Source organism: Capra hircus, chromosome 16 (assembly GCF_001704415.2).
Source record: "Capra hircus breed San Clemente chromosome 16, ASM170441v1, whole genome shotgun sequence".
Taxonomy (NCBI): Eukaryota; Metazoa; Chordata; class Mammalia; order Artiodactyla; family Bovidae; genus Capra; species Capra hircus.
In genome coordinates this window covers 79,221,651-79,359,253 of record NC_030823.1, presented here as the reverse complement: position 1 = coordinate 79,359,253, position 137,603 = coordinate 79,221,651, and the positions used below count along the sequence as shown (strand labels likewise).

Here is a 137,603-nt window from a genome sequence, read left to right as displayed (position 1 = left end):
ATGTATGGATGTGAGAGTTGGACTGTGAAGAAAGCTGAGTGCCGAAGAATTGATGTTTTTGAACTGTGGTGTTGGAGAAGATTCTTTAGAGTCCCTTGGACTGCAAGGAGCTCCAACCAGTCTATTCTAAAGGAGATCAGTCCTGGGTGTTCATTGGAAGGACTGATGCTAAAGCTGAAACTCCAATACTTTGGCCACCTGATGTGAAGAGCTGACTCATTGGAAAAGAGTCTGATGTTGGGAAAGATTGAAGGCAGGAGGAAAAGGGGATGACAGAGGATGAGTTGGTTGGATGGCATCACCGACTCAATGGACATGAGTTTGAGTGAACTCCAGTAGTTGATGGACAGGGAGGCCTGGCGTGCTGCTGTTCATGGGGTCGCAAAGAGTCGGACACGACTGAGCGACTGAACTGAACTGAACTGAACCGAAGATACTGAGTTGATGATGGAAAAGGACCAACTGAATAGAAGAGAGAACTCTATTGAACAAACTGTAATAACCCATCTAAGGAAAACCCAGGAAAAAAATAGATGCACATCTGTGTGTGACTGAATCAAGTTCACGGACACCTAAAGCAAACAAATATTGGAAATTAACTCTAATCCAATATAAAATAACAAATAAATTACAAGTTAAATTACTTGGTCTAGGGGAAACCAGACAGTTGTGACCCTACAAATTGGATATGTGCTGTGATATTAATATATCACCACCAAAGGTTTTCACTCAGCAGAACCCAGAGCGGCAGCCCACTCAGAGGCGCCTGACCTCATGTGAGTGCAAGAAGGTTAAGAAAAAGGACCACAGGTTAATCAAGGCAACACCCTCAATTCAGATGCTGGAAATCTCAGCGGGAACAAGACACACTGCAGGTAAACAGCAGATTTGGGGTCTCTGGGTACAGGATCCTGACCCATGTGGATGGGGTGAGACCCACACAGTCCCCAGACCCTGCCCCTGGGGTGGATGACCCTTGGTTAGGACCCCGTGTCTCTGCTTGTTGGGTCCTTAAGGCAGAAGTGAGTGGATTTCTGTAACCTCCTGGGATGGCAGAAAGAAGCACAGGGCCAGTCTCCTCTCCCCACACTTGTCCCAGAGCAGTCCTCCCCTTTTCCTTTTGGTTCTGTGTGATGTTAACTGCTTTTACACCTGTCGCGATAATGCTGAACACCACCTTGGTTCTGGCAGGCTTGGTCCTTTCTGGCCACAATGAAATACTGAGAAAACACATCACACATGGGCTGGGAGCCGCGCGGCAGGTCTGGTCTCTGCTGATTAAGGACCATCGACCTGAAGGAGGTCCCAGCAGCAACCTCACTTGCCCTTTCACTTTCTGCCTGATCCACGTGCCCTGCAATCAATTCGCCAGGTGAGCCTACCTCCCTACTCAACCTGAATGTGCTGGTAAATTGGAATAATTAACAGGTAGCCCACCTGAGGAGTCTCCAGGAACCCCAGGTAGGGTGAGCCTCATGGGGGTAGAGAGGCAAACAGGCCCATGCTTGTCTAAAGTGAATACCATAAAGTGTTAATTCCTAAACACAAAAGAAGCTCACATGTATCCTTCCCTTCTTCTTAGCTTTGAAGATTTTCAAAATAAAAAGTTTTTAAAAAATAAAGTTAACGTAAATGAATTTTGGTTCACGGCACTTTCTGAAGTCATTCCACGAATATTATAAGATGTAAGAGATGAATGTGGCTATTTCATGTGTCCATTGACAGAAGAATGGACAAGCAGACCATGGCCCAGCCACACAATGAATGTTGTTCAGCCTGAAAGGAAGGTGATTCTGACACAGGCTGCAGTGTGGAGGAGTGGTGAGCGCATTACGCTCAGGGACGTAAGCCAGACACGAAAGAACTAGTGATGTCTGAGTCCACTCATACAAGGCCTAGAGCAGTGGGCACCATAGACACAGAAAGCAGGACGGTGTGTGCCAGGGGCTGAGGGAGGGGAATGAGGACTGAGCGTCTCATGGGGACTGTCTTGGTTTTGCAAGAGAGAAGTAGTTCTGGAGATAGCAGTCATGATTGCACACCAGTGTGATGGACCCTGAAATGTGCACTTCAACAGGCATTAAGATGACAAATGTTATGTGTATGTAACCACAAATTTTTAAAACTTAAAAACAGAAAAAAGTCCATGAATGCAATAAGATGTACAACTTTCCTAATAGCCGAGAGATTGAAACCATAGGAATAAGCTATGGACACACTTGCTAGCCTGGCAGACAGGAAAATCACAGTCAGACGCCAGCCTGGCAGACAGGAAAATCACAGTCAGACGCCAGCCTGGCAGACAGGAAAATCACAGTCAGATGCCAGCCTGGCAGACAGGAAAATCACAGTAAGACACTGGCCTGGCAGACAGGAAAATCACAGTCAGACGCCAGCCTGGCAGACAGGAAAATCACAGTCAGACGCCAGCCTGGCAGACAGGAAAATCACAGTAAGACACTGGCCTGGCAGACAGGAAAATCACAGTCAGACGCCAGCCTGGCAGACAGGAAAATCACCGTCAGACACCAGCCTGGCAGACAGGAAAATCACAGCAAGACACCAGCCTGGCAGACAGGAAAATCACAGTCAGACACCAGCCTGCAGATAGGAAAATCACAGTAAGACACCGGCCTGGCAGACAGGAAAATCACAGTCAGATGCTGGCCTGGCAGACAGGAAAATCACAGTCAGACACCAGCCTGGCAGACAGGAAAATCACAGTCAGACACCAGCCTGGCAGACAGGAAAATCACAGTCAGACACCAGCCTGCAGATAGGAAAATCACAGTCAGACACTAGCCTGCAGATAGGAAAATCACAGTCAGACACCAGCCTGCAGATAGGAAAAATCACAGTCAGACGCCAGCCTGGCAGACCGGAAAATTGCAGTCAGACACTAGCCTGGCAGACCGGAAAATCATAGTCAGACGCCGGCCTGGCAGACAGGAAAGTCACAGTGTCAGACGCCAGCCTGGCAGACAGGAAAGTCACAGTCGGACACCAGCCTGGCAGACAGGAAAGTCACAGTCAGACGCCAGCCTGGCAGACAGGAAAATAACGGTGTCAGATGCCAGCAGGTCCGGAGCAATGGGAAGCCTGGTGCAGCCGGGGTGCGACCACTTCTGAACCTACCTGGCCTCAGACCACAGGGTCCAAGCACGCATGGCCCACAGTGCTGTTCCAACCTGAACACAAACCCACGAGCACCGCACCAGGACACACAGGTGTGGACTCCGCACACTCTGGAGCCAGGCCGAAACCCATCTAAAGGACGTCATGAGCGATGTAGAGACGAAGCGTGCAAGCTCAGCTGAGGGAATGCTCCAGAGCCGTCAAGTCAGTTTGTGTTTAGAGTATAAAAATTATCTTTGGAACAGTGTACCCCCTAGATGAAAGAATCAGGGAGACACTGCTGAGCCACCCTGGGGGCCAACCAGCACACACAGTACATGCCCACAGAGCGGGGCTGGGCGACGCCGGGCCGCGTGCCAGGGGGACCACGTGGACAAGCCCACTGGCTCGGAGGCGGAGGACAGCGACCTCAGGGTGGGGGAGCAGGCTGCGACCAGAGAAGGTGCTCCTGGGGGTCCGCTCATCCCACTCTGTCTCGTGATCTTCATGATTATTGTATACATGTTGGCACCCCACTCCAGTTCTCTTGCCTGGAAAATCCTATGGATGGAGGAGTCTGGTAGGCTGCAGTCCATGGGGTCGCTAAGAGTCAGATACGACTGAGCGACTTCACTTTCACTTTTCACTTTCATGCATTGGAGAAGGAAATGGCAACCCACTCCAGTGTTCTTGCCTGGAGAATCCCAGGGACGGGGTAGCCTGGTGGGCTGCCATCTATGGGGTCGCACAGAGTCGGACACGACTAAAGTGACTTGGCAGCAGCAGCATACACGTACACAGTGTAATCCTTAGTATGTAATTAAAGCTAGCCGTTTTTCTTTATTAAAAAGTTCAGTTCAGTTCAGTCCGCTCAGTCATGTCTGACTCTTTGCAACCCCATGAACAGCAGCATGCCAGGCCTCCCTGTCCATCACCAACTCCCAGAGTCCACCCAAACCCACGTCCATTGAGTCAGTGATGCCATCCAACCATCTCATCCTCTGTCATCCCCTTCTCCTCCTGCCCTCAATCTTTCCCAACATCAGACTCTTTTCCAGTGACTCAGTTCTTCACATGAGGTGGCCAAAGTATTGGAGTTTCAGCTTCAACATCATTCCTTCCAATGAACACCCAGGACTGATCTCCTTTAGAATGGACTGGTTGGAGCTCCTTGCAGTCCAAGGGACTCTCAAGAGTCTTCTCCAACACCACTGTTTAAAAACATCAATTCTTTGGTGCTCAGCTTTCTTCACAGTCCAACTCTCACATCCATACATGACCACTGGAAAAACCATAGCCTTGACTAGACGGACCTTTGTTGGCAAAGTAATGTCTCTGCTTTTTAATATGCTATCTAGGTTGGTCATAACTTTCCTTCCAAGGAGTCTTTTAATTTCATGGCTGCAATCACCATCTGCAGTGATTTCGGAGCCCAGAAAAAAAAAAAAAAAAAAGTCAGCCAGTTTCCACTGTTTCCCCATCTGTTTCCCATGAAGTGATGGGACCAGATGCCACGATCTTCATTTTCTGAATGTTGAGCTTTAAGCCAACTTTTTCACTCTCCTCTTTCACTTTCATCCAGAGGATCTTTAGTTCTTCTTCACTTTCTGCCATAAGGGTGGTGTCATCTGCAAAGAGGATCTCCCAAATAAAGTATAAGGGGACTTTCCTCTCCCAGGAAAGAAATGAATGGTTTCTACCCGTGAAATCTCGATACCGGGGCCGCGTTCACCACCGAGTCTGATGATAACCGGGTTAGCAGGGCGTGGGCACGGCGCCTGGAGGAGACCCCCGCCCGCGGTCACGCTTCTGAGGAGCCCCGCGCACTCCCGCTTCTCGGCGTCCTGGGAGCACGCTCCCGGCCGACGTCACCTTTTCTGGGAGAGAACGAGGAAGCGTGCAGAGAGGAAGGCTGGGCTCAAGCTGACCCCCTGCTTCTGTGGAGACGACGGGATGCGAATGGTGAGAATCGCCATCGAGAGGGGTACGGAACTGCGTTTTGTTTGTTTGGGAAACAAACACTGATCCCAGGGCGGGTCCCTGGAGGGCCTGAAGCGTGCTGTGCTCAGTGCTTCCTCATCGTCAGCACCTCGGCGAGAAGGCGCCTGAGCAGCAGCTCCACCCGAAGCTGGCAGGCACCTGCTGTGAGGGCCCTGCTGCTGCTGAGTCGCTTCGGTCCGGTCCGACTCTGTGCGACCCCACAGACGGCAGCCCACCAGGCTCCCCCGTGCGTGGGATTCTCCAGGCAAGAGCACTGGAGGGGGCTGCCTTGTGAGGGCCCTAAACTCCTGTACCCTGATGAAACACAGTGCTGGAAACAGCTCTGCCTCGATATAGGATCAAGACGAACCTGCAGGGGAAAGAGGGAGACAGGAACCAGGGACAGGCTCCTGGCTGTTTCCACGCCAACAATGGCGAAAGCTGTGCTCGTGGGCACCTGGTCCTCACCAGGTCCGTAGGGTGGCGAGGGCAGCTGTCCTCAAGAGATGTTCCAGACGTGTTCATCCGGAACCAGTTCCAAACAAGGCAGATGTTGGAGAAGCCATTGGCGGGAGATAAGTTTCACTCACACCCTTTAGAAAACCTCACAGGAAATTATGTCGACATTACTAGTTATTTGAGAAACGCAGATCCAGACTGCAGTGAGGCCATTGGCAAACACTCCACAGAGAATCAGCGCCGGAGAGGATGCTAGGAAAGTCAGTCTCTAACCAGAACAGTCAATTTTGAATTAACACTGGGTCTGTTTCTGTGACTTTAACCCATGTCTTGTGGATATTGTGGGTGTACATAATAGCCTGCCTCAGAGACACAACCTGCCCTCTCACCTGTGAAGGACTGTGAGATCCCTGCGCTCTCTGTGTGGCAAATGGCGCCTCTCACCTGCTTACCGCTCAGAAATCCACATTTGGAGAGGACAGAATCACAGATAGCTGTGGCATCTTTGTTTGTTGATATGACAGAAGATATTCCGTTTCACATCACCCTCACGCTGCCCGAGGCTCGCCGTTCTTGGAGGTACTTGCAAGGGCTGAACGGCCTCTTCACTTTGTGTCCTCACCTCCCCCATCTCTGATTCGTAAGAGCTCCTGGCATCGAGGCCCCGATGAGATGGCTATTAGGCCAGAAAAGGCCCCGATGAGATGGCTAGTCCACAGTCTTCTCAGTCAGCCAGCTTCCCAAATACAGCCGCGTTCCTTGCCTCCACACCTCATCTCTCGGATTCATTGGCCTAGGACGTGGCGAGCAGAGTGAGCCTGAACTTGGTAACAACTAGGCGTGCCAGTGTGAGAGCTTTGCAGCTAGTGGCTCGCCTTATTGAGATGGGATCCCAAGCAGCTCCTGGACCGACTGCTCTGGGAGTCTTTCCCTCAAGGTTCCCTGAAAATGGTGCCAGCTGCCCCCAGCACGTGGCAGCTGTGACAGGATCTTACTTAATTTGTAGGGTAAGTCTACCCAACTCAATGGCCAGCGCATTTGTTTGCGGTTTGTGTGCCCCAGTGTTATAAGTTGATGGGCTCAGGTTTTGTAGGGTAGATCACTCTGGTGTGCACACCGGGAGCATGTTCCTCCCTCACTTAGGACCTTTCCTTGTTGAGACAAGCCAGTTTGGCTGAGGTACCTTGTTTGGGGTGGGAGGAAGGTGTTTTCTGGATGATCCATCTGGGAGCCAGCTCTTGCGGGGCAGGGCTAGTCTAGCTGGAGCTGGCTCATTTGGTTTGCAGGGTGAAATTTACTTACTTGATTTGGGAGCCAGACCATCTATGCGTTGCTGCTGGACTTTGTGCTGATTTTGTTGGAATTTGTCTACATCCTTTGTGTCTTGGTGCTACAAAGCTTGTAGAAATGGGGAGTACTCCATCTATCCCAGAGGAAAGCCCTCTGGGGCATGTGTTAGATAAATGGGGAAAATAAAGCCTTGAGCCTATGGCTAAGAAAGATATAATACTGTGATGAAGTGTGGACCCAATATATTTTAGGGTCAGAAGAGCAAAGACCCCTGAATGACTCCCCCAGTTACTATACAATTTCACAGTTAGGAATGTTCTGCAAAATAGCAGGAGAGAAAGATGAGAGTCCATGAACAGAAGCATTTATGCTATCACATCATTACATCAGGAGAAGAGCCAAGGACTGCTGCCTTGCGGGGCAGAGACCTGAAAGGAGGCCCAAAGGAAAGCCCACTCCACAGGGGGAGAAGGTGGGAGTGGGGAAAGGTTATGCCAGAGCCTGAACCCCACCGGCTGAGCAGGCTGCGCCCCCCACCCATGTCCTCAGCATAGTCACCGCTTTCCTTGACTCCTGTTTACACTGCCGATGGGGAACAGACAGATGTTTCCATGGTAACTCCCGAGTCACAGGGACCTGGTCGGGTGTCACCGTCCCGGACCCGACAGGGCACCCAGTTTGGCCTGGAAGCCACTTCAGCAGCAGAGCGATTCCCCTTGTGCCGAGACCCCAGGGAGCCCACTGGGTTCCTGCAGATACACACTCCTTTCTCTGCCTCAGAGCCTCAGGTTTTCTTACCTGAGAAATCATAGCCCTGCTCACCAAGAGGACCCACTCCGCATGACTGAGGTTTCACCTCCATCTCTGTCACCCCCAACTCCACCTGGGCGGATAGTCACACACTTATGGATCTGACATTAACTGAGGAAAGAATTGACAAAGTTAGGGAGGAAGCGCACCAGCTCCGTCTGGTGGATCTGAGTGCAACTCACGAAGCTGATCGCAGTCTCCACCGTGAGCCCAACTGAGACCCTAACAACAGGGGCACCCCACTTCTAGAACATTATGGATGTATTTTAATGAGTCTTTGAAAAGGAGTGCCCAAACAAAAGAGCTTAAACGAAATTCAGGAGCTAAAACAAAAACCACACCAAGACCCATCAGAGTTCCTAGAAAGGCTTTATCAAGCCTACAGGCATTACACAAGGGCACAGCCTGAGGCCCATGAGCATGTAAGGGGGATAAACACGACCTTTGTCGGGCAAAGCGCCCCAGACGCGAGGAGGAAATTACAGAAGCTGGATGGTACATTTGGAAGGAGCCTTTCTCTGTTAGTAGAAATTGCTTTAAGGTATTCAACAAGGAACAGTGCAGAAACAAGCCGGTGAAAACCAGAAGGCAGCCTCTCTGGAAGCAGAGCTGAAGACAGACAGCCTGAAGGGAGTTGGGGGCAGGGGGACAATGCACTTAGGCAAGGAGAGAGGGTTAGAGGTGCTGGAGAGAAGACTGGCTAAGCTGAAAAATAACAAAGGGAAGGCGAGAGCCTCTCTCCTGGGGAGGAAAGGAACACCCTTGATGGTGAGTGCAGGGGCTGGGGGCTCCCTTGGACTTGAAGTGTCTGATCTTCGTTTCCCCCACGAGGCCCAGGTAACACCGACAGTGGGGAACGAGCTGATCTGACTTTCCGACAGAAGCGGGTGCACCTGCTCTGTGGTAAGCACCGAAGAGGCACCGGAAACATCCCAGTCTACCCGGGGCATGGGGGTTTCCGGAGAAGTAAAACAACTAAACATTTTCACAGCCTCTGGAATGCTAACTAGGGGATCTCACCCTTCCGCATAGCTTCTACTATAAGCCAGAGGGCCCAGTTCCCCTTGAGGACGAGATCTCCTTTGTAAATTAAACGCTCAAGTAACCATCCCACCAGAAGAGCTTGACATCAGGGTTCCGCTGGAGCACGCCTTGAGCCTACAAGTGGCACTCATAGAAACCCCAGAAAAGGAAACAGAACTCTTTCCCCGTGAAGTCCACCACAAGGTGAGGTCAGAAGTGTGGGCTGATGGCACACTGGGGAAGGCCATAAATGCAAGACCAATATAAATCCCACTAAAAATGATGCTGGAACACCTAATTTAAAACAATATCCCCTGAGATAAGATGCCCAAAAGAATCCCGTCAATTCTGGAGAAGACAGGACTGATCAGACTTTGCAGGTCTCCATATAACACCCCTATCCTCCCAGTAAAACACCAAACTCAGGAGAGTATTGCCTCATTCAGGACTTGAGGGCTATTAATGAAGTAGTCCACGACTTACACCCTGTGGGGCCTAATCCACACACTCTGCTCACAACTGCTCCCGGAGGACACAGTTGGTTCTCGGTCCTGGGTGTGAAGGGTGCTTCCTTCTGCACCCCTGTTGCAGAGGAATTGCAGCTGCTACTTGCCTTTGAACGGCAGGACCTGGGAGCACAGCCAGTCCAGCACTGCTGTGGGACAGTCCTGCCGCAAGCACTCAAAACTCCCACCTCGTCTGGGGAAACGCTGGCTAGGGACCTTAGAGACTTAATGTTGGGTGAAGGACTTTTGCTCCAATACGTGGATGACATGCTCATGGCAAGCCCTACATATGACAAGTATCTAGAGAATACTGTCAAGACCCTGAACTATTTGCCAAATGTGGATATAAGGTCTCCCAGGGAAAAGCCCAGATATGCAAACAAGTCACATATCTGGGCTCTGTCCTCTCCCAAGGACAACTGGACCTCTTGCCTGACAGAAAGCAAGCAACTGCAGGTTTGGGAGCACCGAGGATCTACAGGGAACTGAAAGGGTTTCCAGTAATGGCAGGGTTTTGTCTGATTTGGATCCCACACTATGGGCTCACAGGGAAGCCCCTGAGACACTGAAGGGACATGACCTTGAGCCCCTTGCTTGGAGTAAAGAGGACCAAACAGCCTTTGAGACAATAAAAAGGAACCTAGTCTCGGCTCCAGCTTTGGACTATCACACCTAAAGAAACCTTTCAAACTGTATGTCCATGACACTCAAGATAAGCCTCAGGGTGCTAACCCTGACCCTGGGGAGCGTCCCCCAACCTGCCGCCTGCTTCTCAGAACAGCTGGGACAGCCTGCCAAGGGCCAGTCTCTCTGTCTGTGAGCCGCGGCAGCTGCTTGTGGCACACTCCAGGACACTGAGAGGCACCCCCTGGGGCAAGCCCCGCCGTGTGCGCCTCATCGAGCAACGAGAAGGGGGCTGAGGGCTGCCTTCGGGGAAGCGCCAAGCCATTCTCCCCGACAATCCCCGTGAGACTTCCAGTCACTCCAGCCCTGAATCCAGCAGGCGCTCCCGTTTAATGCTGCGCCCACAGGTCATGGAGCTGCAAACTCCAGCAGACCGGACCTAGGGGACAAACCCCTGGCTGAGCGGAAACAGAACTGGTCACTGACGGACGCGGCTCTGTGGACCAGTGCCAGCGTGCCCGGGTGTCCGGTGGCAACCCTGACACAGACGTGGAGGCAGAAGCCCCGCCCCGAGGGCTCAGCTCAGAAACCGCTGCCTCAATGGGAGCTCTGCGCAGCCCCTGGCGGCCGGGTGCCCTGCAGGCCGCCTCCCCCTGAAGAGAAGAGACGGGAGTGCGGGGGGCGCGGTGCTTTTATTACGATGGGGGTGGGGAGCGGTGCGAGTGCGGCTTCCAGCCGGTCTGCGGCAGGGGACTGGGGTGGAGGGGTGGCTGTGCAGGGTGCAGACGGTGCTGAGCAGGAGAAGGCGGGGGTCAGGAGCGGCCGGGGAGGAGCGGTCCCGGAGGAGGAGGCGCCGTCCTACTTCCAGCGCCCGGTGACCTTGGCCTTCCCTCGGGTCTTGGAGCTGCAGGGAGCAGGGCCCAGTCAAGGGGGACGGGCGGCGGGAGACGCCTCCGGGGAGTGTGGGTGTGCTGAAGGCCGACGGGGGGCAGGGGCACACTGAGCTGCCTGCAGAGGCTCAGCCCGAAGCAGCCTCGCGGGGGGCAGGGGCTCGGCCACAGGAGAGGGGAGGGGACGGGAGGTCATGGCGGGGGAGGGGGGGGGGAGGCTGGAGTCAGACACTCACACTTTCTGATTGTCATTGACCCTGTTCCGGAGAACATTGATCTGAAAGAAAGGGCGAAGAGCAGCCCAGTCGCCCCTGGCCCCGCCCACCTCCCCTGGCCCCGCCCACCTCCCCAGGTCCTCCCGCCTGAGACCGCCCTGCCTCTCCCAGGACCCACGCTGGGCCCCAAGTGAGCATGGGGGAGCGAAGGGGCCGAATCGCTGGTGTGCCCCTGACTCCACAGGAGGCCCGGCTTGTACAATGGTCCTCCCGGTGGACTCAGGGCGCTGAGCTGCTGCCTCAGGCCAGAAGTGGGGGCCCTCAGGGCCGGGACCCTGGGAAGTGTCTGCTCAGCCCCAGTAACCCTCAGGCTCCAGGAGCACCAGCCCCGGCAAGGGTGGGGAGCACCACCTGACCGGCCCGGGGGGTATGGGGGACCGAGGCCGCCGGCGGGGGGCGGGGCGCGGGCGGCAGCTGCTCGCCTCGTATTTCTGCTGCTTGAACTTCTCCTGCAGGTCGAACTTCTCCGCTTCCAGGTCGTAGATGCTCTGCCAGAGCTCCCGGGCCTTCTCCCTGCGCAGGCCGGCAAGAGAGGTGGGCGGCAAGAAGGCCCCCACCTGCCTGCATCCGGATCCTGACCCCTGGCCCTGCCCTCCCTCGCCCCCAGGCCCCGCACCCTGGCTTGGCCTGGGCAGTGCCCAGCACTGCGGGCAGACGCCAGCGCTGCCAGGACAGAGCCTTAGGGCGTGGAGCTGGGGAGCCCCAGCGGGAAGGAGAGGGAGGCGAGCGCCGCCTGCCAAGAAGCCCCCGGCCAGCCCCTCGAAGCCCCCACAGGAAAGTGGGGCGGCAGCGCCGGTGACGGGAGGCGGGGCGCCCTCCGGAGGTGCAGCCCCGCCGGCAGCCCACCTCAGCTGGTCTTCGTTTAGGTGGTCGATGGCCAGCACCTTCCTCCGCTCAGCCAGAATCTTCTTCTTCTTCTCCCGCTCCGTCTGTCTCTTCCCACTTTTACGCTCTGTCTGGAGAGAGTAAGAAGCGGGGGAGGGGATAGAGAGGCCCTGCCTTCCCCGCACCCCCAGGCCCGGCAGGGAGACAGGCCTGCCTGCAGCACCACCTCCCTGCTGCACACCCAGGCCAGCAACGCCCGGCCTCCCTGCCTTCCAGCCCAGCACCTTGCCCTCCCCAGGCTCCCCAAAGGAGAGGAGAAGGACCTGAGGACCGGAACCTACCTGGGCCTGCACAGCGGAACAGCGGGAGAAGACCCCAGAGAAAGCCAGGAGAGGCGACAGACAGAGGGAGGGGCAGGAACACAGTGGAGACATGGAGGAGAGGCGTCAGCTGCCTCGGGGAGCCAGCTGCTGGACCCGCGTGCAGGCCGGGACAGGGCCGACTGCCAGCAGGGCCCTGCTTGAGGACCAGGAGGCAGGGCCTGGGGGCTGGCCAGGTCCACAGCACAGAGAGTTCTGCTCCCCCTTCCCCCCTCCAGGAATGGGGGGCACCACACTAGGCCCTGGGATGGGCCCTAGAAGGAAACCAGCCTGCATCCAGGCAGCACTCAGCTGCTTTCCAGGGTAGCCCATCTGACCATCTCAGAGCAGGCCACCCTACAAATGGAGAGACAGCCTCCAGGCTGCGGGAGGCCACACCAGGCAGACCTGAGATAGGGCTTCGGGCCTGCCAGCTGCACCAGCCACCAGGGAAGAGCGCTGGTGCTCTGGAGCCCCCGGCCCGGTAGCTCTTCCCAGGGAAAGCCAGCCAGGGAGAGCCAGCTCGGGGTCTGCGTGTGAGAACTCGGTCTCCCAGCGGTGGCTGGGCATTTCTCTCCAGAGACCCCCCGCAAGAGGAGGAGCCCGAGGCCCCCACCTTCTGGATGTAGCCTCCGAAGTGCATCATGTTGGACAGAGCCTTCTTCTTGCGTGCCTCGTCCTCCGCCTTCCTGCGGCTCTCCTCCTCCTCTCGGCGGGCGCGCTCCTCCTGGTTCCCGCGGGGAGAGAATGGGATACACTGGGGGCCAGACGCCCTGAGTCTGGGCCAGCACTGAGGGCGCGCCCGGCACAGGCTTGGCGCTGGCGGTGCCGACGGGAGGAGAGGGGCTGAACAGAGGGGCTCCAGTTCCCGAGGGCCTGCTCCCCTCCAGGCCAGGAGGCCCTGCTCCCCTCCAGGCCAGGAGGCCCTACGGTCGGGGCCCACCTGCAGCAGCGCAGGAGGGGGCTGCGGGGCTCGGCTCCCCGGGGCGTGCTGCGGAGGGATGGGGCGTCTCCTTAGACACTCCGGGAATCTCTGTCTCCTCCGCAGTCAGAGCCGGGACCGCGACCCTGGGCCCCGCCGACGGAGGCCGGCGGCCACTCACCGCCAAGCGCGCCTGCCGCTCCTTCTCGCGCTCGGTGCGGATACGCTGCTGCTCAGCGCGTTCTGCCCGCCGCTTCTCCTGCGGGGGGGGGGGGGAGGGCCGCAAGGCTGCGGTCACTCGGGACGGACCTCAGCCCCCAGAGAGGACCCGACGGCCTTCGCCGCGGCCTCTGAGTGCCCGCCGGCCCCGGCCCCGCCGGGTGGACGCCACCCTGTGCGGGGAGGTAGAGGCCAAGCCCTGTGGAGCAGGAGTGGGGCGGGGCAGAGGGGCTAGAGGGTGGAGGAGAGAGAATCCAGGCTCGGGGGAACCGCCTGGGCTCTGGGGCATCTGCCCTCCATCACTGGGGCGGAGTTGTGCCCAGGATGCGGGGGATGGGGGCGGGGATGCCGACTCCGCTCCGCCCTGGGGTGTCGGGGAGGGAAGAGAGCGCGGGGCAGGGCCCTGGGGGCTCCTGCTGGACCCCCTCCCAGCCGCCCAGAGGGCGCGACACCCACTATCCTGTCTTTGAGGGAGACCAGCTCCTCCTCCTCCTTCTTGCGGTTCTCGAAATGCGCCTCGATCAGCGTCTGCAGCTCGTTGAGGTCCTTCTCCATACGCTTCCGGTGTATGTCCTGGGTTGGGGGGGGGGGCGGCACTCAGAGGCGACCGCGCCCGCAGGGCAGGAGCGAAGCCTTGGGGTTGTGGGACCGACTGGGGCTGAGACCAGGGTGTTGTCGGACAGGGTGCCCCTCCCCGCGTGTCCTCCCCCAAGCGTGGCGGGGTTGGGGGCATGGGCCTGGGGTCTTTAGTGAGGCGGGGGCTGCCCTCCTTGAGCTCTCACTCACATCGAAGTCCACCCTCTCTCCATCAGGGATCTTGGGCGGCACCAAGTTGGGCATGAAGGGCCTGGTGGGCAGAAGGAGGGGTGAGCACCAAGCCCTCCCTGCCCAGAGGGGCTGCGGTACCAGGATGGGCAGGTCCCTCTCTTCCCTACAGAAAGGCCAAGACCCAGCCACCCATGCGTTGACACCAGCACGGTGCCTGCCACGGGCCCCCACGCCCACTCGGGACTGGGGCGCCTACAGTGGCCTCATGTATCCTCACAGTTACCTGGAGTGGAAACCACTCATCTCGTTCAGGAAGAGAGAGGCTCAGAGACATAAGGCTTTGCTCAAAAGCATGCAGCCAGGAAGTAGAGAGGCTTGGCTTTGCACCCTGGCTGACCCACACTCCTGGCCCCGACCCCAGGGGCCGGGGAGGCGGCAGTCGGCCTCACACGCCTCACCCACTCGCTGTGGGACTCCGGGCCAGGACGCTGAGCCCCGCTTTCCTGTCTGCCCTCGGGTGTGGGGCTCTGAACCAAGACACGGCAGTGTTTGCTCCAATGAGGGGCTTGGATTGCAGCTGGGCTGCTTCTGGAGTGTCTCCTGGACTGTGTGCTGAGGCACCAGATGGCAGGGTTGGCATTTCCAAAGCCCCACACCCCTCTGCACCCAGAGCTCCCACATGTGTCCTGTGTGGCCCCAAGTTGCCTTGTGTGGCCCTTTGTGACCCTCTGAAGCCACGTGCCTAGACTGACATGCTTCCACTGCTTGGCTTCTCCAAATTTTCTTCCCCCAGGTTCTCCTCCAGCCACCAAGGACAGTGTCCCAGCTCTCCTGAGGGTCGGACAGGGTGCCTGCCCAGGTCCATGGCTAGCCTTTCCTTCCCCTCTAGGTGGCCATAGTGCTGACTGAAGCAGGGCAAGGCACTGGTGATGGAGTGTGGGCGGTTTTCAGCCGCCCCATCCCCCTACCCCCACACACCCAGCAGAGACTCTTATGCGGTACACAGCCTACGCAGGTGCACATGGTGGCCTGTGCCTGCCGCACCCCAGCCTGCGCCCACGGGGCCGCGTGCACTCCAGCCCCATCCCGAGGGCCCTCTCTCACAGGCCGTCTCCTCCCAGGGCCTCACCACTCACCTGGGCTTGGGCTTGGACTCCTCCACCGGGCCATCTGGAGAGGAGGAAAGCACATGAACTTGGGGTCGGGAGGCCTGGGTCTGGCCCCACTGTGCCCCTGGTAAGCTGGCACCCATGAGCCTCCGTTTGCCCTTCACCAGTGATTCCCCACCATCCCGGGATTGCAGGAGCAACCAGAGCAGTAAGCTGCAGGGCTGCAAACCCCAGGCTCCGCTCAGGGCTGATGCTCAGGGGGTCTCGGGGACGCAAGTGCACACATCGCTCTCACTCAACAGTGTCTGCCACACAGGGAGGAGGGGTCGGGGACACGGCCCTGGGGTCCTGGCCCCAGAGTCCCTGCCTAAGTCTCTGCCTCTGCAGCCGCCCCCCAGACCTGAGGCGGCTCAGGACCAGGAAGCTGATAGGTGTGACTCCAAGCCCTGCCGGCTGTCTGCCTCCGGAGGTGTGACTCGGGCCACCTGGGCCCCTGTGAAGGCGGCAGGTCAACAGTGCCCACAGCAGTGACCTAGCCCATGGACCATCTGTGCCTGGGATCTCAGCCCCAGACACCCTACCCTCCAGTGGTTCACACAGGCTGCAGAACCCTCATGGACAGACATGATGTGACCACTGCCCTAACCCAACCTAGCCCCCTCCCCCTGGGCACCCCAAGGCACTGTCTCTGGAAGGAGGAGCCCAACCTGCAGACACACACAGTTCTGCCCCCAGGGTCTGCCCCTCCTCCCCCCAGGGTCTCTCCCTCCTCCCCCCAGGGTCTCCCCCTCCCCCAGGGTCTCCCCCTCCCCCAGGGTCTCCCCCTCCCCACAGGGTCTCCCCCTCCCCACAGGGTCTCCCCCTGCCCCAGGGTCTCCCCCTGCCCCAGGGTCTCCTCCTCCCCCCAGGGTCTCCCCCTCCCCCAGGGTCTCCTCCTCCCCCCCGGGTCTCCCCCTCCCCCAGGGTCTCCCCCTCCCCACAGGGTCTCCCCTTCCCCCCCAGGGTCTCCCCCTCCCCCAGGGTCTCCCCCTCCCCACAGGGTCTCCCCTTCCCCCCCAGGGTCTCCCCCTCCCCCAGGGTCTCCCCCTCCCCACAGGGTCTCCCCCTCCCCCAGGGTCTCCCCCTCCCCACAGGGTCTCCCCCTCCCCCCAGGGTCTCCCCCTCCCCCCCCAGGGTCTCCCCCTCCCCCAGGGTCTCCCCCTCCCACAGAGTCTCCCCCTCCCCACAGGGTCTCCCCCTCCTCACCTGGGTCTCTCCCTCCTCCCCCGAGGGTCTCCCCCTCCCCCCAGGGTCTCCCCTCCCCCAGGGTCTCCCCGCAGCTGCAGGAGGGGCTGCCCCACCACGTCCCAATGGCCAGCGGGCCTCACCTTCAGCCTCTCTACCTTCCTCTTCTTCTCCGTCTTCTAAACAGAACATGAGAAAGGAGTCACGGTCCCGGTTCCAAGCTCAAGGCCCTGCCAGTAGCCCCCTGTCCCACCCACACCTGTCCCACCCACACATCCTCAGCCAAGGGGGCCCTGCAGGGCTCCAGGTCCAGGATCCGCCTGTGCACACCTGCCAGGGCCCAGACCCGCCTGGCCGAAGGAAGCAGGTGCAGTGTGTACTGACGAGGCTGAGCCCAGCCTGGACTGGGGGCTGCCCAGGCTGCAGAGCATGGTCTAGGGGGCCTCCCCGCTGCCACAGGAGCGGCGCTGGGGCCCTTGCCAACCCCAGCTCAGGCGGGCCCCCTTCCCCCCTCGCTCCGGGAGGGGCCTCACCTGCGGCACTGGGCTCCCCAGCTTCAGCCTCACCTCCAGCCTCCTCTTCCACCGCCTCCTCGTGCTCTGGAGAGGTGAACCAGACAGTGAGCAGGCCCGGTGCAGGGAGGTGTGGGGCCCAGTGACATCCAAGGTCCCAGTGAGTGTGGGGGGCCCCGTGTGGCTGACAGGGGCTGCTCTGTTCTTGGTTTAAACCAGAAGCCGCAAACTGGGGCCCAACGGCCTGCAGACGTTTCTAGAATGTTCCTGGAGCAGTGGCCTCAGCAGGACGGGCGGCCACAAAGCCTGGAACGCTCCGTGTCTGCTCCTTCAGGGGAAGTCTGTGACGGGTCCTCTCGTTTGAAACTTGCCTCTCTGGGGCTCAAGCCCCCTCTGCACCTGGAGGTGCTGCTGAAGTGGGGCCGCCTCTGGGCCCCGTGTCTGACTCAGCCTCCCTCCCCAGCTCGTTCTCTGACATCATGGCACAGGGTCAGGGTCAGGGTCAGGGTCCTGTCCTAGACTCAGGCCCTGGAGCCCCTTCCTCAGTGTCTGGGACCAGAAAGGACCCATGTGGGTGAGGGGCCGCCCAGCATGCGAGAGGACCAGGGCCGGGGTGGAATGAGGAGGTGGGGTTCTATTTTCATCACTCGCTGGCAGGGTGTGGCCCCCAGCCGAGTCAGGCAGTGGAGCAGACAGGCGGCATGGCCCCGTCAGGACTCTGACCGCAGAAAGCCGGGGCTGGTAGGGGGGCTTTGCTCAGCTGGGAGCAGGGGCTGGGGACAGGCGAGATGCTTCCTGGGCGACCCCCACCCCGGTACCTTCCACGGCTGCTTCTGCTCAGGGAGGAGGCGTGAGCGCAAGAGAGGAGAGAAGAGACAGTCAGTTTCCAGCCAGGCTGTCCTTCTGCCCAGTGAGAGTTGGGGTGTGCTTACCTTCCTGCTCCCTGCGGTGTGAGGGGAGACGCTGTCAGGAACACAGCACACACGCACGTGTACACACGCGCGCACATACCCCACGGCCTTTTCCCAGAATGTTTACCCCTGTGCTGGGTCCTGGAGTCTGCCTGCCCCCCACCCACAGCCCAGCCCAGCCCAACTCCATTCAGCTGCTTCCCCCACCAGGAAACCTGGCAAGTGCTGGTGCCTAGGCTCTGCATGCCCCCTTCCCCGTCCACCCGGCCGAAGTCCAAGGGCACAAGCCCTCCACCCAGCCCCCAGTTCCACACCCTCAGTACCCAGGAGGGGGTCTTCGGGGTTCAAGCTACGCCTGTGGTCCTGTCTGCCCCGGGCACTGCCTCCCCCAGGGACGACTGACTGATGGGCTGTAGCGTGTCCCCCTCCCTGGTCCCGGGGACAGGGCAGAGGGCAGGGCCGGCAGCCCCCAGGGCCGTGATGCCAGGTCTGGGGCGGGTTTCTGGGCAAGGTGGCTCTGTGGCCTCTGGGTCCTCACCGAAACTATCTGGTCTCTTCTCAGGAGGCCCAGCCCCAAGCCCCTGGCCCAGTTCATCCCCTACCCCTTGGGTCTTCACGGCCAGCCCCCTGCCTGGGGCAGCCCGAGGCAGCGGGCTGGAAGCAAGGGTGTGGCTCTCCCCACACCCCCGACGGGTGCAGCCCCTGCCCAGCGCCCCAGGACTCACTCATACTCGTCCACCGTCTCTTCCACGTCCGACATGGCCTCCTCTTCCCTCTGCAGAGAGACAGTCCAGTGGCCAGAGGGCCAGCCGCCCGGCTCTGCGGGAAGCGCCGGGCCTGCCATCCCCCAGCCCTGGACCAGCTGCACTGTGCCCACGCCCCTGTCGGGCAGAGACGCCATCCCAGCAGGGCCAGGCTGCAGGCTCCTCACCCCTTGGACGTGGCTCTGAGTCTCCAACAGCCAGGCCTCTCCCCCGGGAGCGGCTTAGCAACAGGGAGGAACCTGCAGGATCAGCCAACACCCTGGGCCAAACTCAGGGCCCACGGTCACAGGGAGGGGCCACTGCCTGCGGCTCTGTCTGTAAAGCTCTCAGGGCAGACACGGAGGACGGATCAGGGCCACGGGGCCTGTGGAGGCCGGAGGGACACACGAGGGACACGCAGGGGACACGCGGCTGCAGAGATGCCCAGGGCTATTCTGCTGGCAGCTCCACAGACACACAGGTGAACAGCCACGGTCACACACACACCAGACACACACCAGACACCAGACACACACCAGACACCAGACACACACCAGATACCAGACACACACCAGATACCAGACCTACAGAGGCTAAATGGAATGGGGCTCACCCTTACACACGGTCACACACACACAGCACCCACCAGACACACATCAGATACCAGACACACAGAGGCTAAACGGAAGGGGGCTCACCCTCACACACGGTCACACACACACACAGCACGCACCAGACACTAGACACACACCAGACCCCGACACACACCACACATGGGGAGTGCGAGCTGAGCAGGGAATCTGAGGAGGATCACAGATGAGGGAATGCCCACGTGCCAGCCTGTGTGGTGGTTCCCTAGGGACCCTGGGCGGGTGTGGGGTCTGTTCATCTCTCACAGGCGCCGTCTCTATGAAAAGCCCAGCTCCGTGGAGCTTCTCCAGGGTGTCCCCCACACTGGACTGGGAACAGAAGCCGGGCCCCGAGCCCCCCTCCCAGGGCCTGTGTGGAGGCAGCCCAGGGTCCCACACTGGGAAGCGTCTTGCTGTCCCGTCGCTGTGAGCACCGGGAGAGGCCAGAGGGGTGCCTGGGAGGCCGGCCTGGCTCGGGACGCAGGCTCCACGCCCCGTGTGCGTGACCATGGGAAGTCTGTTGGCCCCTTGTGCCTCAGTTTCCTCTTCTCCAAGGGGAGGAAGGCTGGGGTGAAGGGAGGCTGCACCCAGCGCTGCGGCAGCCAACCTGTGACTCAGGCCACAGTAACAGCGCCCTGGACGGGGTGCTGATGCCCCCTCACCTGTCCCCCAGACCCCACCCTCACGGCTGAGACCCACCCAGGCACCCGTCTGCAGACGTGCCACGTGCCCCAGCTCTGGCAGGTGGCATGGTGGCCCACAAGGCAGCCCCTTTGAGGCTAAGAGGTGCTGAAGGCACCCTGCCCGCAGGCCCCAGGGGAGACCGCCTTAGGCGGCAGCCTCAGGCTGGCAACTCTTCTGCGCCTGCTCCCAGTCGTCCAGCCCTGCGGGTCAGAGCAAACGGACCTACAGTGGGGCAGGCAGGGCGGGGCTGGCAACAGGGCACTTTAGACTGAAGCTGGCTCCCCTGGGTGGGGGTACTCATCCCAGAGAGTCTCCAAATGGAGCCTGGGGGAAGAGCGGCAGGGGGACAGCCCCCAGCCCAGGGTGGGTGAGGACTGGCAGGCCAGCACTGCTCAGAGCCCCAGGGGAGCAGTCAGGCCAGGGGCCTGAGCCCCGGGAGGAGTCTGCCACCCTGGGGTGCAGGGAGGCCTCCAGGGAGCAGGTTGGCCAGCCTGGGGTGCGGCTCTCACACTCTCTCCTCTGCGGCCTGTCCCCCTGCCCGCTCTGAGCCCCCGCAGGGCCCTGCAAGCCCCCCTGCTCCTACAAGCACAGCTCTTAAAAATAGAGCCACTCAAGAGGCAGGTCGGGGTGGGGGAGGGCTTCCAGCCCAGAGGAGGCGTCTGAGATTGCGTCCAGGCGCTGGTGGCAGGAAGGCGGGCGCCAGGGGGGCCTCCAGTTGGGAGAGGGGCCGGAAGGCCCACACCAAGCCCCCACCTGCCCTTTCCAGCAGGTCGCCGTCACAGCCAAAAGGCCAGGGTCACCTTCCCTGGGGAATAAAGCAGAAACACTGGCTGTGCTGTCAAAGACCCAGATTTAACACTCAGCTTTGCTGTGTGACCTTAGCTGAGTCACTTAACCTCTCTGCACCTCTGTTAACCTATCCATGAAACAGAAGGCCGGAGGCCCCACCCTCAGCCCTGTGCCCGGCAGGCAGCTGGACTCATCCCGACCACAGCTGTTGGCCCACCCGCAGAGCTGGACCAGGGCAACGCGATCCTCCCAGATTCCTCTCCTGCCCGAAGACCCAGGTCAGAGGAGGAATTCGGGAGGTCAGGCTTCCCAGCTGCACCAGGACAAGAATGAGCCTCAAATGCCCGTCTCCAGGCGCCCGCCCTCATGTTCCCTCAGGAGGGAGTGGTTCTGCCCGCAGAGCTCCAGCAGGCGCTCTCCGCAGGGGCGTGGGGAGCAGGGACCCTGGGTGGGGGCACTGGACTCAAGGTCAACACCCTGACCCAGGGAGCCGGGGCCCCCCCACCAGGAAGCAGGTCTCTCTACGCCGCTCAGCCCACGCCCTGTCCGGGGTGGGGCCCAGCCCTGCGTCTGTCTGGAAGGGCCTCCAGGGTCCCTGGTCCCCTGGCTGCCTCTGGCAGGCGGCCTTTCTCATCAGTTCTGATAACTTCTGAACCCCAGGGAGGAGGATGTGGCCGCAAGGACTGTTCTGACTGGTGTGGGCACCCACGGCCCGGCTCTGGTCCCCAGGGAGTGGGGAGGGCCTGCCCAGGACGGGGCAGAGGCTCCCCGCCTGGAGGGAGAAGGCACCAGGAGGGGGTCCCCGGGGGTCGGAGCATCATTTCATTTAGAGGCCTGGCAATTATCTCTCCATCCTACAAGCGAGGGAACAGACCCATGGAGGGACAGCTGTTCACCCAAGACCTTCCACCCACCCCAGGCCTTCAGTGGGAGGTCTGTGATTCAGTCTCCAGCCTCAGGCTGAGGGTTGGTTAAACTAGGCTCAGAGATTCATCTCCAAGACCCCGCCCTCTAAAGATCCCGAGGGAAGGGGGCCTCTCCCAGCTCCGACACCCAGTCAGAGTGGACTCTGCGACTTGGGACAGAGGGCCCAGGCTACAGGGCACCCCTCTGCTCTTGGAGCCTGCCCCAGTTCTTACCCAGAACAGGAGCTGCCAACGTGCCTTGTGGTGTCTGCTCCGCCTCGCGGGGTCTGGGCAAGGGCAGGGGCTGGACCGGCTTTAAGCAGGCCCGCGGCCCGGTGGTGGGAGGCATGTGCGCAGGAGTCACGCCGGGGGTGGCGGGGGCAGGGGGAGAGGGGGTGTTGGCTGCTATTTTGGCAGGTGCCAGGGACTGAGCTGAGGGAACATGTACCCCAGGCCATATAAGCCCATGTGGTCGTCCAGCTGCTCAGATAAGCTATTTAAAACCAGGACAGACAGGCAGGGGACAGGAGGGAGCAGGCACATAACACAAGCCAGCTGTCTGTCCTGAGAACCCTGATAAAGCAGATGCCAGCAGCCGGGAAGGCAGGCTGGGGGCAGGGCAGGGGCAGGAGCTCAGCTGTGGTGATGTGTGCACAAGGGTGCTTCCAGGCTGCTGGCTCCTCCGGCGGGTGAACACCCTTGGGAGGGACGCAGGCTCTGGCGGCCTCGGTGAGCACACCTACAGAGGGGTCTGCTTGCCCCCCAAGCCACGTGACAAGCCCTCCCCGCTGGGCAAGGGAGTAGACCCACGGCAGGGGGTCAGATTCAAGGTCGAACTTCCAGCCAGGAGAGAGGCTTCTCTTCAAAGAGGCAGCTGGTTGAGTCAAGGGGCAGAGAAGATGGTTGAAGTTCACGCCACGATGGCTTTAAAATTACGACCTGCTAAACCCACTAGATTACAGTGTCCACACTGCCAGCACCCAGGGGCCTCGGATTTGCTTGCACGCCTGTGCCTGCGGCCTCCAGCACAGCACCTGGGTCATGGAAGGGCTCAGGACACAACAAAGAAGAGGAAGCAGACCTGGGGGGGGCCTGCTGTCTTGAATTCTCAGGGGCCCCGTCCTGCCCGACTCCTGGGTCCTGAGCCCCGGCCCTGCCAAGGGCCACCTGTGGGTGACGCACACTCCTCTCCATGGGCAAGGACGGCCTCTGCCCACTTCCCTCTGCCCGCTTCCTGACCCACATCCCGCCCCCGCCCCCAACTTCGCTGCCTGGGGAGCCCCAGGCCCTGTCCGTCACGTGCTCCTCAGCCGCTCTGCTATCGACTTGGCCCCATCTCAGCTGAGGCTGTCCTTCCACGGTCCCCGGGGTTCTCTGAGCCCAGTGGCCTGAGCCATCTCCTCCAGGCTCAGTGGCCCTTCCCGCACCAGTAGATCCAGGGTGGGACCGGCTGAAGCCAGGAGCCAGCAGCCGGCACCGGGGGACAGTGAGCAGCCAGGCCGCCACCCGCTCTCCTGGTCTGGCCCCCGGGGGCCCAGCCGGGCTTTATGTCCTGGCCCGAAATCTCCTGCAATTAAGGAACCGCTTTCCTACAGCTTCCCTTAACTCAAGCTACTTCAGCGGGTGCCTTGTAAGCTCGAAAGTCCTTCGAATGGGACAGAATTTGCTTGCGTGGATTCCTGGGAGAGGGCTCTGGCACCCGAGGCCCCACAGGAAAAGCCTGGCAGGTTCCAGGCATCTGTGGCCTCCAGGGGCCGTCCTCAGGCAGGATGGACTGACTCGGCACGCGGGCAGCCGTCACTGCAGCCGCCACAGCTGGCCTGCCCCGGACGCCCTGCCCTTGCACACAAGGTGAAGTCACCTCCCCGAGCTTACAGAGAGGCATGAGGACACAGAGACGGTGCCCGCAGCCCTGAGCACCGCAGGAGGCCCCGGGCGGGAGAGCCTGTGCTGCCCCCACCGGGAGCGGGGCACCCCCTCTGCAGCCTGTCAGGCGGGCGCCCAGGCTGCGTGCTGTCCTCACATGCCACCCTGAGGCCGCCCTGGGCACACTTCTCCCTCAGAAGGGTGAGTGCAGGGCCTTCGTGTGTAGATGAGGGAGTGCAAGGGGGTGGGTGGCGGGGTGCTGCCCTCCGCACCCTGCCCAGGCAGCCCCGATGGGCACCAAGGGCTCCCCCCAGGGACAGCAGTGCCAGACGCCCAGACCCAGGGCCAAGTGGGCCGAGACCCCTTGGGCCCCTCTTGGACCCCCATGCTGGAGGGAGGGCTCTGCTGTGCTGGGCAAAGCCACCCGCCAGGACCTTCCCGAGTGTAGCACGTGAGCGCTCAGCACCTCTCGGTCGCTTGCTGACCGAGTTCCTGGTGGGACAGCGTAGGGCGGGGCCTGCCTCTCTGGGGGTGCCCAGCCCAGCCCTCCTGGCTCCGTCCAGGAACTCTGGGGTTGCACGTGTGGTGGTGGGTGGGGGTGGCTGGCCAGGGCCTCCGGGTCCCGCTGCCCCCAGCTCTGGGTGGGCACGGGGCTGGCCACGCGAGACCTCCTGCTGGAGGCGGGCCAGTCTGGGTTCACAGGTGGGGCCCCGAGGCCCTTCCGTCCCTGGCCCCAGGAAGCGGGACGGGAGCCACCCTCAGGACCAGGCCCACAGGGAGGCTGGGGCAAAGGGGGTGTGGGGTGTCACTGACTCCAGAGAAACCCAAGCAGACACCTAAGAGCAGGGTTCTAATGTAGTCTAGTGATGGGGAGAGGTGTGGGCCACACACGGACTTGTGCGCGCGCGCACACACACACCCTCAGCCACACACACACTTGTGCACACACACACACCCTAAGCCACACACACACTTGTGTGCGCATGCTCACACTCACATACACACACACACCCCCAGCCACACACAGACTTGTGCGCACACACACGCACACCCCACACACACACACCCTCAGCCACACACACTTGTGTGCACACACACGTACGCCCCACACACACCCCCTCAGCCACACACAGCGCGCAGGGCTGACGGCACCAGGCTGGCTCTGGCTGCTTGTTCTACGCGCAGCTCAGCATCCACCCTGGCTCAGGAGGGCAGGGGAGCGGAGAACTGGGTTTGGGGGCAGGTGTGCTGGGCTGTGGCCACAGAGGCTGCTGGCACACGACTGCCTGCCCCCCTCGGGCCCCCACAGCCCAAACACCCTCCCCGTGGCATTTAGTCTCCACTGAAAAGCAAAGCTTCCGGAAAGAATGATCTTTTAGGTATCACTGGTCACACCTGAGAGTGAATGAGTTTATCAACCTTTTCCTGAGAGTGGGGAGGGCGCACAGGACGGCTTGGCCAGGGCAGCAGGCAGGGCGTGAAGGGGAGCAAGGCAGGGCCTGGGAGGGGTCAGCGCGGCTCCTCCAGCCCGGCAGGCAGTGCAAGGACGGCGGGGGCGCCAGGAGAGGCGCACGGAGACACCGGTGCCACCCGACGGCCCCGGAGGAGGAGGACCCATGTGGACAGGGTGGCGAGGCTGTGCAGACGCGCAGTGCCCGCAGCCAGACAAGGCGCGGGGCACGCCTGCACCCACAGGGCTGTGGGGAAGATGCCAGCCAGCGTCCTCCCGGGTCCAAGGCAGAACGCGGGCGGGAGAGGTGGCCGGCACAGCTGCTGGCCTGAGGCTGGCTTCTCACACCTGCGGGACCGAAAGCAGTCAGGACAAGGGGGTTCCCGGGGTGGGGCAGGGACACTCCCTTTTCCCCAGTCCCCCCATGCTGGGCAGAGCCAAGGCCTGCGGTAGAGGTGTGGGCGCCTACCGGCCCGCGTTCTCCAGGGACAGCCGCCCCAGCCCCTGGGCCCCCACACACCTCGGCACCCAGCGGGGGCTCTGGTTTCTTCCTCCACTGGGGCCTCCTGCCAGCTGCTGACTCTCTCTGCGTCTCCTGGTTCTGGGCATCAGGACAGAGACCAGGCTCAGGCTGCCACAGAGCCCCCTGGCCTGCCCCTTCCTCCTTCCGCCCTCTGACTGGCAGGCTTCCCCACAGCCGTCCCGCGTGCAGAGCATCTCCACTGAGCTCGGGGCTGTCCCTCCCCTGACAGGTCATCCCGCTACGTGTGGCCTGCAGGGAGACTGGGGGCAGAGGGGCATCCGCGGTACCTGCGGGCCCTGCTGTGTTGACTCCTGGGTCCTGCTGATCCACAGGTTGAGCCGTGACGTCACCACCCCTGAGAGCTGCAAGTTCTCCTGAGAAGAGAGCTCCTACCTTGCGGCCAGGCTGGCATCTCCAGAGGGTCCCCCTCACCACATCCACACAGCCAGGCCACGGGACCCTCCCCTGGAGATGTGTGCACAGCTGGGCTGGGGGCTCAGCAACAGACATGGCCGGGAAAGCACGGAGCGGTCCCGCAGTCCCCAGGCTCCAGCTCTGCAGACCCCAGGCTCAGTGGCCTGCAGACGCCTGGTGGGCCAGAGCCACTCACCTTGCGGCTGGAGGCTGGGCCCTCTCGGCTCTGGCCCACCAGCTCTTTCTCGAAGAGGTGGCGCTTGCTGGCGACATCCACAGGAGCCACGAGGAACTCGGTGCGGGACGGGCTTGAACTCTTGACAGACCCTGATCTCTGGGGGCAGAAAGCACAGGCTGCTGACCCTGGAGTGTGAGGGCCCTGGCATGCCCAGCACACTCCAGGGCCCGGCCCGCTCACCTGTATGGCTGAGTGGTATCGCTCCAGCTTCGGGCCTAATTTGACTGAGCTAGCCGGGATCCTCACGCTGGCGCTGCAGGGCAGGAAGACAGGGCAAGACAAAGTCGGTGAGGCCCTGCCTGCCCACGGGACACCAGGCCTGCCCCTGTGCCCCACCTCACTCAGGCAAAGAGAATGCGGCCTCCGTATACAGACTGTGGGCGCTCCTTGTCCTCCCGAGACACAGTCCATTCGACAGGACACCCCAGGCCAGAAACAGCTGCTGTCCCTGCCCCGTGGAGTCAGTCCCGCCTCATAAGCTGCTCCCCTCTCTCCACCTTCCACCCCCCCAGCCCCCAGGCCCCCCATCCCAGATCAACCCCATCCTGCCCTCAGGCACAGGCAGTGTGAAAGGCTCATGACCTGGGTCTGATGCCCTCCTGACCCTGGCGCCCCCACCCTGCAACCCATGCTGCTGCGCTGGCCAGCTGACCTCCATGTGGACTCCACTCCAAGCCCCTCCTTTCACCAACCCTCCGTCCAGAGCTGCCTGCAGAGCTCTCCCCACCTCACGCCCCCTGACGCCTGCCACCCTGTGCCCTCACCCCACTCTCACAGGCTGAGCTCCCCTGACTGCAAGAGGCTCCGGAACCCTCAGAACCTCCATGCCCCATGGTTCCTGCACGTCTCACTCTGATGCGAGGGCAGCGACCCCCTCATCCACTGTGTGCCCCATGCCCCCCGGCCTTGCCCAGAACCGCTGGCCTCAGAGACAGTCTCGGGGCAGATGGTGCAGCCTGCATGCATGAATCCCCAGTGCTTGACTCAAACAACCCTGGTGCACCCACTCCCCGCCCTGGGCACCCAGTGGCTCAGGATGTCCCCTCCCGCCCGCCCCCTCCAGGCAGCCGGACTCTCCCCTTGCTGCACCTCGGGCCTCAGCCCCACGGCAGATGAGCCCCAGGGCCCCTAGGCCCTGACCTGCGGGTTAAGGCCACCTCTGAGCTGTCTCTCCGGGGGCTCATCTGGAAAGAAAAGGAAGGTGCCAGTGAGTAGGGTCCATGGCAGCCACAGCCTCCACAAGAGAGGACTCAGCTCTCAGAACGCAGCCCGCCCTGGGGTCTCCCCACCCAACACCCCTCTGCACAGACCCCGGCCACACCCCCATGGAAGACCCGCCTCGGGCCTAGGGCATGGCCCCTCCTATCAAGCCAGGTCAACAGACCCCCCTTGACGCCCCCAGATCTTCTCGGGGTGCCTCCTGCCTGCCTCCCCACTGCCCCGAGCCCTGCATCGAGGGGCCCATGGCAGCCAGGCTTACCCTGAAGGAGATGGTACGGGGGCTGGAGCGCTGCAGGGCGCTGCTGAAGGTGGGCGAGGCCTGTGTCGGCGAGGGGGGCTCTGCCTCAGCCTCCATGCTGGGGGTCCTCACCTGGACAGAGCAGGGGGCGAGTCACGCCGGAGGACAGGCAGCCCAGAGCCCCCACGGGCCCGGCTCACCCAGCAGCTGCGGGGCAGTGGCAGTAGGCCAGTCCTCTGCTCCCGCCCACTGCCTCGGCTGCGGGGGTGCGGCCACAGGCCCAGGGCCAGGCCAGCGGACAGGGCTTCCGGGGGCAGGGGGCTTCTGGAAGCATCTGAGGCTTCCCTGGAGTCTAGGTCTAGGATGAGGGTGCCAGGTGAGACTGCAGCTCAGTCCCCTGTCCTGCGGGTGGCGGAGCAGGCGGGGAGAGGAGACACAGCTGGGGCTGGCCTGGAGGGAGGAGGACAGGAAACAGAGAGGCAGCCAGAGATGCCGGGAGGACAGGAAATGGGGAGGCCGCCGGAGATGCTGGGAGGACAGGAGACGGGGAGGCCACCAGGGATGCTGGGAGGACAGGAGACGGGGAGGCCAGCAGGGATGCTGGGAGGACAGGAGACGGGGAGGCCGCCGGAGATGCCAGGAGGACAGGGAGGTAGGGGGCATTGCGCACCTGCAGAGTGACAGGCGGGAGGCTGCCAGCCCGGGGCAGAGGCCCCGCCGAGGACTCAGGCTCCTTCTCAGGCCCAGCGCCCCCAGCACCCCGCTGCCCCCTGGGGCTGGGCGGGCGCTCCACTGAGGCTGGGTGCTCCCGGGCCTGGGGCTGCGCTGGGGCCATGGCCCTGCCTGGGGCCAGCTGTGTCTGGGGGGCCAGCGTCTTCTCGAAGACAGTGGCTTTCTCAGATACCAGTCTCTTCTCCGAGACACTGGCTTTGTCTGGAACCACCCTCTTTCCTGAGAAGGCTCTCTCATCCAGCACAGCAATCTTCTGGGACACGGAGCATTTACTGGGGCTGGGGGTCTCAGGATCCAGGCTCACTTCCAGCTGAAGTGTCTTCCCTGCAGCAGGCGGCTTCTCGGAGCCCGCAGGCTCCCTGCCTGCCAGGCCCCCCTCATCCGTGGAGCCGCGCTGCGGGCTCAGTCTCCGGCCAGATGGCGACTGCACCCGCTCCTCGGGGGCCGGGGGTGGATGCCTGGCCTCCCGCGGCTCCGAGACGGGGGCCTCCCGCAGCTCCGAGAGGGGGGCCTCCCGGCGCCTCTGCCTCCGTTCCTGCCGCGTCCTCAGGACGGCCCGGACATCCTCCTCATCTCTGGGGTCTGGGGCTGGTGGCTGGGGCCCCTCTGCTTCCTCCTCGCTCAGCAGTCTGAGTCGGAAGGGAGATGGCGGGAGACAGTCAGAGGCTGGAAAGACCCCGTGAGCACCCAACCCAGGGGGACACCTCGGGGTGCTCGGTGCCCTCCCAACCCCTTGAACGACTGTCCCTTAAATCAGGATCGCTTCCATCTGCTTTACCCATCGGGCTTCTGAGGTATCATCTGAACAAATCACAAGAGGCTTTAAAAAAATTATAAACGCCTGTAAGGTGCAACCACTCCATGTTCAACAAACACCTCTCCTGTGTCAGGCCCTGCCGCTTACAGATGAGGAGCACAGACGGGCAGGGAGCTGGCCTGAGTCACACGGCGCAGGGCAGGGAACCAGGAGTGGCACCCAGGCCTCTGCGCCTCTGCGCCTCTGCGGCCACGTGGGGGCAATGCAGGCCGCACACCCCACGGCCCCCTCTCCAGGGAACACCACATGAGGCGGCCCCAAACCTGGCCTGCAGCAGAGGGGCCCCTCCTGTGCCTCCACCCGCCCGCCCATGGCTCAGGTGAGTTCACTTGCTGGCTGAGCCCGCTGCCAGATCTGCAAACTGGGCTTTTTTCGAGGCAAGAGGAGACACGTCCCCCAAGTGGGCCCCATCCCCTCGGACAGGCCTGTCACGGCGCTCAGCCTCGGGGCTGGTCAGACCAGCAGCGCCTCCTTCCCATCAGAGACCTTGGGAGTCCGCTAGCGGGAGGGGTCTGGGCTGAAGGGGCATGGTCAGCCCAGGGCCCAACAACCCCCAGGCCCTGCCCCCGGTGCTCGAGCTGCACACTCGCTGACTGCTGCCCACCCGTGAGGAGGGTTAGCACCCTCTCAGGAGCGTGGAAGGATGAGCTGTGCTGATAAAACGCCCAGCAAGAGCCGCCCAGCTCATCCACGCTGGTCCTGACTGCCGTCCCGACCAGGGTGGGGCCTGCAGAAGGCCAGCCCGCTCCCCAGGCAGGGGCGGCTGGTCCATCCTCACTGGGGTCCCGCCTCCCACCCACACCTCTCAGGGGCCGGCGGGTCCTCATCATCCGCGGCAAAGCTCAGGTTCCGGTGTCGCCGCCGGCGTTCTCGCTCCTGTTCCTCCTCGTCCTCCAGGGTCCACTGCCGGGTCAGGCTGTGGGGGACAGGGGGTCAGCGCAGCCTCAGGCTGATGCCCAGAGCATCCCGCTGGCCAGCATTGTGGGGAGGGGCCGGCGGGCCGGACTTCACCCTGCACACCCACTGGAACTGGGGTCTACTCGCCTGGGTGTCCTGCATCCCCGCTGCAATCGGGGTCCACCCGCATGGGCGTCCCCGCGCCCCCACTGCAATGGGGGTCCACCCGCACGGGCGCCCCCGCGCCCCCACTGCAATGGGGGTCCACCCATACGGGCGCCCCTGCGCCCCCACTGCAATGGGGGTCCACCCTGCCTGGGCTCCCAGGGACGTGGCAGGGTGGTCACTGCTCGGCCCGAAGGAGGCAGGTGAACCTGGCAGAGCCCGGCTTTGATCTGAGGCTCTTAGATGAACAGTTACTGAGAAACACCCCAGCTCCCCAGCTCCCCCGGGACGTCCCAGCCCCCCAGACAGAGATCCCAGATGAACCAGCCATCCCCAAAGGGGAACCCAGCATCACTTCCCTCACCACCTAGGCGCTCCGTCAGCCTCCGTCACCTCCGAAAACCAGCCTTCCCAGCCCTCCCATGGGCAGGAGCGAGGGGCACAGCCTGCCTTTGGCCCCTGGTCATTCTCCCAGCCACAGTCCCTCACAGGCCCTCTCTGAGCCAGGCCCCCTCATAGCCATGCCCCGACCCTGCCTTCCACCATCCCGCCTCCAGCCCCATGTCCCTACAGCGCCCTGCCCCAGCCTCCCACCAGTCATCTTCACCCACCTGCCCAAGCACCTACCTTCCCCCCAGCCCCCCACCCCGATTCTAGCCAAAGAACAAAGAATCTCTGAGGAACTGAGCTGGGCCAGCCTGTCACTGGGAACTGTGGGGTCACAGACCCACCCGCCAAACACCGAGAAAGGGAAGTGACCCCCGCTCTGCCCCAGGAGGGAAAGGGCTGGACTTCAGCAGGGGGGACAGGATGGCCTCGAGGCCAGGGGCGGGGCCCCCGGGGAGGGAGGCGGGGCCCGCGCGGGAAGGAGGTGGAGCTTCCCGAGGGGCCGCAGGAGAAGCTCCGGGCTGTGTGGGCCGGGGGTACCATCCAGCACTGTCTGGGAAGGCCACCCTCTCGCCTCCCAGCATCACTGCAGGGTGGTAAGGCCCCCGCCTGGTCAGCGCCTAAACCTGTTCCCCAGCCTCTCCACTGCCCTGTTCCTACCGCGGCCTCGCCTGCCTCTACAGAGCCTCGCATGCAACCACGGAAGAAGTATCACGGGAGGAGCAGGCACGTTTCCAGGGGGAAACCCACAAATTTTATCAACTGAATGACATAAAACCTAAGAAGCTTCCTAAAGGAAAGAGCCCCCGGCCCCTGGGGAGACTTCTGCAGGGCCAGGTCAGACAGCCTGCTTGATCCCTCCACCTAAGGGGGGGTCACTTCCCTGCACCTCCCCAGTCCTCCTCCCTGAAAGGGGCAGGAGCCACACCACCACCCTGATTTCTTCGTTCAGGCCCAGCGTCATGTTCGCTGACCTGGTGTTTAGTAAACTCACGCTTTTTGAGCAGGATCCACACACAAGCGGGTTCTAGGGCTCCCCCGCTCGTGAGCAAAAGGACAGGAGGGACCAAGGACACGGGGTGGCAGCGCCAGAGGGGACAGAGCCCTGAGGAGCCGGGTGTGCTGGCAGAGCGCAAGCCCAGGCCTGGCTGGGATGTGCGGCAGCGGTGGGGGGACGCTGGACTCAGCAGAGGGGGCGCCAGGACGGGCACTTGGGGACCGAGGGAGACGCGGTTTCACTCCCTGTGTGGAGAGCCACTAGGAGACTTAAGTGATGGATTCAGGACACAATTTGAAGGCAGAGTCCACTGGGTTTGCTGGGGGGCTGGATGGGGGGCCAGCGAGGAAACGAGAAAAATGAAGGAAAATGGGCTTGAGCAGCTCCTGGTGGTGCCTTTAGAAGGCTAGGGGCCATCAGGGAGGGAGGGGTTCAGTGAGATGTCTGCAGCCGTGGTGGTGGAGGGGCGGGAGGACATGAAGGGTGAGGAGACACTCACTCGATGGAGGAGGGAGGAGCCAGTCTGGTGGGCCACAGGAAGGGGCCCACCGGGACAGTGCTGGGCAAAGATGCTCCCAGATCCTTAAAAAGAGCCCGACTGGACAAGAGACAACCAGGGGGCTCCAGAAGGAGGAGCTGGTGACATGCAGCATCTGAGAAGGGTTAACAAGAAGCGGTATTTGCAAACAAAGTATGGATAGCTTGTCCCATGGGGAGAGGAAAGGCCATGGGACAGGGTGTATTCACCACGGAGCCCAGAACACACATGCCGCCAAGCGTGGGGCCAGGAAGGGGGCAGGGCTCCTCCTGACAGGTCACCAGACCTCTGCCTGGCACACGGGAGCACAGAGGGGCAGCAAACCCTAGGCCCCGCACTGGTACCTGCCCACACCTGGCCGTCAGGCGCGCTGGCAGTACAGACCTCAGCGCCCCTGCCTGTCAGGGCTCAACTCCCCCCCGAGTGGGTGGGAAGGGCTCCAGCCCAGGCTCAACGGCCTTGATCACGGGGTGGAAACTGAACCACCCCAGGCCTCTGCCATCACTCACTCCACGGGAACCCACGGCCCCTCCAACCAGGCCCCAATGCCCTCGTCCAAGTGAGAAAGGTCCCCTGCACGTGGCTTCCCCTGGGTCCACACAGTCAGCCCTCCCCCTGTGGACCCTCCCTCGAGTCCACAGTTTGGGGTCAGCCATGCACTGCAGAGATGAGAGACCACCCCCCGCAGGGAGACTGGCCCACAGAGATGGGACTCCCCAGCACACCTGTGGCCAGATAGGGATGGAACGCCCAGGACTCCTTGGGCCTGAGCAAGCCTGTTCCCACGCAGGCTGCTCAGCCCTCAGGGGAGCTGCTGGTTTGTAGGTGGAACCTGGGTCAGACAGCGTGTGATCTTTCAGAGCCTAGTCTCAGGGAAGTGACTCACCCCAGGCAGCTCCTTGCCCAGAGGGTGTCAGCCCAGGTGACCTGAAGTGACCCCCAGCTGTACACCAAGACCCCACTGCTCACCTCAGTGATGTGGCCCCCCCCCAACCACACCGTCCCCCCCAGCCCAAGAGAAACGTTGTCTCCACCAAACAAAGAGCTACCCCTCTTAAGAGAAGGAAAGAGAGAGAAGGACAGGAGGGGTGGAGGTCAGGCTCCCAGGGGGCCGGGTAAAGCCCCAGGAATGAATATACGAAGCCCCAAAGGCCGAGGGCAGTGCCAAAGAATGTTCCAACTTCTGGACAACTGCATTCATTCCACACGCTGCTAAGGTTATGCTCAAAATCCTTCAAGTTAGGCTTCAACTGGATGTGAACTGTGAACTTCCAGATTGTGAAACTGGGTTTAGGAAAGGCAGAGGAACCAGAGATCAAATTACCAACATCTGCTGGATCACAGAGAAAGAAAGGGAATTCCAGAAAAACATCTACTTCTGCTTCATTGACTACGCTAAAGCCTCGGACAGTGTGGATCACAACGAACTGCGGAAAATTCTTTAAGAGATGGGAATACCAGACCACGTTACCTGCCTCCTGAGGAACCTGGGTGCAGGTCAGGAAGCAACAGTTAGAACCGGACATGGAACAATGGACTGGTTCAAAACTGGAAAAGGAGTATAATAAGGCTGTATATTATCACCCTTATAACTTATATGCAGACTCTAATAACTTATGTCTATAACTTATATGCAGACTACATCATGCAAAATGCAGCTGGATGAAGCCCAGGCTGGAATCAAGATTGCAGGGAGAAACATCAACAACCTCAGATATGCAGATGACACCATCCTTATGGCAGAAAGTGAAGAGGAACTGAAGAGCCTCTTGATGAGGATGAAAGAGAGTGAAAAAGCTGGCTTAAAGCTCAACATTCAGAAAACGAAGATCGCAGCATCCAGTCCCATCACTTCATGGCAAGTAGATGGGGAAAAGGTGGAAGGAGCAACAGCTTTTATTTTCTTGGGCTCCAAAATCACTGTGGGCAGTGACTGCAGCCATGAAAATAAAAGATGCTTGCTCCTTAGAAGGAAAGCTGTAACAAACCTAGATAGTGCATTGAAAAACAAAGACATCACTTTGCCAACAAAGGTCCATGTAGTCAAAGTTACGATTTTTCCAGTAGTCATGTATGGATGTGAGAATTGGACCATAAAGAAGGCTGAGCATCAAAAATTGATGCCTTTGAATTATGGTACTGAAGAAGACTCTTGAGTGTCTTTTGGACAGCAAGGAAATCAAACCAGTCCATCCTGAAGGGAGTCAACCCTGAATATTCATTGGAAGGACCAATGTTGAAGCTGAAGCTCCAATACTTTGGCCACCTGATGGGAAGAGCCAACTTACTGAAAAATATCCTGATGCTGGGAAAGATTGAAGGCGGGAGGAGAAGGGAACGACAGAGGATGAGATGGTTGGATGGCATCACCAACTCAATGGACATGAGTCTGAGTGAGCTCCGGGAGTTGGTGAAGGACAGGGAGGCCTGGCCTGCCGCGGTCATGGGGTCGCAGGAACGTGACTGAGGGACTGAACAAAGGGCCCAGCGCAGTGCTCAGCACTCAGAAGCACACGTGTCCAGTGAGCACAGTGACCAGAAAACCAATAAACAAAGGGAGCAGTGAGGGCTCTGACATGTGCCTAGAGCACCGGGTTCTCACAGGCGCCACTGACAAGAGGCCCCCACAACCTTGAGGAATGCGGTGGGGGGGGCACCTCCATTCTGCAGATGAGGCTCCCAAGGCTCACTGGATTAGCAAGGTACCCACTGCAGGATGGCCAGTAAAAGGAGCCGAGGTTCCCAGCCAGGGCAGCCTGTTAACCACAGGCCCAGTGCCAGGAAGGATGCCCAGGGAGGCTCCACCTTCTCAGGAGCCCAGGAGCTGAGCAGTCAAGAGGGAGTGGGGTGCCTGGGAGGGGCCGGAAGGGGTGGGACTCCCCAGCCCCGCCTGAGCTCCGGTGCAGCCTGGGGAAGCAGGTTTGGGGAGACCCAGCGGCCAACAGCTTGTCTAGAGCGCCAGGGTCAGTGCACGCTGACACCCAGGGGGTCCCAGCCAAGGCCACCAACTGAAGCCCCAGCAGCTGCCCCTGCACCTCCCCCCACCCAGGCCTGCCAGCCCCCACGCTCCATCCTTAGAGGAAGGGATCTCCTGTTCCCTTCTGTGGTTCGGGAAACTCCCTGCCCGCTGTCCTGGGGAGAGCCAGTTCAGCTCCCTCCCCCAGACCCTTCTTCCTGAGTCCGCCCTGCCCATGGTCAGCAGCTGAGGGCAGGGGTGTCCCTGCGGGCAGGTTGACCAGCAGAACCCTTCCTTCCTAAGGGAATTGCACACAGAAATTTGCTGTGTGACAGGTCAGGGCTCAGCTGCCTGGGGAGGGTTAGCAGGGGAGGACACAGGGCTGCCCCGGGGCGTTCCGTGGAGGCCCAGGCTCAAAGGGCAGGACGTGCAGACCTTGAGAGGGGAAGAGCAGGTGCAGGCCTGACACCAGGCCCTGTGACCCGGGGCCAGTGTGCTGCCTGAGGGGAGCCAGACTCCCCAGGCGAGGGGCCACTGTCAGTGGTCGGTGAGACCCCCTCCAGCCCTGATGGTCTAGGGAGAGGTGCCAGGGAGAACCAGGCAGCTTGGGAGGTGGCAGGGCTGCGGGAGGCCAGGCAGGGAAATGATTAACCCCCCGCCGCTCTGTCCTGGGCACCTGACCCACCCTCACCCCCCGCAGACAGGCCCGCCCCGCCTCATGGGGAGGAGAGGGCAGGGCGCCAGGTGCCCATACAGGGCTGGGTGTCTGTATTTCAACCTGGCGCCAAGGATGGGGGGCCCGCTGTCCCTCCGCTGCCCACCTGGGCCCTGCCTGGAGCCATGCTCCTCGCCCCCTCCTCAGCACCCCCCACCCTCGCCTTGGGAGCTCGGTTGATGGTGACTCACAGCCCTTCCCTCTGCCAGCTGGGGCTTGTTCTCGGGAGTGGGGCGGAGGGTCCCAGCTCCAGCTGCCTCCTGGGCAAGCTGCGGCTGCCCAGGGCGCTGGGGAGGCAGGGCAGCTTCCCCAGGGCACTCGAGCCCACCCTGCAGCCACAGGAGCCTGGGGCCTCTGAGCAGAGAGCCAGCGAAGAACAGACCCTGCACCGCCATCCTCAGTGGACATCTGAGCGGACGCAAATGCCCAAGGCCCAAACGGCAATGTCAGAACCTCCCACCCACCCCGACTTCTCCGCACTACGCAAGGCCCACACGTGCGTGTGCATACGCACACACGAATACAGACAGGCCCTGCCTGGAAACACAGACACTCCCGCATCAGACCCACACGCAGAGTCCAAGACCTTGACTGCCAGCCCCACCCTCTGCACAGACCCTCCCTGGGTGTGACTGGCCTCTGAGACGCTGGGCCCCCGTCCAGAGCACCAAGCGCCTCCTTTCTTGGGGTGTGTCCTCCCCTCTCCAGACCCCACAGGCCTCTGCTGCGGAGCAGCGAGGACAGAGTCCAGGGGGACCCCAGCCCTGGGGGGGTGGTGCTGCCATGGGGGGTCCCTGGAGCTTGGGGCCCTTGGCGGCTGGAGGGAGGGGAGGGTCAAGGTCCTGATGGGAGGGGCTGCCCACACCTGCAGAGGCAGCCTGGCCTCACCACCCAAAAGCCCGCCTGGGGCCAATTTCTACCAGCAAGAGCCATTGGGTCAAGGAGTAGGGACCCAGCTCCTGCCCGTCCACTATATGGGCCTCAGTCTTCTGGGGATGGTGTGGGGCGGGGGGGGTCAGGAGATGCTTTTGGGGGGACCCCAAGAGGAGTTCAGGGGTCATCAATCGCATGAGGGTGCTGCCTCCTGGACACCCACCCCCCCCAGGCTTCTCTGACCCTGACTAGATGTCCAGGAGACAAGGATGAGACACCCAGTCCCTGGACCCTTTGAAGGCCCCGCTCGTGAGTGAAGACTGAAGCACAGAGAGGGAGAGGGCCAAGCGTGAGGGTCCCAGCCCCTACAGCACCCCGAAACACTGCGCCCAGAGCCTGAGCCTCATCCCTGGGAGGGCACCTGCCTGCTCAGCCTGCTCACTGACCCTGCGAGGCAGTGTGGCCGCCTTCTCCCGGGAGGGGCCTCTCGGACTCTCCAGAGAAAGACAGGCAGTCAGGGGCGGCTCAGAAGCTGAGACTTGGCCGTTTACCTCCTGAACGCCTCCCCAGCCCCCAGAGCGGCCTCTCCGGGCTGGACAGCCCTCCGCAGGCAGCCTGCTCGGGCCTGCGTCCCCAAGGAGGAAGGAGGGCCGGAACCCGGGGGCTGGGCGGCGTGGCCCCGACCCTGTGGCCCCCGGAGCAGTCAGGGCCCCGGCTCACCTGGACAGAGCGGCCCAGCTCTTCCTGCTGACCGACATGCCGCAGACCGCCGCGCGTCCCGTCCACTCCGCGCCGCCCCGCGCCCCGCCCGCGGCCCAGGTAGGCTCCCCTGGCCTCTTATCCCGGGCCGCGCCCGCGCCGCCGCGCAGCCGCCCCGCCTGCCGCCTCGGATTGGCCTGCGGCTGGGGGCGTCGCGGACGGAGCCTCCCCGGTCCCCACCCCGGCCTCCCGGTCCTGCGCCCTAGACCGGTCGCCACACCGAGGGACAGACGGACGGATGGACGGGCGGACAGGCGCCCAGGCCGCGCGGGGCGGGGCGGCCGCCCAGGGTGGGGACCGAGACTTCCTGCTCGGAACCTGTCGAACCAGCCCGCCGGGCCGCCCCCTCCCGCGGGTGCCCGACCGGGAGTAGGGTGCCCCGGGTCAAGCCCGCTCTCCGCCCGCCGACCGGCTCGACCACGCGAAACCCAGCTGGGAAGCGAGCGGGCAGGCGCGCATCTTGGGTCCGGAGCAAGAGCTCTCCCCAGGAGCGCGCGGGGCGCGGAAAACTGCGGGCACGCCCCGTGCAAAGCCCGCCTCTCCAGAAAGAAGAGCCGGGATCCCTTCTGCACACGCAGCGCTCAGGGCTCCGGGGAAGCCAAGGCTTCGGGCTGGCGGGGCAGGGGGTTGAACCCGGCCGGCTTCCCCCCGGGGAACAGCGAGCAGGAGAGTAGCGTGGGAGCTCTGGAGCGAGTGAGGTACCACCTGGCTCCCTTTAGGTGCATGTCCGCTGCGCGCGCCTCCCATCCAGCAGGACCTCAGGGGACCAGGGAGGGTCAGTGCCTAGCAGAGGAATCTTCTCTTCCCTGCGCACCAGAGCTGTTGCCGCTCCCAGAGGAAGGAGGTGCAACCTCCGACACCAGTAGAAGACAGGTGCGGGAGGGCCGGAAATGACACGTCCTGCTGGGTCTCGCCGGCCAGCCTGGCCGCCTTGGGGCGCTGGTCCAGAGCTAGTGGTCTCTACAGTGCCTCCCATCTCTGAGATCCCCAGTGAAGGGCTAGCCTGCTGCTGAGCAAAAGGCCTGGGCACACAAGGCAGCCCCTTCCCCAAACACCCCCTCCTCCAGGGAGTCCTCCTTCTTGGCTAGAGGAGCTGAACGGCTTTCAAGGAATGAGAGCTGGAGGCCAGGCTTTGGGCGCTGGCATGGATGGGCCATGTGACCCGGGCAGTCACCTGTTTCCTCCTCTGGGTAGTAGAAATGACACTTTACTCAGCTTCCTTCCAGGTTGTGGGGGTCAAATGAGTCTGCCGCTGAATGCAGGTGAACCTGGGGTGAGCAGTGAGAGCTACCCAAGGCCATGCAGAGGCCAAGGCAGGCCAGGCCACTGGCTCCTCCAGGGGGAGAGGGAGAGGGGGTGGCAACAACCCAGCCCCTGCATGCTGGGACTCGTGGCCACCCCTTCTGGGGCGCCTGCTGTCCCCAGGGACCCAGAAAATGTCCTTCCCTTGGTTTGTCAACTGAGAAAGAAAAGTATCCCTTGTCATTGGAAGCCCAGCCCTTCCAGGGACACTCCATGAAGCCAGCAGTTGGGAGTGTCTCTAGAAGTTCAAACTCCAACACTGGCGCTATGGACACAAAACCAAAAGACAGGGAAGGCTGGTGTGCAGACCCTCCAGAGGTGTGGGAAAGTGAGCTTTGTGCGTGGTAGAGCCCCTACAGCCCGCGAGGGCAGACCCTTTCTGCATCCTGGGCACTCGCTATCCACGTACAGTGCCAGCGCTGCAGAAGCAAGTGTCACCGGCTCGGTGGCTACAGAGCTCAGGTGTTCATTTTCTCACGGTTCCGGGGGCTTCCCCCAGAGACCCTGGGGCAGGATCCGCCCTGCATCCTCCTGCTGCCAGGGTTTGTGGCGGCTCCGGGCCTGTGGCTGCGTGACTCCTCATCTGCCTTCAGAAGCCCGGGGAGCCGTGCCGGCCTCTCTGCGCCCGCGTCCAAAGTCCCCCTTCTATCAGGACACCAGTCCCTGCCCAGGGCCCACCCTGATCGTATCTGCAGAGGCTGGCACTCACAGCTGGCAGGGCTTAGGGGTAGCCCACAGCTTTGTGGGAGAACACAGTTCCTGCTGCAGTCAGCAAACGGCGGTGGCTTTCAGTGACTCAGAGATGCTGGGACTTGGTTCCTGACGCCATGACACCCCCACTCGGGCATTGGAGAGGCACACACACGTGTGCTCCCAAACTTGCACTCACACAGCCGTGCACAAGCGCACCTACTTGCACGCACTCCTCCGCGGTGCATACAGCACACTGTGTCCTCGACAGGTTGAGGTGGAGGGGACACGCGTACCTACGGCTGATTCATGTTGGTGTATGGCAGAAACCAACATGGTATTGTAAAGCAATTATCCTCCAGTGGAAATAATTTTTTTTAGAAGACAAGCTGTGATGAAAATTAAAATTGTGTCATCAGGAGAGACTCATTCTAACGGAGAGACTGGGGCACCTTGAAGGGCAGGGGCACCCGGCTTGGGCTTGAAGGCTGAGTGAAACAATTTCACTCGTTAGAGAAGGTGGCAACAGACCGGCTACAAGACCGGGTGCAAGTGAAGATGCAGGGTGTGAGCGGGAGGCGGTAAGGCAAGGAGAGGTGCCTGCACCTGGAAGGGGGGCTTGGCTGTGACCCCACAGAACAGGGAAGGCCTGAAATGAGGTGAACGGCATCTGAGCGGGAAAACCCCTGAGACTTTGAGGGTCGAGAGGTCAGGCTGGAGAGGGGAGGCCACCGCGAAGGGGTTACTTATATGTCTATAAAAGAAAGGAGGGGCTTGAGCACGGGCAGCCCAGAGGAGGGGCAGCAGCATCAGCGGAGCTCCAGAAGGCCGAGCGGTCACAGGGCTGGCCGTAGGTGGAGGGCAAGGCCCGGTGCCCCCTCACTGCAGGAGGGGCGATAAGGGCAGGTGTCCCAGGGGCCTGAGGCTCAGCATCTTGAGACCCAGGGCCTGAGAGGGCACAACGTGGGGCCACCCACAGCCCGTGAGGTCAGCAGTGCCCCTGGCCAACCCACTGGATGGGGAGGCCGTGAGACAGCGGGGAGGTGCCCAGCATGGGCTCAGCACACAGCCCCTGGGGCACGTGCAGGCAGGGGGAGAGGGGACACTGAGGAGGCAGGGGCGGTGTTCCACACATCCATACCGTGCAGTGCCCTGACACCCGAGCGTCCTGAGGAGAGGAGGGTGCCTCCTTCACCCATGTCTAGGCTTGGAGAATGGCACTAACTTGCTTTGGGAAGGAGACCAGGAAACCCCAGAGGCCATAGGTCGGGGCTGGGTCGGGTCTCTCAGCACCCAGGACCCATCTTCTCCAGGATCGGGGTCACCTTGATGGTAAGTTGCTGCAAGAGCATCCGTGGTACAACCCTGTGAGGGCTGCTGGCCGGCACTGTGACCGCAGGCGCCAACAGGACTCTCTGAGCAGCACTGGTTACAGTCAGAAAATTCTGGAGACCACCCAGAGGTCTGTTCACAAGAAAATGGGTGAATAAAGGTTGGTAGTTTGTCATTTTTCTCTCTTACTACAATCTCTGCCTCTGTGCTGCTGCTAAGTTGTGTCCGACTCTGTGCGGCCCCATAGACGGCAGCCCGCCAGGCTCCTCCATGCCTGGGATTCTCCAGGCAGGAGTACTGGAGTGGGGTGCCATTGCCTTCTCCCTCTGATGAACTTCAAAGCAGAAAGCACGCGTTTATGTCAGACTGACAAACAAATACAATGGAAGCACCAGGGGGATGACACACAAACTGAGGATGCGTTTGCCTTTGGGGAGAGACAGGGCCTTGGCTGGAAAGGGACACACGGGGGCTCCAACGGTGCTTGCGATCACCTAGCTCCTTCTAATCGAAGTGCAGTCGCTTCGCAGTGCCATGTTAGTCTCAGATATGCAGCAAGATGATCCAGTGACACGGACATACAATTATTCTCTTGCGTTCAGGTTATTCTCTGCTGTGCATTATTACAAGATATTGAATTGCAACCCCCTAGTTCATAAAATTAGAGGTTGGTTCAGGGAACCTTAGTGACTGTGAGCCTGCAGTGGCCACTTCCCCCGGAAGAATCCAAGAAGACAGGGCTTGCCAGCCCAGGGACCCCTGCTCCAGGACAGGCATTTTCAAGACACCACAGGCAGCGGGAGGGGGAGCCCCTTTCTCTTCCCCTCCAAAGGAAGACGCCAGGCTCTGGGATTCCCAGCCTCCAACTCCTGTCTACATAGGAAGCTCCTTTTTCCCCAGGAGCCAGAGTGGGGACTGGTGGGCCTCGGGCCAGGAGGGTTGTGAGTCAGCCTGACGCGTCAGTTCCCACATGAGGGGCAAGACCCACACCCTAAAGAATGCAGGGCAGTGGTTCCTGACTTTGGATTTTCCCAAATTAATACTTTTTTAAAATATGAATATACAAATGGTACCATGTTGTTTTTTGAAGTAAGAAATTAAAAGACATTACCACCTCCTGTACTCCCACCCCATAAGTAAAACGTATTTGATACTAAAATAATGAAATTAAGACATGCATTACTTTCTCAGCAAAGGCCCATCTAGTCAAGGCTATGGTTTTTCCAGTAGTCATGTATGGGTGTGAGAGTTGGACTATAAAGAAAGCTGAGTGCTGAAGAATTGATGTTTTTGAACTGTGGTGTTGGAGAAGACTCTTGAGAGTCCCTTGGACTACAAGGAGATCCAATCAGTCCATCCTAAAGGAAATCAGCCCTGGGTGTTCATTGGAAGGACTAATGCTGAAGCTGAAACTCCAATATTTGGGCCACTTGATGCGAAGAGTTGACGCATTAGAAAAGACCCTGATGTTGGGAAAGATTGAAGGCAGGAGGAGAAGGGGACAACAGAGGATGAGATGGTTGGATGGCGTCACTGATTGGATGGACATGAGTTTGGGTGGACTCGGGAGTTGGTGATGGACAGGGAGGCCTGGCATGCTGTAGTTCGTGGGGTTGCAAAGAGTCGGACACGACTGAGCGACTGAACTGACTCACTGATGCATGCCTGAACAGAGGAGAATCCTTTTCACTGACTACACTACCTTTACGGAAACTGCAAGGCCAGGCTTCCCAGCAAGCCACGGAGCAGTAGGAGGTGGGGCAGAGATCCGATCAGAATCGCCATCTGGGAAGTTCTAACAGGAGGAACATGTGCCATCCATCCACCCTCACAGCCACGTGCACAGGGCCACACACACCAGGCTCACCCCTTCCGATGGACACACACATGCACACACACGTGCTCACACGCACACACACACGCTCCTCCATGTGGCTCTGGCGTGGGAATGGCTGTCCTGGTGCCCAGCTGAGACCAGACTTCTCTGCTGAGCCCAGAGCCAAGGGTGGGCTCACCCTGCCTGTGTGACCGTGGAGCCCAGTGGTGCGGAGCCAGAGGGGTCACCTGCCAGGCCCCCAGGCCCTGCCCTTGCCGCCTGCAGAGAGTCCAGCCCCTGGGTCTCAGCCCCGTTAGGGCCGTGGCCTTCAAGGAGCCACTCCCTCTCTGCCTCCAGATACCGCGGGGCTCATGTTCTCCGGGACCCTCGGATCCACCAGGAAGTGTCCCAGGTGCAAGGCCGTCCGTTCCCTGTAACCACAGGCTGCTCTGGGGGTCAGAAGAGGAGGCTGCCACCCCCCACAGTCCCAGCGGCCTGTCCCTGGCTGGGACAGCAGCCTGGTCACCCAACTGGAACGATGCTGGCCAGCCCGGAACCCTGCGGGAAGCCTGCCTCCCTTCGTGGGGGGCCACTGGGGCTAATGTTTAATGGGCTTCCTCCGTGGCGGGCCCTTCAGTCCCCATGGCCCTGGGCCAGAGCCAGCCCGCTGTGAGGGGACCTCTAGGCGGAGAGTGGGCTCGGCCTCCTGCCAAGAGGATACAGAGCTCGGGGTTGGCCGGAGCGCATGTGGGAGGCATTCCACCCAGGGGTCCTCAGGAGGACCCCCCACACCCCACCCGGAGGCACCGCTGCAGGTCTCTGTCCCTGCTGGTGGGGGGAAACCCTTAGCCCATCGGGGACATTTGTATCTCATTTGAATGTTTTCCCCTCTGTGGGGACAGGCAAACTCCAAGGTGTGTGTGTATTGCCCTTGGTCCCCGGCCACGTCCCTTCTGGAAAGTTACAGGTTGGGCTCTGTTGAGCCTGATCCCAGCAAAGGGTGACCCCCAGATCCCTGTCCCCAGCCTGCAGCTGTCAAACCCCAAAACTTGTGTTGAATGACTTCAGCTCTCCAAGCCTCCGTCTGCTTGTGTGTGAATGGATCTGAAGTAACAGGATCTGAGCCTTAGGTTTCCGTGAGAACGTAATGAGTGATGCTGACGAAGCATGTTAGTCGTGACTAACAGTCTGGGCCCTTACAGACTAGATGGTTCAGTCCTGGCCCCTCGCTCAGGAGCCGTGACTTCTCTGCCTCCGTGTTCCGCTCTGGAGAATCGGGGGGGGGGGGGGGGTGGTGCTTTTCTCAGGGGGCGTGAATGTCTGAGGAGTAATCAGGTGCGGAGAGAGGAGCCTGGCAAAGAGTGAGTGCTGAGTGCTGAGTGCTGTGGCCGCTGGTCTGACCCCAGCTCTGCTCTGCCTGTGGCCAGCCCGGGTCCCTGCAAGGTGAGTGGGGACTGGGTGGGCGTCTCTCCAGAGATCGTGCCTCCTGTCCAGTCCCTGCTGTGGCCACAGCCCGGCCAGCCCCATCCAGCCCACGGGGGACGCAGCAGGTAGCCGAGGTCTGGCCCCGTCCCGTGGGCTCTCTGCACTGGGCGTTTGCTCTGAGTCAGGCCTGGGTTTGTAGGGCAGGGTGGGGCCCAGTGCCCAGGACCCAGCTCAACAGTCAGCCAGCAAACTGAGAGCTGCCTCTGCAACCCCGGGGCCTCCAAGGGCAGAGGCGGGGGTCACGCCTTGGACCCAAGCCGTCCGCAGGGGCCCTGGGGCAGGGAAGAGGCGCTGGGACTGCCTGGGTGTGAAGCGCAAGCCATGCTCTGTGGCGTGAACCAGCCCTGCCTGCCAGGCTCTGCAGCTAGGAGTGTGTGGGTGTGCGTGTGTGTCTGGGCGTGTCTGTGCCTAAGGGTTTCCGTGTTGTAGGAGCTGTTTCTTTGAGCACGTCTGCCTCTCTGCCCACCCAGCTCTTTGCAGCCAGGACCGAAGCAGGATTCTCCCCGGCTCCTCCAGGCTGCTGTCCCTCGGGCGTGAGCAGGTAGACAGGAGCCAGGCCCTGCCCCAGGGCCCCGGGCGCCGCACTTCGCTCCCAGCCTCAGGCATTTATGGCAGGCAGCGCACTGGGAGCAGAGGGCGGAGCACTCACAGGCAGGCGGAGGGCTTCGCACTCACCCAGCCTCTCCTGGGACCGGTGCTGGGCGGCCACGAAGCCCAGGGCCAGGGCAGGGAGCAGCCACTCCCCGAAGGATATAGCTCAGGACTCACATGACACCACCCGGAAAAGCCAGACGCTCCGAGCCCAGACGCTGGTCCCCGCCCCATGGGCCACTATCCCCGGTGCGCAGGGGCTGCCTCCAGACCCTTACTCCATCGCAGCAGACTTCCAGCCCGCACTGGACTTGGTCCAGCTGCCTGAGGGGTGGAGAAAGGACCTCACCCAGAGGACAGAGCCCTGACTGCCCCACCTTAGGAAGAATCAGTCCCGGGGCACACTGCCTGTCAGAAGTGTGAAGGGAAATCGGGCGGGGATTCCGCCGGCAGATGGCACGCTGGCCGGGGGTGGGACAGAGAGTCCAGGGCAGGGTAAGGGGCCCCCCCTGGTGGCCGGGCCTGCAACTACCAGGCGTCCCCTTGGCTGGGCCAGGGGCTCCGCCCGAGGGTCAGGGACACCAGGGTACCCGTACAGGGGGCCTGGGGAACGGCCCTGCGGAGCGGCAGGGCCGGGGGCTGAAGTGGGGAGCCCCTGAGTTCCGTACTGACGGCCGGAGGTCAGGCTGCACTGAGCTGAGCCCTCGGGGTGAGGCTGCGCTGTGTGAAATCCCCTTAGCGTGCCTCTGTGTGTGTCTGCCCGAAGCCCGCACGGCCTCCCCGCCTCCCCTCCCCTGGGTACTCACAGCCAGAGCCGCGGGGGATCAGGACACTGGCTTTAATGCGGGGCGGGGTGCGGGGTGGGGGGGCGTGACGCCTGGGGGCAACAGGCACAGGGGACCCGAGACCCGCAGGCGCCCACCCGCCAGGCGAGGTCTTCACCCCAACCCTGCCAGGGTCGCTCAGCAGGCAGGGAGCCGCGGCGCGGGGCGGGACGGCGGCGAGCAGGGCTGGAGGGCGGGGCGGGCGGGGAGCCCGGAGCGCAGCGGGGCCAGCAGCCTGCAGAGATAGAGGAGCAGGGCCTTCAGCGCCAAGCTGGGCCTCAGCTCTCAGCCGGGCCGGAGCCCTCCCACACCCCCTGCCCCAAGGGGTCCCCGCCCCGCCGGGCCGGGCGTCCCCTCCACGTCTGGCGAGTCATCCTCAGCGCGGAGCTCGACTGCACCGTCAGCCCCTGACTTGCTCTCCCAGCGTCTGCAACCCCACTGCACCCTCGAGGACTCCACCCCTCCAGGGGGCTTCTCCAGACGACGGGGCTGTGGCCAGAGCCTGCCTGTCACGTGTCCCCGGCTCGCCCACGCAGGGTGCCGCCTGGCCTGGCTCTGTGCCTTCTCCAGCGTTTTCCTGGGAGAGTGGGCGGCCCTGTCTCTCTCGGATCACTGCGGGACACTTTGCAGGAGGCAGTTAAAAGTGCTTGTACTTTTGGAGAGTCAGAGCCAGAGGGTCCTGGGGACCACTGAAGCCCAGGTCCTAAGCTCTTACATCAGAGTCATCCAGGGGCTGCCCCGCCCCAGAGTCTGGGGCCCAGAGGGCCTGAGAGGGGCCAGGTCATCCGCACCCAAGGTGGTGCTGGGTGCACACCTGGGCAACCATGGAGCTGACACAGCCCCGTGCAGGTGAGGGGGCAAGGGCCCGAAGCAGGAGTGACGTGTCCAGACCACCTGGGGACCAAACCGAGCCCAGCTCAGGGCGCTCTCCTCAGACCACAAGGCCCAGCCCGGGGGCACCACCCTGGAGTCCCTGCCGCCCTGGGGCGGGGCCGGGAGCAGGGGGCTGGCCCTGGGGGCGGGGCCGAGAGCAGGGGCTGGCCCTGGGGGCGGGGCCGGGAGCAGGGGGCTGGCCCTGGGGCGGGGCCGGGAGCAGGGGGCTGGCCCTGGAGGCGGGGCCGGGTGCAGGGGGCTGGCCCTCCGTACCTCTACTGGGTGGTCGGGGACTTGGCGGCATCGAACATCTTCTTGCGGCCCTCCATGCCAGACATGGCCTCCACGTTCTTCCTCCAGTCGCCCACCTCCACGGGCCGTTCCTGCGAGGGCCACACACGGAGACTGAGCGCCGGCCCGCCAGGCGCAAGAGAGACTGGGCGATAGGCAGTCAGCCTGTCCTAGAAGGCGGGGCAGCCCCAGCCCTCCTTCCCCCAGAACAGGGCGGGGAGCCCCCGTCCCCAGTCTCCCAGGGGTTCTGGAATGTTCTGCCAGGGGGCGGGGCTCCCCCAGGGGCGTTGGTGCGGGTGGGGCGTACCTTCTCTGTGTCCTCCTTCTTCACGGACTTGAGGTTGGCGCGCAGGTCCATAGACACCTTGTGCTTGGAGCCCAGCAGGGCGCGCAGCATGGCGTCCGCGGAGACACGCACGCGCCGCAGCGGGGGGCGCTTGAACTTCCCGCGCAAGTCCAGCACCTTGAGCTTCAGGTCTTTGATCTGCAGGGAGCGGGTGGCTCAGGGCTCCGGGCCAGGCCCCAGGGACGCCCGTGACCACCACCGCCTCATGGACAAACACCTATGTTCCATCCGATGTTGCTGGCACACGGGCGGGTGGATCTCGGACGGGGAACAGACGGATGTGTCGTTTGGAAGCCCCGTTTGGAGTCTGGGGCAGGGGGCGGGGCACGTCCTCCTATTCCCGCTTCTAACAAGTCCCTCCCGGTGAGCCTTCAGAGCAGGCCACTGACGGCAGGGCCACGCCCCAGGGTGTTTCCAGAGTGCAGCCTCGGGAGGGAATTCTGGGGAGCTCCATGACCCGCAGACTAGCGGTCCTCCTCCGGTCCCGCCCCATGGCCCTCTGCGTGGACAGGTTCCCACAAGCTGCCCACCCCAGGCGCAGGAGCCCTGCCTCTGCATCCCACCCGCACCCCTGGACCTGACGCCCCCACGCCCCACGCTGAAGGAGCGCTGAGCGCCAGAGTCGGGGTCAGGGACAGGCTGTCCCAGGCCCGCTGCTGTGTGACCCGGGCCGAGGTTCCCAGCCTCGCTGAACCTCAGGGCCCTCATCTGTCAGGTGCGGATAAAAGCACCGCTTGGTGCACAGGCACGCAGGGTGATCACAGGCGCAGTGCACAGAAAGGCCGTGCCCAGGGGGAGCTGTCATCGCCAGGCTGTGAGGATGTGTGTGGGTGAGCAAACGGGGGCTGCTCTCCCACCGCGGAGCCCGCCTGGTGGGCTGGAGGAAGTCGTGCCTTTCATCAGTGAGACCGTCCTCCCCCGCCACCTCCAGGGCTGGGCCAAGCGCCATCTCCAGAGTCTGCAGTGGGAGGTGGACCCGGCCCACACCTGCCAGTCAGCGACCCCTCCCTCCCCAGCGGCCCCTCCCTCCCCAGCGGCCCCTCCCTCCCCAGCGGCCCCTCCCTCCCGCCGCTCACCTCCCAGCGGCCCCTCCCTCCCAGCGGCCCCTCCCTCCCAGCGGCCCCTCCCTCCCCCGCCGCCCCTCCCTCCCCGCCGCTCACCTCCCAGCGGCCCCTCCCTCCCAGCGGCCCCCTCCTCCCAGCGGACCCTCCCTCCCCGCCGCTCACCTCCCTCCCCAGCGGCCCCTCCCTCCCCAACGGCCCCTCCCTCCCAGCGGCCCCTCCCTCCCAGCGGCCCCTCCCTCCCAGCGGCCCCTCCCTCCCAGTGGCCCCTCCCTCACCAACGGCCCCTCCCTCCCAGCGGCCCCTCCCTCCCCGCCGCTCACCTCCCTCCCCAGCGGCCCCTCCCTCCCCAGCAGCCCCTCCCTCCCAGCGGCCCCTCCCTCCCAGAGGCCCCGCCCTCCCCGCAGCTCACCTCCCTGGTGTTGTGCAGGCACTTGGCCTCGATGTCGTAGCGCTCCTCGTCCACCACCTCCACTTTGGCGTGCAGGTCACGGCACAGGTCCTGGGGAAGCAGGGGATCGGGAGGGGAGACTAGGAGAGCTCAGCCTGTGAACCTTTTCCTGCCCCTCAGCCTGGGGCCCTTGGCCACCTCCCACCCTCAAGGAGACCTGAAGGGGCTGTTGGACCCCGCACTCTGAATGGAAGCCCTTTGTTTTCCTTTCTGAATGTACTTGTTATCGCCAGAAAGTTTTCTTATGATAAAAAGAATATGTTAGTTGTAAAATTTTGAAAACTGTGTATTAACCAAAAATAATAAAGAATATTTAATAAGAATAAATAAAGTAAGAATACTGCCACCAACTGGAGGGAACCATGGATGACACCCTGATTCACAGATTGCTGTTCACTCGCTAAGTCATGTCTGATTCTGATCCGGTGGACCGTAGCCTGCCAGACTCCTCTGTCCATGGGATTTCCCAGGCAAGGATGCTGGAGTGGGTTGCCACTTCCTTCTCCAGGGGATCTTCCTGACCCAGGGATTGAACCCACATCTCTTGAGTCTCCTTCATCGGCAGGCGGATTCTCCACCACTGCACCACCTGGAAGCCTTGGTTTACGGATGGTCCCTGGTCTAAGGATGGTTCAACTTATGATGGTGGTGGTGAGGCACTGATGCACGTTCAGCAGAAACCATCCTTGGAAGTCTGGATTTTCACCTTCCTCAGGCTGATATGCGGTGCCAGGCAAGACAGCCCCGTGCTCACGCAGGGAACCATCAACACACTCAGAGCCATTCGTACCAGACAACCACCTCTCATCTTCAGTGAATAACTGGATATATTCAACTCTCCATCATTATATAGGCTTCCTGTTGGCCGATTTCACCCACCTGTGGGCTGTGTGAGTGCCCTGCACGTGTTAAACTGCGCCAGGCAAGCTGTGATGTGCGGTGGGTGAGGTGTCGACCACTCACATTCACACTCGGATATCTCACCTGACAGTGGTTTATCAGTCCACAGCCACGGCCTAGTCAAAGGAGATCTGTTTCCTTCTAGCCCCTTCGCTCCGCAGTCACTGATATCTACCCTCTTATTAATGTTAGGAAAACTTTAAAGCCGTCTGCAGGGGAAGCCAGGCAAGGCTGGAGAAGGGGCCTCCCCACCGTGCTGCCCACCTGCCTGCTGGGCTCCTTAGGCTGGCCTGCGCCCCCCTCCCCGTCACCTGTCGGGGCCCCTCTCCCCCGTCCCCACCCCCCACCATCCCCCGTGCCCACCGTGCCCACCCCCACCCCCCACCCTCACGCCGTCGCCTGCCCGCCCCCCACCCTCACGCCGTCACCCACACGATGTCACCTGCTCACCTCCACCCCCACGCCGTCACACCCCCACCCCCCACCCCCATGCCGTCGCCAGCTCGCCCCCACCTGCAGGGCGCTGAGCGACAGCCCGCGGGTCTGCAGCGCGGGGACGCGCTCCGCCAGGTAGCGCTTCTTCTCAGCCTCGCGCTCCTCGAGCTCCTGATCCCAGCACTCCTTGGCTCTAGCCAGCATCAGGCTCTGCGCAAGGCGGGGCCAAGCTGGATGAGCATCCAGGCGGGCCCGAGCGGGGCCGGCCCTGGCCCCGCCCCTGAGGAGGCACGTGTGCACAAGGCGGCCGTACCTGCCAGGCATGTGTGCACCACGTGAGACCAGACCCTGGGACCCATCTGACCACGTGGGCGCTCGGCCCCCCCGGGCCTGACTGCCCTTCCGCCTTCCTCTTATCATTTCCCATACTTGTGGGACCCAGAGAGCCTGAGAGAGAAACACTTAACAAAACAGAGGCAACCCTTTGTCCCCACGAGGGGTCCGGCCTCCCCCCAGGCCCCGAACTCAGGCTCTGGGCTCCGCCCCCTCCGCTGAGCCTCCGTTCCTCCGCCATCTCCCCTTCCCCCGCCACCCAAGTCTCAAAGGAGCCCTGCACCCCTCTGCCTCCCCAGCTGTCTCCCTCAGGGCCTGGAACCCGCTCACCTTCAGCAGGAGTTTGCGGGAGGCAGTGATCTTGGGTTTTCTCTGAGAAGGAGGAGGAGGAGAGACAGCTGAGGCAGAGGGTTAGAACCAGAAATCTGGTCCAGCACTGCCCGATCACCCTCAGCACCCAGAACCCCTGCCTCAGGGTCCCTTAAGTGCCCATCTGCGATTTAACCCCTCAGATTCAGAGACTCGGCTCCCTGACCAATGCACTGGATCCTGCAATACACCGTGCGGGCCCTGGGGTCTGCGCACCCCTCCCTAATCCGTGAATCAGGGGACTGAGACACCCCTGCCCCAGGCCAGCAGAGGGACTGTAGACAGAGTGAGGTTTGGACAACCACAGGCCTCGGGGAGCAAGGACGGCCCGCATCTCTGGGGGCAACTCCACCTCACTTCAAAGAAACAAGCTGTGAGTTCCTCAGTGAAGAAGCTTACCCCTTCAGTCGTCAAACTTTTGGCTGTCAACACTATCCACATAATCGCTCTCAGAAAACAATATTTTCTCCCCTTATTAAAAATCTTTGCTGTCTCTTGCTGACTAGACACTTCCTAACAGGTCGCAGCCCTGTAGGTGCATTCTCCAGGGAAGCAAAGGGGCCACTTCACCCCTGAGTCCCAGGTCTCCTGCCCCCTCTGGACACAGGTGATCATGAACCCCACCCCAGCCAGCAGCTACTGGGCTGACCCCAGACCACAGCTTGGTTTGCTATTCCTGTGTGTGAAGTGGAAGTGATGGGCAGTGAGCAGTCCCCAGGGGAGCAAATGAATGGGCTTTGGAGCCTGGAGCAAGCTTCTCATCCGCTGTTCAGTGTGGTCTGTCTCCTCCTCTGGGAAAGCCTGGGGTCTGACTGGGGTCCAGTCAGTGTGGTTGCCAGGGGTGCAATGTGGCTAAGGTCATCGCCAGCCTCAGCGTCCACTGTCCCTCACCCTTGGAAATGCTTCCAAGCAGTGCTGTCTCCCCACCACGTGGGGGGCTTGGGGCCACCTTGCACTCCCCACAGACTCACACCCACACAAGCCTCAGAGACACTCAGAGATTCCCACAGCTGCTGAAAGCCAGGCTTTCCGATTCTCACTGAGAACCTCTGCCCAGCGCCCATCCATTGTTGCTGAGTTCTGTCGGCCAGCCCTGGGTCCACAGCTGCCCACGGCAGTGCCCACCTTGGCTGAACAGAGCCTGTGTCCTTAGCAGCCTGAGCAGACCAGGACCCCCGCAGGGCAAAGGCCCGAGGGGCGGGGCAAGGGCCCGGGCTCATCCCTCAGTGCCCCGTTGTGGGGGGTGGGGTGGGGGGCGGTGTCGGTGGGGCGTCCGAGGGGGATGTCCTCCCAGCCTGCAAGTGTGGCTTTGCCCAGGGCCTGCTTTGCAGGGACAGGATGGCCCGCCAGGGCTGGAGCACTCTCAGACCCAGAGAGGCAGAACTGCTGGGTGGTCAGCGTGGGTGCCATCACACTGGTCCCAACCTCAGGACCACCTTCAGGGAGGGGCGTCATGCACAGGGCCCACCGACCCCCGCCTCCCGCCCTGCCTGGACCTTGAGGAGCCCCACATCCAGGGAGTTTGCTCAGCCACTGGACACCCCTTCCCCAGGCCTTGACCCAAGCCCTCTCCTCTCCCCAAATGTCCACCCAGCACCCCAGCACCCAACTGAAGACTCAACCAGGGCGAAGATACCCAGGGTCTCACTCACCTCGCTGCGGGCGTCCGTCACAGCAAGGCCAGGGGCAGAGGGGGGAAGAAAACAGAGTAGGTGTGGACAGTGCTCAGCTTCCGGTGGGGAGAACAACAGGGACGGGGGACGGGGCCATAGGGACGGGGTGCGGGGCCATAGGGACAGGCTGGGACAGGGCCACAGGGACGGGGGGCAGGACCACAGGAACAGGCTGGGACAGGACCACGGGGATGGGGGGGCCACAGGGACGAGGGCAGGCCACGGGGACGGGGGGAGCAGGGCCACGCAGACACGCTGGGACAGGGCCACAGGGACGGGGGCAGGGCCACGGGAATGGGGGGCAGGACCACGCAGACAGGCTGGGACAGGGCCATGGAGACGGGGGGTGGGCCACGCAGACAGGCTGGGACAGGGCCACGGGGACGGGGGGCAGGGCCACGCAGACAGGCTGGGACAGGGCCACAGGGACGGGGGACAGGACCACGGGGATGGGGGGCCACAGGGACGGGGGCAGGGCCACGGGGACGGGGGGGCAGGGCCACGCAGACACGCTGGGACAGGGCCACAGGGACGGGGGCAGGGCCACGGGGATGGGGGGCAGGACCACAGGAACAGGCTGGGACAGGGTCACGGGGACGGGGGACAGGACCACGGGGATGGGGGGCCACAGGGATGGGGGCAGGGCCACGGGGACGGGGGGGCAGGGCCACGCAGACACGCTGGGACAGGGCCACAGGGACGGGGCAGGGCCACGGGGATGGGGGGCAGGACCACAGGAACAGGCTGGGACAGGGTCACGGGGACGGGGGGCAGGGCCACGGGGATGGGGGGCAAGACCACGCAGACAGGCTGGGACAGGGCCATGGAGACAGGGGGTGGGGCCATGCAGACAGGCTGGGACAGGGCCACGGGGACGGGGTGCAGGGCCACGCAGACAGGCTGGGACAGGGCTACGGGGACGGGGCCCAGAGAGAATGCAGACAACACACAGAGGGGCCACTCCAAGGAGGAAAAGCCACAGACTCCATGGGCTGCTGGAGCCCCTCGCTGGGAAACACCAGTCATCTTATGGTGGGGAGGATGGGGTCCTCAAGGGGGCCTGGGCTGTGAAAGCTTCTGTCCTGGGTGCTCGGACAGAAGCTCGGCCAGAACCTCCCCAAGCTTTGTTCACCTACTTGGTGATACTGTCACGGCTTGTGGTCCACCCATTTCACCAGCACAGACAGACTCTGAGGGGCAGGCCATCGGGGAGGAGTTCTGCTTAAACCCTGGGAGCACCTGTGGGGCCCTGGGGACCCCAGCGTGCAGCACTGTCCCTGTTTTAGGGTCTGGCCTCCCGGGGAGCTGCTTCAGGCACTGAACAGGTGATCTGAAGTCTGCGGCAAACGGACACACCTTCTTGGACCCCGGGAAGGGGCAGGGGACTACTTACACTTCCGGCATGGTGACGGGCGGTCGGCACCTGGGGCAGAAGGAACCGCTGGTGAGTGAGACACACCAGCCCTGCCCCACCCGCACTGGCTGGGCCTGGGGCTGCATCAGCCGCCCAGCCTGGGAGAGAGGGTCCACAGCAGGAAAAGACATACGGCCCCCCAGTGGGTCAGGAGGCGGCACACACTTGTCCGTTCACTCTTTTCGTCTACCCATTTCCTCCTTCGTACAAGGGGGACAGAAATCTCATGAAGGCAAATAAGTAACAGAGGAACCAAAAGCGGTTCTGCTGGGCCGGTGTGTAGGGCCAGGATCTGCAAACTGCAGCCCGCAGGTCAGCAACGGCCGGTTTTTGCTCGAAACTGTGGAACAAAGAATCTGCGACAGACCTGTGTGTAACGTGCAAGTTCAGTTCAGTTCGGTCGCTCAGTCCCGTCTCTTTGCGACCCCATGGATCGCAGTACGCCAAAGCCTAAAGCATTCCCTATCTGCTCCTTTCCAGAAAGGCTAGCTGAGGCCTGTGGGGACCCGAATGGCATCCACAGAAGAGGTGTTTGGAGGGCGCTCACTTGGGAGCCTTGGATGACAGGGTGAGACAGACCGCGCTGCGGGCAGCAGGTGGTCGTGGATGGCTCAGAGAGGGAGGGTCTGTGAGAGCAACCACAGAGAACCAGAAGCTGCTGCCTGGCACACCTCCAGGGGGCGCCATTCACTTGGACGGCGATGCACCCAGGGCAGGGCTGTGGGGTGCACTGCAGGGAGAGGGGCTCTGGCCAGGAGGAAGGGCAAGCCCTGTGTCCAACTCTGGTTTCACCCCGAGCCTCTGCAGGGCCGTTTTCCTCTGCAAAATCAGGGATCAAATAAGTTATTTTCCACTTAAACTTTAGTTCTTGAACCCATTGTTCAAGCCAAATCACCAGACCAGCCAGCCCTGGTTGGGGGCGGCGGCTAGCCCAGGACCCCATTCTCCTCGGTGGGGTCCTCTGCCTATGGAGCACAGTTTGAAGCCCCCTGACCAGTGATCCTGGGACCTCTTTTAGCCTGACAGTCTGGGGCCCAGATCAAGGAAGAGGTCCTTGACCATAGAAGGGGCATGTTCCTAAGGGCTGACCACACTCGGGGCCAGCCTGAACAGACAGCATTCAGTGCAGCGGGTGGACACTGGGCAAAAGATTCAGGGACAACGGGTGGGGGCAGGTGCGCAGAGCACGTCAGGAGTCCTGAGCAGAGTTGGAGGGGGGAGGATGGGGGGAGGGGGGCTGCGCACAGGGTTGGGAGTTTGGATTCGGTCCAGGTCCTGGAGTGGGTGGGGGCGTGCAGCAGCCACGGCACCTCCTCCAGAGCCGTCTCCACCTCTGCCTCAGTCCTCCCTGCTCCCGGTGCCCATGACGCCCAAGTGGGGGCAGCCCCCGTGACAACTCCCCCATCAGAAAGTCTGTGGGCCCCCCTGCCGCTGGGTTGCAGGAATGTGACCCGAAGCCTCAGCTGTCACCTTGGGGCACAGAGGGGAGCGGAACAATCCTCACATTCCCGAGATGCTTGGCTGAAGTTAGATTTTATCGCCAGCTGTTTATTCTGGGGCCTCTGAGGAGGTCCTGGGGAGAGCACCCGCTCCGTCTGTCACAGCCCCTGTTGAGCGGCCCTGGGGGCACAGAGCCCCCTGAGGTGGACACACTGCCCTCAGGCTGTGCCCACACCTCCCAGGGGACCCACTGCCTGCCCAGCCGGTGCCGGACCCCTGCCAAGCTGCAGCCTACCCCCCACCTGCCTGCTGACAAATGCCAGGCCAAGGGAGCTCTGCGCTGCTCTACACCCGCGGCCGGGACCCATTGACAGGTCCCCTGGAAAACAAGGGGGACCAGCGATAAGGACTGCGGAGGAGGCAGCTCCGCGGTGGGAGGCACATGCCCGGCCCCCACGGCGCGGGGAGATAAGGACAGCAGGAACAGAGGCTGAGGCCGCATGTCTGTGGGCATGAGGTGTGTGAGTTGCGTGTGTGTGGCTGTGTGCGTGGGGAAAGGACTGATCACTCCCCTCGGGCTCATGTCTGCCTCCCCGACCCCACCACCACCCGGCCTCCCCAACCTTGGACCCCAGCTCAAGGGCACCGCAGGCCTCCAGACCCCCAGCAAGGCTTGTGCAGCCCCCAGCGCTGAGCAGGAAAATCTGCCCTCGGGGCCAGAGGCAGGCTCCCAGCCAGCGGGCTTCATGCCCCGCACCCATTAGAGAGCCCACCCAGGTTCCAGTCCCCATGCGCCCCCCAACACCCTCCCCCCGGAGGCCCACCCCTGACCCCGCCACCTTCGCTGTCTGCCCTGGAGCCCCGAGGAGGGCTGGCCCTCTGCCTGCTCCTGCTGCGCCCACCGTGCAGACAGCACCGGGCGCAGAGCGAGTCGCCAAAGACCAAGAACAAAGAGGTGGCGGGTCTCCCTGGTCCGCGGTGGGGGAGGGGAGGGGGTGCGGCCTTCCAGCGCCTGGGTCCTGCCCCCTCACCCCAGCTTCTGCTCCGTCTCCGGCCCAGGTGCTGCCTCTGCCCTCGCCCCAAGCTCTCCATCTGCGCCTCTGGCCCCGGAGCACCCTGCTCCCTCCTGGGGCCACAGACGGTGCGGCCACGTGGAAACTAGTCCTAAAGCCTCTCCTTGGGGCTCCTGGGGGCCCGGAAAGTCCAGCTCATGGCTCCCAACCTAGACAGGCTGGAGGCTGTCCCTGCAGAGCCATCTCGGGCCATCCACAGATAGCCCAGCTGCACAGGTGGGAGCCACCCTCCTCGACGTCCAGGCCCCGGCCTACTCCAAGTCTGAAGCCCTAGCACTGCGGCCCAGACGGGGGACACTCACCTTCCTTGGTCTCCGGGGGTGAGGCTGGCCTCGGCTCGTGGCTGACTGCAGACTGTGGGGCAGAGCAGAGGGCAGGCTATGAAAGCTGCGGCCCGCAGCCACTGGCCGGTAAAAATAGAACAGACCCGCGCCCCTCCCCTGCCTGCTCCCCCTGCCCACCGCACACAGCCTCATGGACGGGCCATGGCAGCTCCCAGCAGCCAGCGAGCTCCAAGACGCTCGTGTGCCAGCTCAGGAGCACGCAGAGCCTGGGCACACAGCACCACACCCAGGAGATGGGAGCCCCAGAAAGGGGGTGCCCACAGACCAGAGGGGCTCCAAGCAGGAGTGGGGCTCTGGGAAGCTGTCTCACTGACCCCACATCCCTTGCAGGGACATGTGGAAACCAGGCCCCAGACTGGGCTCCAGGAGGGCCGAGGCTTGCCGTTTGGGCGTCGCCTCAGACTCTGGTACGCACCCCAGGAGGGCGCCTGACCCTGGGGCTTAGGTCGTCAGTGCTGAGGGTGCACTGAGGGGCCTGGGCCCGGGCTGACCCTTGGGCTGGTGGACTTTGAGGATCCACAGACGCTCCACACCCTCTCCTGGCAGATTTCCCAGATGGCTCCCCACATCCGAGCCTGGAACTTGGTCGCGCTAACCACCCCCCCCCGCCCCCCGCCCCCGGCTCCAGCCCCATGCCAGCAGCATGGGGGGTGTGTGCACCTGTTTACTGACTATTTTTAGAATGATGGATGAACACCTAATACCCACCCTCTGGTCAGAGGAAGACAATGCCTGCTATGTTAATCCAGTGGCTATTATTGTTGGTCATCTCATGGGCCAGGAGTCCAGGCCGGGGCAAAACAAGCCGGACGCTGACCCTCGCGGAGACCAGGCGAGGCCGTGCCAGCAGCAGGAGGGTGGGAACAGAGCAGGTGGGCCAGAGTGTTCTCGGGGACATCCCCAAGGGCCACAGGGGGTACAGAGCCCGCCCTCTCGAGCCAGCAGAAGTGGCTCTGATTTGGCTTTTGTCGGGTCGCCTTCGGGAAGCCTCCATGCGAGAAGGCTGCCAAGGAGAGAGGCCGGGGTCTGGGAGGTTATGTGGGGTCAGGGTTCCAGGCGGAGCGGCCTGGGTGGAAAACAAAGGCAGGCCCTGCCAAGGAGTGGCTGGGGTCATAGAAGGAATCTGGGAACTGGGGGCGAGCTTATCGCCTGGGTCTATCATGTTTATAACTTTTGCAATAACTTTCATACAAAACCTTGACATGGGCAAAGACAAAATGAATTGTCTGCTTGGATGACCCCGCTTTCTGAAAAGGAAAAACAAAGAGAACAGGCTGACAAATAGAACGAAAACAGTCCAAGCAACCTGAAAGGCCAGCGGCCAGGCAACCTCAGAAAGCGTGCTGCCCGTGATCCTCTCCGTGGACCCTCCCCTGCTGTGCCTCGGGGAGCTTGACTCGTCCGCAGGCTTCACGCGGACCCCTGTCCCGGGCTCCAGAGTCCCACACCCACCCACACCCATCACCCTACCAGCCTGCAGCGTCCTCAGCCCCACTGCCCACACAGTGCTGCGGGGCTCTGCCGAGGCCTCCTCTCTGCTTCCCATTGGTGCCTCTGCAGCCTGTCTCCTGCCCTTGCTCAGAGTTATCCTGAAAAAGTCCCCTCTTCTCAGGGCTCATCCGCCCGGGCCAAGAGCCCTCCCCCCCCGAAGCCCACACCCCTCCTGCCGTCAGCACAGCTGTCCTGAGGCTGTGAGCCTGTGAGGCTCTGGTGCAGACATGCCCCTGGCTGGGGAGGACCCTCCACAGACAGTCAGGACCGGTGCCCTCAGCCCGGGAGAGGTGCAGACGGATTCCCTGTGTTGGCTACGCAAGGCCCCTCCCCACCCCCTACTCCCCACCAACAGCGGCTGTACCAACAGGAATGGAAATATGCCACCTCGTCGGCCAAAGGGGCTTTGAAAATGTGATCAACTAAGGGCTGAGTCCGGAAGATTCTCCTGAATCGTCCGTGGGGGCCCCACCCAATCTTGTGGTCCTTGGGAGCCAGAGGGTGAGCGGCAGCTCAGGGGGAGGGATGACAAGGAGGCAGAGGTCGGGGGAGACCCCCGTGAGGATGGGACGCGCCTCCAGAGAGAGTTGCCCAGGATGCCCAGTGACGCTGAGGTGGGCTGTGGAGCTCTGGAAACGTGAGACGCTGGATTGTGCGGCTTTGGGAGCAGCAGGTAGGCCAGGCCCGTGGCTGGGGTTCAGGTGGCCCTTGTGGCCCTTGGGACCACGTGGGTTTGGGGGCTCTGAGAGCACAGCTGGCCCAGGGGCCCCAGAGCGCAGCAGGCACCCCCCACATCCCTGGCCAGAGCCCAGCCCCAGACAGGGGTGGTCCCGCTCCTCGTCCCTTGGCACGGACCCCAGGATAAGGTGCGGACCCCACAGTGGGCTGCCCGCCCTGCGGCCCCCTCTCAGCCTCCCTGCCTCCACACACTCGGCTCCTGGGACCACAGAGGCTGCTCGGAGGCCTTCTCTCACTCCATCCACCTCCGAGTATCAGAGGAGCATTGCCTCCCCCAGGAAGCCAGCTCTGGCCACCCAGACTATGCTTGGAGCCTCCTCCAGGCTCCACAGCCCCATGCCTCCTTGTTTCCCTGCACATGACCTACAACATGGAGGTCATCTACCAACTCGTCCGGAGAAAACTGAGTGTCAGCCCCACGTCCTAAACTGGTCATACGCTCAGTGCCTGGCACAGTGCCTGACACGCAGTAGGTGCTTAATCAGTGCTCGTGGGGTCAATGAGTGGACACAGTGGCTGACGCACAGTAGGTGCTTAATCAGTGCTCGTGGGGTCAATGAGTGGACACAGTGGCTGACGCACAGTAGGTGCTTAATCAGTGCTCGTGGGGTCAATGAGTGGACACAGTGGCTGACGCACAGTAGGTGCTTCATCAGTGCTCGTGGGGTCAATGAGTGGACACAGTGCCTGACATGCAGTAGGTGCTTAATCAGTGCTCGTGGGGTCAATGAGTGGACACAGTGTCTGACACGCAGTAGGTGCTTAATCAGCGCTCCTGAGGTCAATGAGTGGGCACGGTGCCTGATACGCAGTAGGTGCTAATCAGTGCTCGTGGGGGTCAATGAGTGGAAACAGTGCCTGACACGCAGTAGGTGCTGATCAACGCTAGTGGGGTCAATGAGTGGGCACAGTGCCTGACACGCTGTAGGTGCTTAATCTGTGCTCATGGGGTCAACGGGTGGGCACAGTGCCTGACACACAGTAGGTGCTAATGAGTGCTTGTGGGGCTGGTGCGTGGACAGACGCGAACACGGAGAGGAGCCCTCTGACAAGACAGTGCGGGAGATCAGCTCTGGGCTCAGGAGGTCCCGCAGGTCCCTGGGGGCCCGCAGCCCCGGGCAGGGTCGGCCGGGAGCTGCTCACTCAAGCTCTGGCTCCCGAGCGTCTAGGCCGCACCGCGCCCTCTCCCGGGGCGGGCAGTCCCGCCTCTCACTAACCTTGACACCTTGACACAGGGGTGAACTGCTGCCCCTCCAACGGAGCGCTCAGGCAGGCAGGGAGGCAGCGCGGGGCCGCTGTGCCTTTGCTGACGTGACGCTGAGCCGCGCCGCCCTGCACCCCACACCCACACCGGGGCCAGGAGCGCCAGGGGACGTGGCGCCAAGGCAGACAGAGGGCCTGCCCGTGACCGGTGAGCACCTCCTCCCCGCCCGCCAAGCCTCTATGACATGAATAAAATACTTTATGTTATAGAGGCTTATTATATAAACCTGTCTGGGCTTACATAAAAAAGCCGCATGGGCTTATTTGTATAATTATGACATACATTAATCAATATTCTTTTTTTCCATTTCCATTTCTAATATGGTAAATATTGGTAATCATGACCAACAGACAAAAGGGTTTAGAGTCCTCAGTAAATCTCATAAAGGGCTCTTGAGACCCAAAGTGTGAGAACCACTACTCTTTTTAAAAACTTTTTACTGAAACACAGGCGATGTACAGTGTAGTATTAGTCCCTGGTGTATAGGGAAGAGATCTATATGTATATACGCACCTATATGATCTTTTTTCAAGCTGTCTTCCATTGTCGGTTGTTACAGAATGCTGAGCACGGCTCCCGGTGAGGCGCAGTAGGTCCTTGTTGGCTATCCACTTCACATACAGTGTCTGCGTATTTTAACCCCAAACTCCTCACTTATCCTCCCCCTCAGAACCATGTTCTGTTTTTAGTAGATTATTAATGCTATTATCTGGCTCATTTATTTTATCTATAAAATAAAGATTAAAAAAACAAAATGATCAATAAAAAGGTGAAGTATGCTTTTTAATCCTGTCAAGTAGCAGCCAGAAGCAGGAATAATCAAGAAATCATTTTTAAAGATGTTTTTTGATGTGGACCATTTTTAAAGTCTTTATTGTATTTTATACAACATAGCTTCTGTTTTATGTTTTGGTTTTTGGGCCACAGGCATTTGGGATCCCAGGTCTCCAACTAGGGATAGAGCTACAACCCCTGCTTTGGAAGGCAAAGTCTTAAGCACTGGATCACCAGGGAAGGCTCAGGAAATTCTTTAATATCCAAGTTATTGATTGTGGACTGGCCATTGGTAATCTGGGAATTTTGTGGCTTTGTGGTTTCATAAAATGTCCTGAAATGACAAGTTAGGGAGACTTTGAGAAGGAATCCCATGAAGCTGGGATTTTGTTTCAGATTTTTGGGTGAGAAAACTCTGCCAAAATTCTAACTCTTGGAGAGTGTGTGTGTGTGTGCCCCGTTCATGGCCCACAGACCAGTACCTGAGCGCCTTCTCTCCGCCCACCCAGCGCGCCCTGCCGCTAATACAGTCAGCCATCCTCAGTCCGGCCGAACCCATCGCCCGGGAACCTTCCCCGCTGCGCACACCGTCCCCCCAGGTGGGCTGGGCCCGTCTCAGCACTAGACCCAGAGAGGACAAGCACAGCTCATCCGGCGGAAGTGCTTGCAACGCAGTCACCGTGACCCCCGTGCCGCTGCTTTGGCAGCGGTTTATCTTCCTTAAAGTCGGGTCCCTGCGTCTGAAAGTCCTCCTAAGGGGTTCTTCACTTTGGGGGGTTTAGAACTTTCACTGAAAACTTTTGAAATCTGTAACTTGCACACAGGTCATTTGGAAGACATCCCTTTCACACGCACACCGAGGCAGGAGGCTCCGTGACCCTCTGAACCCACTCCAGGACACGCAGGGGCTCTGAACCAGCGGCGCGCCCCAGGGACTCCTCGTCCTCCGCGGGGTGTGGGAGCCCGGCGCCTGGCTCCTCTCTGGGGTCGGGGTGACGCTGAGGAAGGGCTGCTGGGGAAGCCAGCAGCAGAGGGCGGCGCTGAGCAGGGCGGCGCTGAGCAGGGCGGCGCTGAGCAGGGCGGCGCTGAGCAGGGCGGCGCTGAGCAGGGCGGCGCTGAGCAGGGCGGCGCTGAGCAGGGCGGCGCTGAGCAGGGCGGCGCTGAGCAGGGCGGCGCTGAGCAGGGCGGCGCTGAGCAGGGCGGCGCTGAGCAGGGCGGCGCTGAGCAGGGCGGCGCTGAGCAGGGCGGCGCTGAGCAGGGCGGCGCTGAGCAGGGCGGCGCTGAGCAGGGCGGCGCTGAGCAGGGCGGCGCTGAGCAGGGCGGCGCTGAGCAGGGCGGCGCTGAGCAGGGCGGCGCTGAGCAGGGCGGCGCTGAGCAGGGCGGCGCTGAGCGCGGCGGGCGGGTCGCTTCCCGACGCCCAAGGAGGAAGACGCGGAAGAGAATCCTGCTGCTTCTACATCGAGGACGCTAAGGTCCGGGAGCCCAGGGAACCGCGGTGTTTCAGGGCCTGCGACCAAATGGTGCTCATTCTCACCGACGCCTTCCCCCACGGACAGTCACCTCAATAATTCAGGGGTCCACGAGAGACGCACACTTGCTGCAAACACCTGTCATCCTCTCTTACTTCGATACCCGTGAACGCGTCACGATTCAGACTAAAATCTAGACAGACGGGAAGGCTTCCCTTCCTGCTTCGTTGTTCACGTGAATATATTAAAAACTCCTCAAGCAACTGAAATAACGTGTGTGCTTTATGAAAGAACTAACGTGGCGTGATGAATCCTGAAAGGAAACTTGGCTTATTAGGAAATACAGAAAGGAATTCATCAGGCAACCAAGGAGAAAGGGCATTACAGACCCCAGGGTAATCTGAGCAGACACAGCCGCAGGAAATCTCGTGGGGCAGCTGGAACTGCAGGCAGTTTGCTCTCACTGAGGTGTGGAGGAGGAGGCTGGGGCCAAGCGGGGGGCGGGCTGGCAGAGGCTGGAGGGAGCCTACAGGCCACAAAACCTGGTGTGCCCCATGTGCCAAGCAGCCCAGACTCAGCAGTCACCAGAGGTCTGTCAAAGGGCTGCAGCCCGGAGTAACAGAGGAAGCCATGCGCTTGAGGAAGTTCACGCAGGCCGCAGGGCGAAAGCTGGACCCGAGGGTGGAAGAGCTGGAGGCCAAGGGACCAGTCCAGAGGCAATCACAGTAACGGCAATAATAAGTGCAGCAGAATGAGAGTACAACATAATCCACACCCACTGCAGTGCGCTCAGTTGCTCAATCATGTCCAGCTCTTTGTGAGCCCACGGACTGTAGCCCACCAGGCTCGTCTGTCCATGGGATTTCCAAGGCAAGGATACTGGAGTGGGTTGCCATTTCCTTCTCCAGGGGATCTTCCCGACCCAGGGGTCAAACCTGGGTCTCCTTCGTCCTGCGATGCAGGCGGTCTCTTTCACATCTGAGCGCTGTGGAAGCAGCTCCTCGGGAGGGAGCAGCAGCGCGCGGAGCAGAGGAGAGTCCAGCTGGAGGGAGCACCCCTGTGTTGCGAGCTGTTTCATTTGGGGACCTTACTGAAGGTTGGGCTTCCCAGGTGGCTCAGTGGTAAGGAATCCACTTGCCAATGCAGGAGACCTGGGTCCGATCCCCGGGTCGAGAAAGTCCCCTGGAGGAGGAAATGGCAACCCACTCCAGTATGCTTGCTTGGAGAAGCCCATGGACAGAGGTGCCTGGCGGGCTACAGTCCCTGGGGCTGCAAAAGAGTCAGACATGCTTAGCGACCAAAACACAAGCAGCAGCTGAAGGTTGCAGCCCAGGAGACAGCCCCTCAGAGCGCACTGGAGGACTGCTCTGAAGAGGACGGGGAGGAGCCGGGGTACAAAGGAACGCTTCTTGGGGAAAAAGACCCAAAACCCAGAAACTTGCAGTCGAACATCAGAAGGTTCCTTCTAATCAGAGAAACCAGAAAGATGGGAGCGTCTTCGCGCATTGACGTCACTCCCGAGACACGCATCCCGGCTAGCTGAGGCCAGCGCCCTGGGCCCTGAGGGTGCCCCACGGGGGTGACCGCTGCAGCGGGCGCCAGCTAGAGGAGCACGCTGTCACTGGTGCAGAGCTCAGCGGTCATGGCGCCTGGGGATGGGCCGGATGAGGGGACAGAAGAGGGGCAGGGGGAGCCCCAAGGGTCAGACGTGCAAAGGGAAGGGGGACGGAAATCAGAGGAAGAGAAAGAGATGGACGTGGGCAGCGTGAGGCCAGCAGGGGCCTGGAGGGCAGCAGTCATGGACCTGCGTTCAGCCGACAGCATGGGCGGCACACCGGGACCCGGGATGGAGCGAAGCTCACAGACGGAGGGCGACCCCCCACTTCTACTCCGGACACGCAGACAGCCAGCCTCAGATGGGCCCCGAAGGAGATGGGAACTCTGACCTGGGAAAGGCGGCCATCTCCAGGAAGCGCTGATGTCTGGGGGCTGCAGAGAGGCCGAGGGCCTCCAGCCCCAGCCACACCCTGAGCTCCCGACGGCCTTTGCATGCTTCCAGGTCCTATCTGTAAATGCACAGTGAGGACCACCAGATGTTGGGGGGAAGCTGAGAAACGGAATATTTCTGCCACACCAACAAACCAGGATGCCACATCGCCAGGGACTGCAGCCTCCGCAGACGGTGAGCTGGCGAGCCCTGAGGGACGCAGGGAGGGAGGAACACTGCTGACCAGCAGCCACCAGGCTGCAGCCACCCCACGGTGAGCCCGGAGGAAGCTCAGGATGCGAGGACACCGGGCACCGAACTTCCCCGGCAGTGCAGGGGACACGGTCCGCCCTGGTCCGAGAGAAGCGCCCGAGCACCACAGCTCCCAGGCCCAAGCTCCAGAGCCAGAGCTCCTCTCAACAAGCGAAGTCCCACAGTGAGGCGCCCTGCACAGAAACAGAGTAGCCCCTGACCTCCACAATGGGAGAGAGCCTGAGGGGGCAGGCAAAGGGGAGAGAGCCAGGCAAGGGGGACCAGGCACAGTCAAAACTAAATCAATATTTTTTTAATTTAAAAAATCCACAAGATACTGACCTCAGAAGGTGAGGTACACATCAAAGGAGTTTCCATGAGCTCAGGCTCCTGCATATTCCCACACGTAGAAAAGCTCTGCGTTCCTTAACTTGGGATATCTGGTTTCTTTAATCAACAATGAACTTTTGATGTTCAGACTACCTGCCCTTCATTGCAAAACTCCCGTATAACCTGGCTCCTCCCCTCGTCTCCTCAGAGCAGTTTCTCAGAACTCTCTGAAGTGCTGTCTCCAGACCTGACTTTGCCCCGAAGGAAACTTAACTTGAAACTTTCATGTTGTGCAACTATTTTCCAACAACATCTACTGTGAAAGAGAACCAAAACAGCCGAAATAATCTGGAGAAAACACAAAATGCAAGGAGCAGAGCAAAGCTTCTAACCCTGACAGAGAGAGAGGCGACACCGTGTCCAGGAAGCGGGGGCGAATACTATAGACGGAAGAAAAGGACCATTCTGAAAATAAAAAGGACTCTTCGAAATCAGCAACACAACAGCAACAGCGAAGCATCCCACAGGACGCTGGGGGGAAGCTTGAAGAAATCTTCCAGGAAGCACAGAGAGAATCTGCTCAGGGAAGATAAGAAAGGTAAAGGGCCATGGGGGCCCAGCACGTCACACCTGGGGCCCTGGCGCCTCAGAGAGCCGACGAGTCACTGGTCAAAGACCCTGCGCGGCGCCTCCCAGGACTCAAGCACCCAGCACCGAAACGCTGAGGACCCGGAGCCCAGCTCCAAAGAGAGCGCCGCTGCTTATTGCTCAGTTGCCGAGTCGTCTCTGACTCTTTAGCAGCCCCGTGGCCCAAACGAATCCAGGGAGAAAGGTGGTCACACGCAAAAACTTCAGCCTCAGGCTTCTCGGTAGCAATACCAGAAACCAGAATACAAGAGAAAATGTCTTCAAAACCCTGTGGGACAATGATTCCAACTAGAAAGACACAGATGCCCAGCCAAACTATCAGCTGACCGTGAGGGTGGAGGAAGATTCATTTTTTAATTGAAGGATAACTGCTTTACAGAATTTGGCTGTTTTCTGTCAAACCCCAACATGAATCAGCCACAGGTATACACATGTCCCCTCCCCTTTGACCCTCCCTCCCGTCTCCCTCCCACCCCACCCCTCTAGGTTGATACAGAACCCCTGTTTGAGTTTCCTAAGCTGTACAGCAAATTCCCATTGGCCATCTATCTTACATATGGCATTGTAAGCTTCCATGTTACTCTCTCCATACATCTCACCCTCTCCTCCCCTCTCCCCAGGTCCGTAAGTCTGCTCTCTGTGTCTGTTTCTCCACTGTTGCCCTGTGAATAAATTCTTCAGTACCATTTTTCTAGATTCTGTATATATGTGTTAGAATACGGTATTTTTCTTTCTCTTTCTGGCTCACTTCACGCTGTATAATAGCTTCTAGATTCATCCTCCTCATCAGGACTAACTCAAATATGTTCCTTTTTCTGGCTGAGTAATATTCCACCGTGTATATATACCATAACTTCTTTATCCATCCACCTGTCAGCGGACATCTAGGCTGCTTCCATGCTCTAGTTATTGTGAATAGTGCTTCAGTGAACAATGGGACCCGTGTGTCTCTTTCAGTTTCGGTTTCCTCAGGGCATATGCCCAGGAGTGGCATTGCTGGGTCATAGGATGGCTTTATCCCTACTGTTTTAAGGAAGCTCCGGACCGTCTTCCATACTGGCTGTATCAATTTACATTCCCACCAACAGTGCTAGAGCGTTCCCTTTTCTCCACACCCTCTCCAGCATTTATTGTTTGTAGACTTTGGTGATGGCCATTCTGACCGCTGTGAGGTGACATCTCACTGCAGTTTTCATTTGCATTCCTCTAATTATGAGTGATGTTGAGCATCTTTTCATGTGTAGATGTTTTTAAATACGTGAAGCTTCAGAGTCTTCTGTCTCTTTTCTCAAGAAGCTTCTGGAGCCTGGGTTTCACTGAATGAACACCCTGCTGAAGGGGAGGGCTGGGTGCCAGGCAGAGGTGAAGGGAATTCCCGGGGCAGCGAGAAAGAAGTTTGCCAGGTCCAGCAGGACCTGCACAGGTTAGAGTCGGGGTGCAGGGGGCAGAAGGAAAGGAAGGGGGGAGGGGAGGAAGGGACTCTGCCAACGGGAAAAACAGAGGCACACTGCGTCGTGGGCACACAAGCAAGGAGGGGAGCACGAACAAGGCGAGCCTCAGCGTCAGAGGAAACCCGAGTGCCGGAAAAAGGGATGCTGCTCGTAGTGTGCTATCTGGCTCAGCTGTGAAAAGTGTTTACAGAATCCAGTTATGTAAAGGCTCTTAATTTGACCAGATTAAACTCACGAGAGGACACGAGGCGGAGGGAGGAAGGCAGCTGTGCCACGGGAGGGGGCTGGCGACTCGGCCCCCAGCCAGCCGACAAGGGGCAGGGGCAGCGGGTGGAGAGCTGAGCCATGAGCCCTCCTGCCCACCCCATGTGGGAGCGGCTGTCCTCAGGGTTCCCTGGGAACCCCAAAGCCCTTGCCTCCCCAGAGTGAGCAGGTCTGGCTCTCGAAAGGAGCGAGCCCCAGCCGGCGCATGCAGCCCCTGGACTCCAAGCTTGCCTGTGAGCCGGGATCGGGCATCTCCAGCCTCCTGAGGAGACATCCGAGCAGCACGGGCCTCCACGGCTCTGAGAGCCTCGCAGGGGACCAGGCGGAGCGAGTGCCGCCCAGACGCCCCAGGCCCCAGCCACTCTGGCCATGCCACCCTGTGTGCACTTCCGGGGGCACGTAACCTTCGGGAGGCTGAGGGGTCAGGAGGCAGACCTGTGGACTCGGCATCGTGGACCAGTAACAACCACCAGAGCTACCGGCCAGCTGCACACAGTTGAACTTCAGAGCCTCCGGAGCCTGTGTGACGAGTGTCGCTGACTCATCATTCAAAGTTCTGTTTCATCATCAGAAAATGTGACCTGGCAAACCCAGAGCTGCGGCACACGGGACACAGGGCCGGGGTCCCAGGGCTCCAGCCTGTCAAGTGCCTTTATGTATGCCTCTGTTTACAGACACCTTATCTGACACGTGCCATTGGCTCATTGATGTTGAACTCGGGGCCAGCAGCCTGAGAACTCACACCCAAACGAAGCTCATCTGACACGTATTTTCTCCATCAGTCACGTCCCAATTTCTTCACTCAGGACAGCAGACAGCCCTGCAGTACTGACTCCGGGGCCATCTTAAAAGCTGGAGTCACCCACAAAAGCACAAATACACAAGAAGCGTGGCACCAACCACTTGTTTGCAGTATGAGATGGAAACCAGAGGCAGCTGCCACCTCACTGAAGCTCTGCTGGCAGTGGGCCTGCAGGGGTCTCACAGTTCTCACCCACCCAGCACAAAAGCCCGAGGAGAGCTGATCAGGGGTGATACACACATTTTAGCAAGAGGGCTGCTTTGCAAATACAGATAATGAGGAGTGACTGTTATTCAGCCCATTTTATGGATCAAGAAACTGAGGCTCATCAGGGCAAACAGCTGGCACCTGACCAGCGAGGGGTAGAGCCTGAATTCGGAGCTGGCTCAGAGAGGATGCTAAATCACCCAAGGCCAAACAGCTACTGGGGCAGCGCAGGGCTGAGCCACGGCCCTGGACTGGGAACGGCACCCCCTTCACGAAGCACTCGATCGCCAGCACAGTGGGCTCTCCCCTCCCCTGGCTTGCTCCGCTGGGACCTGAGAACACGATGGGGAGAAGTGACTGGGTCAGAAGAGGCCCTGAGGCCGCTGCCACCCACCCAGCCCTGGCACCTCCATGGTGCCTGCAGACCAGGGCAGCTGGGGCACCTCCCTCCCTGACACTGGTCTCCCCCGCCTGAGACGTCCAGGAAAGGAAGGGACAATGGGGCAATTGATGCAGGCGCCCTGAAAGACAGACTGTTCCGATAAACAGCGTTCCGGGCACCGGCCAAGTGCTCGCGTGTGTAGAATGTCAAGGAAAAGCTGAGTAAATGCAGCCGTCTGGCTGGGGCCCTGGCCCCTCCTCGAGGTGCTTCAGGCTCAGCTGGGCCCCAGAGGCAGACCCTGGCGGGGTAGGGGTGTCAGGGAAGCAGACAGAGGTGAGCGTGGGTGGGACGGGAGTGCTCTGGGACCCTGGCCCCACCCTCTGGCAGCCTCTGGACACACTCAGACATGCAGCCCAGGTCCTGTCCCCACGCCGGCACTGGGGTGGATCCCAGGGTGGCCTCTCTGAGCTCTCCCTCCTCATCTGCAGAGCACCCTCTGCGCCCAAGGCTATGGCGAAGGCCAAAGGGGAGGGCTGGATGCTCAGCATCTCCCCCTATTCGGGTCAGAGGAGGCCCCCTCAAGCCCCACCAGGAGCCAGCCCCCAGGCCCCCAGCTCACTGTTCGTTGCCACCCTGCTCCCAAGACCTCCAGGTGACCCGCCAAGCGCTGGCCCCAAGCATGAGCGGCCAGCCTGGTCCACTAGAGAGCTGAACTTCCGACCTGCCCCAGGGCCCGGGGGGAAGGAGCTGGTGAGGGCACGCAGGAGCTGCTGGGCCACGGGTGGTCCATTCCGCAAGGGGCCTCTCTGCATCTCTTGCCTTTCTCTTGGGGCGCTGGTGGGGCAGGTCAGGGCCCACGGCCGCCTCACACCCCAGACCAGCCCGCAAGGCTGGGGCCAGGGCTCAGTGCATGTGTCCACCCTGCAAGGGTCCAGGCTAGTTAATGCAGCCTTCCCGCTTTATTACTGAATTATTTACAGTTCTTCCCACACACCCAGCAGAGCCCTGCCCTCATCAGCCTTCAGTAAAACGCAATGACAGCCCCACCACCACCCCAAGTCTCCCAGGCAGGGGCATAAACCCCCAAACCTTGGCTCGGGCCCACCTCGCATCGCCTGTCGCGGTCCCTCCTGCGGGCCCCCAGCCCCCCAGCCTCGCCCAGCCAGTTCCCAGCCCACAGCCCTGTGTGCAGACCCCACAGCAGGTCAGCGCTGTGTGACTCTGAGCAAACGACCAGGGTCTCTGAGTCTCCGTTTCTCTCTTTGCAGAGACGGATCCTCTCTGCTTCCAGGGGTGGGAGACCAAACGGGGCGGCAGGGTCAGGACCCCGCGACGCTGTGCACTTGCGCACGCCGGGAAGCCACGAATCTGGTCCCCACCCGGTGGGTGGCCTCCCCTCCCAGTCCAGCTCCTTGGAGACTAGTGACCACAGTCCCCAAGGTGAGAGACGTTCTAACAGCCTTTGAACCACTGTAACTTTCCCAGGGGGTCCAGCGTCGGGAGAGGTGGGGAGGGGTGACCGGACAGCTGGAAGCCTTCGGCCTCACCCAGTCACCCGGCCCGTTCATCCTGGATTTACTGTCTGCCAAAGATAAACAGGCCCGCCCCCAGACACCCACCGTCTGCTGAGGAGGAGCTGAGCAAACAGGCTGGGCTGGGTGCGCCCTCCCAGCGCTGTCAGAGTCCAGCTCTGACCAAAGGCCTCCTGGGTGCTGGCGACAACTGAAACGAAGGCCCGCGTGCCCGGGGGTCCTGCTGGGGTCCTCTCCAGCCACACCCGGCCCCGTCCTGGCTGGGGGCAGGGTGGGCCATTTTAAGTCCCCCAGTAAACAATGCTGGGGCCGAGTGCCCGCATCATACCTGTGAGAGCAGGCCCAGGCCAGGGACTGTCAGCCTGGACGGGGTTGTGTCCGTAGGACGGGCCTGTGACGCAGCGGTCCCATGGGCAGGGTGGGCTGGTGGGGGTGACGGCCTCTCCCTCTGGAGATGGAGATGCTGCAGGGAGATGCTGCTCTCGGGGACCAGGAGAGCCCCACGATGCAGCTGGATGCCCCCACACAGCCTAGGCCTCCCACAGGGGCGCCAGGGAAGGGGGGCCCTCAGGGAGATGCCGAGGTGGGCACGCATGAAGCCAGCCTGTCTGCTTCACATGGGGATGGCCACAGTGCAAGGCCAGGCGTCGTCTCAGCCCCCAAGGGCTGGAGGCCTGGATGTGCCTGGTGGGCCTCTGCCCCAGGGCATTGCAGAGGTCAGGATGTCGGCCAGGAGGGGCTCTTGTCTGAAGGTCCAACCACGAGGGACCTGCTTCCAAACGTACGTGATTGTCGCTGGGACCAGCTTGTTGGCCACGCTCAGTCCTGAAACGCGGACCTGCCCAACACGACATTTCCTTCAAAAGCAGGCAGGAAGAGGGACGTCACTGGTGGTCCAGTGGCTAAGGGTCCAGGCTCCCAATGCAGGGGGCATAGGTTTGATTCCTTGTCAGGGAACCAGGATCCCACAGGCCACATAACATGAGCAAAAAACAAAAACATTTAAAAATAAAGAGATAATAAAACTTAAAAAGGAGCTTGGACAAGCAGAGGCAGTGAGCGAGATGGACACTCAGGCCTTCAGGAGCCCTCACTGTGTGGGCGAGACATCCGTCCAGCCTCCAGGCCAGTCACTCTTGAGGGGCAGCATCCACACGAGCCCCTCAGAGGCAGAAACCGGCGGGGCTGCACGGGGTCTGCCCACCAGCGGCGCTCCCAAGCTGAGTTTTGAAGGAGCAGGGGGCTCAGGGAGAGCGAGGGGGTAGGCAGGAAGCCAGAGCCGAGGGGCGTCCCCGTGTGTGTCTGTGTGCGTGCTTGTGCGTGTGTGTGCGTGTGTACATGCATGTGTGTGCCTCTGTGTGCGTGTGCTTGTGCACGTGTGTACATGCGTGTGTGCCTGTGCTTTTGTGTGTGTACATGCATGTGTGTGTGCATGTGCTTGTGTGTGTGCGTACATGTGTGTGTGCCTGTGTGCACGTGTGCCTGTGTGTGCCTGCTTGTGTACACGCATGTGTGCGTGTGTGCGTGTGCTTTTCTGTGTGTACATGGATGTGTCTGCGTGTGCGTGTGCGCATGCGTGTGTGCATGTGTACACGCATGTGCCTGTGCTTGTGTGTACATGCATGTGTGTGCCTGTGTGCGTGTGCTTGTGCGTGTGTACATGCGTGTGTGCCTGTGTGCGTGCTTGTGTACACACATGTGCCTGTGCTTGTGTGTGTACATGCATGTGTGTGCCTGTGTGTGCACGTGCTTGTGCATGTGATGCATGTGTATCTGTGTGTGCATGTGCGTGCGTGTGTTTGTGAGCTCGCAGGGCTCTGGGCCTCTGGAGAGGGCCTGGTTAGTAGTGCTGGTGGAGGGTGACCCAGGCCCGTGCCCACAGACGGCCCGTGCACCCCGAGTGCTGTCCCTTTCACAGGCTCTCCCTCCACACGTCTCACGGCGATCCAGGAGGCAGACCATGTCGCAAGCAGGCACGGCCTGGGTCCGCACTCGGGGCTGTGATCAGGGCTCAGGCTTCAGCTGCCTCCCGTACGCCTGCTCATGTGGCTCCAGACCCGGCCCACAGCGCTGCTTCTGCACCAGCCCCCCCCCCCGTACCCCTCCTGCGCCCCGGCCCCCACCACCCATCTCCATCTTCTGCGACCACCAGCCTCCTCAAGGAGCACGCCCACCCTCGCTTGTTCTCATGAAGCCACGGCGCGTCACGGATTCTCCTGAGGAATACGCTGTGATGCCTCTTACGTGTGGAATCTCGAAAATACAGCGAACTAGCAAGCGTGGCAGAGCAGGAGCAGACTCGTGGACGCAGAGAATGGGATGGAGTCCGGGTGGACGCAGGGGCAGGGGAAGAAGAGGGCTGAGCGACTACGCATACAATAGATAAGCTACAAGGATATACGCACAATAAGGAATAGAGCCAATATTTCATAGTAACTATAAATGGCGAGTAACTTTTGAAAATTGTGTCACTATATTTTACACCTGAAACGTAATTTTTTAAGAGAATGCACTTCCAAAGTGTACTTCAAGCACTTCAAATTTTTTTTAAAGAAAATTTAAATTAAAAAAGAATATTCTCAAAAAGAAACATCCAGAGACACAGAGAGATTCAAATAGGCAAATGTTCATTGCATCCTTATATACACAGAGATAAACACTAAAAGGGCGTGGAGGGGCTGGATGGCAAATAAACAGTAGATGATAAACACACAGGCGTTAAAATACTTAACATCACGGCCTCGTAACACAGTGGATTATACATAAAAATGAAGATGCGGGGTACACATGGCATGACCCTGTGTGAAAAGTAGTTACATGTTACAAACCATGTGATAGTTAAGTATCACGTACATTTACAGAGGAGCAGATGGAAGGGAAATACCGCGAAACGCTAACAAAGGTGATCTCTGAAGGATGGAAACACCACGGTGATGTTTCCTTCTTCATAATTGTCTATCCTTTCATATTTGCCTCAGCGAATGGACGTCTGTGATAAAATAAAGGGTTACGTGCAAGAACAGCAGCTCTGCAGAGGCTCCCCCTTGCCTGGAGGAAGAAACGGGGCCAGGCCAGCAGCCCGGAGCAGCACCTCCTCGGTCCTCCCTGCTGCGCCCGCGCTCTGCACCAGCTCCCCTTGCCGAGCCCTGGCGCCTCTGCCTGGCCACACCTCCCCTGCATCCCCTGACCTCTGGGAGGCAGAACCCGGGGGGCAGGCACGGCGCTGCTGAAGCAGAGACAGAGCTGGCTGGGCAGCCTGGGGACACCCCTCCTCCCCGCGGCCAGGAGTCTGTGTGTTCTGAGGATGCAGGACGCACAGCTGGCCGGGGCTGGGGTGACAGTGCCCTGGGCCCCTGCCCCGCAGCTCACAGCCCAGGACTCCGCGGGGACCAAGGGCGGGCCTGACAGCTGAAATCAGGAAAGGTGGGGGGCCGCGCTTCCTGACCCTGGGCAGTGCGGGAGGGAGGTGACTGACGGCCAGAGGGCCCGGGGCGTTCTGGGGACACAGAGCTTTCAGTGCTGAAACCAGAGGAGTCCCCGCTCACCCCTGCAGCAGGTGGCCCCCCTGTGGGTCTCAGGAGCAGGCTGCGCAGCACAGGGTCCATCAGCAGAGCCCAGGCCTCACCCTCAAGATGGGCCCTGTGCCCAGGTCGTGAGACAGAGCATTGGAGCCAACACAGGACGCGCGCTGCCCTGCCCCAGGCCCCTCTGCTGCCCCAGGGGGTCCTGCCCAGGGCTGCCCCTGCAGGCTCACACAGACCCTCCCAAGTGGAGGGGCCCCTTGCTGATCCCCTCCTGGAGTTGGACCCAGCAAGGCCTGGCTGCAGCCTCCGTCTGCGAGCACCCTCCACACAGGCCCCCTGACGCCCCTTCTCAGCCCCCAGCCTCTGCTCTCACCCTCGCCACCAGCCTGCGAGCCCCTCTCCCAGGCCACTCACCTGCTAACCCCACAAGAAGGGCTCGTCTGGCGTGGACTCAGGGCACACATCCAGGGCCCGCCCCTGGTGAGCCGCTGGGATGCCTAGCAGGTCACATAACCTGTTTCTGAATCCACAGCCTCCGTGGCTGGATGACTCCCCTGCGCTGACGTGGGCCCGTGGAGTCAGTCAGCTCAGTCACCGTCAAGATGACAAGGCACCTACTGAGTCCCAGGGACTCCGCGGCGCGCACGAACGGCAGGAATGGCCGTCCCCAGCGGCGACGGGGGGGATGTGGCCAAGGAGCAGGGAGGGCGGCCTGGATGGAGCAGGGAGAGACCCCAGGGCGGGGGGCAGTGGGGGTACAAGGGCCCCGGCCTGTCCTGAGCAGGGGTCCCAGCTGGGGGCATGGGGGTGGATACAGGAGGTGCCTGACTGTGGAGGGCGCGCCTCCCGGGGGCCAGGACATCCTCCGGGCACCAGGGAAGGCTCCAGTCGGGAGGGTGAGCCGCCGTCCCAGGCGGTACACTCCAGCAGCCCAGGGTCTGCCAGGGCCCCTGCACCGGGCCTGGTGGGCACACTGCCAAGGTGCCTCTGCACCCCTAGCTCTGCGAGAGGGCCTCCGGGTCGTGGCGCAATGCCCGCTCCGAGGCTCCCAGGCGCCACCCCTAGTCCCCGCCACAGGCTGGCTCTTGTCTGAGCCTCCACCCAACCCTGCTCACCTGAACAGAGCCACCCCCACCCCCGCCTGCAAGGACTCGCCCTGCCTCACTTTCCCACTGATGACTCAGGGGTTGGCAGGGAGGAGGCCAGGGAGGCCGGGCAAGCAGATTGGCAAGGGCCCCACCCAGGCCTCCTGTAAGCAAGGGTTTTCCACTCCGTGCCTGTCTGTAGGGTGCGGCCAGGGGCCCCGGACCCCATCAGCAATCAGCGGTGCAGCTGAGCACCCCCGGGGGTTGCCACGGGGCCCAGGCTCCTCCCCCTGGCAGAGCATGAGGGTACCCCTGACCCCAGGGAGAGGGCCTTCTTCCCCAGCAAGGTCTGAGGAAGACCCCCTCCGGGGTTCCTAGTGCTTCTCCCCTTCCAGACACCCACCAGCTGCGCCGGCATACTCCGAGCCGGGACCCACAGCCGCACTTTAGAGGGGCCGGGACCTCCTACGAAGGGAGCAGCCCAAGTGGGCTTGGACAGGAACCAAAGGCTACTTGGAGCCGACAGGGCGGTGTTCCCCAAGAGCAGAGGGCCAGGAGCTGAAGGCCCCTGCCACCAGCTGTGCCCCTCACTACCCTTCACAGCCAGCCTCCCGGGATGGCACCCCCCGTGGCACCTGCCCCTCGAGGGCACAGCAGCAACCGCTTGCCCCCTGGACTCCGCTCAGACCAGGTGCTCCATCTCCACTTCCCCTGGGCCTGCCTGCAAGAGGCTCGTGTTTGCTAGACGAGCGTGTCCCACACCCTGATCCCATCTGCTCACAAACACGTTCCCATTTCTGAGTGTCTGGACACCTCCCTCGGTTTGCTGGAAAGAGCCAGGATCTATCTTAGAAGATACAGCAGAATGAAGCCAAGACTTTCACATAGCTTTCCCTGAGTCCAGGACCCAGTGGCAACACCAAGGCCTCTCGCCCTCCACCCACACACAGAGCTGTCGGCCTCCACAGTCTCACGGCAGAGTGCTGGCTGGTCACAGCGCGAGCCAGCCCAGGCGGGGTGCTCATCCGCATCACGGGCTGGGCGGACAGCCTAACGGGAGCACAAACGAGGCGCCTGTAAGAGTGCCTTTGTGCCTTGTAGGGTCTTATTCAACTGTAACACGAGGGTAGCATATTGGAGAGGCGAGAAGCTGCAAAGGGCTCTGGGGGATGGGGACAAAGGACAGGGGTCGTGACCAGACGGGAGGAGGAGCCTGTGGGGAGCAGGAGGGTTGGGAGCGGCTTCCAGACTCCTGCGGTGGACACTCAGCCTCCCCGCCCCATCGGACTCTGAAGCCGCCACACAGCAACAGGGCAGGCCGGACGTGGGTCAGCCAACGGGCCGTCTCTGTGTCACTCAGGGCAGCGCTGTCTCCACCTCCGTTTCTCTGCTGCCGAAACGATTCCTTTTAAACCAGAAGACTTATGATATCAGCGGAGCAGGCCCAAGTGTGGGGGTGACGAAGGGACGAGCCCCGCTGGGGAGACATGGCTGCCTCCCAGGAGGACAGCAGAGGCCAAAGTGGCCCGTGCAGGCCCCAGGGTCCCTCCGCCAGCACCTCTGAGGCTGTGTTCTCTGGGCTGCAGGGTCTCGGCCTCCCCAGGCTGGAGATTTCAGGATAGGGTTTAGCTTGGGAAAGTGGAGGCAAGGAGAGGGATGTTCCCAATACCAGGTCTTTGTGGGAAAGACTCTCACTTGAAGAACAGTGTGGTCACTGCCCTCTGCAGGGTATCAGATTCTGGGACAGGTGTGAAATGGTAATGGCTGAGCCTCTACCCACCCCACCACCTCCAGGCCTGGCACGGCAGAGCGGGGAAGATGGGCAGGAGCGTGGAAGAAGTGTGCAAAGAGAGGCCTGGAGGGGTGGGGGTCCCGAAAAGGACCCAAGCAGCAGACGGCCCCAAGAGTGGGCCTCAGGCCCATCAGCTACCCCCACTGAGGTGAATCCAGAGCTGAGCCCGGGGGTTCGTCTCGTGGTCCCTAGGCGGGCCTCTCGGGTCCTCAGGTGCTGGCTCAGCGCTCCTGGGGGGCCGTCCTCCTGCAGGCACAGCATCAAGCCTGAGGCGGACAGACTGCAGAGTAGACAGCAGGGCCGTAGCAGGTGGGGGCTTTGCTGGAGCTCAGAGGCTGGGCCTGGGACGGGCACATCCTGAGATCCTGAGCGCCTGGGGCCGAATCCTCATCCTCACCTCCCCCGTGGCCGTCCCCCTCCTCGCTGGCTCCAGCTGACCCGTGACTCCGATGCCTCCTCCACGGGGGTGTCCGCAGCTGCAGCCTCGCCACCCGGAGCACAGTCAGGAGCAGTCACGCCCCGAGAACCGATGGGGGCCCAGAAGCTGGACAGGAAGCACAGCCGTCAGGGCAGAAGCAGGTGCGGTGGGGAGCGTGTCCACAGGAGCTGCTTATGGAGAGTCCCCAGACCTGCTCCCGCATTTCAGGAGAACACCCCCGTGACCTCCGCAGAGAGCTGCTCCCTCCGGTCCCTGAGGCCAGGGGCACCAAAGAGAACCAGCTCAAAGGCCCAGGGTCTGCCTGTCAGCCAGCCGCTCAGGGCCCCCCATTGCATAGGGCCCCCCACCGCAGTGAGAGGCCGTCAATGGGTGGGCTGGGCTCGGGGGTCGGTGGGGGAACGTCAGTTTCCTTTGAGAAAGACAAACTAGACCCTTCCTCAGCTTGCTCCTGGTTCCCACGGGAGGGCCCAGGCAGGGGGAGCCAGGGCTTCTGGTTCTGCCCTGGTCCCTGCCCAGCTTTCCTGACCATAGGCCCGCCCCTGCCCCTGCCCTACGGCCCACGGAAGTTCAAGGCATCACATATAACAAATCGTGGCCCATTCCACCCTCCACCAGGGCCCCAACCCTTCCTCCAGCCCCCTTCTCAGCCCAGCCCACATGGTGGACACCAGGGGCAGGCGGACAGGCCCACCTCCCCAGGCAGGAGTGGCCTGCCTGCAAACCTCCCAAATCTCCTGGTTTCCCAAACAGCTCAGCCCTAGGACCGCCCCCCCACCCCCGCCAGACCTCGCCCTGAGAACAGGTAGTGGGGGTCCCAGGTCCAGCCCAGCCCCAGTCCCATCTGGGGATTCCTGGCTTCTTGGTTCCCATGCCAACCCTGAGCACCCTGCCGCTGAGGGAGTCTTCCTGCCACAATTCCACGCTCCAACTCGAAGGCGACAGTCATCCCAGCAGAAAGTGGGGGCAAGCCCATCCCTCTCTGTCCCACCCCCACCCCGCTCCCTCAGCCCAGGAGCCCCGCCCTGGCAGGGGTGGAGGCCCCGCGGCCTGTCCGCCAGCCTCCTCCAGGAGTCAGGGCAGAGCCAGCCTCGGGAGGCCGCCGGCCCACCCTCCTCTCGGGCACGGAGGTCACAGTCGGCCCGCCAGCGCCCAGGGGAGGCCGGCGTTCGGCTCCAGGCTGGACTCTTGGGCGCTCCCCCAGGTTTCTCCCTTCCCGCTTGCCCTCGGACGGCCCAGCCTGGAGGGGGCTCGCAGGTTGGGGGCCCCATTTCCTCCGGAGGGAAAAGAAGCGACAGGAGGGCCAGAGAGGAGGGGGGCTCGGACCCGGGGGCTCACCTGACACGACCTCGGGCAGGCCAGGCGCGGCCCCGCGCTCTAGGACACCAGCGCCCCGGCCCCGAGGCTCTGCCGGGCGCGCACGGTCTGGATGGCCTGCTGGTTCTTGAACTTGACCAGGCCGAGGGTGATCTGCGCATTCCAGCCCGGGTCCTCCGGCGGGCAGCGGAAGTCGATCTCGCCGCCGCCCTCGGTCACCAGCGTGAAGTAGGTGTGGCGGCCGGTGCTCTCCACGCACTCCACGGCCTTGATGCGGGCGAAGCTGAGCTCCTTGGGCCGGCCGCCCGCGCCCTTGGCCTCGAAGAGCTGCAGCCCGCGCTCGGTGAGCACGCAGCGCTTGCGCTTCCACTGCTGCAGCAGCCCGCCGCTGCGCTTCTCCAGCACGCCCTCCCGGAGCACCGCCGCCGTCATGGGCGCGCGCGGGACCGCGGCCAGGCCGCGCTGCGCCCCGCCGGCTCTGCCCGCCGCCCGGCCGGCGCGCCTGGTGCCTGTCGGGCCCCGCCTCGGTCCTGGCCGCCGCTCCGCGCCGCGCCGCCCCGGCCCCGGCCCCCAGAGCCCCCGAGCCCGGCAGCCCGCTCGCCTGCTCCTTCCTGGGCCGTCTGCGCGCCGGGCCGTCGCTCGCGGGATGTGCCCTCACATGTCCGGCGCCGCCCCCTGCCGCCTGCGCCGCCGCGCATTCCAGCGCGCCCGGCCCGCCCTCCGCTCCCCTGCGCCCGGCCCGCCCGGGGGCGGGGCGCGGTCACCCTGCGGGTTCTGGGCGTGGGGCCGGGGGGCCGGGGGGCTGCTGTCCCACCGCTCGGGCCTTCGGGCCTTTAGTCCGCCGCTCCCGGGGACCTCCGGGCCTTGGACTCCGGGAGGGGGGGGGGACGGGGGGTGGGAAGGGGAAGGAGGGGTGGTCGTCTAGACTAGAGGCCTAGCTGCTTGGGAGGGGCCTGCTTCGTGGTCGCCCACCGGCACGGCTGGATCTTGCCGGGGGTGGGGGTGTTGCCAGACAGCTGCTGGAGCTTCCCAGGCCACAGGAACCCTGCCCCAGCTTCTGACCCCTTTCCTCCCTTGGCCAGTTGCCCCTTGGCATTGCGCAATCAAAAATGAAGATGGTTCTGGGGTTTGGGCGGGGTTGGGGGAGGGCGAGGGGGGATCAGGCTAAGCTGGTTCCTCCCCCTTGGGCAGATTTCTCCGTGTGGGGGCCCCAGACAGGCTGCCCACAGCGGTCTCTGCTTGGACAGCCCACCTTCCCGCGCCTGCCTCCATCCCGGTGTGGTTTAGATGGCAGGAACCTGGGGCCCCTCAGCCTCCCCTCCCGGGGGAGGAGGAAGGGCCGCGTCTGCACCGGACCTGGGACCGCCCCTGACAGGGCCGCGCTCAGCCCACGTAGACCTGGGCCCCCGGGGAGCCAGGCGTGGCCGACGGGGCCTGTTGCCTCTTCCCCCAGGCTCAGGTCGCCGTCCCCCACCCCCACGCCCATCTCGGCTGAAGGCTCCCCTCTCTCTGCCGCCTGGAGAGCCTCCCATGGACACCACCTTTGCGGTTGCTGCTGGCGTTCAGTGGCTCAGCCCTGTCCAGCTCTGCGACCCCAACTCCTCCCCTTGGTTGAATCCTGCCCCCTTTCATTGTCTTTCAATTTCCTCGTCTGTCAAGCGGGAGGGTTAATTGGCTCTGATCTCAGGCAACTCTAATGCAAGAGATAACATCTGTGACAGCCCGGCAAGGAGGCTCAGGAAGTATTCCAGGGAATTCCCTGGCGGCCCAGTCGTTAGGACTCCAGGGTGTCACTGTTGCGGGGCCTCTGTCAGGGAATTAAGATTCCACAACGTGCGTGCTGCTGCTGCTGAGTCGCTTCAGTCCTGTCCGGCTCTGTGCGACCCCACAGACGGCAGCCCACCAGGCTCCCCCGTCCCTGGGACTCTCCAGGCAAGAACACTGGAGTGGGTTGCCATTTTCTTCTCCAATGCATGATAATGAAAAGTGAAGTCGCTCAGGCGCGTCCGACTCTTAGCCACCCCATGGACTGCAGCCCACCAGGCTCCTCCGCCCATGGGATTTTCCAGGCAAGAGTCCTGGAATGGAGTGCCATTGCCTGCATGGCGCTGCCCAAAAAATTAATTGAAAGAAAAAGTCATTCCACTCCTTCCCCCACTTTTACTGACTTCAGAAGAAGATGGGAACCCGGAGACTAGGCTCTCCCGGGTCATCAAGCCACCCCATGTTGGCGCGTTCCCCAGGACTTCCGGCCTCTTAGGGCCTGTGCATAGCCTTGTTCACAGTGGGTCACTGCGGGAATCGCGACATGCAGCAATGGCGTGTGCTCACGCCCTGTGTTTGCACCCTCCTGCCCGGCGACACGGAGTCTAACGGGAACAGAGCGTGTCCAAGGGAGGGGGGCAACCCCCACACGGCGTCCAGGTCAGGGGCTGCCCCCTCCCACCCAAAGCTCTGCAGCCCGCATGCGCAGGAGACACGCACGCGCACGCCCACCTGCGCACGCCCACCTGCGCACGCCCACCTGCGCACGCGGGCCAGCTAGCCCCCAACCGTCCCGGAAAGGGCGTGGTCGGCCGAGAGAGGAGAGAGGCCATCGAGACTGGTACCGTCTGAGGCGGCGGAGTGGGGAGCTCAAGTGAGCGCCGCGGCTGGCCTTAGGGAGCCCAGGGCTCAGCCTGTCTGCCGGCCACACCCTCCTGGGGCTCCCCGGCCCCGCCCAGGCCCTGACCCCGGTCCTGCAGAGGCGTCGAGACCTGCATAATCTGGAATCCTCCTGAGCAGCTAGCTCCAGACCAGCTCCGCTCCAGCTGGTTTCTGGCGGTCACCCCTCCCTCTCCAGGCCTGGGACACACTGGTGCTCTCTCCAAACCCAGCTGATTTTACAAACATGCGGGCTTTAAACGTTTGCAGAGCACCCTCACGTGTCTTTGAGTCTCTTGACCCATGAGATCAGAGGCGGAGCAACCTAGATGAAGTCGCACAGCTTCTAAATGACAGAGCTGGGTGAGACTGTGGTGGCTGAGAGGACCGGCCCTGTGTCGGCGTCTGGGGACACAGCTTTCCTTTTACGCGGGAACCAGCCACCCGCACTCTCCTCTCCTGCTGACTGAGTGGAGAAACGCCAGGCCTTTGGACACAGGAGTATGTGCTGGAAAAAGACAGGAGCGCTGGGGGAAAGGGAGGGCCACAGCAGGGCGTCCCCTGTTGTGGAAACGGCAGGTCATTGGCAGCTAAGCCTCGGTTCCCAGCCCACAGCTCCCAGGGTCCTGCGTAGATCCTCAGGACCTGGGAGTCCTGCCCTCCATGTCTGTCAGGGATGAGGAGAGATGGCTCACTCTAAACCTTTTCCCAGAGCTGATCTCTGCTGGTGGCCCCATCTGGGAGAGGTTCAGACCCCAGATGGATTACTTGAGCCTCCGATGGCTCCAGAGGGGCAGGGGGCTAGTGCTGACACCCCTTGCCTTCCAGAGCTTCTGGACCCCGCCCCTGGAAACAGCACCCCAGGGAACACAGCCCTGGGCACAGCGCTGGCTCTCAGCTGCTGGGGCCTGGCCGGGTCCTGGGCACACTCCCTCAGTGCCGTACCTGACTCGACGCAGGACTGCTGCGCAGAACGTCCCCACGTGCCAGCCCCCTGCCCTCTGTAGGCACCCACTCCCCCAGGGGAGCTGGTCTGCTCCATTTGTCCATCCGTCTGCAGCAGCTGCAATAGCTGGACTGCAAAACGGTCCAGGGACCAGCAGCCTAGAGATGCTCTGAGCTGCAGGGCATCTGGTCCACTCCAGGGGACTGCCCGGAATGGAAGGGAAGGGAAGATGGGACGAGGCGGGCTGGAGGCAAGAACAGGGCCAGAGAGGAACCGGGAGTAAAATCTCTACTGTTTCCCACAGTATTTACTTAATCTTACTGTAAATTCACTTTAGTGCCCATTGATTGTGAGGCTCACTCCACAGAACAAGCACTGAAGATTACTTGATTTACGAAGATGATGTATATTAACGCCGTACAGACTTAAACTGAAGGCAGCAGAAGTCTCCCCTTTGCTTATAACTCTTCAGAGCCTGCAGCCTGTGACGCACCCCTGGGGAGCTGCCTCTTTCTCCCTGACCTGAACCCCGCCCCTGTCAGCCCGCAGACCTCCTCACCAGCCCTCCCCCAGGGTCACGGCTCCTCCCCACCTGGACCGTGGGCCCCCCCCTGCCCCAGCATCTCGGGGTTTGCCTCCTCCCCTCACACAGCTCTGTACTCAGGCAGCACCTTCTCTGGGAGGTTGTCTCACCACCCTGCTGAAACCGCGCCACATAGTCCCACTCACACACACACAGTCACACTCACAGACACAAAGGCACACAGTCACACAGACACAGTCACACAGACACAGTCGTGCTCTCTCCCTCTCTCACATATACACGCACACTGTGTCTCCTTCCCTGCCTGATTTCTCTCTGAAAGTCTTGATGTTTTCCTTACTCACTATCCACCCCCTCTACTAGAATGCAGGCCCCATGCCAGCCGGGAGTTCTGTGCGTTTTCTTGATCCTGTGGACCCAGCATGTCGTCTGGCACACAGTAGGGCCTCAGTACGTAGCTGCTGAGTGACGGGATAAAACGGAAATGGAGCCAACAAAAATTGGAAGGAAGAAAGATAACACCGGAATTTCCCGTTCTCTCGTTATCAGGAGTCAGTAAACACTAACTAGAGTAAGTGAACTGATAGAGCGAGGTCCAGGTATATTATCTAAAATGACAGTAACAGCCCCTAGATGGTCACAGGGGCGATCAGAGCAGTCTGGAGTGGTGGATACACGGCACCAGATACGTGACACCTGGGACAAGTCTGATCCTCTCTAACCTCAGCCTCCGGTGTCCGGCGCTGTCTTGGGGGAGGCGCTGTCGTCCTTCTGGAGAGACGGCAGGGGCGAGTCTTCTCCCCCACAGTCTACTCCGCAGCCCCAGGATGGGGAGGACGGTGGGTCACCTCGCAGCCAGGTCCCCCCAAGCCCACCCATCTGGGGACACCCCCAGCTGGCCTCTCCCAGAGAGGTCTCCTGACTGCTCACACCCGTTTGATGGAGAGTGCTTTGTTTTAGAGCTTTGGGGTTTCCTCGGATACGTTTTTCTAAAGGGCAACATAAGAAAAAAGAAACCAGATCAAGGGCTCAAGTCTCCACGGATCTGGGTTTTACGGGCAGCATTACAACAGCCCTCAGGAGGGCCACAGCCTGCAGCTGGCCCGCCTGGACTTGCTCCGGGCCGGGCACTCTCCGTGGAAATCCCCTCCCACGCTCACCCTTTAATCGCTTTCCAACCCAGTGACTTTCCTGATTCACCCAGGCTCCCTTTCCTCTCAAGAGCACCCACTGCCCCTCTCTGATCTCCGAGTCTGGGCTTGAAGCGTTTGATCCCCGCTTGGGTCGGGCGGAGGCTGCCCTCAGGCTTCACCTTTCCCACGTTGCTGTGGTATCTGGGTGCCCCTGCCAGAGGAGCCCGGAGCAGCTCACCCTCGGGGCCCCGGGTCCAGGCGACCCCGTCAGAAGCCTGGCCGCTGCCCAGGGACCCAGAGGCCGCAGCCAGCCTGCCGGCACTGCTGGGCAAACTCGGGCGCGTCGCCGGCTTCTAGCTGTGTTTTTCACTGCCTTTCACAATGCTGCTGGGTCTGGGGCGCGAGCAACACTCGGGCGCACTGCCGCTGCAGAAGATTCAGGACAGAGACTTCCTTGTCCAGCGGTCAGGCTCCACCTTCCAGTGCGGAGGGTGTGGTTGAAAGATCCCTGGTCAGGGAACTAAGATCCCACACGACAAACAAAAGCAATACTGAAACAAATTCAATTAAGACTAAAAAATGGTCCACAGCAGCCAAAAAGAGTCCAAGACAAGAAAGTGTCTTCTCCCACCCCTCCAGTCCCCCAGCCCCAGAAACAAGTTGCTCAGCTTGGTCTTGGCTCACACACATTTGCACCCAGAAGAGGGAGGGGCACAGGGCCCCGCAGCCTTCCCCCTGGCCATGTGCAGGGTCTGTCCCAGAGACTGGAAGTCCCCGTCCCGCCCTGGTACTTTCTGCACCAGCGGGCAGCTCTTACGTCTCCGCCTAAAGGGCAGCCGGTTCTTGGACTTGACATGGGTGGGGGTGATGGAGGGGAAGGGACCCAGGTCCCCACGAGTTCCTTCTACACGAGAGGACCGTTTTCCCTGATTGCCTTTGCGTTTCCAACATTGCGTAGTGAGGATTATGAATTTTCACCTTTATCACTTGATAAGTGAGAGGTTCCTACAGGTGCCTTTGTCAAGATCAGTCAGAGACAGCTGTAGCTGTCCAGCCTGGGACTGGGGTCCAGGAGAAGTGAGGAGGTGGGGGAGCTGGGGGAGGGAGGAAGCTCCTGGAGTGTTCATGAATGTGATCCTAGGGAGGTCCGTGGAGAGGAGCATCGGTGTGGGCCCTGGGTGTGAGCTGTGTTCTGCCAGGGAACAGGGTGAGCAGGGGGCTGGGAGGAGTAACCCCGAGTGGGAGTGGCCCAGGACCCAGCACTTGAGCCCTCCAGAGGGTCAGGACGAGGTCACAGAGTGGAAGGGCCAGGGGCTCAGCTGGGGCAGAAAATGCCCACTAAGCACTTTATTCACCATTACCAGCCTCCGGAATCTCCATGGCCTCTGGGAGGAGGCTCCCCAGGCCCATAAGTGCAGAACATCAGAGCTGGCAAGTGCCCGACTGCCCAGGATGGCCTGGAAGCCACAGCCGCAGCAGCTCCCTCCCCTGGGAGCCCTCAGGAGGCGCTGGGTCTCAGGCCCCACCCAACCGCCGAGCTGGAGTCTCAGCTTCGCAAGACCCCCAGTAGGTTCTCAGGCCTGAGAAGCACTTCTGTGGACTTAATCGAGGTCACATCTCCATTCACGTGGGAGAGGCTGACGCCCCGGGGGCGGAGGCGGGCCCAGGGTCACACAGCTGGCTCCAGCCTTGGCTCCGCCACTGGCAGTGCCTTTGAATACACGTCACTCACACAGTCTCTACTTCTTGGGTTCCTCTTGTAGGATAAAGGGGTAACGTGACCTCTGCTTACTGCTGATGGAGGGGTCAAGTCAGACAGCACCCAGACCTGTGCCAAGTACGCAGGGTAAGAGAGCAGGCCCCGCCCTGCTCCGCACCGCCCGGCCCACAGCGGCAAGGGAAGAGTGTCAGGTAGGCGGTGCAGGAGGCGGGCCAGCTCCTGCCTCTGTCCCGCTCTGCTGTTTACCTTGAGCCAGATCCCAAGCCACTGTTTGGTTCTTGGCTTCAGTCGGATCATTTGTAAATGGCAGTTATGACAGCGCCCGCCCCAGAGGGGTGAACGCATTTAAGGCCTTCACAGAGGCCGAGGCACTAAGTGCCCAGGACGTGGAATGAGCACGGAGTGCCCAAAATTGGGAACCGAGAGCTGGCCTTGGCAGGGGAGTCTTCTCCAAGGGGGTGGTTTCTGCTTTGCCCTTGACTCAGGAATCAGGGAGGACCCAGGAGACAAAGGCTTTCTCTGCAGACAGGAAACAGGGGACTGGGAGGGGGTGTACTGGGAGGGCCCTGCGGGTCCTGTTTGGTCTCAGCACACCCTTGGCTTTGATACGCCTCAATCCTGACAAGAAAGGGAATAAGGTGGTGGGTAGAGAGATTCATCATGAACCCGGCAGGGGGACTCAGTTTTAGGGGGCCTGGCCTCACTCACATCAGGCGGGCCTCGTCCACCCGCCCCACGCTGTCCTGAGGGGCTTCCAGGCCAGCAACCGGCCTCTGGGAACAGCCTCTGCCTTAACCCAGCTTCATCCCCTGGAGGTGCGTCAGGCATCCTCCCCACCGAGGCTGCTTTGGGTGACAGGTGGTCCCAAGCTTGCAGCTGGTGTTGGAGGCTGGCCAACGGGCTTCTGCTGCGGCTCCAGCAGAGGGCAGCCTGTCCCCAGCTTTGGGGCCCAGACGCCCCACCCAGCTGTTCCTGTGGGCCCTCCCAGAGCCCGTGCTGGTGATCTGTTCGCGGAACTATCCATCCCCACCCCACCCCCATACCCAATGTGCAAACCCTTCTGGGAAGATATCTGGCCAACCGCATCCCGGGCTGCACAGAGTGGAAGTGTCAGGATGAGGACATCTCGCCCGGGGCCTCACCTTGCACTCCCTGCACTCTGCGGCACTGACTCGTCTTAAACCAGTCCTGTATGTTTAGACTCTTTCCCAGAGTCGGGGTTGGGGTTCCGTCAAAGCCTCCCCTGGGTCTGGTTCTATGGACGTGATGCACAGACTTGCTCTTATTAAAGCAGCTGCTCTTGTTTTGTAAATCCACGGTGTGGGCAGAGGAGCCCAGCCCCCAACATGAGACAGGCAGCCCTCAGACGAGCTCATGCAGTTCACGTGTCCGTGGACTTGGTCAAGGAGACCGGAACTCATGTTAAAATGCTGATCCCCAAGGGGATGCGTTAGGAGATGGAGCCTTTGGGAGTTGGTTAGGGCTTGAGGGAGGGGCCCTGGTGAGTGGAATTAGTGCCTCCTGAGAAGCCAGAGCCCCGCCCCCTTGTAAGGTGACGTGTCTGTGAACCAGCAGGCGGGCTCTCCCCAGACACTGAACCCACTGGCACCTTGGCCTTGGACTCCCAGCCTCCAGAACTGGAAGGAGTAAAGTTCTGTTGTTTAGAAGCCCCCTCAAGCCCCACCTCTGGACTGTGGCATTCTGTTATGACAGCCTGAACAGACCAAGGCAGAAACTGGTGCCAGCGAGTGGGGTGCTGCTATAACAAACACCTGACACTGTGCAAGTGGCTTTGGAACTGGGTGATGGGTAGAGGCTGGAGAGGTCTGGGGAAGTCTGCTAGGAAAAAACCTACATCATCGTGAACAGACCTTGAAAGGGGATTCCGGTGACAGCCCAGAGAGCAGAGAGCATTGGAGAAAGAGCCTAAGTTGTCTCAGGGCAAAAGGAGGAAGGGATTCCAAGCAGAATGTTGTAGAAGTCGTCTCAGGGCAAAAGGAGGAAGGGATTCCAAGCAGAATGTTGTAGAAAGCCATTCTGACGACAAGAAGGAGAGGCGTGGTATTGGAAAGCGGACGGGGGAGCCCCTGCTATAAAGTGGCGAAGAAGGCGGCTCAGGCGTGTTCAGACGCTGGCATTTTATGGAAGGCAGACCCCAGGTCAAGGGTGTCTAGCTGAACTCTCCGGGGAAAATGTAGGCAGAGCGACCTGGCTCCTCTCCACTACTGACGGGGGAAAGAGAAGTGCCCTCCACCTGGGGTCAGCTGAGGGGCCCCTCCGTGCAGCCTGGCGGGGTGGGGGGAACCCGCTGTGCCCTAGGCCAAAGGCGGAGGACTGGTCTCTGGCTTCGTGGTCCAGAGGCGTCTGCCCTGCTCCATTTCAGACTCTGTTGTCCCAGACTCTCCCTTCCTAGTTCTCCCTCAGAAGCAGGATGAGTGCCCTGCCTCTGCACCCCTGAGCCCCAGCCAGCGTTACGGCTCTGGGACGAGAGTCTAGGCTCTGGGGCTAGAGGGAAGGGACTCCGTGCATGAAAGGTGCTGAGCTTGGGGGCTGAATGCTGCTGCCCCCTCAGCTCACACAGTCACACACTGGAATCTGGGGGAGTGGCCTGTGGGAGGCGGAGCCCCCAGGAGGGCACCGCTGCCCCTGGAAACCCGCCATCCCTCCCCCTCTCCATTGAGCCCTTCCAGCAGACCTGAGCTTGGATCTGACATGAAGCTCCTGTGGCCGAGCTGCCCTCTCACTCAGGCGCTTCCCATGCTGGGAACAGTTCTGAGCACAGTCTCGGGGCCTGGCTGAGCCCCCCCCGAGTCCCAAGCTCACAGCTCTCACGCCCAGTTGGGGCAGCAGGATCGGGCTGCCTGGACCCCACGCCTGGGCTCAGTCAGGATGTACACTGGGGAGGAAGCAGACACTTTCCCTCCCCAGGCCTCCTGCCAACCTGACTGCTCCTGTGAAGTCCCCCCAGAGCAGGACGCTGGCCCCCACCCCCAGGACGCCGGCCCCCACCCCCAGAGCAAGACACTGGTCCCAACCCCCAGAGCAGGACACCAGCCCCAACCCCCAGAGCAGGACGCCGGCCCCCACCCCCAGGACGCCGGCCCCCACCCCCAGAGCAGGACGCCGGCCCCCACCCCCAGAGCAGGACGCTGGCCCCCACCCCCAGAGCAGGTCGCCGGCCCCCACCCCCAGAGCAGGTCGCCGGCCCCCACCCCCAGAGCAGGACGCTGGCCCCCCACCCCAAGGGCAGGGCGGACGACAGGCTCCGTTCTGACAGCTTTATTGACAGGGTGCAGGTCAGCTTGAGCACAGCCCTCAGTCCAGGCAGCGCCACGTGGCATCACCCTCCGTCCATGGGGTCAGCAGGCCTGGCCCCGCCCCATCCTCCTGCTGCTCTGGACTTGGGGCCTGGAAGGGGTGGGCGGTGTGGCCAGAGGGGGAGGGTCCCAGGAAAAGGGTTGGGGACAGGACCCAGGTGGGCTGGGGCGGGTATCCAGGTGAAGGCAAGCTGCATGCGCCTCACTCCGATTCTTCGGGCCAAGCTGGCCGTGCTGAGGACGATCCTGGGGCTGGGCTGCGCTGATAGGCGCAGCCTCCCCCCCCCCCCCACCCCGCCCCCGCTCTACAGCCTCAGGACCCAGGCCGGGCAGAGACGCCCTCTGGTTTGGGTGGCCGTAAGGTCAGGGATATTTCATCAGGGCCCTGCCACACGGGAGCTCGAGCCCAGGGAGGCCAGACCACATCCTGAACTGGGGCCCTAGGGCCTGGCTTGCACCCCCCCGCCCCGAGCTCGGGGGCACCGTGGCCCACAGCCTTGAAGGGTTAGGGTTAGGGTTAGGCCAGAGCAGGTGGCCCCTCCATTCGGGGCCCGTCTGCACGTCCCCCGTGACTCCCAGGTGGAAACGCCCCGGGCCTGCTCTGAAGGACACTAGGAGGGCCCCCACGAGGAGCACAGCCCTTCCCCCCCCAGGGCCCCACAATGACGATGGATACTCAGCCTCTGAGGGCAGGAATCTGTGGAGAGGGGAGGGCAGGGGAGGGGAGATGGGGGCACACCCAGAACCAGAGGCCCCGCTGGTGACGTGGTGGGCCAGGCGGAGGGGGGAGCTCCTGGGAGGGGGGGCCTACAGCAGACACCCAAACCAAAGGGAGCCAGACGCCCTGGGTTGAGTCCTTAGCGACACGTGCAGGGCTGAGGAAGGGAAGGAGGCTGGCAGTCTCGAGGTCGCTGGGGTTGGGGGTGATGAGAAGCACGGCGTGGGCAGTGGGGAGTGGGCGCGGGGGGCTCACTCAGAGTGAACCAGAGCCCCAGCCCCCTGCCCAAAGCCGAAGCCCTTGGGCCCGAAGTTCTTTGCGTAGCATCCTGCAGAGAGAAGAGAGGGGTGATGACCCCCACTCCCGCCCCAGTACCTGCCGGGGCCTCTGGGCCAGTGAGGCACACAGCACAGCCCTCCCAACATCAACGCAGATAGTGAGCAGCATCCTGGCTACTCCCCTGCCTCTGAAATACCAGAAGAGCCATCTGCGGTCAGAGCTCATGCTAAGAGCAGGGGAGGGAGCCCAGGCCCGGCCCGGCCCCGCCCCGCCCGGCCCCGCCCCACCCCACCCCCTGGCCACGGACCGTCCCCCACCCCCACCCCCACCCCCACCTCCACCCCCACCCCCACCGGGGCTCCTTCTCGGCTGCACACAGAGGCCTCAGGAGACTCCAAGGCTGGAACTGGCCGTCACATACGGGCCTGACTGCTTAGCTCTCCAGGAAGGGAGGGTGTCGAGGGGAGGCCGCTTACCTTTGCAGTAAATCTCGCCGTCCTTGTCGGCCAGGGTGGTGGACTCCAGGCCTTTGCCGCACTTGGCACACCGGAAGCAGGACTTATGCCAGGACTGGGGAGGGAAGGAAAGAGCTAACTCTGCTGCCCCAGCCGTTCCCTGGAGGCGTGATGAAGACACCTGTGGGGTCTGCCCAGCCTCCCCCACCTCCCGCTGGGGACCGGTGCCGCAGCTGCCCCACGAAGGGCAGGCGGGGCCCTCCAGCCATGTCCCGACTGCCGACCGGGACTCCTGGTGTGGCTGTGGGCTGGGACCCACCCTGGCCCTGGTTCCAGGCCAGTGGCCCCTCCCTCCTCACGGGTGTGACACACAGGCTTTTGTGGTCAGCAGGCCCCTGGCGTTCTCGAGGTCCCTCAATGCAGCGGGAGGCCGCAGCTGGGCAGGGGCCGGGTGCAGAGGCGGTGCCTGGCACCCTGGAAGGAGAAAGGGTCTTCGGGGCTCCAGGAGAAGGCCAGGAGCCAGAGAAGCCCCGCTGCTCCAGTGAGGTGCTCAGAGGCCACATGGCCAACAGCCCCTCAGGGGAAGCCAGCCCCAGTCTGCGCCCCGTGGGGGCCAGCCAGACCCCAGGTCAGCCGCCAGCTCCCAGCTGATAGCTCTGCACCGGAAAGCCGGAGGCCAGCGGTGGCAGATGGGATGAAGCAAAACAAGGCCTTTTAAGGGCAAGTAGGCTCCCTTGCACAGCTGCCCTTTCTGAGCTGGAGATGGAAAGGAATGGCAGGCCCTGGGCCTCCTGGCAGGCAGGCCCACGCGTGTTGGCTCCTGCCCAGGGTTCTAGGGGCCTCGGTGTCCGTGCTGAGGGCACCCCGGCCTCAGCTCGTCCTCGGGGAAGCCCAGGCTGCCCCCTAGTCTCCGGGCAGACAGGGGACAGACCACCACCACTGTCCGTGCAGACACAGTCGGGCCCCGCTGGTGGGGCCAGCACCTAAAGTCCTCCTGCTTCTCAGCCCTTCCCCAGCACACACGCTGGTCTCCCCCCGCCACCTCTGCCCACAGGAGAACCCCTCCTCCCGAAGGGAGAGAGGGGCCCTCACTCTAAGACTCCGAGGGGGAATGGAAATGCTGATACCTAGGTATTTTTTGGTGATTCCCTATTCTCATAGTGAGACACAGCAGAAGAAACACCAACTTAATATTAATCACATCATATCATTTAGTGAACACCAAGGATCTTCACTTCAACCTCACAAGAACCCACAAAAGCAATGACGGTGATGGTAGCTGACTGGCGTCGCCACACCCTGGGCACTGCACCGCACCGGGATCCCCGCACCGGCTCTGCTCGGCTTTGACGCCAGCTTGCCTGGTGGGCCTGCCCTGTGCTCTGCTTCAGACGCGGGGCTGCGGCTCAGGGGGGGACCCATCAGCCCAGGCTTCACGCCAAGCAAACAGCGGCCATCCTGCTGGGTTTACAAACCTCTCCCGATGGACAGAGGCAGAGACAAGCTTCACGGGGTAACATGGCCCCAAGAGGAGGCACCAGCAGTCGCAGCCAGCTCCTAGGAGTGGGCAAACCTGTGCTTTCACCTGTAACACGGGTGCGACCCCTCCCCAGCAGGCCTGGGGCCAGTTGGAGACCGTGCTTGGTCTAGACGTGTCTTACGTGTCATCCCCTGTCCACATGCCCAGCCGCTGCTCAAAGCTGAGAAGCCCCAGAGGCTAAGACTCAGGTCCAGAGAGGCTGCAGACAGGCTCCAGGCCCTGCGGCGTCACAGCTGACCACATGACCCCAGCCACATCTGCGTGAAGGCCCAGCACTGTCTCTGGGCCCTCCTGAAGAAGCCTCTCCTGCAGCCCTCTGACAGCTCATCTGAGGCCACCTGTCCCTGCAGCCTCTCCAAGGGAGGGTCCCGTTGCACTTTGGTGAGTCGGGGTGGAATCTACTACTGGAATATCGCAGTGGGGGGCAGGCGAGACAGCCAGACCAAGTTTGCCTCCTAGGAGGCTCTGGCGGGCCTGAACCTTGGCTACCTCTGCCCTGGGGGCACAAGAGTGGGTTTCTGTGGATCGTGGGTGGTTCTTAACATTTCTGTATCACAAATCCTTCTGAAGATGTGATGAATGCTACGGCTCTTCTTCCCAGAGAGAGATGTGACCCCACACAGCGATGCGCATTCCTTTCAGGGCTGGTGTCCACGTACCCTCAGAGGTCAGCAGACCCCGACTCTGCAGACAGGGGTCGATCAGAAGCTCCTGTGGAGTGTGCTTGCTGTTGGTCAGTCAGGTATTTCCAACTCTTTGCGAACCCAGGGCCTGCAGCACGCCAGGCCTCCCTGTCCTTCACTGTCTCCCAGAGTTGGCTCAAACTCATGTCCATCGAGTCGGTGGTGCCATCCAACCATCTCAACCTCTGTCGTCCCCTTCTCCTCCCGCCTTCAGTCTTTCCCAGCATCAGGGTCTCTTCCAGTGAGTCGGCTCTTCACATCAGGTGGCCAAAGTATTGGAGCTTCAGCTTCAGCATCAGTCCTTCCAATGAATATTCAGAACTGATTTCCTTTAGGATGGACTGATTGGATCTCTTTGCAGTCCAAGGGACTCTCAAGAGTCTTCTCCAGCACGATTTGAAAACATCAATTCTTCGGCGCTCAGCCTTCTCTATGGACCAATGGTGAGGCTGCTATGATGGGGGATTCAGCTCCTTGGAGACTGGGAGGCCCAGGGAACAGGGAGCCTCACAGACAAAGGGACCCCTTTCATGGTGGGCTCTGAGCGAAGGGGGAGCTACATCAAGGGCACAGGCTTCCTGGGAGGGAGCGCACTTCAAAGCTCCAGAATGCACGTTTCAGGAACACGTGTGCCCTGCCCCCAGCACGACCTGCCTTACCTTCCCAGCGCCAATCACCTTCTCGGCCGCATAGACGGCCTGGCTGCACCGCGGGCAGCGCTCGGAGCCCCCGATCTTCTGGGCGAACTTGGACGTGTTGGGGTTGGTGGTGGGCCTGTGGCCAGGGGCCCTGCTCAGGGAAAAGCATGCAGTGAGGGGACGTACAGGGAGCGACACAGCGGAGGGGACAGGCCTGGAGGGCGCCAGCCGCCGGCACCTGGCCCAGCCCGCCGCATGGCTATAGCTGCCAGGGCTGCAGAGTCGGCTCTGCTGATGGGGGACGCACCCAGGGCCCGAGGGTCACCTCCGCCCACGGGGGACCCACCAGGGGCCTGTAGTATTCCTTCCCCGAGACGTCAGACTCCTCTCAGCCCCAGTTAGAACGCCAGAGTCACCGACAGCTCGTCTGCTAAGAACTGGCCCCCTCTGCCGCCCTGCTCCTGCAGCACATCTGTTACTAGAGACTCCCCAGGAGAAGTCAGCTGACAGGTCGCTCCCATGGGGGGACAACCTTGGCCAAAGCGTGGAGAGTCACCATCACTTGCGACCATCCCCCAGGGCCAAGGGGCTGGCAGGCTGACTGCCAACACCCAGCTCACAGCAGGTCAGTGGTCGGGGTGCTGGGGGCCTCGTGACACCATTTCCAGGCAGGGAACCGACACCGGTGAGCCAGGCTGCGAGCTCGTCCGGCTCAGACCCTCAGTGGCTGTGGGGCGCCTTCAAGTCACTGATACTGGCTGGGTTTTCTCATCTGCGGACAGAGGAGAGGGGCCCAGCAGTTCTCGGGGCCCCTCCCAGTGCACGGAAATGGGCTGGCTGCTCCAGCCCCTCTGCACGGCTGCTCTGGCGGGGCCTGGCGCACAGGAGGGCCTCTGCTCCGGGGGGGTACTCACTCCTCGTGTCTGATGCCGAGCGACTCCCCCTTGTCCATGCTCAGGGTGCCCGCGCCCTGCCCGTAGCCGTAGCCCTTGGGCCCGTACTTCTTGCCGTAGCAGGACTTGCAGTAGATCTCCTCGCCGTGCACGGCCACAGTGGTGCTGTCCAGGTTCTTCTTGCAGACCACTGCGGGGGTGCACAGGGCCAGCGGGTCACGGCCAGCCCCCGCCGCCGAAGCTCCCTGGGACGCTGCGCACGCAACGCCCTGACCTCCCAGGAGCCAGGGGCCTGGCGATGGGGCTGGGGTGGCCAGGGAGCCGGGAGGGGAGGAGGGCCTACGGATGCTGGCCCAGCGCCTCTCCCGGAGCCGGGTGGCCTTCCTCGCCGCCCGCCCCGCACCCTGAGAGCCTCCCGAGTTCACGGGGCCAGCGGCCTAGGCCGACCCCACGCCCCAGGGGCCTCGCTGCCCTTGACAGACACCGTGGGCCCCGACAGAAGCGGAGAAGCAAGAAGGGCAAGGCTGTCCTGCCTCCTGCGACTCGACTCAGAAGGGACGCCCACGGGAGTGGGGCAGGGGGCAGGGCAGAGACGCTCCGGGGGGAAGGCCAGCATTTACTCAGCGCCCAGCATGACCGGCGACGACGGGATCTCGAGTTTCTAGCCGGAAATCACTTGGCCGCAGGATGCTGGGAGAAATTCCCTGACTCGGGGCAAAGGGGCATTGGAATGGGGTGCACTGGAAGGCCTGCAGAGTGCCCGCAGCCTCCTGTGGGCCTCAGAGCGGCCCCGTGACCCAGAGTGAGACAGTGTGGAGCCCAGGGTCACACGGAGCCCAGGCGAGCCCACGTCCAGGGAGCGTCCTGGCCAGGCTACATGCCTCCCCAGCCGTGCCCCCACCCGCAGATGACGACAGTGCCCCCGGAAAGGTGGCTGAGAATTAACTGCGGCCTCGCTGGGGAAGTGCTCAGCGCAGTGCCCTGCGCACAGTAGGTCATCATGAACGTTGGCTGCCCCAACAGTGTGACACAGAGTGAGCGCCCTGAAGGGCCAGACCCCAGAAGACCATCAGCGTCCAGCCCCCGAGTGCGTCTCTCCAGAGACTCGCGTCTCTCCAGAGACTCCTCACGTCCCATTGATGTAGGTTTGGGCCTAGGATAACGATGGGGTTCCACGCAGGCCCAGAGATGGGGGAGTCAGTGTGCCCACTGGGACGATGCCCTCAACACGCCCTTCTGCAGAGGGTCCCCGGGAGCAGCCAGCCTCTCCTCCTCTCAAGGAGCACTCAGCTCACCTCCAAGCCCCTTGCCAGTTCCCTTGCCTTGAGACAGATTCCTCCCCCCACCCCCACCCCCACCCCCACCGTGTGGCTCTCCGGATCTTAGTTCCCTGAGCAGGCCCTTGGCAGCTAAAGCATCGAGTCCTAACCACAGGATCTGCAGGGAGTTCCCAGCCTTCCCCTGGCCTTTAAAGGCCAGCTCTCTGCCCCCACCCCCACCCCTGCGCCAGGTTGGAGACTTCAGACTAAATAAGGACCCTCTTGTCCTGCCTGTGAGATCCCCATGTTCTTCCAGCACACAGGCAACCAAATATGGGCCACCCCGCCACCTCCCCAGGGCTTGGCTCCAGCCTGGAGGAAGCGGGCACAGCAGGCCAGGGGTTCCAGCATTCCCTTCTAGGGTGGGAAGCCGGGAGTCGGCCTGGAACTGCTTCCCATAAGACCCAGAGTGAACTGGAAATTCCTAAGACTAAACGGGAGGCAGCGAGTGAGACAGAGCAGCCCAGGGGCTGAGGTCTCCTTGGGCGACCTTCCCTGCAGGGACCTAGGGGTGCAGCTCAGAGAGGCCCTGGGTCTACAGCTGGCGCCTCCCAATGGCCCCACCGCCTGGCGCCTGCAGGCAAGGGGGTGCCGCTGTGGGTGGGGCTGTGAGCACCCGGGGGTGAGGCCAGACCAGCTCTGCCTTCACATGAGCTGACCTGCCCCAGGACAGGGCTGTCTCAGCTCAGAGACACAGCCTCAGGGCCGATGCCCACAGAGCCAAGGCCCCCCACCTGGGCTGGGCACTGCTGCTTCTCGGACACTGGGGCGCATGCTGCAAGCCCAGCCCAGGGTCCGTCCCGTCCCCCCAGCCCCGCGCCCGTGGCTTCCCTGACCACCCAGCTGGCGGCCACTCCTCCCCGGCAGCTGCTGTTGGTGATCAAAGCCACATGTGAGGGTGGAGAGGGATCCTTGGGGCCAGCAGTCTGGACCCTCTCCCTGGCCATCAGTGAACCTTCTTATGCCCTCTGAGAAAAATAAATGGCCTGAAAATTCCTGAGCACAGTGAGCTGCTGATGACGCGACACGGCCGTCGGCCTCCTTTGGGCCGGGTGCCAAAGGCTCCGCCCGAGCTCACTGACCACCCGCGGCCAGCACAACCTCGGTCAGCCTCGGCAGGCGCGGGGCCCGCGCTGCCTGCTCTGGAGGTGGCTTCCGGCTGGCCCGCCCACAGTTGGCGGGAGCTGGTGCTCCTTCAGGGCAGGTGACCCCGGGGATCTGTGTCCCGCTTGGGAGCACGGGCTCCCGAAGCAGTGAAGCCACGCTGGGGGGGCAGGGCCTGGTCCCCGACGGGCTGGGGCCTCCCCGAGTGCCAGTCTTCTTGCTGGGGATCCCCTGCGCCACGTGGGTGTGCACACATGTGTGTGGACACGTGTGTGCAAGTGTGCATGTCTGCGCGCGTGCATGGGTGGGTGGGTGCATGTCTGTGTGTGCACACGTGTGTGGATGTGTCCGCACGTGCATGGGTCTGTGCACGCACGTGTGTGCCTGTGTGCGCGCGTGTGCACACGTGTGAATGTGTGTGCGTGTGCCAGTGTGTCTGTGCGTGTGTGTGCGTGTCAGGGAGCAGCTTTCGTTGACTGAACACTCACAACTGCTCCAGCGGCTCCTTTTGTTTCCTGACCCCTTCCTCTCAGTTCCCGCAGCCCTGCCCCACGAAGTAGCTGTTGTTTTCTCCCCTGTAACGTTGAGAAAATGCAGAGAGAGAAAGAGACACCTGGCCCTCAGCACCCAGAGAACAGAAAGGGGATTCACATCTGGACTCCTGCCCACTGGTTCTGAAGGCTCGGGGCTTGGCCGACACGCTCCTGCCCACCCAGTGCCACTGCCTGGGCTCGAGGGAAACAGGTCACCTCCTCTAAGCCCCTCGGTTCTGAGCCCGTCAGTCAGGAGCCTGTGGACATCCTCCCACCTCCAGGGCGCCCAGCACCCCAGGCACCCAGGCGCCTGCTCACCAGGCAGAGACCAGGGCCCGTCTCCTCCCAGCCGTCGGGACGACATCAACATCCCCTCACCCGGACTGTCGGGCGGAGGTAGGGGCTGAGGGGGGAGGCCTCCCGCCCAGAGATGCTAGGGGAGCCCAGCCCCTCCCCAGACGCAGCTGCCCATGAGGCTGCTGCTGGTGAATTTATCTTTAACTGAGGGATAGTTGACATGTCTGTGTCCATTGCCCAAAGACGTAGACTCAGGCAAACTTTGGGAGATGGTGAGGGACAGGGAGGCCTGGCGTGCTAGGGGTCCATGGGGTCACACGGAGTCGGACACGACTGGGCAACTGAACAATAGTTGTTGACATACTATGTTATGACGTGTCAGCTATACAACACCGAGCTTCACCTTTTTAAAAGTTATCACCTGTGACTATTATAAAGTGCTGACTGTGCTCCCTGCGCTCTCTGCAACACATCCTCGTAGTTTCTTTATCTTACACATAGCTGACCTTCTAATCCTCTCCCAGTCTTGCTCCCCTCCATGAGTGTATCTGTGATTTCTGTGGCCCTTTAACAGAGGGTAGCCTGGGTGCAGGGGTTGGTGAAACCTTGGGCTGAAAGTGTCTTGCTCTCAAGCGCCGGGATTGTGGTAGGGAGAGAGGGAAGACAGAGTGAGTGGGGAGTTTTCCCCGCTGGGTCTTTCTGGCTTGGCGCTCAGGCCCTGGAGTGTCCACCCCCTTCAGCTCAGCCGGCCAGCCCCCCACAGCCCCCACCTCCGCCTCAGAAACAGCTTCTGAGGAACACAGCGCCTCCCCGCCCCGCTGCGCTCCTGCCAAATGTCAGGCTGTTCCCGACCGCCCCCCCTCCCGAGGACCGCCCCCAGGGGCTGGCCTCCGGCCTGGGCGGGCACTCACTGCACAGGAAACAGGATCTGTGGAAGCTGCCGCCTTCGCACTGGACCTCCTCCGCAAAGTACACCGTCTTCCGGCACACCCCGCACGTCTTGCCTCCTCCCCAGTTCGGCATCCTGGAAGTAGACACGGAGAAGAGGATGAACTTTCCAGGGAGGCGGAGACCCTGATGGCCCAGGACAGGGCCTGGGGCAGAGGCCTCCCCGCCGGCAACCGGGGCTTCCCACCCCGGAGCCCACAGGGAACCGCTGCGCCCCCCACCCCTGCCATCCCTCTAGGACACAAACTCGCACAAGACACAGGCTGTCGCAGAAACAATAAACCCTTTGCTGTGTGCGTCAGGCGGACGGGTCTCACAGCAGAAGAAACAGGCAAGCTAGAACTCATAAGACACAAACTGTGTCGGGTCTGAAACAGGCAAAACTCACACTGTCAGGGGAGGAACACATGTGTGAGAGAGCTATAAAGACAAGGGTGAGCGTCAGAGACTACTACCTGAGATTCGGCACCTCAAAGACAGGAAAAAGGGGGCCGCCAGGGGTCATCACATGGGGGCTCCTGTCGTAATTACTGTTCAAACTACGCAGATCAGTTCAGTTCAGTCGCTCAGTCGTGTCGGACTCTTTGTGACCCCATGAATCGCAGCACGCCAGGCCTCCCTGTCCATCACCATCTCCCGGAGTTCACTCAGACTCACGTCCATCAAGTCCGTGATGCCATCCAGCCATCTCATCCTCGGTCGTCCCCGTCTCCTCCTGCCCCCAGTCCCTCCCAGCATCAGAGTCTTTTCCAATGAGTCAACTCTTCACATGAGGTGGCCAGAGTACTGGAGTTTCAGCTTTAGCATCATTCCTTCCAATGAACACCCGGGACTGATCTCCTTTAGGATGGACTGGTTGGAGCTCCTTGCAGTCCAAGGGACTCTCAAGAGTCTTCTCCAACACCACAGTTCAAAAGCATCAATTCTTCGGCACTCAGCTTTCTTCACAGTCCAACTCTCACATCCATACATGACCACAGGAAAAACCATAGCCTTGACTAGGCGGACCTTAGTCGGCAAAGTAATGTCTCTGCTTTTTAATATGCTATCTAGGTTGGTCATAACTTTTCTTCCAAGGAGTAAGCATCTTTTAATTTCATGGCTGCAGTCACCATCTGCAGTGATTTTGGAGCCCAAGAAAATAAAGTCTCTCACTGTTTCCATTGTTTCCCCATCTATTTGCCATGAAGTGATGGGGCCAGATGCCATCTTCATTGTCTGAATGTTGAGCTTTAAGCCAACTTTTTCACTCTCCTCTTTCACTTTCATCAAGAGGCTTTTTAGTTCCTCTTCACTTTCTGCCATAAGGGTGATGTCATCTGCATATCTGAGGTTACTGATATTTCTCCTGGCAATCTTGATTCCAGCTTGTGCTTCATCCAGCCCAGCGTTTCTCATGATGTACTCTGCATATTATTTAAATAAGCACAGTGACAATATACAGCCTTGACGTCCTCCTTTTCCTATTTGGAACCAGTCTGTTGTTCCATGTCGAGTTCTAACTGTTGCTTCCTGACCTGCATATCGGTTCCTCAAGAGGCAGGTCAGATGGTCTGGAATTCCCATCTCTTTCAGAATTTTCCACAGTTTGTTGTGATCCACACAGTCAAAGGCTTTGGCATAGTCAATAAAGCAGAAGTGTTAGGAGAACCACGCTGATTGAAACCGCCCACCCTGGCCAAGCACCACAGTAACCATTTGCATGAGTTGTTTTATGACAGGAGATCCTGATAAGGAATACGGAACTAATAAGCCACCACCAACCGGAAGAGCCCAGGAAAGGTCTAAAGGAGACACCGCGTGTCCGTCCACTTCCCTGAACCCCGCTCGCTAGCATCCATCTTGGCTGAGTGACACGTGCGCCACCAGGAAAGACTCAATTAGAATGACTGGCCGAAGACCACCCGGAAACTAATCCCATCGCCATGAAACCCGAGACTGCGGGCTACGCAGCAGAACAGTTCTGGGTTCCTTACCCTGCTGCTCTCCACCCGAGTGCCCTTTCCCAGTAAAATCTCTTGCTTTGTCAGCACATGTCTCCTCGGACAATTCATTTCCGAGTGTTAGACAAGAGCCCAGTTTCGGGCCCTGGAAGGGGTCCCCCTTCCTGGAACAGAAGTAGATGTTTTCCTGGAACTCTCTTGCTTTTTCCATGATCCAGCAGATGTTGGCAATTTGATCTCTGGTCCCTCTGCCTTTTCTAAATCCAGCTTGAACATATGAAGTTCATGGTTCACGTACTGCTGAAGCCTGGCTTGGAGAATTTTGAGCATTACTGTGCTAGTTTGTGAGATGAGTGCAATTGTGCGGTAGTTTGAGCGTTCTTTGGCATTGCCTTTCTTTGGGATTCAAATGAAAACTGACCTTTTCCAGTCCTGTGGCCACTGCTGAGTTTTTTCCAAATGTGCTGGCATAGTGAGGGCAGCACCTTCACAGCATCCTCTTTTAGGATCTGCAATAGCTCAGCTGGAATTCCATCACCTCAACTAGCTTTGTTCCTAGTGATGCTTCCTAAGGCCCATTTGACTTCACATTCCAGGATGTCTGGCTCTAGGTGAGTGATCACACCATCGTGATTATCCGGGTCGTGAAGATCTTTTTTGTACAGTTCTTCTGTGTATTCTTGCCACCTCTTCTTAATATCTTCTGCTTCTGTTAGGTCCAGACCATTTCTGTCCTTTATTGAGCCCATCTTTGCATGAAATGTTGGTATCTCTAATTTTCTTGAAGAGATCTCTAGTCTTTCCCATTCTGTTGTTTTCCTCTATTTCTTTGCATTGATCACTTAAAAAGGCTTTCTCATCTCTCCTTGCTGTTCTTTGGAGCTCTGCATTCAGATGGATGTATCTTTCCTTTCCTCTTTTGCCTTGCGATTCTCTTCTCAGCTATTTGTAAGGGCTCCTCAGACAGCCATTTTGCCTTTCTTTTTCTTGGGGATGGACTTGATCTGAACCTCTGCCCACAGTCCTTCAGGCACTCTGTCTATCAGACCTCATCCCTTGAACCTATCTGTCACTTTCACTGTATAATAGTAAGGGATTTGATTTAGGTCAGACCTGAGTGGTCTAGTGGTTTTCCCCACTTTCTTCCGTTTGAGTCTGGATCTGGCAGTAAGGAGCTCCTGGTCTGAGCCACAGGCAGCTCCCGGTCTTGCTTTTGCTGAGTGTGCAGAGCTTCTGCATGAGCTCTGGAAGTCCCCGCATGCAAGCCTCCTATGCTCTTTTGCAGGTACAATTTAGCGCACCGGAATTTCCCTTAGCTACAAGACAGGGCTTGTAGGGTCTTTCCTCCCTGATCAGGGATCAAACCTACGCCCTCGTATTGAACATGTCAAGTCTTAACCCCCCGGGAATTTCACCCCCTCCAAAAAAAAACTCAATTTTTTTAAAAAAGCAGGAGTCAGACACAGAGGGCAGGACTGAAGCTTTAGAGTCCATTAGGGTGGGGGGAGGGGGGAGCGTTTGTAAAATCTGATTTCCCAGTACCACCCCCAACCCAACAAATCACGACCTCTGAGGACAGGGCACAAGAACAGGACTGTTAAACAAGCACCCAGGTGGCTCTGAAGGCAGCAGCCTGGGACAAGTTGAGAAGCTTGAGGTTGGTTCTGAGCTGGGGTCCTGAGGCCAGGCGGGTTCAGTCCTTTTCTGACCCTGCCGCCCACTGCTGTGTGTTCCCTGGGCAAGGGAGCTAGCCTTTGTAAACCTTCGTTTCTGCATCTGTAAAATGGGGACAGAAGCAGAAGCTACACCACAGGTTACTTCTGGGGAATCAGGGAGGCACGGCTCAGTGCCTGACCCAGGGCTGCAGGGTCAGAGCCCAGGACCAGGAATGGCGACCCTTCCAGCTTTTTGGACAGAAGTGCACGGGGGAGGGACTCCACAGGAAGACTGGGGTGCTGGGAAACGGTGGGGGGCCGGGGAGGAGTACCCTCCATGGGAACTCGGGGATGGGCACCCAGGGCGGTGCTGGCAGCTGGAGTCTGGGCAGGGGCAGGGGGCATGGCCCCTACCGCCAGGGGCTTCCCATCGGATGCAGTGCAGGGAGGAAGCTTGGCCCCGAAACGTCTCTGTGCCATGTGGATTATTTCAAGCTGAAAACAATCAAGGCCCAAGAGACTCAGGAGGAAACATCAACCTTCCCTCAAATGCCTAAAAGAATTTCGATAGAGAGCTAGTTCCCCAATGCCGCAGTTTCCAGAGATCTCTGTGAAGAACACAGGCCGGGTGTGGTGGGGAAAGCAGGCGGGGCCAGGAGGCCATGTACTCTGTGTCCCCTCATCTCCGCCCGGCCCGGCAAATACTGGTTTCCAAACATTTGCTCTTCCTTCTCCATGTCAACTGGCTTCCTCACCTCTGAAGTCCCAAACCACTGCCCCAGCTTCCTCTTTTGGCTTTAGCCGAGCATGGAATTTGATGTGAAGGTTTGGGCCACTCTGGGAGTTACTCGGTTTTTGGGGGTCTCTCCCAGGTAGACATGTTATTAAGCTTTGATTTTCTCCTGTTCATCTGTCTCAGGTCAAGGTAACTCTTTTCAAGTTAGAAGGAGCTAGGAGGGTGGAGGGAAATTTCTTCCCCAACAGTGGACACAGGTGTCGGCTCAAGGAGGAAGTCCAGCCAGGTTCACTACCATGTCCCCAGTCTGTGCGAGTCTAGCACACAGGTGTTTGTACAGGAGTGTGCGCCTGGCACACAGGTGTTCACATAGGTGTCTGAGACGTCAGCCCCCCTAATGCTCAGAGCCACAGCCCAAGGCCCGCAATATGCTCAGTGGGGTGTGCGGGCTGAGAGCAGGCTCCTGTGGGTGAGGGGTGCAGGGAGCGGGGACGCTCACTCTCCACGGCCTCTGCTCTGTCTCCCCGCCCTGAGGTGAGGTTCCCCTGGCCCCACTGCTCTTGTGGTCACCCCGCCGAGCACTTTCACTGACCACTGACCTTAACCTCTGCCCTGAGCCTAGGCTCACACACCCAGTTTCAGGGAAGCACCTCGATTTCAACACCAGCCACCAGAACTCATCACCTTTTCTCTCCAACATGCTCCATTTTGTTGCTGGAACCATAATCTTCTCTGATCACTAAGGAATGTCATCCTAAACCCCATAACGGGGAGGATCTCTGTTCTCCACTCCACCCACTCACCCCAAACTCTGACCTCCCCGCCTCTCCAGGCGTCTTCTCACCGGAGGTTCACTGACTCTCAACAGCCCCCTTCTCCTTGGGAATCAGCCCAGTTTTCAGGGCACTGGACCTAACCTGACTGCCAAGGTTCCTGGCCCAGGCTCAGCTCCCATACCCCCAGGGCGGGTCCCTGAGGCCCCGCTGTTCCTCCGGCCCCCTGTGGCAGGGCTGCAAAACTACCTCTGTGACGGACAGCCAGGTGGGTGTAGTGTGGTCATTGCAGTCGGCCTAACCTCCAGCCGCCTCCTGACCCTTCATTGCTGCAGAACCCCATTCAAATCAGGCAGCCCCCGCTCCCTCAAGTGACCCCTCAGGGTGGGGAGACACAGCAGAGGCCGGGGTTCAGGGGTCACGTTCTGGCACCCGCCGAGGCAGGAGGGAACCCATATGTCTCTATGGGAACTGGCTCGTCCCCCAGGACCCCCACCCTGCTCTCAGCTGGCCTGCACCACCCCTCAGGGGACTGGAGCCACTGGTTGACAGCCTGCCCTGCAGACAGCAGACAGCCTGCCCCGAGCCTGCAGACCCACCGTGTGCTGGGCGGTCTGCAAGCGCCATCCACCATTCCCGGCCACCCGGAGGCGGGGACCTGCCCAGGGCACAGATGAGGACCTGGGGTGGGGGCGGCCTGCAGTCGGGGCTGTGGTGAGGCTGGCCACCCAGCCCCATGCTGGCCCTCTGCGCTTAGCGGACAGGGCTTGGGGACGTGGGGACCCGAGGGCTCCTGCCTCGCCTCGTCCCGCCCCTGAGCCCACAGGCTTTGTCCTCCAGCCCTGGGACACCCCTGAGCGGGGAGGTTCTCTGACCGCGCGGTGGGGAGCCGTTCCTAGCCGTGGTTTGTTCCCAACACAAAAGCCCTCCTCCCTCGGGGGGCCAGTGTCCAGAAGGGCCTGGGAACCTGAGGCGGGAAACTGTCCAGGCTGCCTCCCAGCCGGGGCCCCCCAAACTGTGGGGAGGTCCCCTTCAGGAACCCAGGGGACAGACAGGGCTTGGCATCCTGGGGCGAAGAGCACTGCCCAGGCCATGGGCACCACCCCCACCCCCCCCACCCCCCCTCCCCACCCCCACCCCCGCCCTCATGAGGACCCCTTGGGAATCTATGGGTTGGAGGCTCAGCTGGGGGCCTGGCCACCTCCTTCCACCGAGGAGGTTCCTGCTCCACCCACTCCCTCCTGCCAGCCTGAGTCCAGCTGACGGAGCCCGATTGCCTTAAAAGGAAACCTACTTCCCAGACCATCGGGAGTTCAACAGGGACGCCTGGCTCCCTCTCAGCTGCCTCCTCAGGCCTGGGGGCAGAGGCCCCCTCCCCCGCAGGAGACCGCGGGGGGGGGGGGGGTGAAGGGGGCCGGGGGGGCAGTGGGGGCAGGGCCAGGCAGTGCAGAGGTCGGGAAAGGGGATCTGGACCCATTTCTTCCCAGCTGAAGGGTCAGGCTCCCTTCCTCTGCGCTTCCGTGTGCTCCTCCCTAGGTCAGGCCATCCACTGACTCCAAGTCTCGAGTCTCTTTCTGAGGGTCGGGGGGAAAGGACAGCAGCGGCCCAGGGCCTGGCGCTCGGTGGGTCCCGCTCCTGAGGGCCCCCCAGGGCTGGACGTGCGCTGTCCTTGCCCCAGGCCATGTCTGCTCCGCGTGCCGACCCTATGGACACACAGCCCTGACCCCTGGGTGTTTTGGTCTGTCCACTTCACCGGGTCTACAATCCCCACTGAGCAGTGGGCTTCATCTCCTGTGGGACGGCTGGAGATGCCCGGGCAGCTATTCCCCTGAAACGTCAAGGCTTTCAAGGCCGCCAGAAGCTAGAAGCCCGGGACTGGATTCTCCCGACCAGCGCCCGGGTCGGCCCGCTGCTCCCAGCCTCGTCCAGCTGCAGCATGAAGACCGGCTCACGGCTCCTCTGTCCTGGGAGCAGAGACCCGGCCGGGCTCCGGGGCCGCGGAGGACAGAGATGCTCACGTTCCGCCAGTGCAAGCAGCGTGCGAACGTCAGGTTGAGGTGCCGCCCAGGGCGCTCACGGTTCATCTAAGAAACCGGCTCGGCGATGTCAGCCCCTAACCACCGGCCGCCAGCGTCTGAGGGAAGGTCTCCCCTCCTCAGATCAGTGACCTGACGGCATTCCCCGCCGTGTCTTTGTCCCCACTAGAAAACCCCAAACTTCTCTGTTCCAAAGCCTCCTGCTCCCCAGGGACAGAGGGCAACTCCTGGGCCCAGAGCGCAGGTCCCCTCCACGCGGTCTGGCTGGGACGGGCTCGCTGGGCTAGGTGGTGGGCTGGGCGGGGCCTGGCTGGGCTGGGTGGTGGGCTGGGCGGGGCCTGGCTGGGCTGGGTGGTGGGCTGGGCGGGGCCTGGCGGGGCTGGGTGGTGGGCTGGGCGGGGCCGGGCGGGGCTGGGTGGTGGGCTGGGCGGGGCCGGGCGGGGCTGGGCGGGGCCTGGCCAGGTGCACACGGGAGCGGTCATCCTTTCCAATCGGCTGCTCAAGCCTTTCCCCGCCCCTACACCAGAGGGCAGCCAAGGAAGGAGGGGTGCCCAGAGAAACAGAGTCGGGGAAACCGTCCTACCCTGAAAGATGTGGTCAGTCACTGCAGGGGCGCGAGGACCGACATGGGGTGCAGGCTCGGCCTCAGCATCACACGGTTCCCGGAACTCTGCAGGCAACTCAGCCCGCCAGCACCCCGTGCGGACCCCGCGGGGCTCCAACCCGGTGTCACCCTGCTCCCTCTCTCCCTGCTCTGAGCTCTCTCTTCAAGCCCAGGCCCTGAGGTCCTCGTGGGGCGGTGACTGCGCCCCTCATGCCTTTACCAGCAGGGCACTCCCCACAGGGTTCAGAATCTGAAGGTCAACAAAGGTAGAAACAGTGGGCTAGGATTTAAGCATTTTCAAACTGTCACAGGCAGCCTGATATTGTGACAAGGTCCCATAGATTAACCAACAGATAAAGTTCACTTGCTTTCATCTGGGATGATGTCAATTTAGTAACAATTGGTTACCCACGCTGAAAAGGTCTGAATTATTTTCCTGGATTAAATTTTTAAAAGCAAAAACAAAGCACATGAGCCCTTAGCCCTTGTAAAACAGGCTGCTTGCAGCTGGCAGGTCAGGCAACCCCCTCGGGCCCTGCAGAAAGGCAGCACCACAGACGGGGGTCTGCTCGCCTCGCGCAGGAGTCAGACGCTGTCTCCCGCCCCAGGAAGCCGAGGAAAAGCTAAGTGCCTCCGTATTTACACTCTACCATACATGGAATCACTCGGCGGTGACGTCAGATGAATTCCTGGGGAGCTGCGTAGTTGCAAGCCCAGCGTCACCGCAGAAATTCCTGACCACTGGGTCTGTGGGCGCCCCCCCCCATCCCCAGCAAATCCCTGACCACTGGGTCTGCAGGCGCCCACCCCTGCCCACCCCAACCCAGCTCTGCACCTGGCTTCTCCTCGGGAAGGCTCTTCTCCAGGCTGCTTCTCTTTCCTGCCGACCTAACACTGAAATCCAAACACGCATCAGACTGGGTGAGAGCGCATCCCTGGGACCCAGGCCCCAACTTCCGGGGGGCACCCCCCTCTCCCCACACTGTAGAGGACCCAGTGGCAGCAAGTTCTAACTAGATTCCTTCCACATTCCCGCTAGCAGAGCCGCATCCTCCCTAAGCAGCGTGTAAGCTGCCCTCAAGCTCTTTGTAAAGCACGTCTGTCTCGGGAGTGGCGGATCTGTCCCTGGAGAGCTGATCAGAGACAGGAAAGGCAGAGTGACCGGGAGGCTGGGTGTGGGCCTGGAAGGTGTCTGCCTGTGTCTCAATGGCGGCCTTTGACCCAGAGTGAGTCACTGGTCACCTCTGAGCCACAGCTTCCACCCCACCTCACAAGCTGCCCCAGACGAGACAGCTAAGGACGCAGGCCAGTCCCGGGCCGGGTGAGCACAGATGTCAGCCAGCTGTTCTCTCGGGAAATGCCAGCTCTCCTGCCCGGCGTCGGACTCTTTCCTTATTTGCCGACACGTCTGAGGGTGGCAAGTGGCGACCTTTATTCTCCTCAGTGCCTCAGTATATCCAATGCACGGCTCCCCCGTCCTCTCCAAGCCAACCTCACAAGACGCCGGCTTACAGAAACTTCAGCCCCAGCAGCCTCTCCAAGAAGCCTCCCCAGTCTGCCTTCACCAGGAGGCCCGCGGTTAATGGAAACCTGACCTGGGCCTCAGTGTCGGGCACGCCGGGCCAGCACGGGTTTGCAAGGGTCACACGTGCCCAGCAGGGCGGCTGGGCTACGAGCCCACATCTACCCATTCACTCACCAAATGTCTACTGCCCGCCAACCAGGTGCCAACACTACGCTCCCGGCCAGGAAGGCCCTGCCAGGATCACAAGGCAGAGAGGTCTGCTATAAGAGAAGGGACACCTGGGCCAGGAGGGCAGGTGCTGGGCAGCCCAGGGCGGGGCGGGGCCTGCAGACCTGTGCCAACAGTTTCTCCCCAGCGACCCCCAGACCCTTTAAAGAGCCAGCGCTGCCCCTCCCCCTCCAAGCACACCCTCTCCTTCCTTGTCTGCCTCCTCCGCCCCGGATTTCCTCCCTGCAGGACCGGGTCCTTCCCTGGGAGAGGCGAGCAGTGCAGGCTTCGATCAGCCACAAGGACAGTCTCTCTGGAAAGAGGTGGCCGGGGCCCCCAGCCTGAGCCCACCTTGCCTCTCAGGGGCTGACAGTGAGTGGCGGCAGGGAACACGACCCGCAGGGAGTGCCCGGATCCCAGCTGCTCTCTGAGATGACAGGGGGAGACCAGCTCCTCTGGCTTCTCCAGCTGCTGGGAGGCAGGAAGGCTGGGGGCAAAGACAACCGGCCCCGCCCTCCCAGGACCGCGGCCACGGAAGCAGAGCCCCGCTTCCAGGCCGGCAGAGTATCCGGGTCAGTCTGCCTCGGCATCACCTCCACAAGTTGAGGCCTCGCTTCCACCAGAGCCCCGCGGGCCTCCAGGAGCTACCGCGACAGGACCCCCGGGCCAGTCCCGCCAGCTGGGAGGGGCTGCACACCCGTCCACGCCCAGGAGCAGGGGCGGGGCCCAGGCCTCCAGGGAGGGGCGGAGCCCACCCCAGCTCCGGTCTAGCCCCGGGTCTCGATAAGATCACTAACGGCGGAACTGGACCAGCGTTTGCAGCACTCTAGGCAGCTGTGAGCGCGGAGGACGCGCCTGCCTGCAGGCTGCTTGTTGGGAACGGGTTGCAACTTGTTTCAAGTGTGCTCACAGCGCCCCCTCCTGCCCCCGGCCTTCGGGACTGAGGCTGCAGACACTGGGGCTTCCTCCAGGCTTGGGTGGTGGTCCCCGCGCCCCGCCAAGTCCCGGGGCGTCAGGGGTGAAGGCGGCGAGGCGACCTCCATCTAGCGCCTCGCAAAAGGGGAAACGCGCACCCGCGCTCCGGGCACAGCTGTGCCAGGCGGGCCCCCACCCGCCCGCCGCACGTTCCCCCCGGGCAGGAGGGGTGGCACGGATGCCCTCATCCCCCGCCGCAGAAGGAGCGTCAGTGCGCGCAGAATCGCCCATTGTCCCGCCGCGGGACCCGCCGGGGGAGGGACCCGCCTGCGTCCCGGCGCCCGGGGCAGTAAGGGGCCCCGCGCTAACTGGAAAGAGAACCGCAGCCACTTCACCCCTCTCCTCCGCCCGCGCCCACCCAGCGCCCCTTTTTCTTGCGACCCTCCCTGTAGCATCCCTGGAGGCGGCGGCGGGGCTGGAAGGCCAGGGGCGCCCTGAGCGCGCGGGCAGGCGCTCCGGCGGGTGGGGGACCTGGGCGCTCGGCGCTCCGGCGGGTGGGGGCCTGGGTGCTGGCGGCGCGCGGACCGGGCGTCCGAGCCCGGGGTGCACTCACCTGGCAGCGGCCGAGCGCGGCAGGCGGCGGGCAGGCGAGAGGGCGGGCTCTGGAAACCAGGCTGGGTGCGCCGGCCCGCGCGCAGTTTTGTTCCGCTCGGGGAGGGCGTGTCCGGGCCGCGCCAACCCACAGGCTTTGCACACCGCACCAAGCCGGCGCCGATGTCACCGCCCCGGGCTGATGTCACGGCGCAGGGCCGCCCCCACGGCCGGGCCGCGCCGGCTGAGCTCCGGGGAACCCCCGTGCGCCCCTCCGCAGAGGAAGCAGCGGCTCTCTGTGCCGGAACTTCTCAGCGGTCCCGGCCGCCGGACGAGGGTGGAGACACACGTGATCCGTCATCCACGATCCAAGAGCCCAGATGAACGTGCGCCGCATGAGAAAGGGGGTCGTCGTGTTTGGTGTCCTGGTAGCAGGAAGTCAGGGACTCGGGGGAGGGGCGCCGCGCCTCGGTTAGGACATCACGCCCCCTCAGGTCTGATCCCGCCCCTTCCGCATACCCACTGGTCCCCAGGCTTGGACGGCCCACCGCTAGGCCTCGGTCCCAGTCTGTGAAGGGAGTACTCCACAGGGAAGCGGGGCTGTGGCGGGCAGGGGAGATCCTATAGGCTTAGCAAGCCTTCAGCAGTGCCCTTCAGTGAGGATCACCCCGCCTCCAACAGCTCTGTCCCCTCGGCCTTCCCCAGTCAAGGAGCCCCCTCTGCCCCCCAAACAGCAGCTCTGAGAAGTGGGAGTGACGCTGGGCTTTGCTCCGGCCTCGGAAAGCTGTCCTGGGGTAGCTGCCGGTTACTGGGCCACCCAGGGGGCCTGCTGCGGGCATCTCAGAGGGCACAGAGGCACACAGCTCTTTCCTGGGTGCAGGAACAGCCCAGAAACCCAGTGGCCTGGACAGGGAAGGAGCACCCAGGCTCCTGGCAGGGAGGACCCTGGTGGGGAGCAGAGAGCACCAGGCTTTCAAGGAAGGTGCCATCCCCTCTGGGATGGTCCTGCCAGCCTCTGGCTCCCAAGGCTCACCGCCCTTTAGGCTTGTGGATCTGGACTCAGAGGGTCATGGAATTCTGAGACACTAGTGTGCCCAGGACCTGGGGCACCTCTAAAGACAAAGCGCTTTCTTTTAGTTTGTAGCTTTTGTAGCTCATTCACTGCGTTTCTAAGTCGAAAGGGAACGCCACCTGATCCTCCAGGCTGGGTGGCACAGCTGGCACAGACTGCAGCCTGAGTAGGCACGTGGCACACTCCGATCTTGGGTGCCCACTGCACTGTGCTGTGTCCACTGGGTGGGCGCCATGTGCCCCTCCCTGCTGCCGTCTTGGCAGCAGCGTCTCTGGAAAAGGATGCCTCCTCTGCTCAGGGCAGTGCGCTGGAGGCGGGCCCCTCCCCCAGGCCACCTGGAGATACAGATGCTGCGTCTTCCAGCCCGGATAGGTGTCAGAGCCTCCACACACACAGCCGTCCTTTAAAGCCCCAGGCGGCTGAATCAACTCTTCAGGAATAAAGTCAAGAATCTTACAGTCCAGAAAATGAAATATTTGTCTAAGCTTTCCTTACTTTCTGCCCTAAGAACATCTTTCCCTGGTCTCTGTACAAACAGGGCCCTCCCTAGACTGGGAGCACTGACCCCACCAGGATTTCTTGCAGATCAGGCCTTCTCATCTGACCCAACCTCAATGTAGGAGAAAAACCCGGGAAGACTGCAGGTCACCCCCCACCGAGCGTGCAGTGCAACAGGTGTGTTGCCCTGCAGAGCAGTGGCATCAGAGCCCGTGGGCCCGCTGCCCAGACGCGCCCGTCTCTCGGGCGCATCCTGCCTCCCTTCGGCTCCCCTACCCTGCGGAGCGCAGCTTTGGAGTCTTGCCCAGGATTTTACAGAAGGGCCTTTCCTTCTTTGGTCTGGGTTCGTGCTGCCTGGGTGGGGAAGCTGCTAGAGGGCTTCCCCAGTGAGGACAGTCAACCTGTGCTGGGAAGCGGCCTTAAGGCATGTCTGGGGAAAGGCCAGCACACCTGGATTCTCCTGCAGGCTCTTGCAGAGCCTTGTAAATGAGGGGGCTGTGTGCTGAGTCCTGCCCCTGGAATGGCTGCAGAGAGCGGGGAGCGGTGCTGGTTTACAGAGAGCTGAGGCAGCAGGATGGCCCCAGGCTGGGCAGTGACCCACCGCACGTAACCCTTCTCTCCGGGGGGAGACCACAGGGTCAGTGAGAAAGTGAATCCTCGCAGGGCTGAGCGTCTGCCGGGAGCTGCCCGGGCGCGTGGGGAGCGAGGGGTCAAGGACAACGGACGCAGATGAACGCGATGCCCACAGGCCCAGGGCCGGCACGGCCACTTCCCAACCAGGAGGGGCCTGAGGCACCAAGGCCTGCGGACGAGCAGGGCTCTGACGCTCCGAAGGGGCCAGGGCTGAACCTGTGTCGTGAATCTCGGCTCCGTCGTCAAGGATCTAAATTAGTGACATTGGGACTTCCCTGGCAGTCAAGTGGCCAGGCCTCCTAGGCCTCACTGCTGAGGTCCCAGGTTCAGTCCCTGGCTGGGGAGCTCGACCCCACACGCCGCAGCTAAGAGGTAGCGTGTTGCAGCTAAAGATCTCGTTTGCCGTAAATGAAGACCTGATACAGCCTAAATAAATAAATGAATATTTTAAAAAAAAAAACTGAGATCAGGTTTGTGCTTACAAGAGGCAGGGAGAACTGGATGAAGGCAACCAGGCGGTGCAAACTTCCAGTGATGGCGGGCAGTAGGGACGAGCCTGCAGCCGGTAGTTAGCACTGCGGCACGGCAGAGGAAAGTCGCGAAGGTAGACCGAAGAGGTCTCGTCACAAGGAAAATGTCCTTCACGTTTCTTCAGTGCAGTGTCTGCATGAGGTGATGGAGGCTCACCAAGCCACTGTGGTCACCGTTTCAGGAGGTGTGAGTCAGACCGCGGTGCTGCACGCCTTAACCTAACCCCGAGCTGTGTGTCATTTACAGCCAGGTAAACTGGCTGCGACTGATGCCAACACTGACTGCACCAGTGCCCCCAGGCCCTCTCCAGGGGCTGCCCAGGGCCTGAAGGTGGTGGGACTATATTCACCCCCCTTGGGCATGTGAGTGACTGCAGGCATTGATCAGCTCGGTGGCCATGTGACTGTGGTCCAGGCCCTGGTTTTCCTCGTGTGCGAGGTGAAGGCTGGGATCAGCTCTGAGCCATCAAAGGCTCCCACCCGGTGGTCCTGCCAGCATAGAGGGATGTGCCTGTCCTGAGTGCCCAGAATGTGGGTGGGATCGACCACCCCAGGGCCCTGAGGTCTTCAGTTTTATGGTAAAAAGTTGTTTAAAATTTGCATTCTCCTTCACAAATACCTGTGTTTATTTTAATTAAAAGATATTGTTGAGAATGATTTATGAAAAGAGAAATCGTCTCTTGGAAAGTGTGTCCTGCGGGCCTCTGAGGACCCTGGGCTGTGACGGGCCCTGTGTGGGGCTTAGGGGAGGCTCTAAGGTCCTTCCCAGCCCTGGATCTACCTAGATCCACCTGGATCCCCCCAGATCCACCTGGATCCACCTGAATCTGCCTGGACCCGCCGGGATCTCCCTGGATCCACCTGGACCCGGCTCTGCAGTGCTGAGGCTGTAGCACCGGGCTGATGGATGGGCCCACATTCCTGACCTGGACCGTCTGTCCCTGTCTTCCTGTTTCCTGAGGGCGAATCCCAGAGCCCCTCGGGGTCTGCAAGAGAAGTGAGCCTGATGGCCAAAACGCAAAAGAAAGGGCAGGACAGTTCACGTGTAAATGTCAGAAGGAGAAAATGCTTGGAAGCAAGATGGGGGGACATCCACCTGGAGAGAAACAAGGGCCCTACAGGGGCTTTGACGGGGAAATGCGTTTCCTTCTTCAAGCCCCTTAAACCGCGAACCACACGAATATTCCAGGGAGCTTGAAGAGGACTCAGAGGCCCTGGTTTGCTGCTCGGGGGGTGTTACGTGACCTCTTCTCCTTTCCCGCCGCCATCCGAAGGCCACGTGAAGCCACTTCCCCTCCTGCGCTCACCCAGGGGCGGGGCTCACGGCCGCTGTGGGCGGGGAGTGGGGGCGCAGAGGGGAGAGGCGGCTGGACGGCAGCGCGGAGTAGCAAGGCCTGGAGGGCCCCCTCCTGCCTCCTCTGCTCCTAGCCCCTCTGGTTCCCTCTCGCTCTGATACTTTTTTCCGGTTCTCCTGTCCAAGACCCTCCAAGCATCTCTGGTGGCCTAGCCAGCTAGCAGAGGGGTGAGCGGTTTTAGGCAAGAGCTCCGCAGCCTCTGGTCCATCAGGGTTGATCAGTGAGGCTCAGGCGGAAGAAAGGATCAGACGATCCAAAGAGAGCGTTTACTCGGCTGCACAGCCGCGGAGGCAGGCCCCGTCTCCTTCGTAGCTCGCGTGCACCTCGCCTGGAGATGTGCTTGGCTTTACTTATTTTCTGTTTAGGATTTTTATGTTTTAGGAACTCTAGCGCCGAAGTTTCGGTTTGCACAAGAACTGTGAGCACGGCTGCCCCCTGCTGGTGAGCTTGTGAAGCACACCCTCAGGGGCCTGGGGTCTCAGCGCCCTTCATCCTTTTTTGACACAAATTCTTATGACTCTCACTTGAGACATCCTGGGTTCCTACCAGAGAAACCCAAAGCCCTGGGCCCCTGGTCGGAGAGAAAAGCCTTTGGAGTAGTGGAAGCTTGTTAGGCCCAGGAGCCCCGTCCTCCCAGCAGCACCCACAGTGTGCTGAGCCCGGCTTCCCCAGACGGGTGGGTGCAGGGTGGACAGTGCGGAACACCAGGGTCTCAGGAGCGACGCGCCGGGCCATGTGGAAACGACGGACTCCCGCCTACCCACGGCTGCAGAAGGGGCCGCCCCAAACCCAGCTGGTTGGACGCGCAGCAGCCGCTCATCTTTGTCTCCAGGCTTCTCACTCCGTTTTTCTGGGGTTATGGGTTCAGCGGGATAGTTCCTGCTCAGACCACACGAATGACGCGAGAGAGCTGCCACGGAGACCACCAGGATTGTCTAGGGATAATGGCCGGCCAGAGTTGTCACAGGACTTTCTTGCCCACAGGGCTGGCGGCGGCTGGCGGCTGGCGGCTGGGACTGTTAGCGGGAACCCCAGGAGCAAGCTCCCTGGGCTAGGCCGCCAGGGCAAGCGCACCAGGAGGGTGTGCCTGGTCTTTTGCAAACCAGCCTCAGAAGGCGCAGAGCAGGACCTCCCTGAGCTCTGCTGGGGTCATGGAGCCTGAGCCAGCTTCAGGGGAAGTGGACACAGATCGCACCCTCTTTCTGTGCGCATGGGGAGGTTCCAGAACAGCATGTGAGGGGCTGAGAAATACTGCTGAGGCTCTTTCGGAAAAAGACCGTTTCCAGAGGCAGGAAGGTTGCTCCAGGTGGGTCCCTTCAGTAACTGCCTTCAGGGACGCATTTCCTGGGGAAGAAATCTGTTTTTATACATGGGGTGTTGCTAAGGGGAAACACGAGGGTTTAGAGGTATCCACCGAGCATTTCCCTGGTGGCTCAGCGGTTAAGAATCTGCCCAGCAATGCAGGAGACACAGGTTCGACCCCTGGTCTGGGCAGATTCCACATGCTGCAGCGCAGCTAAGCCGGAGTGCCGTAACGACTGAGGCTGTGCTCAAAACCTGGAAGTGCAACCGTGGAAGCCCGAAGCCCAAGCTCCCGGAGGCCGGGCTCCACAAGGGAAGCCAGCGCCACGAGACGCCTGACACACCTCAAAGAGCAGCAGCGAAGACCCAGCGCGTCCAGAAGTAGATAAGTAAACATTGTTTTAAGAACAGCTCTCAAAAAAGAAAGAAGAAAGTATCCACTGCGCCATCCTCACTAAGGCTGGCTGAAACACTCCACTGCAGAGGAGCCTCTGAAAAGGACCAATGCAGGCTGCACTCCCGGGGGCCCCCAGGGGTCCCCAGGGGCTGTGCCCGTGCAGGCTGTCCACCAGGGCAAGGGAATTGTGGCCTTTGGGGGGACCTGTCAGGTGAGATTCTGCCGAGATGGACTCTCAGAGGGAAGAACTGGGCGGTGTCGCCGCAGCCAGTGGCCAAGAAGGGTCGGAGTCTCGGACCGGCCGGGGCCCTGTGCACAGCGGGCTCAGAGCAGGAAGCAAGCAGCAGGCGCGTGCAGAGAGATGAGGCTGCGGTCACTCAGAAGCCCCCTGCGGCTGTCACGCAGAGCAGGAGCGGCCCTCTTTGGGGACAGAACTGTGTCTTGGTCAACTTCCGTGTGCACGACGCCTGGGTGAGTATCCTATCAGAGTTAAGTGAATAAAGGAAAGAAGAAAAGGAAAAACAGGAGGGAGGAACAGAGTTAGACGTAAAATAATAATAGAAATCTCTGCTGGTTTCCTAGTCACACCCGATCTGGTCAGTCCAGGAGAGCCAGGGGGCTTCTGGAAGCATCCGTGACTTGTCCAGACAGAGTTAAAATAGTGCATGCGTACCGTGATGAAAGTGTGAGGACAGGCGCAGGAAGGGGCAAGGCTCAGTGCAGACGAGCGGCCCTCTGCGGGAAGAGAGACGCCAGCAGTGCTGGGGGAGCTTAGACTGTGTCCTTGAGTGGCTTTATCTCTTACACCGCATGGTGTTTCCGGTTGCGGTGATTAGAGTTTCTGTGTTGGCATAACTGGGCCCAGGTACATGGCCAGAAATATTCTGGATGCTTTTGTTTTCAACAGTTCTGATTACTTTTAGGCCGTACCTCCCAGCGTGCAACAGCTTTGTTCCCTAACCAGGATCAACCTGTGCTCCCCGATGGAAGCAAGGAGCCTCAATCACTGGACTACTTCCCTCTTTGGGGAAGACTGTGTCCCCTCTGGGGAAGGCCCTCTGGGTGTTTTTCGACGACATGAACATTTAGCCACCAGGACTTCCCTGGAGGCTCAGATGGTAAAAGCATCTGCCTGCAACGCGGGAGACGCAGGTTCCATCCCTGGGTCAGGAAGATCCTCTGGAGAAGGAAATGGCAGCCCACTCCAGTATTCTTGCCTGGAAAATCCCCTGGACAGAGGAGCCTGGCAGGCTGCAGTCCACGGGGTCGCAGAGAGTCGGACACGACTGAGCGACTTCGCTTTCACTTTTCACTTTCCCAACATTTAGATTAGTACACTGAGTCAGCCCAATCGCCCCCTAACGTGGGTGGGCCTCTTCCCTTCAGTCAGGGCTCAGCTCAGCTCAATTCAGTTGCTCAGTCGTGTCCGACTCTTTGCGACCCCATGAATCACAGCACGCCAGGCCTCCCTGTCCATCACCAACACCCGGAGTTCACCCAAACTCATGTCCACTGAGTTGGTGATGCCATCCAGCCATCTCATCCTCTGTTGTCCCCTTTTCCTCTTACCCCCACTCTCTCCCAGCATCAGAGTCTTTTCCAATGACTCAACTCTTCGCATGAGGTGGCCAAAGTATTGGAGTTTCAGCCTCAGCATCAGTCCTCCCAGTGAACACCCAGGACTGGTATCCTTTAGGATGGACTGGTTGGATCTCTTTGCAGTCCAAGGGATTCTCAAGAGTCTTCTCCAACACCACAGTTCAAAAGCATCATCTTCAGCGCTCAGCTTTCTTCACAGTCCAACTCTCACATCCATACATGACCACTGGAAAAACCATAGCCTTGACTAGACGGACCTTTGTTGGCAAAGTAATGTCTCTGCTTTTCAATATGCTGTCTAACTGAAAGTGAAAGTGAAAGTGAAGTCGCTCAGTCGTGTCCGACTCTTTCCAACTCCGTGGACTGTAGCCAACCAGGCTCCTCTGTCCATGGGATTCTCCAGGCAAGAGTACTGGAGTGGGTTGCCATTTCCTTCTCCAATATGCTGTCTAGGTTGGTCATAACTTTCCTTCCAAGGAGTGAGTGTCTTTTAATTTCATGGCTGCAGTCACCATCTGCAGTGATCTTGGAGCCCAGAAAAATAAAATCTGACACTGTTTCCCCATCTATTTCCCATGAAATGATGAGACCAGATGCCATGATCTTCGTTTTCTGAATACTGAGCTTTAAGCCAACTTTTTCACTCTCCTCTTTCACTTTCATCAAGAGGCTCTTTAGCTCCTCTTCACTTTCTGCCATAAGGGTGGTGTCATCTGCATATCTGAGGTTATTGATATTTCTCCTGGCAGTCTTGATTCCAGCTTGTGCTTTATCCAGTCCAGCGTTTCTCATGATGTACTCTGCACAGAAGTTAAATAGCAGGGTGACAATATACAGCCTTGATGCACTCCTTTTCCTATTTGGAACCAGTCTGTTGTTCCATGTCCAGTTCTAACTGTTGCTTCCTGACCTGCTTATAGGTTTCACAAGAAGCAGGTCAGGTGGTCTGGAATTGCCATCTCTTTCAGAATTTTCCACAGTTTATTGTGATCCACACAGTCAAAGGCGTTGGCATAGTCAGTAAAGCAGAAATAGATGTTTTTTTGGAACTCTCTTGCTTTTTCCATGATCCAGCAGATGTTGGCAATTTGATCTCTGGTTCCTCTGCCTTTTCTAAATGCAGCTTGAACATCTGGAAGTTCACGGTTCACATATTGCTGAAGCCTGGCTTGGAGAATTTTGAGCATTACTTTACTAGCATGAGAGATGAATGCAATTGTACAGTAGTCTGAGCATTCTTTGGCATTGCCTTTCTTTGGGACTGGAATGAAAACTGACCTTTTCCAGTCCTGTGGCCACTGCTGAGTTTTCCAAATGTGCTGGCATATTGAGGGCAGCACTTTCACAGCATCATCTTTCAGGATTTGAAATAGCTCAGCTGGAATTCCATCACCTCCACTAGCTTTGTTCATAGTGATGCTTTCTAAGACCCACTTGACTTCACATTCCAGGATGTCTGGCTCTAGGTGAGTGATCACACCATCGTGATTATCTTGGTCGTGAAGATCTTTTTTGTACAGTTCTTCCGTGTATTCTTGCCACCTCTTCTTAATATCTTCTGCTTCTGTTAGGTCCAGACCATTTCTGTCCTTTATTGAGCCCATCTTTGCATGAAATGTTCCCTTGGTATCTCTAATTTTCTTGAAGAGATCTCTAGTCTTTCCCATTCTGTTCTTTTCCTCTATTTCTTGGCATTGATCACTGAGGAAGCCTTTATTATCTCTCCTTGGTATTCTTTGGAAATCTGCATCCAAATGGGAATATCTTTCCTTTTCTCCATTGCTTTTCACTTCTCTTCTTTTCACAGCTATTTGTAAGGCCTCTTCAGACAGCCATTTTGCTTTTTTGCATTTCTTTTCCATGGGGATGGTCTTGATCCCTGTCTCCTGTACAATGTCACGAACCTCATTCCATAGTTCATCAGGCACTCCATCTATCAGATCTAGGCCCTTAAATCTATTTCTCACTTCCACTGTATAAGGGATTTGATTTAGGTCATACCTGAATGGTCTAGTGATTTTCCATACTTTCTTCAATTTAAGTCTGAATTTGGCAATAAGGAGTTCATGATCTGAGCCACAGTCAGCTCCTGGTCTTGCTTTTGCTGACTGTATGGAGCTTCTCCATCTTTGGCTGCAAAGAATATAATCAGATTTCGGTGTTGACCATCTGGTGATGTCCATGTGTAGAATCTTCTCTTGTGTTGTTGGAAGAGGGTGTTTGCTGTGACCAGTGCGTTCTCTTGGCAAAACTCTATTAGCCTTTGCCCTGCTTCATTCCTTATTCCAAGGCTAAATTTGCCTGTTACTCCAGATGTTTCTTGACTTCCTACTTTTGCATTCCAGTCCCCTATAATGAAAAGGACATCTTTTTTGGGTGTTAGTTCTAAAAGGTCTTGTAGGCCTTCATAGAACTATTGAACTTCAGCTTCTTCAGAGTTACTGGTTGGGACATAGGCTCGGATAACTGTGATATTGAATGGTTTGCCTTGGAAACGAACAGAGATCATTCTGTCGTTTGTGAGATTGCATCCAAATACTGCATTTTGAACTCTTTTGTTGACCATGATGGCTACTCCATTTCTTCTGAGAGATTCCTGCCCACAGTAGTAGGTATAATGGTCATCTGAATTAAAGTCACCCATTCCAGTCCATTTTAGTTTGCTGATTCCTAGAATGTCGACGTTCACTCTTGCCATCTCTTGTTTGACCACTTCCAATTTGCCTTGATTCATGGACCTGACATTCCAGGTTCCTATGCTATATTGCTCTTTACAGCATCGGACCTTGCTTCTATCACCAGTCGCATCCACACCTGGGTGTTGTTTTTGCTTTGGCTCCATCCCTTCATTCTTTCTGGAGTTATTTCTCCACTGATCTCCAGTAGCATAGTGGGCACTTACCGACCTGTGGAGTTCCTCTTTTGGTATCCTACCATTTTGGCTTTTCATACTGTTCATGGGGTTCTCAAGGCAAGAACACTGAAGTGGCTTGCCATTCCCTTCTCCAGTGGACCACATTCTGTCAGACCTCTCCACCATGACCCGCCCATCTTGGGTGGCCCCACAGGCATGGCTTGGTTTCGTTGAGTTAGACAAGGCTGTGGTCCTAGTGTGATTAGACTGACTAGTTTTCTGTGAGTATGGTTTCAGTGTGTCTGTCCTCTGATGCCCTCTCACAACACCTACCGTCTCACTTGGATTTCTCTTACCTTGGGCGTGGGGTATCTCTTCACGGCTGCTCCAGCAAAGCGCAGCTGCTGCTCCTTACCTTGGGCGCGGGGTGTCTCCTCAGGGCCGCCCCTCCTGACCTTGAACGTGGAGTAGCTCCTCTCGGCCCTCCTGCCCCCGTGCAGCAGCCAATCCGTGGTCTTGGGGTTGCTCCTCTAGGCCTCTGGCTGAGCCTCCCTTGCATAAGAGAGCCTCCCTCCTGTTTCACTGCCTTCAAACTGGGACATCAGCTTCTCCCGGGTCATCCTTCCGACTAGAACTACACCAGAAGCTTGCCTGTTTCTCAGGCCTTGAGACTCAGACTGGAAGTGAACCGTTGGCTGCCCTGGGTCTGCAGGCCGCCAGCCCCCTTGGGATGAGTCAGCTGTCATTACCGTCTGAGCCGGCTCTTTGCGATAGGTGAGTGAGTGATGAATGGGTGACTACCCTTTCGGTTCTGTTCGGGAGCAGAACTCTGATGAAGGCAACAGGTATGCTTGCTGTGTTATTTTCCATGCCTTTAGCATGTATAAAATATTTCATATAAAATTGGAAATAAATAAATGATTAATGGTGTTAAGACGTCAGATGCAATAGGAGGCAAGCAGAATGAGGGCTGGGAAGCACACACCAGCCTCCGCTCCCAGGAGGCCGCAATCGCCTCGCAGGGCGGCTCAGCGGCACGTGCAGCGGCTGGGGGAGTGTGCACCCGGGGCAGGCTAGCTGTGCAGTGGAGGGAGGTTTGGTCTGTGCAAGGGTGGGGGCGGGGTAGACGAAGAGAGTCAAGGAGGTGTGACCTCACTTCTCCTGGTGGCTCCATAACTCTGTTGGAACTATTGGAGTCTGGGGCTCCTTTGTTCCCTGGGAATATTCCAGTAAAGATTCTGGAAATTGCATCCTTAGGGTACACGAAAAGATTTTTAAATATCTAACCAAAGACAGACTCTCCAGATGTCAGCTTTCCTGGTAGTGGTTTTCCAAAGTGTAGCACGAAGCCCTCTCACAGAAGAGGAGAGAGCACAGCCTCAATCACCCCGTGTCAGCCCAGGTCCAAGGGACACAGCAGACCCACAGAGACTCTTTCTCACAGTTCAGCTTTTCCCTTTCTTTCCGGTCAAGTAGCTGAACTTGGCTGGTGGAGTGTCGCTGATGGCTTCTTGGGCGGCTGGGAGCTGACCAGGCCACGGAGGCTGGAGGACGCGCCAGCAGCCCTCCTCCCAGAAGCTCTGTCTGGGCTCTGCTCTGATTCCTCCTTGGCCTCATCCGAGGAGCCCAGCCGGTCCTGAGCCGGGCTCTCTCTTCCCACCCCTCCTAGATGCCTGGCCGGGCCCATACTCGGGTCCAGCAGCCGGCAGGGGTCAGCAGCGTCCCACAGCCAGCTGGGGCCACCACCTCCCGGCTGTGGGTCCCAGCGGGTCGGGGTTGACTGGGAGCTTCCTGTGAGGACCTCGCCAGCTTGAGGCTCCCCTCCCTGGTGGGTGGGGTGGGTGTGCAATCCAGACGGCGGCCTGGCTGATTCACCGCCTGGTTCTCTTCTGGGACATTTTCACATGGATTGACACATGCGATGCCGTGTGTATGTGTGTGTGCGTGTGTGCATGCATGTGTGTGCGTGTGTGCATGCATGTGTGTGCGTGTGCGTGCGTGTGCCTGTGTGTGTGTGTGCATGCATGCGTGTGCGTGTGTGTGCGTGCGCCTGTGGGCGTGTGTGTGCATGCATGCATGTGTGTGTGTGCGTGTGCGTGTGTGTGTGTGCGCGTGTGTGTGTGCGTGTGCCTGTGGGCATGTGTGTGCATGCATGCGTGTGTGTGCGTGTGTGTGCATGCATGTGTGTGCGTGTGTGTATGAGTGTGTGTGCCTGTGGGCATGTGTGTGCATGCATGCGTGTGTGTTCATGTGTGTGCATGCATGCGTGCGTGTGCGTGTGTGTGCATGCATGCATGTGCGTGTGTGTGCATGCACGTCTGCATGTGTGCCCGCGTGTTCATGTGTGTGTGTGCGTGCGTGCGTGTGTGTGTGTGTGTGTGTGTGTGTGTGAGAGAGAGAGAGAGAGGAGGAGAGAGAGAACGCCCTGTTGAGGTTTTCCCAGGGACCTCGAGTTCCTGGCTGAGTGGGTGCCCGACTCTCCAAGGAGTCTTACGAAGCCACCGAGCTCCACCCCGCCCCCTCAGCTGGAAAGGGGGCCCTCCGCCCGGCACCCCCCGCAGAGGCCTCTGCAGACGAGCCATGCAGCCAGCTTATGCCTTGTTTGCAGACTCACCCCCCCATCCGCCCCACGGCCTGCTCTCTCCCGGCTCTGGTGGCCTCTGCCCCACCCCACACCACTGCTCCAGCCTGCCCCTGCCTCCAGGACGACCCCCAGCCTCCCCACACTGGGGCGGGAGCACGCAGAGAACCAGAAGCCCCCATGGGACCGCCGCAGGGCTGGACGCAGGCTCAGTCTGTGCCAGATGCAGGCCCAGCCCCCTCCAGGCAGCCTCCACATGCCGGACAGGCAGACGCCATGCCTTCTCGCCTGCAGAGGAGGACTCTGGCCTGCCCTTCCTGGAGGAGAGCAGCTGACCTGGGCGGCAGGTGCGGGCCGGCGGGCACCCCCTCTGCCGCAGGGCACGTCTGTAACCAGAGAGGGGCAACCGAGGCTGCCAGCAAGCACACGCGCCACCCCAAGCCGGGGGGACACCCTAAATGTGGGGGACCAGGGTGAGCACTCACAGAGACCCTCTTCCCGGCACCCCAAGGAGGGACACCCCCTGCAGCCCTGGGGCCGGAGCCCCATCCTCCCGTCTCTGCCCAGCCCTCTGGCTGTAGCGACTGATGCCTCCTCCCTGGCAGGGGAGGGCGGCTTGGCCCAGCTTCCGCAGGCTGGATGCAGCTCCTGGAGGGAAGTCCTGGAAAGAAGGCTCTCTATACATGCGCATGACCTCTCGTCACATCCGTGCTTCAAACTGCAGGCAGTTAAAGGGCAGGGTGATATTCAGGGCTCCTGGTGTGAGCTAGGTGCTGGGTCCAATGTCTCACCGACATCATCTCATCAAATCTGCCCAACAACCCTGCCACGTGTGTATTGTCAAGACCCTCTGTCTCCCAGGGGACAGACGCTGGCCGTGGTCACCTCATACAGTCAGGATGCAGTGATCTGACTGCAGCCGTGACTCCGTGGGGCTTCCTTGGCAGCTCAGACAACGAAGAGTCTGCCTGCAGAGCAGGAGAGCTGGGTTCGATCCCTGAATTGGGAAGATCCTCTGAAGAAGGGCATGGCAACCCACTCCAGAATCCTTGCCTGGAGAACCCCAAGGACAGAGGAGCCTGGTGGACTGCAGTCCATGTAGCCGCAAAGAGTCAGACACGATTGAGTGACCCACACACATGCACACGCACGCACGCGCGCACGCATGCGCAAACGCGCACACAAATGCACGCACACACGCACGCGCACGCACGCACACACGCGCACGCACGCATGCACGCACACACGCACACACGGGACTACACAGCTTGTATTCTCCCCAGGGGACGAGCCTGAACCCTCCCATTTCTGGGTACATCCCACCCTGGGGCCCATCCCTTCCTCCTGGGGAGCGAACTCCCTCCTACCCCCACCCTCCACCTCTGCTCACTGTAGCCAGAGTCACCTCTACAAAGTCATCACCAGGTTCACTGGGCAACTCACGCCCCAACACACCCTATGGCTGACCCTGGCACCAGAGGGGACCCCGCGCCCTCCAAATCCTCAGGGGCCACGTCCGCCCGCCCTGTGGGTGATGGCTCCCAAGCCAGCTCCTGCCTCCTCCCGTCAAGCTCCCCCAGCAGCCCTGATGTGTCTGGATCTTTCTATCCTCTGCCTTCCGCACACCTCGGTGCTCCTTCTCTTCTCTCTCAAGACACTTGTGTTCTGGCCTCACCGTGTGACTTGTGGGACCTCAGTTCCCTGACCAGGGACTGAACCCAGGCCCCTGGCAGTGAGACCGTGGAGTTCTAACCACTGGTCTGCCAGGGAATGCCAAGACATGCCTTAATGTGTTAAGAATAATTACTGATATATTAAGGGCATCTTACCACCCTACACATGATCACGTAAGTAGTACCTGGATACACTCTCCTTGTAAAAACCACCCCAGCAACACAAACATGTGGGAGGAATTAACAAGCCCCTGGGTGACTCTCCTCCAGCAGGAACCAGTTTGGAGACTTTCCAGAGCTCTCTGAAAACGTTTTCATACAGGTATTAGTATAGTGCTCACAGAAATACATGGTTTTGTGGGGCATCTTTTGCCATAACTGAGGTCACAGTGTGCAAAGTGTTTTGCAAAGTTCATTTCTCTTAATGCAGCACAGTAAGTCCCTGCAATGGCGTCGTGTACGCTACAAGCTCCTGAGCAAGTTCTGGGTGGAGAAACGCTGTGTCTACTGAGGTCTGGAAGTGAGCAGGGATCCTCCTCAGTGTGGGGTCTGTGTGACCACACAGGTCTTGTGCCCACGAAGCTGGCCAGCCTGTGGGTGCTCTGAGTCCACGGATCGCCTGTCCTGACCGGGGACATTCCTGCCCCAGCCACCACCTTGGGCCCTGTCCCTGGAGTCCGTCTCCAGCTTTCCGAAACTGCACTCTCTGCTCCAAGGCCAGAGTCCTGGGCCTTCTGCCTCCAGCACCAGCAAACTCCTGTGGTCCGTACCTGCTGGTAAGCATTTCCAAGGGGGTCCCCACAAAGAGCAGGGGTGCTGGCAGCATCCCCCGAGCCTCAGGTGCAGGAGGTGAGATGCACTGAACTGCCACCCGGGAGACCGGAGCTCTAGCCCAGCCCTGCCGCTCAGCTGGCATGAGGTCTGACAGTCTCCTAGGCCACGCCAGATCTGCAGAGGTGACGCTAAGGACCCAGCACGGCAAAGACTGACAGCGGTCACCAGGTGCCACTTGCAGGCACACTCCATGCTCACGACAGGCCTGAGGCAGGCACCGCTGCTTCCACGCCACAGACGGGGGAGTGGAGGCTCATTAAAGCAACTGAAAGAGGAAGTGTCCGGGGGGTGGATATGTTCTGCAGCCCGGTGTGGTCACAGCTGCCCAGCTCTGCAGACAGCACAAGCCACAGACCCGCACGCTGACGGGGTTAACGTTCAGTATGTCAGCTACGCCCCACAAAGCCGAGTGAGCAGAGAGAAAGAAGGAAGCGTTTGCAGCCGGGGAGGGGTGGGGGTGTCACAGAGCGCCCCGCGCCGGGAACGTGGGCTGATCCCGGGCTGCCGGCCTGTGAGTCCGGCTCCAGTGCTGGCTGGCTGGAGGACTTGGGCAAGACCGCGGCCTCAGTCTCTTCACATGTAAAACAGGGACAAAGATGAGAGCGCTGTTAAGGGCTCAGGGCAGCAGCTGCCCCCAGCAGAGCTCTGAGGCCTGGACTGTGACGACCGTCTCAGCTCTGCTCCAGCCAGAGCTGGGCGCCGGAGAGGGGACCGCCTCTGTGCCCAGCCCGTCTGTGCCCGGCAGGCCCTCCCCTCCTGGCATCTGGAGAAGCCGTCTTTGGGCAGACAGGGGACATGGCTCACTTCCTGGGATGGAGAGCAGCATCTTCCCGCAGGCGCCCTCAGGACCCCGGGAGCTCAGACCATCGACAATGGGCCTGAGGCTAGGTGGCCACAGAGGGCACACCAGCCACACCCACGTGCCCCCACCCACGGGCGTGACGCCTCCCCCCCAACTCACGGGTCAGGCTGGAGAGGGCAGGGCTTGTTAGCAGACGGTCAGTCTGAGCATGGAGCACACAAGTGGGTTGGGGGCTGGGGACGGTGTGAGGCGTGTTTTCTGTCTGACACCCGTGCGTCTCCTGTATGTACTTGGCCTGTGGGACCCACCCTCTCCCTTCCGCCCTCTCACTGAACGCCCACCCAGGCCCTGCTGGGGGCGGGGCCCCCCGGTGTCACCAGCTCACCGACGAGCACACAGAGGTTCTGGCAAGGGCCTGGCTGAACGTGGACTCAGTCCTCTGACGCCCAGTATTTTTCCACTGTCCTTCTGAGGAGGAAGCCAGAGAGTCACTGATGCCGTTGATCCTGCGCTCAAGGAGTAAAGGCACGCACTGTGCTTCCACCCCTGCCCTGCAGACCGCCCTGCACATGGGGTGTGGGCGCTCTGGCCCTGCAAACCCCTGCGGTCCCAGACGTAACCCCAGTGCGCATCGGTCCTCAGGGCTCGGGGGCAGGAAGGCGGGTAGGGCTGCAGGAAATCAGGCCAGACCTGCAAGTGCCTCTGGAGCCACTCTGAGGCCACGGGGGTGACAACAGGCTGCCGGGCTGACTTTTTAAAACCCATTTGTCACACTGACGTTAATCCTCTTGTTAACAATCTCCTGCCCTGATTCAGATCAGCTCTAAGCTGGATGGAGGAAGAGGCCAGGGCAGCTGTGGGGCTCAAGGAGTCTCCGGGAGGTCAGTCGAGTTTGGAGGACTCCTGGGGTGGGGGAGGGGTGATGCTGAGCCTGAATCCCACTGTCTCCCTCGTGGCAAGCCACTCCACCAGGAACCACTCCACTTCCCTCAGCCTCCTCTCCCGGCAGCCAGGCCCTTGCTTTTGCTTCTTATTGATTTTCATATTTAAGGAAAATCCATTTGCTTGATTCAGAGTAACTGAGTCATCATGGGGTTTGGAGGAAAAGTGCTCACAAGGCAGCTGCTTGGCAGAGGCCTCTCCTGGGCGGGGCGGGATCCACTTCCCACCCAGACGAGGCTGCATCCGTGGTCCCTGCGGCTCCTCACACGTGGCCCTGTCCCACCAACTGGGCTCACACGGCTTCCGCCCCACAGCTCCTGGCCTGGTCCTCTCCTCCCTGCTCCCGCCTGTCCACGTCCTTCGCCGTCGGAGCGCCACACCAGGACATGCACAGCAGGGCTGGGGACTGGTATGATCCGCCACTCACAAGTGGGAGGGAAGTACTGACCCCACAAGGGAAGAGACTTCACCCTCAGGAAACCGTGGCGTCTCCCCCATTCAGCGCCCTGGGAACAGCATCTTCCTGACAGACCAGTGTGGGCGGGGCCCAGGTGCATCCTCGGGGTGAACTAGAGGGCAGCTCAGGGTCTGCTGTGAGGTCCCCTCGGCCCCCAGGCCTCAGAGGCAAGGAGCTCAGCCAGCCTATCCTGTGAGCCTCTGAGACAGGACGGTGCTTCTTCTAAAAGAACCAGGCTCCCCTGTGCAGGCTGGTGGACCTGTGAAAAGCAAGAGAGATCCCAGTCAGCCCATCACTGAATGCCAAACGACGCAGGCTTGCAGGACCGAGAGATCAAAATAACAACAACTGGAAGAGATGGCAACTGATGAAGAAACCAAAATGGCCCCAAAGAATCTGCTCAGGTTCCCGCGGCTGGTGAGGAGCAGACGGGCACTGTGCCTTTACGCCCACTCAGCCATTGCGTCCTCAGGGCAAGGACTCGCCTGCGTGTCCCTCTGGGACAGTCTCTCTGTCCCTCTCCCCACCAAAACAGACAACTCATTCTTTTCATGGGCAAAAAAGACATCAAAATCTTTTCTCCGATCAGTTGAGAACTTCCTCAGTGTCACAGGCAGCCACTGCCTGGCGCGCCTCTCTCATCCTGTGTGCACAGCCACTGTGGCCTGAGTGGCTGACGGCCGGGGTTGGGCACAAATCTGCTGACCCTCTGCCCACAGCGGATGTTTCAGGCGGACGTGTGGGGGCCTCCCCGGGACCTGGCCCCGGCGTCAATCTGCCTGCTCTGTGGAGCTGGCCGCCTCTGGGCCCACAGCTGCCTTTCTCAGGGGCCGGAGGCTCCAGAAGCTGGGGCCACCTGGCCTTCGCGGGCCTCCCGGGAGGCAAGCGGCCTGGCCCCTCCTCCAGCCGGTCTGAGGGTCCGCTCGTTTCCTTTCCCCTTCCTGCCCTCCTCCTCGTCCCAAGCCCCAGAAGGAGGCGGGACAGGCCAGGGTCAGGAGGTAGGATGGAGTCCCGGGCGGGCGTTTCACTGAGCACAGCTACTTGCCAGGCCCTGCTGGCGTCTCCCCGCCCCTCTGCCCCCGCGTCCCACGCCAAACCGAGGAGCAGAGAGGAAGGAAGGGGGCCCGGGGGGAAGGGCGGGGGGCGACCCGTCTGTCCCGGCGCCTCCGGACGGCGGGGCGGCCGCAACCCGAGGGCGCGCGGGGCGGGGGCGGCGGGTCCCCCGGCCTAGGAAAGGCCCGATTGTGCGGAGGCTTCCTGCCCCCCACCCAGCTCCGCCTTTCTGCGGCCGCGGAGGCGGGACGGAAGGCGAAGGCAGGAAAGGGTTACGGGAATAGCTTTCCAATGACAAAGTCTGGAAGGGCCCGGCGCCTCCGCCCCTCTGTGGGTTCGACTGGCACAGCGCGGGGGGGAGCGGGCGCTCGGCGGCGCAGCCTCCGCCCCTGGCCTGGGGAGGCAGCCGGCGTGTGCCCGGGGCAGCGGGTCAGCAGGCTCCGCCCCGCGCCCGGCCGGGGACGCACTTTGTTCGGGATGCCGCCTCTCTCTGGGTCGTGGGCCCGGCGCCGGCGGCTGCCCTAGTGCCACCCGCGGCCGGAGCGTGGACGCCGAGACTCCACCGGGCCCGACCCGGCGCGGGAGCCCGAGAACTTTCTTGCGGCGCGGTCCGGATGCGCAGCTGTGCGCGGCGGCGGCGGCGCGGAGCCCGGGCCCCGGGGCGCAGGCGCGCGGGTGAGTGGCCGGCGCGGGGACCGGGTGGTTGCCGGGCGGGTTCCGGGGCGGGGCCGGGTGGGGGCGTCCTGCGGGGCTGGGCACGAGTCCCGGGAGGTGGTCTTGCGCCCGCGGGAGGCTGCGCGCGGGGAGCGGGAGAGAAGCTGGAACAAGCGTCCGGGAAGGTCCCCGCGGGGCTGCGCGTCTGTGCAGGAGTCGGCTGGTGGGGGGCCGTCCCGGCCCACCCCGTCTGGGCCGCGTTTTCTTTCCCTTGCGGTGTAGTTTAAAGGGTGTTGAGATCTATGATCAGAGATACCGGGCGCTACGTAGCTACACACACCGGCACACACACGCACCCTGCCCACATCCTCTCCAATCCCAGCCGAGCGCGGTGAACAGCTGGGCAGGTGACCTTGGCGGCTGTACCAGAAAGCGTTCCCTGGCTCCGGGATGCGCGGAGAAGCGCCCTCGGGCCGGTCCTCAGAGGCCGGCCTTGGCGCGCGCCTGAGAAGGCTTCCCGGAGCCGCCGGACTCAGAGCCCACCTAAGGGTGTGTGGGCCCTGTGGTCCCTTCTGTGCTCATAGCCACGGAAACTGGGAGGAGGATAAGGAGCCGGCCGGGTGTGCTCGGGCCGAGAGGGGAGGCGGAGGGGCGGGGTGCGGGAGTGACCCCCGCCCGGCAGACGGGCTCCTAGCCCCAGCGCAAGAGAGGAACCTCACTCGGCCGGCGAGTCAGGGGACTTTGTTAAGAGAGCCTGGGGCTCAGCCGGCGCCGCGTCCGGGCCGCGCATCCCCGCGGCAGTGTCGTTTATCTGGCTTCCTGTTTCAGCTGTTGGGACACCATTGGCTCATTCAAATGCAAGGCTGAGTAGCCTGCGGCCTTGTTCGAGCCGCAGAAGCAGAGGGTTTGCCGGGGTTTGCCTCTTGTGAGCGTCTGGTTCTTCAACGCGGTGTCCTCTGCAGCTCACTTCTAATGGGGCCGCTGACCGCACAAAGAACCCTCCCCGAGGGGGCGGAGCTGCGGGCCCTTGGACCTGGGCTCCCTTCAGGTCCGGCGAGAGGCCCCAGCCGGCTAACACGCGCTCAGTTTTTCTTGCTGCTTTGAGTTTGGGTTTGTGAGTCTGGGATTAAACTTGGAAATGAGACCAGGAATCTCGGTGACTAGGTTTCCTCCCCAGACAAAGCGTCACAGAGGTCTGGGCTTTCAGCAGCGGTTTGGGGAGAAAGTTTTTGACCTGCTTGTAGTTCTGTGTCAGCCTGTGTTGCTCACGCTCTGGATGACCTGGGGGCGGGTCGTTCCTCACTTCTGTACCAGGGGGAGGACACACAAGGCTGTTCTGATCTGCACTCCAGCCTCTAGTTTCCCGAGCTGCCCAGGTTTAAAGGGAACAGCCCCTCCCGCTGAGCCCCCGTGGGCAGGTTCACATTCTGCTCTGCTGTTTGTCTCCCCGGGATGCCCTCCTGCCAGCTCCTGTCTGACACCTATAAGGCCCAGCACCTAGCAGGCACCTTGTAAGTGCTTTTCTTCCCTTCCCAAACCTCGCCCCATCCTGAGTCCATGGCAGCCTCTGGCATCAGCCCAGCTCTGGCCCCAGAACAGCCTGGAATAGAAACATCTCTTGTCCATCTTTTAAAACCCGTCTCTCTTCCTCTTTTCATTTTCCATCAGTATCACTTCCCTTTTCTTTTAACGTTCTTTTGACTTCTTAATGGGTTTAGCCTTTAGGAAAACGAGTCAAAGGGGTCTCTTCCCATGCTGGCCCCTGCCCTGCCTGCCCTCCCGTCCACAGAGGGCACTTGGGGCCCCTGGGAGGGAGCGGGGCGGCTCTGTGCCACCCTGCTGGGCTGCAGATGCTGCCGGGCAGGCAGGGCTCCCTTGTGCTGGTCCGAGGCGCCTTCTCTCCCAGCCAGTCACCTGCGTGCATCAGAGCATCTCTCTTCCTGGTGTCTCCATCCACAGGTCTTAGCAGGTGTCACACAGGTGTTGGCAAGAGAGAAGAACAGAAACGAGGGAAGGGAGACCATCTCGATGGTGGGAGCAGCCCCCAACTCTGAGAGTCTCAGGACCACAGAGAGAGAACTGGGAGATAATACTTCATCTTCCTGGCCCCGAGTCACAAAATCATCTTTAAAAACACTTCCAGTTCCGTCTTCAACTTAAAAAATCCCCACCAACTTCTCAAGTGGAAAACACCCCCTAAGAACAGATCCCTGGGCCTGCTTTGCCCCTCCCCGCTCTGGGGAAGGCTGACTCAGGCCCTGTTTCCTCCAAGGTGCCTGGGATTTTGCTCTCAGCTTCCTGTGACTCTTGAGACATGAAGGGAGCCAGACGGCTCCTGGGTCCAGAGACCCAGTCTGCTCGGGCCTGCTGTGGTGTGGCCCACGCCTCCTGCCCGTCCCCATCAAGCGCATTTGCTTTCCTTGGTTGTAATGAGACGCGCTAACAGGCATGAAAAATTAAAGGAGCTGACGCAGGCTCCCCCAGCAAGGACCGTGAATAACGAGATATTTCCACCTCAAGAGGCCGCCAGATGGTCCTGATGCCCAGACCTCAGACGCTCTGAAAGCGTTCCTAAGTGGCATTGTCTCCCTAACGTCGTCTTCGGATTATTCGCTGCCAGGGTACAGAATTGCCGCTGACCTCTGGGCTCTGATCTTGTGCCCTGAAACATTTGTTTCTTCGCTCTTGTGGCTTCTGCGTGTGGACTCTGGGATTCGCTACAGGTAGGGTCGTGTCAATAGCAGAGATGGATGCACGCCTTTTCTGTGAAGATGGCCTTATTTCTGCTTCTCCCCTAATCGCCCCGCCGTGCCGAGCCGAGCGGCCGCAGTGAGAGCCGGTAGCCCCGACTTGTTCCTGATCTGAGAAGGAAGCTTTCAGTCCTTACCGCAGAGTAGAATATTTGCCGTGGGTTTTTCATAAATGCTGTTTGTCGTGTTGAAGAAATCCCTCCTAATCCAGCTTTCCTCGGTGTCTGTTATCAAACATGGGCGCTGGATTTTGTCACGTGATTTTTTTCTGTGTTAGCTGAGGTCATCGTGTGTTCTGGTACGTCACACTGATTGTTTCTCTTGGGTTGACGTTCCCTTGAGTTCCTGAGAAAAATCCCTCTGAAACATTTTTTTCTTTAACTTTCATTTCTTTTATGTAAAAAACTGAAGAAAATTTGACAAAGTGCTAACATTTTGTAGTTGGGTGGGTTGATGCATGTTTATTATATTTTTCTTTATAGTTATTATACTTTAAACATTAAAACTTTACTGTGATTCAATATATATAACATGAAATTGACCACTTAACGACTCTAAGCAACCACTCTGTGGCACTGAGGCCACTCCTGCTGACGCCGCTGCCGCCAGAGCTGGGACCCCTCTCCGCAAACAGCCGCTTCCCACGCTCCTCGCCGCCCCGGCCGCCCCCACCACCTGCTTTCACCTGTGAATCTGAATACTTTGTAAAAACTGGAAAAGTCAGGACTTGGAGGCATTGGAGGGTTAAAGGACCCCACCCCACCTCCAAAGGGAACGTCTTAGAAGGATTCTTTCTCAGATCTTCTTGACTTACAAACAGTGTGCCAACCACTGTCCCCACGTCAGAGACACGACCAGCCCAGGTGTACACACGAGCTCACCCAGGTGTAGACATGAGCTGACCCAGGCATAGAAACAAGCTTACGCAGGTGTAGACAGACAGGAGCTCACACAAGTGTAGATACGAGATGACCCAGGTGTAGACACCAGCTGACCCAGGTGTAGAGACGAGCTGACCCAGGCATAGAAACGAGCTCACCCAGGTGTAGACAGGAGCTCACCCAGGTGTAGACACCAGCTGACCCAGGTGTAGACACCAGCTGACCCAGGCGTAGACACCAGCTGACCCAGGCGTAGAGACGAGCTGACCCAGGCGTAGAAACGAGCTGACCCAGGCGTAGACAGGAGCTCACCCAGGTGTAGACAGGAGCTCACCCAGGTGTAGACAGGAGCTCACCCAGGTGTAGACACCAGCTGACCCAGGTGTAGAGACGAGCTGACCCAGGCATAGAAACGAGCTCACCCAGGTGTAGACAGCAGCTCACCCAGGTGTAGACACCAGCTGACCCAGGTGTAGAGACGAGCTGACCCAGGCATAGAAACGAGCTCACCCAGGTGTAGACAGCAGCTCACCCAGGTGTAGACACCAGCTGACCCAGGTGTAGACACCAGCTCCCCCAGGTGTAGACACCAGCTGACCCAGGCATAGAAACGAGCTCACCCAGGTGTAGACAGGAGCTTACCCAGGTGTAGACAGGAGCTCACCCAGGTGTAGACACCAGCTGACCCAGGTGTAGACACCAGCTGACCCAGGCATAGAGACGAGCTCAGCCAGGTGTAGACAGGAGCTCACCCAGGTGTAGACAGGAGCTCACCCAGGTGTAGACATGAGCTGACCCAGGCATAGAAACGAGCTCACCCAGGTGTAGACAGGAGCTCACCCAGGTGTAGACACCAGCTCACTCGAGCACAGACATGAACCGACTTGGGGTCTTCCGGGGGCCGGGAGGACACAAGGCCACCCCGGCCTGGGCTGTGTTTCTCTGGCTCGGTGGCAGCCTCACTGGGACCTCAGACAGGGCGGGTCCCGGGGCTTCCCTCGGCTTGGCCGTGGCTGCCTCAGTGACTCTGGTGACAGTGAAGGGGAGTGGTTGAGCTGATTTCCTCCCCGGAACCCCGGGCTGGTCACTGCGTGCAGTGACGCAACTCCTCCCCATCTGGACAGTAAACTGACCCACTTTTCATCCTTCCCCAGATTTTAAAGTCCATTTGTAAACAGAATAAACGCCAACTTCTATAGAATTAAACTCAGAGCTGGAAAGAACCATGTCTTAGAGCCCCGTATTTGCCCTCCAGACACCACGGGCGCCTCTAAACCCTCCCCGCAGGGTCCTCAGGCCGGGACCCCTCTGTGGCCCGGGAACCCCGCGACGGCGTGCTGAAACCGCCTGGTTCTGATGTGCACGCCCTGTTAGGCTTCCTCTTGGATTAATCTGTGGTGGGCATGATTGCCACCGTCTGGTGGAGATCCCGGGTAAAGGGGCTTCCCTGATGCACCCCCGAATGAAGCAGGGCTAGCGGTAAGCTGAGCGGAGCAGTGTGGCAGCCTTTTAGGGTCTGGACGTGGTGCCGGCCGCGGCCCCAGGCTCTTGCTCTGACCCGTCTCCTTCAGATCGCGCTCACTGGGGTGATCTCCAGTACCTTCTGGGAAGACGGGTATCGTCACAGCAGGAACTTGACCGTGAAGCGAGGCAAACTAGGAGTCAAGGTTCAGGTCTTGACTTTGCAGCGAAGTCCTCAGCGCACGGTGGATAGTCCACAAGTGTCCGCCCTTAGGCTCTCACTCTGCCCCCGAGCTCGCGAGTGCGGTCCACGGGACGCAGGCAGGCCCAGCCGAGGCCCTGCTTCTCCCCAGGAGGGCGTGACGAAAACGCCTGTCTCCTAAGATGCTGCTCCCCACACTCCTGGTCTCAGCCCACCCCTTCCGTCAGCGTGATCCCTGTGGTCTGGCCAGGCTGGGAAATCCCCTGGGGGAGCGATTATCCACAGGCCAGGAGGGACCACCCGTGTCCGGGGGAGGCGGCTCTCTGCTCCTGCTCCTCCACGTGCCCTCTGTGGGCGTCACGGCTCGTCAGCCAGGCAAGACCACTGTCCCACTGCAGGCGCTGCCCTCAGGAGCTGGGCGCAGCCAGAGGGCAGGAGGCTGGGGTGGCAGGCATCCTTTGCTCCTTGCTGCTAGTGCTCCTCGCGTGCCCTGCGGGCCTCTAGTTTTGCAGACCTGGGCAGAGCGTGCAGTAGACCCTGGGAGGTGACTGTCACGCCGGTGCCTCTGCCCAGCTCACTGGTGCAGATAATTGAGTTAGCTGGGCAGGAGGCTGGGCTCCGGGCGCCGCTGAGATGCCAACTGTTCTGTCTGCTCTCCTTGGACCAAACAGACAGCTGACCTGCCGCCGGGCGCAGCCCTGGCTGGAACCCACCGACAGCCGCCCACCTGGCCCCGTCTGGGGTGGTTCTAGGGGTCTCGGCCCTCCCCTGCACCCCGCCGCAACACACACACCCTTGGGGGACGGTGGCAACTGTTGGGTCAGGGCTGGCCCCAATTCCTCGGCCCTGAGGGGCACGGCAGAGCCTTCTGATGTGGGAAGGTTTTTTTCCCTGGTAATGTTTCATTTTCAAAAAATGTCTGGTCAGTAGAGGTCAGTGACGCGCAGGGCATGTCTGGACTCTGCTACCGTCTTGCTCCGAAGCTGTCACCCTCTCTGCCCGCCCTCCCACCCACACGGGCAGCTCCCGAGCCACAGCCCACGCATTACCCGAGGGCAAGGACCTACAGCCCCACAGTCACCCTGAATGTCACCAAACTGACAGGTGTGTCCCCCACAGTCACACGGGTGACACTGGGCCGGCTCACGTGTGTCCCCCCCCACGGGCCGTGTTCACAGGCCCCAGTGCTCCCTCCAGAGGGCCATGCCTCCCTCCACCTGCCCTGTTGGGGTCTGAGCTGTGGATTTCTCTCGTGGAAGAGGAACTGCGGTCACGACCCCTTACACTGGGCCAGGCGTGCCCTCGGGGCAAAGCGCTCTGAACTGAGCTCACAGCCTCTTAGTGAGATGGGCATTGGTCTCCCCGTTTTACTGGGGAGGGAGCTGAGGGTCAGAGAGTTAACCAGGTGGCCCCACCAGTACCAGCGGCTCCAGGCCGCATGTCACGTGAGCGTGTGTTTGCAGAAAGTCTTGTGTGTGTCTTTCGTATTCCTTATCTTCCCCGCCTTGCCCTGTGAAGTCTGCTGTGCTGCCCGTCTGACCGAGGAGGAGAGTGAGAGGGTACCGACCACAGTCACCAGCCCCAACCCTGAGCGTGACCTGCACTGTCCTCCTGAAGCAAGTTAAGTGCGGGTGGTGGTCTCTGGGTGACGGAGCATCAGGTGTGGCCTCAGGGAGGGCAGGAGGGGAGGGGCAGGGTCGCCAACACGCTTGTCTTGTTCGGGGGGCAGTTCAAGAGAGTTGTCGAACTGCCCTAAAGCAAGAGACCGAAACTCGAGACTATCGGTGGGAATGACCAGTAAGAGGAGCAAAGATCCACCTTTGGGAGGAAGAGACGCAGGAAGCTCTTCTTTCCTCCCATCCTGTGCTGTGCTAAGTCACTTCAGTGGCGTCCGACTCTTTGCGGCCCCTTGGACTGCAGCCCGCCGGGCTCCTCTGTCCACGGGATGCTCCAGGCGAGAATGCCGGAGTGGGTGCCGTGCCCTCCTCCAGGGGACCTTCCCCACCCGGGGACTGAACCCGCGTCTCTCGCCTCTGGTGCACTGGCGGCTGGGTTCTTTACCACTAGTGCCACCTGGGAACCCCTCCTACAGCTCTGTCGGGTAACAGTGGGTGTTTTCTAAAGACGGCGAAACAGGGAGTCAAGCTATCGGCGTATCGTCCCAGGTCGTGTCCGTCATCCACAAAGAGGTGGCTACGGCGGCTCCCTGGGCAGCAGGCTGGCCTGACTGGGGATGCTGAGCCCAGGCCCCAGGCCCGCTGGGCACTCTCACCAGCCAGAGCCCTAGGACTATGCACCCACACTCTGCACCCCCAAAGGAGCACTGGTGTTTTCGTTGTAAAAATTTAAAAACACCTTTCACAGTCTTTGGACATTGGCAATACATTTCTTAATCATTTAATGTTGGCTATTTCTTGGTAACCCTGAACCTCAGCAGAAACTATTGTGAAGTGAGAGAACATTTACCTACCACTTATTTTCAAATATAATGCATTGTATGAAAAGTAAATTTAATTATCGATTCAGTTGGCGCGATGTCAGGATTCACAGATGAAAGCACTTTGGTTAATGTCAGTTTTTGCAGTTTTGTTTTGTATTTTGGAACCTAGGTTCCCTTGCGGGCCTCTGAAGGTCTCCTCGGCACCGGGCCTTCTGTTCTGGAAGCTGGTGGGGCTGGTGAGTGCAGAGGTAGCCCTGGAGGACGTGTGTGAGGGCTTGTGGCACGCAGACCCTCAGGGCACACAGAGTGCAGCTGCGGCCTGACCTCGTCCGTGAAGCTGAGCCAGCCTGGAGCCCCACAAGCCTGGCCCTGCGTCCCCAGCTGCCTCTTTCTGAAGCCTGCCCTGTGGAAGTTCCTCTAGTTTTGTGAGCAGCCCCCGCAGGCTGGCTTCCCATTCCAGGGTCCCGTTCCCTCCCCTGGTGCCCCCTAGGAGGCAGGACCTATGTCCCCTTTCTGCAGACGGTGAAGCTAGGACCCAGGGAGGGTCGGACTCCATGGACGTGCATTTGAGCAAACTCGGGGATAGTGAAGGGCAGGGAAGCCTGGCGTGCTGCAGTCCCTGGGGTTTCGAAGAGCTGTGCACGGCTTAGCGGCCGAACAATAACAGAGAGGGTAGGTAACTTGCCCAAAGCCACACAGCTGTAGGGAATCGGGTATGCCTGGGATCCCTGTTCCTTCCAGTGCCCCACCCCCAGCCTTCACAGCCGAGGTGGGCAGCGTCTTCAATGGCCCGTGGACGTAAACTGCAGACGCTGTGTCTGTGACTCAGAGGAAGGAATCTCTCACATCGACTTTTTGCTAACTTTGCTATTCCATTTACATTGACAAATGCTTAAGATTTGTCTTTTAAGAGCAGCTACTTAACCTTAGGCTGCGACGGCACACAAGCGTGGCCGAGAGGAGCTACCCCACGTCCGAGGTTGGGGCAGAAGCCGGGAGGACCCCATGCCCGAGGGGAGGCGGCCAAGAGGAGCTACGCCTCATCCGAGATCAGGGGCAGCAGCCGAGAGTGCCAGGCTGCGACGGCGCAGGAACGGCCGAGAGGAGCTACCATACGTCCGAGGTAGCTCGGATGAATGAATGTCGACATTCTAGGAATCAGCGAACTAAAATGGACTGGAATGGGTGAATTGAACTCAGATGACCATTATATCTACTACTGTGGGCAGGAATCCCTTAGAAGAAATGGAGTAGCCATCATGGTCAACAAAAGAGTCTGAAATGCAGTATTTGGATGCAGTCTCACAAACGACAGAATGATCTCTGTTCGTTTCCAAGGCAAACCATTTAGTATCACTGTAATCCAAGTCTATGCCCCAACGAGTAACGCTGAAGAAGCTGAACGGTTCTATGAAGACCTACAAGACCTTTTAGAACTAACACCCAAAAAAGATGTCCTTTTCATTATAGGGGACTGGAATGCAAAAGTAGGAAGTCAAGAAACACCTGGAGTAACAGGCAAATTTGGCCTTGGAGTATGGATGAAGCAGGACAAAGGCTAATAGAGTTTTGCCAAGAGAACGCACTGGTCACAGCAAACACCCTCTTCCAACAACACAAGAGAAGATTCTACACATGGACATCACCAGATGGTCAACACTGAAATCAGATTGATTATATTCTTTGCAGCCAAAGATGGAGAAGCTCTATACAGTCAGCAAAAGCAAGACCAGGAGCTGACTGTGGCTCAGATCATGAACTCCTTATTGCCAAATTCAGACTTAAATTGAAGAA

At 60.6% G+C, this 137,603-nt stretch overlaps 5 protein-coding genes across 11 annotated transcripts; all 5 read right to left on the bottom strand.

The window, feature by feature from the left end:
• TNNT2 (troponin T2, cardiac type) lies at nt 10,480–21,888 on the bottom strand. Of its 5 annotated transcripts, XM_018059923.1 has the most exons (17): nt 21,805–21,851; nt 20,630–20,681; nt 18,546–18,595; nt 17,842–17,852; nt 17,728–17,742; nt 16,931–16,996; nt 16,541–16,576; nt 15,201–15,234; nt 14,083–14,143; nt 13,753–13,869; nt 13,259–13,336; nt 12,772–12,882; nt 12,138–12,143; nt 11,818–11,927; nt 11,394–11,484; nt 10,933–10,973; nt 10,480–10,710 (listed from the first exon to the last, which is right to left on the bottom strand). In XM_018059923.1, the coding sequence occupies exons 3-17, from the start codon at nt 18,578–18,580 to the stop codon at nt 10,665–10,667; spliced, it is 858 nt and encodes a 285-aa protein (XP_017915412.1). In that variant the 5' UTR covers nt 18,581–18,595; nt 20,630–20,681; nt 21,805–21,851; the 3' UTR covers nt 10,480–10,664.
• Nucleotides 24,819–37,650, bottom strand: LAD1 (ladinin 1). Its single transcript, XM_018060885.1, has 10 exons — nt 37,318–37,650; nt 29,872–29,985; nt 28,191–28,881; nt 27,542–27,652; nt 27,202–27,245; nt 26,242–26,314; nt 26,020–26,157; nt 25,697–25,783; nt 25,407–25,487; nt 24,819–25,234 (listed from the first exon to the last, which is right to left on the bottom strand). The coding sequence occupies exons 1-10, from the start codon at nt 37,353–37,355 to the stop codon at nt 25,229–25,231; spliced, it is 1,383 nt and encodes a 460-aa protein (XP_017916374.1). The 5' UTR covers nt 37,356–37,650; the 3' UTR covers nt 24,819–25,228.
• On the bottom strand, nt 45,392–56,434 carry TNNI1 (troponin I1, slow skeletal type). The gene is made up of 9 exons (XM_018060884.1): nt 56,358–56,434; nt 53,522–53,551; nt 52,108–52,111; nt 50,417–50,458; nt 49,832–49,963; nt 48,380–48,469; nt 46,868–47,044; nt 46,543–46,652; nt 45,392–45,631 (listed from the first exon to the last, which is right to left on the bottom strand). The coding sequence occupies exons 2-8, from the start codon at nt 53,530–53,532 to the stop codon at nt 46,545–46,547; spliced, it is 564 nt and encodes a 187-aa protein (XP_017916373.1). The 5' UTR covers nt 53,533–53,551; nt 56,358–56,434; the 3' UTR covers nt 45,392–45,631; nt 46,543–46,544.
• PHLDA3 (pleckstrin homology like domain family A member 3) lies at nt 72,597–78,803 on the bottom strand. Its single transcript, XM_018060882.1, has 2 exons — nt 78,166–78,803; nt 72,597–76,935 (listed from the first exon to the last, which is right to left on the bottom strand). The coding sequence occupies exon 1, from the start codon at nt 78,574–78,576 to the stop codon at nt 78,205–78,207; it is 372 nt and encodes a 123-aa protein (XP_017916371.1). The 5' UTR covers nt 78,577–78,803; the 3' UTR covers nt 72,597–76,935; nt 78,166–78,204.
• On the bottom strand, nt 88,395–108,990 carry CSRP1 (cysteine and glycine rich protein 1). Of its 3 annotated transcripts, none has more exons than XM_018060879.1 (6): nt 108,862–108,990; nt 97,818–97,930; nt 93,675–93,843; nt 92,782–92,911; nt 89,921–90,014; nt 88,395–89,493 (listed from the first exon to the last, which is right to left on the bottom strand). In XM_018060879.1, exons 2-6 carry the CDS (start codon nt 97,927–97,929, stop codon nt 89,417–89,419), a joined length of 582 nt encoding a protein of 193 aa, XP_017916368.1. In that variant the 5' UTR covers nt 97,930; nt 108,862–108,990; the 3' UTR covers nt 88,395–89,416. The 3 variants fall into 3 exon arrangements, with proteins under 3 accessions (XP_017916368.1, XP_017916370.1, XP_017916369.1); XM_018060881.1 differs by lacking the exon at nt 108,862–108,990 and adding an exon at nt 107,685–107,836; XM_018060880.1 differs by lacking the exon at nt 108,862–108,990 and adding an exon at nt 106,437–106,455.

Excerpts from the sequence above, each read along its gene's own strand:
- TNNT2 (XM_018059923.1), bottom strand. The coding sequence starts at position 18,580 with ATGTCGGACGTGGAAGAGACGGTGGACGAGTATGA. Across the intron at positions 14,144-15,200 it reads GAGTCCAAGCCCAAGCCCAG|GCCCTTCATGCCCAACTTGG; the intron begins GTGAGTGGTGAG and ends TCTGCCCACCAG. Across the intron at positions 13,337-13,752 it reads TCTCCCTCAAAGACAGGATA|GAGAAGCGGCGGGCAGAACG; the intron begins GTGGGTGTCGCG and ends CCCCCCCCGCAG.
- LAD1 (XM_018060885.1), bottom strand. The coding sequence starts at position 37,355 with ATGTCGGTCAGCAGGAAGAGCTGGGCCGCTCTGTCCAG. Across the intron at positions 27,653-28,190 it reads TCCCGCCTGTCACTCTGCAG|GTGAGGACCCCCAGCATGGA; the intron begins GTGCGCAATGCC and ends TGCTCTGTCCAG. Across the intron at positions 26,315-27,201 it reads GAGGTGGCCTTAACCCGCAG|CGCCAGCGTGAGGATCCCGG; the intron begins GTCAGGGCCTAG and ends CCTGCCCTGCAG.
- TNNI1 (XM_018060884.1), bottom strand. Across the intron at positions 48,470-49,831 it reads TGTCGCTCAGCGCCCTGCAG|GACCTGTGCCGTGACCTGCA; the intron begins GTGGGGGCGAGC and ends CTGCTTCCCCAG. Across the intron at positions 47,045-48,379 it reads GCCTGCACAACACCAGGGAG|ATCAAAGACCTGAAGCTCAA; the intron begins GTGAGCTGCGGG and ends CGCTCCCTGCAG.
- PHLDA3 (XM_018060882.1), bottom strand. The coding sequence starts at position 78,576 with ATGACGGCGGCGGTGCTCCGGGAGGGCGTGCTGGAGAAGCGCAGCGGC.
- CSRP1 (XM_018060879.1), bottom strand. The coding sequence starts at position 97,929 with ATGCCGAACTGGGGAGGAGGCAAGACGTGCGGGGTGTGCCGGAAGACG. Across the intron at positions 92,912-93,674 it reads CTCGGCATCAGACACGAGGA|GGCCCCTGGCCACAGGCCCA; the intron begins GTGAGTACCCCC and ends TTCCCTGAGCAG. Across the intron at positions 90,015-92,781 it reads AGGTGATTGGCGCTGGGAAG|TCCTGGCATAAGTCCTGCTT; the intron begins GTAAGGCAGGTC and ends TTCCCTCCCCAG.